The sequence below is a fragment of the Malania oleifera genome, chromosome 3 (genome assembly GCF_029873635.1).
Source record: "Malania oleifera isolate guangnan ecotype guangnan chromosome 3, ASM2987363v1, whole genome shotgun sequence".
Lineage (NCBI taxonomy): Eukaryota > Viridiplantae > Streptophyta > Magnoliopsida > Santalales > Ximeniaceae > Malania > Malania oleifera.
Window position 1 is genome coordinate 41758000 of NC_080419.1, and position 144179 is coordinate 41902178.

The following is a 144179-nucleotide window of genomic DNA, read 5'->3' on the forward strand; positions in this document are numbered from 1 at the left end:
CTCCTACTAGGATTTCCTAAAATGTTTGTAATGCTGGGGTGAGACACCTCTCAGTAAGGGAGATAAACTAATATCAGTGTGTGACAACATGAGTATTGTTTGTGATATACATATAAACAGTACATAATTCATTTCTGGTATAAACAGTTGTACCATATCTAAATAAAGCATGATTTATCATAAAATAGCTTAACATACTAAATCTCTATACTTGGAAAATCATCTTATATAACTATATCATACTTGAATTATTACCTAGGATAGATAGTTAGTTAGCTATTGTCATGTCTTACCCCCCACATGACAAGGTTGTGCGGTCCGAAGGCAGGACCTAGCAATGGCTAGCCAACCATGCTAAGTCAAATATAGGTATGTAAGTATGATGGGCCTGCTCCACCTGTGCCGGATTACCAAGGGAATTACAACACTCCCATAAAGCCATGTCGACTGCCATCTCCCACACTCTGCATAAGATGTGTGGTAGCACTAACATATTCATAACCGTGAACATATAGCTACAGTACCGTGCTTCATAAAACTAAACAAAGCTATCCGGATTCTGATAACATATAATACATTCCATATTAAAACATAGTTGTATCATATTTCAGAGTAATATATTACATAAATATATTTCATGATTTCTTACATATCATACATAATCACGACGTCAATGTCGGGATAATTCATAACATAAAAATCACAGCATTTTTGCTGGCATAATTCATAACGTAATAGACATAAATTCTTGCACTTTTTATCATAATTTTAAAACCATAGTTCCTGTACTACTTTTAGGGTTTTCCTGAAACTGTCATAACATTCTTATCTTGGAAAAATCATAATATTTCAATATAACAAAATTTTCATGGAAATGTTATACTCATGCCACACAAATGTACATAGCCTTATAAACTCATAATTTACTTTGAAATCATATTTCTATATAAAATGTGTTAAAATAATTTCCTTGTTCAATAGTAGTATTCCAAAACATAATTCTATATCATACATATTTTCCTGAAAATAAATGCTAAATAATAATAAATAATTTCATGAAAAAGGTTGACTTAATTTATCCCTTTACTTGACTTATTGAGAAGCTCACAAAAATATTCCAAACCTACACCCGTGTGTTCCCTAACTCAACACCCTGAAATCGCATTTTTTCCCAACAAAACTTTAGTATTATTCTATCTAAAGCATTTTTCTTCGTCCAGAAACACCAAATACCTTATAAAACTTAAACTAACCAACTTACCCAGATTTTGGGATGGTGCCCAAGTAGGCCTAACCAACGAACTACTTGAGTAGACTTGAAGAGAATCTTCCCAAGTGTAGCATGGTGGCTTCCAATCATCGTACCGGTGAAGGACGAAGCCAGAAACTTAGAGAGAAGGAAGGGAAGACGTTTTAGAGAGAGAGAGAGAGAGAGAGAGAGAGAGAGAGAGAGAGAGAGAGAGAGAGAGAGAGAGAGAACCTTGCATGAAATTCCTTCGCTAAAACCCGAGTTTGACATATTGATAAAACACGAATTTGTCGATGAGACACATCACCTCATCGACGAGTCCATGAAGGGAGTTCATCGACGAGCACTTACTCCTCTTCGATGAGTTTTAGGCCCTGAAATCAGCCCTCTCGGTAATGTCTCGTTGATGAGACATGCGTCCATGTCAATGAGCCCAAGAAGCTTGTTCGTCGACGAGCACTCTACACTTGTCGAAGAGAACCTGCTGAGACCCCTTTTTGAAAAAAAATCATTCTCTCCTTTGTTTTATTATTTATTTACTATAATTCTTCGGGTCTCTACAACATGGCACGTGATATCAAATAGTTTGTTTGAACACAAATACAGTCTAACTAGTTCGCATGCATTTTCATATTAAGGTACCGAACTAGTTATGCAATTTAAAAAAAAATATATGTATGTAATAAATATATATCCCCCTTGTGATGTTTGCAAAAAGGTAAAGGGGGTTGCTTGCTGAAAAGAGATCTTTTAAAATAAGGCACAAGCAAGCATCAATGTTCTGGTTTAGCACTTAGGCATAAGTTCATAAGATAAGCAGAATAGGACAACCATATCGATCCTAGAAATATATCAATCACATGCAAGATCATATGGCACAACAAATAAAAGTGGCAAAATAACATATTTCAACTTGAGATTTTCAATGAAGTCAATACATTTTAGCACATGCCACAATGAATTCATTCAAGATCTAAGCTAAACATATTGGAGAACATAACATAATGAGATTTAATTTTGGATGCTCCCCCTATCGATTTGAATTAATGCTTAGATACAATAAGCTGCTTATACTAGATAGAGAATTATTTCATTATGCCTAATAGTATAAGCCATCAATCCAAATCTTTAAAATCAACTATACTGAGTATTTGTCAATTACATTTGTCACTTGATTAGTATAGTTGTCCCTATAGACCATAGATGCATCAGAGAGCATATATTAAGGCATTCTATGTAGTTCATGACCCAAGAACATTCCTTATCAAATCATAGAACTTCAAGTGCAGGATATAATGTTCAAGTATGTCAGAAGAGCCTCAATATTTCATTAGATGAAAGTGATGCATATGGGTCATTTATGCGCTTCCTATAGGGATGGATCCGAGCCTTGCTAAACGTTTGATGATTATGTTAGGATGAAGTTTAATATTATCAGTTTTCACTTATCCTTTCGAAAATATTTTAACATTAATTTTATCATAATCATCTATGTATAGGGTTCTAATTTGGAAAACAATTTCAAAAATTTGGCAACATACCGTCTGTAAAATTGGACATTTTCCCATAAAATATGTACTTGATAGGGTCAATTAAGCAATTTATAATTTAGTTCAAGACACACAGAAACCTATATCCACTAACAGCATGCAATACACATCAACTGCATCCGCCATGTAGGAGGCTTTCAACACAAGCATGCAATTAGGTAGTATAATCAACTCAAGATATTCAATATAACTCAATAGAAGTTTGTGCTAGGAAAAGACATAAACTATCCATCAAATAAATTTTAATCATTTATTGAATCATGGATAGTGCGACAATGATGTACACATATATAGGCATAAGGCATAAACGATATAAGGATATGAGAGCATTTTAATTTATATAGATATGAAGGATAAACGCTCCTCCTGATTTATGCACTCAACTCATTTAATGCCTTTTTTAATACTTCAAATTCGTAGCCAAGGATTCTTAAGATTTTCATTGGTTTAAACTTAGCGATGATTGCATTAGGCTTATCAGACCAAAAAGTAACAATAAATAGTTGTTAAGATGATAAGCCAATGACTGCCTCTTTTCTTATAAATCTCAATGCGTGTGAGGGGAACAAGTTCAAATGTCTTTTTTTTCTTAAGATTCATGCATAGGTTTCTTAGTTATTGCATTTTCATGTATGTTGAAACCTATGGCCATCATATTAGCCATTTAACTTAGTTCACAAAGATGAAACTCTAAATTATTTGATTTAAAGTTTGAGAGCTCATGAAGATGATTTAAATATTCTCAAAAAATAAAATTATTATTTAGTTCAGGAGAGTATTTATTATGAGTGGACATGACTCGGGATATTCGTGTGGAATCAAATATGTCCAACCACTTAGGCAAAGAGCTTTTATGAGTATATGAATTTTCTTTAACAATGCTCTTCGGAGAATAGAAAGTATCCTATATATATGATCATGATTTGTAGCAAGGATGCAAATCGATGGATAGGTCTAATCTTTACCAGATATGATCGTGATTTGATAAAGAGTCCTATGGATGGGATGGTAAATCAAAATAGAGGATTTTCGTATTTTAAATTCAAAGGGAATATTTTGATTTAATCAATAAAACTTGAATCCCTTAGTGGTTTCCTCTAATTTTGATTACAAGGATGTCTTGTGAAAAGCACTTAATATATATTACTCATTTATGATCAATAGTGCTTAAGCCTAGAGTAATGACCAATATTTAATTGAGCTTTCATGTTTAAGGATAGGCTTAGGGTTAGATGGCAAAACAATATATGATGAATTCCCTAAAACCAAACTTGTGCAATGGACAAAGTATGCTTAACTTTAGATGATTATATTTAAGATTAAGCATTTTGAATTATATACCCGCCGCAGGAGCCTTGTCCATTTGGAAGTGAATGTGTATGCAAAACTTCTACATTTTAAACCTAAGCTACTTACAAAGCCTAATGTCATTACTAATCCCTAAATCTAGTCCTATGATCTAAGGAAGAATTGAATAATTTGGTAATATTAATTCACATCCATTTTTCCTTAGGTCCTAAGGAGTTTGCTTTGCTGATTCTGGATGAGCAAGTAAATCGACTGTGCCCTTTTCTTTTATAATGCAAACAAGTTTTGTAAATACATGAAAGATTATGCTTACAACTCTTATGATTACTTGTTGAGGCATGAGAGTGGGAATCATATGATAATCCTAAATCCATTTTGAAAAGGTTTTTCTTGTTAATTTCTAAGGATTTATTATGATTATTCTTTACATTTAAAACTTTGAGTGTAGCTCAAGAATAATCATCAATTTCTTCTTCTAAGCAGATAATTTTTATGATCTTCTTAATCTTTCTCTTTTCTAATGTGGCATGATAATCTTTTAGATTTTCTAATTGTACTGCCAACTTTTCACTTTTGTTTTTCAGAAAGATTTTCTGCTTAGACATCCTAACTATAATCTTATGAGCATTAAGGAATTTCTTTTTCGGATTCTCATAACATGTCATGCTTCCAAAACTCGATGCACATGATTCAACATTATAAGATTAATCACCATAAGTATCACATGAATCATTGCATGCATTCATAGCAACATCATCACAAGAAACATTTGAAGATTCGTCACAAAATATATTGTAGACATCAACAAAATAATCATCGAATGCATCATTAACAGAGATAGAAGATAAATCATATACCTCTTCACCAATTTGCATTATTAATCCATAATTTACCTCTTTTTTATCATTTGAGGTTGGAGCAACCAGAGTAATGGTCTCTTCTTTCTTAGGTGCTCCATATTTCTTTTCCATCTCTTCCCAAATATCCTTAGCACTTGTACATGCCATAAGCTCAAAAAGAATATTAGAATCTATAGAGCAATACAATAATTTCATGGCATATGATTTGCATGCATCAAAGTAATATCATTTTCGTTTACAGGCATACAAATTCCTTTGACAATCACCTGCTAGATCCTCTAACTCATAGATTTTATAAATACACTCATTCTAATTTTTCAGGTGGTGTAATCGATAGCACAAAACAATGGAGGACTAGTAGGTGACCGTCCCTCTCCGAATGGGGATACACCAATAAGAGTCATCTTGATCTTTTAGAAACAACGTTTAAGTCAATGCCACGAGGTTCTGATACCAATTTTTGACTTTGGTGTATTCCCAAGAGGGGGGGGGGGGGGAAGGTGAATTGGAAATTTAAAAATTCTTCCTAGGTTCAACTAATCTGGCAACAGTATATACAAAAACCTAGGGTCTATCTATGCAATTCCAAAAGCGCAGATAAATATAATGTACGGAAATTAAATCATGCGCAACATTCATAATATAACATACACGTGTAGTAAATAAATTGCAGAAATGTAAAGTGCACACATGATATGTTATCAGGGTCGACCAACTGTGCCTACATCCCCGCCTCAACTCGCAAGCCAAAGGATTCCACTAATGCTCACTTAACGGGTGGAGCGGCACCTTTTACAACCAGGTTAATTAATGGGGCTAGCCTCAACCTACAACCGCACCTTACCAGGATGGTGCACCTAGCTTTCCTAACCGAGTCTTAGTCAATCCGAGACTATTCAGCAAGGCTAGTCTCCCTCTTTAGGTCCACGCCTAGAATACAACAGATATAGAAATTTTACGTACAAACAAATGCTTCTTACACAAGCAGATATGTACCACTACGCACAATATAATCAATGCATCTCAAATAGATAGGAACTATAAGCTCTGTGCTATACGTGTGCTAAACACTCAATCTTGTGTCGATATTCAATCAAGCACAATAGTGTATAATCTAAGCAGTCTTTGAAACAAATATTCAATGTAAATCAATCACCCCAAGTTTCAAAGTGTTTGAACAAGATTATTCAAAATATCTCACATATGATTTTCTCACAAATAATAGCTCAAGAGATATTTAAGAATATGTAAGCTTGTGAAAAATATTTTTGCAAATAAAAAATGCACAAGCTTGATGAGTCTTGTAATGATGATGCAAAGACTCACTAGCTATGAATATTTTTCCCACACAAAGATTTATTAAATAAAACTGGGGGGAAAATCTTTGCTTAACCCTCAAAAGAAAATCATATGCACAAAAGCAAGTGAGGATTTCTAGCAATATAGAACAATTAACAAACACTCAGAAGGCTTTGATTTCTCAAGAGAATGGAAGTATTAGAGTGTATGAGGTTTGTATAAGAAAATAGGGCTTAGGATTTTTTAGAGAATTTTGGTAATCTATTTTGCTAATCCTTGCAAATGAGCCCCTATATATAGAAGAGGGCTAAATTATGATCATTGAGGACATAGCGGTCATTATTTAATTTGTTTTAAAATTGTTTAGTAAAATTAACCCCTCTTAACTGCGATGAAAAATAAAATAACTCGAGAGTTTCGGGTGCTCGACCTAAGGTTTGGTCGCCCAAATAGACATATGAGAAAAAGTACGTTTTTGAAGTTCAGGCGCCTGTGAAAGAGGATGGTTTGTTGAGCCTAGGCGATTTTCCAAAAACCCGCAGTTCGGTTGCCTGATCTAAAGTTCGGTATGCCAAACTTGAACTCTTGGTCACCAGAGGCATATTTGAACATGGGAGTTCGGGCTGCCGAGTCGTGGGGAAAAGCCAGAATTGTGGTTTGGTTGCTCGGGGATGCTACGATCGTTTAGGTTCGATCGCCCGAAGCCAAGTCAGCATTCTGATTGGTCAAGGGTTCGGTCGCCCAAAGTGTTTTGAACACAATGGTTCGGTCGCCCGAAACCTCATTCATTTAGCCCTTTACGTCCTATTTCAATTCAATTTCTTCCCCTGATGGTATATGTGATATTGGGGACTATCTTAAGTGCAAGTGCTGGGACCTAGGGTCTTTCTAAGGTCGTTTTGCTTGTCGAAAAAATCCGGCGTTGGTCGACCGATCTTTAAGGTCTTTCTAAGGTCTTGAGCTTATAGTCTTATATGCATGATATCTAGATTATTATAGACCTTGGATGATTATTGTTACAAACCCGATAGAATGAAATATAGATTACAAAAATTAAAAAAAGTATTCGGAGTCTTCATTTTCCTTCAGGTCTTCGAGTGCCATCATATGATATTGTCAAGATAAATTTGCATCAACTTGGCAGACATTAAATACCTGAGTATTTGTCATAATCAAAACAGGGTATGACCCATAGGGTCAACAATATATATAGACGCACGCGCGCGCGCGTTTGTGTGTGTGTGTATGTATGTTTATATTCGATAAGTGGAGTGAAACTAAAAAAAAAAGGGAGAATAGAAAAGAGAGTAGGTAGTGGGTGGGTTCTATCACTGTACTCATCCTCAAATTGAGCCCCATCCCATAGGTGGGTTTTTTTTTTCCCAAAAAGAATCCCTTATTTCTTCTGTTTCTCTTTTCTCCTTCTCTATCCGTCTCTCATTTTCTCTATCATGCCGCGGCTTTCTACAATCTCCTGGCCTTTTATTTATTTTTATTTTTTTACATTCCTAAATATTTTGAATGATCTAACTTCAATTATATTATTAAAATTTTATACTTTGGCTACAAACTACAAGTTTTGGAAAGTAGAGATCAAACCGGGTATATATTCGATAAAATGAATGTGTTTTTATTTTATAAAACTCATTTTTATTTTCCGTTTCCTTCTCTAATAGTCTAATATAATGAAATAAAATAAAAAGAAGAATTTATTTGATTATTGATTAGTAAAAATCATGTAATGGGATTGTTCTTATGAGATTTATCATTTTAATGTCCTTCAAAAAATTAAAATACTAGACTTAATTTAAATAAAATAATTAATAAATTTTAATGATAAAATAAGAGATTTTACTGCACAAATAATAATAGGAAAATACTTTCTCAACATTGAGATATTTTTGTATGTTAATAATATAATGATATTTTTTTATCTAATATAAAAGTATTATATTTTAAACTTTATACATACTAAGGGGATCCTTATTTTATTTCAAATTGTAAAGTAAAAAAAATTAATTTTTTATAGTTTAAGCCTACGTAGAACAAGATAAAAAATTATGTTTTAGTATTAATGATGTTAAAAAATATTTTTGAATAACTAAATAATAATGATAATGCTAATAACAACAATGAGTGAAAACATCTATTCATAGTTTGTATACATTATCCAACTTGTCCTCACATGCACTTTTTGTTATCAACTATTAGGCGTAAATAGTTTTCCAATTCGTGATCCTAGGACAAGCGATACCTCACAATTACAATCTTGTATTTCTTCATGAGAGTTGATGATAGAGTTATTTTTATTGCTAAAAGAAAAAGTTGGATGACCTTTGAGATGCTTTCTTATCACGATCACCTGAAAAAGAAGGAAAATATGAACGACTTGAAGGACTCGAGATGTACTCCAGGGGACCACTCTGATTCCTAAGTAAGGGATTTGTGTGAGAATTTTTATGCAATAGTAGAATAGGTTAGAATGAGATGATTTACCTCTGCATGGCACCCCCTTTCATATTGGCGAGGTTTGACCCTAGGTGATATGTCATTTATGAGCATGTTTATGGTGCTTGGCGTGAATCACTCTAGCCAACTCTTTTACTTGGATGGTAAGTGCCCTTATCAATGCAGTGATTTAGTCTCCTCTTGATTTATGGTAGGTAGGTTTTCTGGCGATGTAATTGGAGGTATATCAGTTTCCCCCCCTTTAGGTTTTGAATTTTTGAAGCTTATTTCCAAAGTTTGAATGTTGTCCTTTTTTTTTTTTTTTTTTTTCTTTTTTTTTTCTTGGTGTCGTCTTCTTATACATGGCTTGCCAATCCGAAGTCGCTACATGACTGCCTCATCCGATCCGATGTCGCTGCGTGTGTGGCTTGCCGAGCCAATGTCTCATTGAGCCACTTATACAACTTACCGAGTCGAATTCATTGCATGGTTGCCTCATTTGAGCCGATGTTTCCATATGCGCAGCTTGCCGAGCCAATGTCTTACCAAGCTACTTATACGACTTACCGAGTCGAATTTGATGTGTTATTGGCTCATTTGAGCTGATGTCGTCGTGTGCGCGTCTTGCCGAGCCCATGTTTGTCTGAGCCACTTATATGACACTCAGAGCTGGATTCGTATGGCTTTAACTCACTCAAGCCAATGCTTGACAAGTCGATGTTTGCTCCAAGCCGATGTTTCGAGCATTCCTTGACCAAACAGCTTTTCGTGGTAATACTCTTGCTGACAAGCTTTGTTGTGACTAGCTCTTTGAGGGACTTTTCATGCCGACCAACATTGTCACGACCAGTTCTTTAGGTGGATTTGTGCCGACCAACTCCTTGAGTGGCCGTTCATGCCGACCAGCTCTTTGAGAGGTCTTTCGTGCTGACTCGCTCTTCGAGTGGCATTTCATGTCGACCAGCTCTTCGAGTGGCATTTTGTGCTGACCAGCTCTTCAAGTGGCATTTCATGTCAACCAGCTCTTTGAGCGGTCTTTCATGCCGCCAGTTCTTTGAGCGGTCTTTCATGCCGACTAGCTCTTTGAGCGTCCTTTCGTGCCGTCCAGCTCTTTGAGATGCATTTTTTGCTAACTAGCTCTTTATGTGACCTTTGTGCCGAGCAGCTCTTTGAGTGGCCTTTGTGCTGAGCAGCTTTTTGAGTGGCCTATGTGCTGAGCAACTCTTTGAGTGGCCTTTGTGCTAAGTAGCTCTTTGAGTGACTTGTGTGTAGAGCAGCTTTTTGAGTGGCCTTTGTACCGAGCGGCTTTTTGTGTGACATTTCGTGCCATTTTTCCCTTCTATTCATGAGGTATGCTCATCATTTGGGCCATCTTGAAGCCTCATGAAATTTTCTCATTAGTTGGTCCGATTTTATTTTGCCTCATAAGCTGTGCTTATCATTTGGGCTGTCTATACTCATCAGTTGTGTCGATTTTCTTTCAACTCATGAGTCGGGCTCTTCATTTGGGTTGTCTTTAGGACTCATGAGCTTTGCTCCTCAGTTGGGCCAGTTTTCTTTCGCCTCATCAACCTTGCTCATCATTTGGGCTATTTGTAGGCCTCATGAGCTTTGCTCATCATTTGGGCCATCTTTAGGCCTTATGAGCTTTGCTCATTAGTTGGGTTAGTTTCTTTTGCCTCATGAGCTATGCTCATCAGTTGGGCTATCTTTCTCGGCCTTGTAAGCTTTGCTCATCATTTGGGCTATACTTACAGGATTCCAAGATTTTTCTCGAGCTCGTGGTCACATTTATTTGGGTTCATGTATCTATTTGAGATGCGTGCTAATTCAAGATACGTACCTTTCTTGGGATAGGTAACTACTCAATATCCATGTCAATATGCATTTGTTTGATATCTGTACTTTACCAGATATGCATCTTCTTTGGATTGCGTGCTTGTACGGGTCCTTTATATTTTTCTTTGAGATCCAAGCCTCCTAGTGATTCCCACCTTCTCGTGATGTGTGCTTTTTTGGATATTCGAGCCAGCTTTGCTCTATAAAAAGGTGCTCACTTGCTCGCTTTTTCCTTGTCTCCACCGAAAGCTTGTAGTTGTTTCTACTAGGTACGCACTTCCATCCTCCTCTCTTTTGTTTGCTTTCATTGTTTTTGTTTGTTTTTTCCTTGGCATTTTGTGGCATTGTGTTGGCCTTATTCTTCATATGTTCTTCATTTTTATCATATGTTCTTCGAATGTTCCTTATGTGTTCTTGAATGTTCTTCAAGTTTTCTTGGAATGTTCTTAGTAGACTGTTGAAAGTGAGCCTTGTTGATTCAATCTTTTGAAAAGCACCAGTTGTTTTTATTCTTTCTTTTTTAAAGCCTAACTCCCCATGAGGTCTTCTGAGGCTTCGTCTGCGCCTCCAATTAGCATAAAAAATGCTAGGTCATACCTTTCCAATGCAGATTTACATGACCTGGGTCGCTTATTTGCCATTCCGGATAGTATTCAACTTAGACTGCCCACCAGCTTTGAGTCTGCCTAGGAGCCAGGCCTCAATGAAATTTGCCTATATACATATTATCTTGACTTTGGTCTTAGGCGACCCTTTTTCCCTTTCTTTTTGGATATATTCTAATTTTATAACATAGCTCCTTCCTAGTTGGCCCCCAACTCGTATTTAACCTTAGTATGCTTTGTCGTGCTCCTTATTCAAAGAGGTCACCAACCCATGGTAACTTTATTTCAGAGCTACTTTGAAATGAGAAGGCACACCATAGAAAAAGTGGTCTACTACTTCAATTGCCTCTTTGATTTCAAGCTTTTTACCCTAGGCAACTCGTCTATTCATGATTGGAAATTTTGGTTCTTTTTTGCATCTGGGAATCTTAATTATCATGGGCCCCACGTCTAGTCAACCTCTCTTGATGGTGATATTCTTCACCCTATCCTTCCCTTTTTGCATATACACATAGGCATTTTTTAAATCTAACTCCACCTTCCATTTCAGCCTGGTAGCGCCACTTGGCCCTTTCTCTTTCCTCCTTAGAGCAAGCCATCCTTCGAGAGCTCCAAACTAGAGCCCGACAGGGGATTGTTCCCCATAGCAAGATACTCAAGGAGCGAGTCCTTGTGCAGTGTCGACTCAACCCTGTCTCACTCAATCTTTACTTCTCATGAGCTTTATGGTTTATATATGTGCACCTGCTTTATCTGGTCTTTACCCCCTCTTTTTTTTAGGTATGGACTTCAACTGTTACGAGACCATGCTTGCTCAAAAGAAAAGACAAAGGGCAAGTAAGAAGAAGAAGAAAAGCTTACAAGGTGAGTCTTTTTAGGTGGAAGATGTTCCTACGACAGATGACGAGCTGCTTCCCACCCAAGTGCTACCACTTGTTGCTACTGCCTTCGGTGGACCTGCCTTGCATGACCCTATACTTTATGGTCCTGCCCTCTAACGTGTGGTACATTATGATGATGCCCTTGAGCTGAAGATGACTTTTTTGAAAAACCTGGTAAGTAGTATTCGACATACTACTTATCAAGTTGCCTTCTTGATTTTTCTTTTACTTTTTTTGTTCATTGCTATATGCTTACATTGATATTATTCTCAGCTGGTAGCTATGGCTCTGACCATGGAGGATAAAGTGGCTAAGATGTAAATGAGCAATACATTGCTGCCTAGAATGAGCTATATGAAGCTCGGGCCGAAGATGCTATTCGGGAGAGGGCTCTTCAAGAGGAAATCGCTAGGATCCAGAATGAAGAGGTCCCTATTGCCGTGAGTACAACGATATCAGACTACCGCAACTCCGACTAGTTTATCTTCGATACCTCTTAATCATACTAAGAAGGCTTTCGAAAGTGTCGAGAGCAAGTCAGGACACTACATCCTAATCTTCCCTTGCTTGACATCTGCTCATTAGGTTATGGTAATGGGAGTCCACAAATGTGGGAAGAAATTGACGAGGAGGGTGGAGAAGGTAGCGAAGTTGGTGACTAGAGAATTCAGTCTAAAGTTTCATTACTTTCTAACTTTTTGTAACTTTGCTTTTTAAAGCTTTTTTAATTTGCTTTTAAAGCATACAATTTATGTGTAGTACTTCTTTAACATTTCTGAGTTCCATGTGTTTTTTATCTCCTTCCCTTCTAAGTCTTTCAATGTGTATGTTCCTAGCTTGATTTATGATGCTATCTGGTATGGTCCTTCCCAATTGGGCTTCAACTTGCTTGGCTTGAGTTCCGCAGGGTTGTTTCGAACTTTTCTTAGGACTAAATATCCTAAGTTGAGCCTTCATGCCTTTACTCGAGCTTTATAATACCTAGCCACCTTCTGTTGGTATGCTACGATTTTGATTTGTGCTTGATCTTGTCTTTCCTCTTAAAGATCTAACTCTGCTCTTAACTCTTCGTTGTTGATCTCTTTGTTAAAATGTTGCCTTCGCCAAGAAGAGATTCCTATTTCTATGGGGATGACTGCTTCTGCTCCAAAGGTGAGCATAAAAGGGGTTTCCTTCGTAGTTGTTCGCCAAGTTGTATGGTAGGCCCATATAATTGATGAGAGCTCTTCTACCCATTTGCCATGTGAAGACTCCAGGTGCATTATTAGGCTTTGCAAGATTGTTCTATCTCATATTTTCTACTTGTCCGTTAATTTGCGGGTGTGCAACAGATGCAAATAGCAGCTTTATACCCAGGTCAGCGTAAAATGTGTTGAAGCGGTCGTTGTCAAATTACTTCCCATGATCTATCACTATGGCCCAAGGTATGACGAACCTGCAGACCACCGAAGTCCATACAAACTTGATGATGTTGCGCTCTGTTATATGGGACAGAGCTTCCATTTCTATCCATTTGGTGAAGTAATCAGTGGCTACTAGTAGGAACTTCCATTGTCCAGCTGCTTGAGGCAATGGTCCTAGAATGTCAAGTCCCCATTAGGCGAAGGCACAAGGACTCGTTAGGAAAGATAGCATATTGGCTGGCAGGTGTGGTTTAGTAACCTGGATAATTATGGGAATTAAATAATAAATAAATGAGAAGAAAAGGAAACTTTTAAAGGGGACGCAGTAGGGCCTCGTCGACGAACAGTCTTCTTGGGCTCGTCAACGTGGACGCGTGTCTCGTCGACGAGAGTTTACCGAGGGGCTATTTTCGGGGCCTGAAACTCATTGATGAGTGTTAGTTGTTCATCGACGAACTCCCTTCTTGGACTCATCGACGAGGTGTCATGGCTTGTTGATGAGGCCACGTGGACAACACTCTATATATAGCCCCAAAAGCAATTTTCAGCCGAAAAATTCATTTTAATCAATTTTCTCTCTCTTTAACTCATTTTCTCTCAATTCTCTTTAAAAATCCGACTTCGTCTCTCCCTAGTTTGATGATCAGAAGCCACCACGATGATTCTGGGGAGATTCTCTACAACCTAACTAGAGCAAAAATTCGATTTGGGATGTTTGGGAACCATCCCAAAAATTAGGGTAAGTGGATTTTTAGGAATTTTAAGTATTACTAGTTTTATCTGAGCTCGGATTTTATGTTGTGTGGAATAAAATTAGGGTACTACATTTTTAGGGTTAGGGTATTTTTGGGATCCTGCAGACATGTGTTGAGGACCCTTGCAGATATTTTTTCAGGAGCCAGGTGTATTAAAGTTTAAGAAATTGTGAATAGGCAGGTTCGAGAAATATGAGTGAGATGATTTACTGGGGAATTCAATGATTTATTGAGGAATTTGATAAATGTGTTATTTCAGGATTTTGAGGATAGTGCGCCGTAAGCGTGAAAATAAAGTTGGAGGTGAGCCTCTCATCCAATTAGGTAAGGGAAATATGCTATGCTACGAATTTTAGTATGGCTGTCAATAAATTATATGTTTTATCATATTATTATTCAATACACAAATTATTAGTATATCAGAAAATACAAATTTTATAGCATGGGAATATATTTAATTTGTAGTGTGGCATGGGCTCGTAACGGATCAGTACAGAATTTATACAACATTTAGATATCATGTTTTATAGTATATTAGCAGAAAATATCATTATACAGTTTTCAGACAATCATGATTTACAGTATTCACAGATTACCATGATTTCTAGAACTTTAAAGTCATAACACTAAGATATTATAATTTATACAGTTTAGATATTACAAGCCAATTATTATAAATATTTCAGTTCAGTTATTAGATTATTTTCAGATTAGTTTATGGTGTTATAGTTATTTTGAAATCATGATGAAACAACAAGGTAATACATATAGTATATACAGTATTAGACCCTGATGAATTAGATCAATTATCAACAGAGCACGGTACAGTTGCTATTTCAGATCAGTTTGCCAGCTACCGTGCCATGGAGTTTGTGTCAGGGCCGAGCTAAGGATTGGTGGAGTGCAGTTTACCAGCTACCGTGCCACGGAGTTTGTGTCAAGGCCGAGTTGAGGAGTGGTAAAGGTTAAATCAGGATGTACAGTTTTCCAGGGTATTATCATAGTTACCTTTATGTATATAGATTTACAAAAAAAATAGCAGATATTCTATAGTACTAGAATTATGAATAAATAGTGCTCAGAGATGTCAATTGTATTTTAAACTATATGAGTGTACGATGTATTATTGTATGTTTTGCCAGCTAGATTTAGTTTCAGTTATCTGTTAGTATAATATGTTTGTAAGCTCAGTTGCCACACACTAGTAATAGCATATTTCCTATTACTGAGCGTTGTCTCATCCCAATGATTTAATATTTTTTAGGTAATCTGGTTACGCGAGCGGACCAGGCTCGTAGATAGAGAGGGCAAGTACACTACCCTATGTGTAGGGTAAGTTTTAATAAGAGGTTGTATTTTTGAGTAGTAAGCAGGAGTTTTGGGTATATGATATTGGGATGCCGTGTATTTATGTAATTATGTGTTGAGGAAAACTGGATTTTGGTATTGTAAATATGGATATATGTTTTTATGTTTTCCACTGTTTAGGTATGTAATATGAGCAGGTTTTCCTTAGTGCTCACTTCGAGCCTGGGAGGTTATAGCAGATAATTCAGGGGTATCAGAGTAAATAGGTAAGAAGAAAAAAATGGTATAATTTTTGGGCTGTCACAATTTGGTATCAAAGCCTAGATTGCTAGGTTTTGTAGACTCTAGAGTGTAGTGGAAACAATACCAAAATATAGGAAAAAGATTTGAGGTTTTGTTCTGTGGTCTGGGTACAGGATTTCCGTGGTAGTTTTTATGTCTTTCCTAGGGTGACGATTTCAAGAAAGCCATAGTAAACTATTGTCAAGTCGTGTGTCTAGGTTGCCGGATTGAATTTTGAATTAAGATTAGGGAGGATAGTTAATTGTGAAGATGATATTTCAGTTAGATAAATTAAATTAGATATGTATGGGAGATAGGGTCCTTAAATTATGTTCGTTGTCTTTTCAAGATGGACCTAGGGAGTAGTGGTACGAATGCTGGGGGTGATGGAGCAGGACCTTCCAGTATGGGGGGTAAAGATTTTGATGCGGTATTGCGCAACGTCACCCAATAGGTGATGGCTGAGATGGCCAGAAGCTCGGGCTAGCATAGCTGCGTGATCGAGAAGTTTATACGGATGAGACCTCCATCATTTTCTGGAGGAGCAGACCCTATTGCGGCTGAGAACTGGATTCAAGATATTGAGGATATGATGATGGTCCTCTCGTATACTGACGAGAAAAATGTATTGTTTGTGACATTTAAGCTGACTGGGGAGGCAAAATGCTGCTAGAGATCAACGAGATTGATTGAGGAACATAGGTATGATCCGGTAGCAGTGACGTGGAACCATTTTCGGGAGTTATTTTTCGACCGATACTTCCCCGCCACTATTAGGAGGGCAAAGGCAGCAGAATTTCTACACCTGACTCAGGAACAATTGACAATGTAGTAATATGCAGCCCGTTTCATAGAGTTGTCTCGGTTTGCCTCACATTTGGCACCGGACGAGGAGAAGAAGGCAAGGAAGTTTGAGGAAGGCCTGAGGTAGAATTTGTTTGAGCAGGTTATCAGTTTTTGGGCTTAGACATTCGCAGAGGTTGTGGATAGAGCAACAGTAATCGAGAGTGGCATGCAGAGAGGCATTGCATCTTAAAGTCAAAGGAAGAGGCCAACGCCTCAAGGTTTCCAAACAAGTTCTAGCCGAGGCCCATGGAGAGGAGACTGGTATGAAGGAGGTCAGGGAAAAATGATGAGGCATGGCGGTTTTTAGAGTCGGCAAAATTTTACTACCTGCCCTGAATGTGGCCAGAGGCATCCATGTGAATGTAAAGGGGAGAAAATGTTTGCTATCGTTGTGGGAAACCTGGTTATATGGCATGAGCATGTTGGAGACCGCTAATCCGATACGCCAGCTCATAGACCACTTCAGGGTGGTTATCAGGCACCCCGTGGAGACCAGTAGAGGAATACAACACCGGTGAGGGTGTATGCTTTGACACTAGGAGACACTGAGGCTGCTGGAGACGTTGTTACAGGTGTCTTTATTGCTTTTTCATATAAACTAGTTGTTTTGTTTGACACAGGTGCCACCCATTCTTTTGTATCATCGGGTTATACTAAATTATATGGGATTGAGGCACAACAGTTAGATGTAGAGTTGTTTGTTGCCACGCCGACTGGCTCTACAATGAGGTGTAGAAAAGTACTTAAAGAATTTTCCAATGGCCATTTAGGGGAAAGTATTACCAGCTGATCTCGTGGTACTAGACCTATAGGGGTTTGGTGTGATATTGCGTATGGACTGGTTGGTAGCTAATCATGCTAGCACTGACTGTCATTAGAAAGAAGTGATCTTCAGACCCCTGGGTGAGCATGAATTCAGATTCATGGGATCGTGTGTGCGCACCCCACCACAGTTAGTGTCGGCTTTACAGGTGAGGAGGTTAGTTGAGGGCGGTTGTCAGGGATTCGTAGCTTATGTAAAGGAGAGGCCAGAGGGAGAATTAAAACTTACTGATATTTTAGTGGTTAAAGAGTTTCCAGAATTTTTCCAGAGGAGTTACCTGGCTTATCACCTGATCGAGAGACAGAATTTACGATTGATTTTCTTCCTGGGACAACACCAATATCTAAAGCGTCATGCAGAATGGCTCCAGTAGAATCAAAAGAGTTAAAAGACTAGTTGCAGGAGGTATTAGAAAAAGGTTTTATTAGGCCTAGTGTGTCGCCTTGGGGGGCACCGATTTTATTTGTGAAGAATAAAATGGGACCATGAGGATGTGCATTGATTACAGAGAAATAAAAAAAGTGGGGATAAAGAATAAATATCCTCTTCCCATAATTGATGATATATTTCATCAGCTCTAGGGGACTCTAGTCTACTCCAAGATTGATCTCTGGTTAGGTTATCACCAGGTGAGGGTTAAAGCGGAAGACATTCTGAAGACAACTTTTAGGACCCGTTATGGGCATTACGAGTTTCTTGTTATGCCGTTTTGTCTGACAAATGCACCGACAACATTTATGGACCTGATGAATCGAGTGTTCCATCAATATCTAGACCAGTTCGTTGTGGTTTTTATAGATGATATATTGGGCTATTCGAAGAGTTCGAGGAGCATGAACATCATTTGAGACTGGTGTTGCAGGCATTGAGGGAAAGAAAGTTGTACGCAAAATTCAAGAAATGTGAATTCTGGTTGAGGCAGGTTACTTTCCTTGGGCATGTGATTTCTAGGGACGGCATATCAATTGACTTGAGTAAGATAGAGGCAGTGGTGAATTGGGTGAGGCCAGGAAATGTCTAGGAGGTCAGGAGTTTTCTAGGTTTGGTAGGCTACTACCGACGCTTTGTAGATGGTTTTTTCAGAGTGTTGGGTCCGTTAACATGACTTACGAGGAAAAATGTGAGGTTTGATTAGACCGATGATTGCAAGCAGAGCTTTTAGGAGTTAAAGCAGCGGTTGTTCACCGCCCCGATATTAGCTATTCCATCAGGAGAGGATGAATTTGTTATGTATAGTGATGCATCCCAGAAGGTACTTGGGTGCGTGTTGATGCAACACGGTAGAGTTATTGCATACGCTTCAAGGAAGCTTAAAGAGTATGAAAAGAATTACCCTATGCACAACCTAGAGTTAGCAGTAGTGGTGTATGTTCTGAAGATCTGGAGGCACTATCTTTATGGTGGGAAATGCGAGATTTTCACTAATTATAAAAGCTTAAAGTATTTCTTCATCCATAAAGATTTGAATATGCGGCAGAGAAGATGGTTGAAGTTGATCAAGGATTATGATCGTACTATCAGCTACCACCCAGGGAAAACAAATGTGGTGATTGATGCACTAAGCAGGAAAACAGCAGGAGCAGCGGTGTTAGTAGTTGAGATTCAGCGCCCTATCCAGATGGATTTCAAGAGACTTGGAGTAGAGATAGTAGAGGGTGATCACCAGGCATTCATTGACAACCTGGTGGTATAGCCTACATTACAAGAAAGGCTTAAAGCTACCTAGAGAACTGATCCAAAACTAGTAGAATTGATAAAGAAAGTGCACGACGGGCAGGAAGAAGAGTTCAACATATCAGATGATGGAGCCTTGTGATTTCGTACCAGATTATGCGTTCCTATAGATGCTCAGATTAGGAGAGTTATCTTAGAGGAGGCTCACAGACCCCTATACACCGTGCATCTAGGTAGTACTAAAATGTATTGGGATCTATGGGAATCCTTCTGGTGGAGCGGCATGAAGAAGGAGATTGCTGAATTTGTAAAGCAGTGCTTGATGTTCCAGAAAATAAAGGCTGAGTACCAGAGACCCGCGGGGCAGTTGCAGCCACTCTACATCCTTGAGTGGAAATGGGATCACATATCTATGGATTTTGTAACAGGGCTATCGCCAGCGCAATAAGGACAAAATGCTATTTGGGTGGTCGTAAATCGATTGACAAAGACCGCTCACTTCATCCCCATCAAAATCAACTATTCTATGGGCAGACTAGTAGAGTTGTATATTTAGGAGATAGTTCGCTCCCATGGTGTATCGGTATCTATAATCTCAGACTGAGACCCTCGATTTACTTCACGATTTTGGAGGAGCTTTTAGGAGGCTATGAGGTCATAGTTAGCATTCAACACCACTTTTCATCCTCAGATAGATGGGCATACAGAGAGGACAATAAAAATACTTGAGGATATGCTACATGAATGTGTGCTGGATTTCGGGGGTAGTTGGACCCAATATTTGCTGCTAGTCGACTTTGCGTACAATAATAGCTATCAGACCATCATTAGGATGACATTGTATGAGGATTTATATGGTAGGAGGTACCGTTATCCATTTTAATGGGATGAAGTGGGAGAAAGGCGAGTATTGGGACCAGAGTTGGTGCAGCAGGCATACGATAAAGTCCGGTTTAGGGTGCAGCAGGCATACGATAAAGTCCGGTTTAGTAAAGATAGAATTAGTGCAGCTCAGAGTCGGTAGAAAAGCTACGTAGATACTCGCCGCCAGGAGTTAGAGTTTGACGTGGGAGATAAGGTATTTTTGAAGGTAGCCCCACTGAGAGGAGTTATGAGATTTGGGAAGAAGGGCAAGCTGCGCCCTAGGTACATTGGCCCATTCGAGATACTTCAGAGAGTGGGGTTAGTTGCCTACAGGCTAACTTTACCACTAGCTCTAACCAGAATACACAATGTATTTCATGTTTTCATGCTAAGGAAATACATCCCTGACCCATCCTACGTGATTAGTTATGTAGAGATAGAACTTGGAGATTCACTAGCTTATGAGGAAGCACCAGTGTAGATCTTAGATAGGAAGGAACAGGAATTGCGCACCAAGAAAATTCAGCTAGTAAAAGTCCTATGGAGGAATCATGCCATAGAGAAAGCTTCATGGGAGCTTAAGGAGGAAATTAGATAGAAATACCCACACCTATTTAGTGGGGTACAGTAAGAATCAGTATTGTTTAGATAACAATAGTTTTATTTTATTTAGTACAGAGTGATGAATGTATAGTTGTATTTTAGGTTATAGGGTAGTTAGTGTTTTGTTTTTGGGATTTTTTATTTTATTTTATGGGTATAATTGTAATCTCCTAGAACAACTTATGTAACCACGGTATTCCTTCGCCATAAGTGAGGGTAATTAATAAAATAAGTAGCCTATTTCTCTCAATGGATGGCGTTCAATATAGATAGCGAATTTCAAGGAAGAAATTTTATAATCAGGCGAGAATGTAGTAACTTGGATAATTATGGGAATTAAATAATAAAGAAATGAGAGGAAAATGAAAATTTTAAAGGGGACACAGTAGGGCCTCGTCGACGAACGCAAAGTGTACTTCGATGAACAATCTTCTTGGGCTTGTCAACATGGACCTATGTCTCATCAATAAGAGTTTATCGAGGGGCTGTTTTCAGGGCCCGAAACTCATCGACGAGGGTTAGGTGTTCGTTGAAGAACTCCGTGCTTGGACTCATCGACAAGGTGTCGTGGCTTGTCGACGAGGCCACATGGACAACACTCTATGTATAGCACCAAAATCGATTTTCAGCAGAAAATTTTCATTTTAATCAATTTTCTCTCTTTAACATGTTTTCTCTCACTTCTCTCTACAAATCCGGCTTTGTCTCTCCCCGATTCGATGATCAGAAGCCACCACGGTGATCTTGGGGAGATTCTCTACAACCTAGCTGGGGCAGAAATTCGATTTGGGAAGTTTGGGAACCATTCCAAAAATCAGGGTAAGTGGATTTTTAGGTATTTCTAGTATTACCGGTTTTATTTGAGCTCGGATTTTGTGTTGTGAGGGTATATACTGGTGTTTTGTGGAATAAAATTAGGATGTTATATTTTTCGGGTTAGGATATTTTTGGGACCCTACAGACATGGGTTGAGGACCCCAACAGATATTTTTCTAGGAGTCAGGTATATTAAAGTTTAAGAAATTGTGAATAGGCAAGTTCAGGGAATATGAGTGAGATGATTTACTGGGGAATTCAGTGATTTATTGAGGAATTTGTATAAATGTGTTATTTCAGGATTTTGAGGATAGTGCGTCGTAAGCGTGAAAATAGAGTTGGAGGCGAGCCTCCCAGCAAGTTAGGTAAGGGAAATATGCTATGCTAGGAATTTTAGTATGGTTTTCAATAAATTATATGTTTTATTGGATTATTATTCAACACACAAATTATTAGTATATCTGAAAATACAGATTTTATAGCATGGGAATATATTTAATTAGTTGTGTGGCATGAGCTCGTAACAGATCAATACAAAATTTATACAACATTCAGATAACATGTTTTACAGTATATTAGTAGAAAATATCATTATACAGTTTTCAGACTATCATGATTTACAGTATTCACAGATTACCATGATTTCCAGAACTTTAAAGCCATAACACTATGATATTACAGTTTATACAGTTTAGATATCACAGGCCAATTATTATAAATATTTCAGTTTAGTTATTACATTATTTTCATATCAGTTTATGGTGTTATGGTTATTTGAAATCATGATGAAACGACAAGATAATACATATAGTATATACAATATTAGACCTTAATGAATTAGATCAATTATCAATAGAGCACCCTACCGTTGCTATTTTAGATCAGTTTTCTAGCTACTGTGCCATGGAGTTTGTGTCAAGGTCGAGCTGAGGATTGGTGGAGTGCAGTTTACTAGCTACCGTGCCACGGATTTTGTGTTAGGGCCGGGTTGAGGAGTGGTAGAGGTTATATCAGGACGTACAATTTTCTAGGGTATTATCACAGTTACCTTTATGTATATAGATTTACAAAAAAACAGCAAATATTCTATAGTACTAGAATTTTGAATAGTAGTACTCAGAGATGTCAATTGTATTTTAAACTATATGAGTGTACGATGTATTATGATATGTTTTGCCAATTAGATTTAGTTTCAGTTATCTGTCAGTATAATGTGTTTGTAAGCTCAGTTGCCACACACTAGTAATAACATATTTCCTATTACTGAGTGTTGTCTCATCCTAGTGATTTAATATTTTTCAAGTGATCCAGTTATGCGAGTGGATTAGGCTAGCAGATAGAGAGGGCAAGTACACTACCCTATCTATAGGGCAAGTTTTAATAGGAGGTTGTATTTTTTAGTAGTAACCAGGAGTTTTGGGTATATGATACTAGGATGATGTGTATTTATGTAATTATGTATTGAGAAAAATTGGATTCTAGTATTGTAAAGATGGATGTATGTTTTTATGTTTTCCACTACTTAGGTATGTAATATGAGCAAGGTTTCCTTAGTGTTCATTTGGAGCGTGGGAGGTTATAACAGATAATTCAGGGGTATTAGAGTAAATAGGTAAGAAGAAAAAAAAATGGTATAATTTTTGGGTTGTTACATGGGGTATACTAGCGCACCTTTGGTGTAACGACACCAAAAATAATGTGAGTAAGTGTGATCCTAAAAAAAATTTAAAACTAAAAATTAAAGTTAAATAAAATAAAATCAAATAATTAAAATATTCATAATTATTAATTTAGTAATATAATAAAATTTATTAATATATATTAATATAATATAATATAATATAATAATATCATATTATATATATATATATATATATATAATATAATATAACCTGAAGGAATTTGATTCCTTTAGGATTAAGAAATCTAGAGAATAGAACCTCCCCCCCCCCCCCATTTCACGCTCTCTCTCTTTCCTCAACCACTTTCTCTCTCCTTAATTTTTTCGGCTAATCGTGTGGCAATTGAAGAACGGAAAATACCCTTGGGTTCCAAATTCGACCACCAACATTTTAACCGGAGTGAATTCATCATTTGGGCATCATAGGCACCACTCCTAGGTTAAGGTAAAAGGAATAAATTATGTTAGTAATTTTTATAAATTAACCGATTAAATTTTATATGTGATTGTAGAAATTGATATATATGTTTTCTGGGTATTCAGATATATGGAAATTGGATTTTGGATTATTATTATTATTATTATTATTATTATTATTATTATTATTATTATTATTATTATTATTATTATTATGAGTTGATTAAACTGACGTTTATGAGGCTAGGGATTTTATAATAATTGTTATTTCAAAATTAACCGATTAAATTGAGACTTTGGATACCGAAATACTATATATAATTTTCTGAATTATTTAGGCATATGAAAACGATGATTTTTGGTTATTATATTATGGTTTAATGCTTAAATCGTGTGGCATGAGATTAATATTTTTTTTTAAAATAAACTAGTTGTGATTGCTATGATGCATTTACTGATATGTTATGGTATTGTGTTGTTATTCATGTAAATTACAATATAACGTTGGCAGGAGTGAGGAGTTCATTATATTGTACCTGTTATAGATCGCAATATAACATTGGCAGGATTTGAGGAGGTCGTTATATTGTCATTTATATAGATGGGGTAAGGCGTTGGTAGACATGAGGAGGTCGTCTTACTGTTTTACTATGAATAGGGTTGTGTGTGTTGTGACTATAGAAGTGTGTCAGTAAGAATGTGGGGGGAACGATGGGAATGGATGCCCTGAGAACCACGAGTTGTGAAGTAAATGAGCATTTTCAATTATGGGTGTGAGTGCATGAATGTGGATTGAATGTATGGTAAATGTGGATGTGCTATGGTGTATGTGTATGCAGATTATGTGGTATGATTGATATTGAATGTGCATGAGTAGAGTTACAAGTGTCCTTACTGTTGCTGTTAATTAATAAACGAGTATATTTTGTATACACTAAAACTCATGTTACCACACACTGATAATAATTTATTCCATCCTTATTGATAAATGTCTCACCTCAATATACAACTAATTTTTTAGGGCCTTCTCGTGATCGAGCTTAGTGAGCTCCAGGGCAGGGTTGGTTAGCTTAATATAGTGTGAGTGTTTGTAAGAACTTTGAAGTATTTAAATTTATGTTTTAAATTTCTAGTTGTGTAATATAGTTGAATGGATACACCTTTTTGGATGCATAGTATAATACTTTGGTATTTTATTTGAGGATGTTTAATTATTTTCCACTACTTGGATGATATTTATGGTATCAGAGATCTGTGAATGGAACATATAACACCTCGAGCCCCACTCTTGGGTTCGGGGTGTTACAAGTGGTATAGGAGCTTTAGGTTTTTAGGTTCTGCAAACTTTAGGGATGATTAATACTAAAGTATAGGAATGAATGATGATGTGGGTAGGAAATGGGTAGGCTAGGTGTTGAAAGGTCTTGTATTTTGTCTCGTAGCCTGGAAGTGGAAGTACATCGATGACTTTTTATGATTTTTCTAAAGCAGTCAACGATTTTAGAAAAGCCACGACAAACCATTGATGATTTCATTTATAATGTTGGACATACATTGGTCTTTAGTTTAATGTTGCATCGATTAGATTACGATATTGGAATTCTAAATTCATTTCCCTCCTATCTTTAGGATGGATCCCAAAGGTAAGGACGTGAACGTTGGTGGGGATAATGATTTAGAGGCTTCCAGCGGGGATGAGATTGATATCTCCGTATTGATGCAAGGTTTAGCCCGAAAAATTAGGGCAGTGATTAGGCGAGACTCTGGGGTACAAAACTGCCCACTTGTGAACCATGGCTGCTCTATCAAGCAATTTACTCGCCTGAAATCCTCTACTTTTGTGGGTGGCGCTGACCCAATCATGGCTAAGAGTTGGGTACAGGAGATGGAGAAGATACTGAAAATGCTATGTTGCACTGAGGAGCATAAGGTTCTCTTTGCCACCTTTAAGCTAACAAGAGAGGCCGAGCGGTGGTGGCTAGCAGTGAAGCTACTGGAGGACCAGTGGGCAGTACCCGCAGTTATGACCTGGAGTCGTTTCAAGGAGGTCTTCTACGACCGGTACTTCCCTGTCACCATCAAGGATGCAGAGGCGGAGGAATTTCTTAACCTGATTTAGGGGCACCTCACCCATTCAACAATACACTGCGAAGGTTTGAGAGGAGCTTGAAATAGAGGATCCATGAGCAGGTGACAATCTTGCAACTAACATAATTTCTCAGAGTTGGTGGATAAAGCCAGCGTAGCAAAGATAAGCCTACAGAGAGGTGCAGAGACGTCAGATCAGAGGAAAAGACCCATGCCTCCCAACTTCCATGTGGATGTCAGATAGGGTTCATGGAGGGGAGACAATGATACTATGGGCCAGAGGCCAGATAGGGATGATTGAGGCTACCGAGGTAATTCATCATGCCCTTAATGTACTAGATGTAATCAAAGGCATTGGGGAGAATATCGGGGTAGGGGTACTATGTGCTATCGGTGCGGCAAGTACGACCATATAGCCCGAGATTGTCGTGAACCGTTGAATAACGCACCCACTCCTGATTAGAACTAGGGGAATAATTAAGCATCTTGCAGCGGCCAGGCGCGTGTTTATACACGTACCCCAACTGAAGCCGATATTACTAGTGGTGCGAGAGCATGTAACGTGTTTTTGTTTTGAGGCAAGCAATAATTTTATTTGATTATGGGGTAACGTAGTTATTCATATCTATGGAGTATATTGAAAATTGTGGTATGAGGATAGTTATGTAATACTAGAGTTATGTAAAATGATCGGTTAATAGATTTTGAGGATGAAATTTCTATAAGGAGGGGAGAATGTAACGACCCCAAAAATAATATGTGAGTAAGTGTGATCCTAAAAAAAATTAAAATTAAAAAATTAAATTAAATTAAATTATATTAAATTAATAAATAATTAAATACTCATAATTATTAATATAATAATATAATAAAATATTAATATAATATAATATAATAATATATAATATAATATAATATAATATAACCTGAAGGAATTTGATTCCTTCAGGATTAAGAAATCTAGAGAACAGAACCCCCCTCATTTCATGCTCTCTCTCTCTCTCTCTCCTCAACCACTTTCTCTCTCAATTTCTTTGGCAAATTGTGCGTCGATTAAAGAACGAAAAATATCCTTGGGTTCCAAATTCGACCACCAACATTTTAACCGAAGTGGATTCATCATTTGGGCATCATAGACACCACTCCTAAGTTAAGGTAAGGGGAATAAATTATGTTAGAAATTTTTATAAATTAACCAATTAAATTTTAATATGTGATTACAGAAATTGATATATATGTTTTCTGGGTATTCAGATATATGGAAATTGGATTATTATTATTATTATTATTATTATTATTATTATTATTATTATTATTATTATTATTATTATTATTATGAGTTGATTAAACTGGCGTTTTTGAGCCTAGGGATTTTATAATAATTGTTATTTCAAAAATTAACCGATTAAATTGAGAATTTGGATAACGAAATACTATATATGATTTTTTTGAATTATTTAAGCATATGAAAATGATGATTTTTGGTTATTATATTATGGTTTAATGCTTAAATCGTGTGGCGTGAGATTAATATTTTTTTTAAAAAATAAGCTGGTTGTTATTGCTATGATGCATTTAACTGTCATGTTATGGTGTTGTGTTGTTATTCATGTAAATTGTAATATAACGTTGGCAGGAGTGAGGAGTTCGTTATATTGTACCTGTTGTAAATCGCAATATAACTTTAACAGGATTTGAGGAGATCGTTATATTGTCATTTATATAGATGGGGTAAGACGTTGGCTAGCATGAGGAGGTCGTATTACTGTTTTACTATGAATAGGGTTGTGTGTGTTGTGACTGTCGAAGTGTGTGAAGTAAGAACATGGGGGGAATGATGGGGATGGATGCCATGAGAACCACGGGCTGTGAAGTAAATGTGCATTTTCAATTATGGGTGTGAGTGCATGAATGTGGATTGAATGTATGGTAAATGTGAATGTGCTGTGGTGTATGTGTATGCAGATTATGTGGTATGATTGATGTTGAATGTGTGTGAGTATAGTTACAAGTGTCCTTATTGTTGCCATTACTTAATAAACGAGTATATTTTGTATACACTAAACTCACATTGCCACACACTGATAATAATTTATTCCATCGTTACTGAGAAGTGTCTCTCCCCAATATACAACTAATTTTTCAGGACCTTCTCATGATCGAACTTAGCGAGCTCCAAGGCAAGGTTGGTTAGCTTAGTATAGTGTGAGTGTTTGTAAAAACTTTGAAGTATTTAAATTTATCTTTTAAATTCCTAGTTGTGTAATATAGTTGAATGGATACACCTTTTGGATGCATAGTATAGTACTCTGGTATTTTATTTAAGGATGTTTAATTATTTTTCGCTACTTGGATGATACTTATGGTATCGGAGATTTGTGAATGGAAGACATAACATCCAGAGCCCCACTCTCGGGTTTGGGGCATTACATTTGGCATCTGTCGCACCGCTTTACTAGTTTGATTGCGTCCTTCCTAATAGTGGGCCAATAAAACCCTTGCCACAGAGCCTTGTGAGCCAAGGCTCTACCGGCCAAATGGTTCCTGCATACCCCTTCGTGAATCTCTCTCAGCACATATTCTCATTCCTTGGTTTCTAGGCATCGCAAGTAGGGTAGCATCAAGGATTGCTTGTATAGCTCTTGGTTTATGAGCGTATACCTAGCTACCTTTCTTCTTACCCTTAGAGATTGGTTTTTGCTATTTGGTAGGGACCCGCCTCGAAGATACTGTATCAAGACGGTCCTCCAATATTCTTCATTTTATCCTACCACCGCCACCTTGATGTTGACCTCCTCGTAAGATAACATCCCAATTCTTTGCAAGTAAATAGCGTTCTCCCAATCTGGTTTGAAGATGAGGCCGATCTTGCTAGTGCATCAACCTTGGTTTTTTTTGCTCGTGGTATGTGTTCAATGTCGAACTGGAGGAATGTTCGAATATATTACCGCACCCTCGCCAGATACTTTTTCATCTTCTGGTCCCTAGCTTCAAAATTTCCTTTACCTACTTAACCACAAGTTGAGAATCGCTCGAGACTCGAAGTCGGGTCACCCCGAGCGATTCTGATAAGCACAGCCCTACCAGCAAGGCTTCATACCTAGCATTGTTGTTCGTCATCGCGAACTCCAACTGTAGTATATACAAGATTTTTGAGCCGTTCGGCGTCGTAAGAATTAATCCTACTCCTACTCCAGCACCGATGGATGACCTATCCATATGCAACATCCGAACATCTAGCCCCTATGACTTTTTACAAGACTGTGTTCTACCATGAAATCAGTAAACACCTGAGCTTTGATTGCAGGTCTTAGCTTGAAATGGATGTCAAATTCCCCAAATTCAACCAACCACCTCACCATTCTCTCAGAAGTCTCCGATCGTTGAAGGATTTGTCTTTAAGGCAAGTTGGTCAGCAAAATTACCTTGTCCTCCTGAAAGTAAGGTCTTATCTTTCGGGCAGCACAGATGATGGCAAAGGCTGCCTTCTCCATTGTTGTATAGTTGACCTCTGCTCCACTTAGCACTTTACTTGTGTAATAGATAGACTTGTGTTGCCTGTCTTCTTCTCTGACCAGGGCTACACTGACTGTGTGCAAAGTAGAGGCCAGGTACAAGTAAAGGTCCTCTCTGATTTTTGCTTTTGTCAACAGGGGTGGGGAACCAAGGTACTGCTTAAATTGTTCAAAAGCTTGACCTTGTTGCTCTCCCCATTCAAATCCTCTCATCTTCTGCAATGCTTTAAAGAATGGCAGGATTTTATCTTACGAACAAGAGATGAACCTACTGAACAAAGCAATCCTCCTGGCCAAGACCTGAATCTCCTTTTTCATTCGAGGAGTTTTCATTTCCATCAATGCTTGTATTTTGTCAAGGTTGGCCTCTACTCCCCTATGAGTCACCATGAACCCTAGAAACTTTCTTGCAGAGACACCAAATACACATTTTGTAGGATTTAACCTCATTTTGTACTTGCGCAGCAGCTCGAATGCTCCTTTCAAATTCCTGCAGTGCTCCTCCACCTTTAAGCTTTTTACTAGCATATCATCAACATATGCCTCCATGGTTTTCCACAACAAATCTTTAAATATTCTGTTCACCAGCCTCTGGTATGTTGCTCTTGTATTCTTTAATCCAAAGGGCATCACCTTGTAGCAGTAGAGCTCCTTTTCGGTGATGAACAAAGCCTTCTCCTCGTCTCCAGGGTGCATACAGATTTGGTTGTACCCTAAGTATGCATCCATGAAACTTAGGAGCTCATGTCCAGACGTGGAGTCCACCAGTTAGTTGATCCATGGAAGGGGGAAACTATCCTTGGGGCATGCTTTGTTCAAGTTTGTGAAATCGATGCAGGTTCGCCATTTTTCGTTTGACTTTTTCACCAAAACAACGTTGCTGAGCCACTCTAGATAATTGACTTTCTTGACAAAGTTAGCTTTCAAAAGTTTTGTTAGCTCTTCATCGATTACCTTGACCCGCTCTAAAGCGAAGCTCCTCTTTTTCTATTTTAAGGGCCAATGGTTCGGGTCCACTTGTAATCTATGCTCAATGATCGTGGGGTCGATCCCTGATATATCATCAGTTGACCAAGCAAAGATGTCTGCATACTCACTTAATAGTCGGCTCAACTCTTCTTTTAAGAACCCTAGTAAACGACTTCCAATCTGGACACACTTCTCCTATTCGCCCTTTATTGGGATGCTCATGAGATCTTCATCTAGCATGCTGATCTGCGGGTATTCTCACCTACAAATCCTCAATGGCTAGGGTCTCTCGTTTCTCCATTTTACCTTGTAGCATCATTACGTAGCAGTTGCGAGCCGTCGTCTGATCCCCTTTGACTACTTTCGACTCCATGTGGGGTAGGGGAATTTCACCTTCAAGTGGTAGGTGGAAGTTACGGCTTGGGCCACATTGAGCATTGGGCGCCCAATATGATGTTGCAAACCAAGGGGCGATCGATCACCAGGAAGTCTGTCATCAAGGTGATCTACTATGAAGATACCCCAATTTCCAAAGGGAGCGTTATTGTGCCCATTGGATGGACTACATCTCCTCCGAACCCAACCAGGGGCGTAGAGATTGGTTTTAGCCATTCTCTCCCAATCTTCATCTTTTGTAGCATCAAACAGAAGATTATATTGGCCGAACTCCCATTGTCTATCAACACCCTCCTTATTCTGTAATTGGCCACCAGTAGCAACACCACCAAGGCATCATCATAAGGCTGCTGCACACCTTCTTCGTCTTCTCTAGTGAAGGTGATAGCATTCTTTTGCCTTTGTTTTTTGTAATTTGGCTCCTTTTCTTCCATCAAGAGCATTTGTTTTGTGTACCTTTTTTGAGCACCTCCATTGGCTGGTCCGCCAAAGATCATAACAATCTCCCCAACAATATGTTCTCCCTTTTGTTCTACTTCAAGTTTTTTATGCTCGCAAGTTTCCATTCGACAGTCTCCTCCTTTTACAAACCTTGATAGATACCCCCTCTTTATCAGTGCCTAAATTTCGTTCTTGAGGTGGATTCACTCTTTTGTGTCATGCCTATGGTCTCTGTGGAACTAAAAGAATTTTTTCATGTTCCGCTTACGCGATGGTGCATGCATGCGCTCAAGCTATACACTCTTTCTTTGATTGCATTAAGACATTGGTTCACGAGACATTTAGGGGAGTGTATGATTGGAATTTAGTTATATGTCCTAACCCCCTAGAGCTGCTCTGCAGCTTGCTACTCTCGTGCCTTTTTCCTGTTTTGGAGGTTTCCCCCATATCCCTCGAGCTCTTTCTCTTCAAATCAACTCGATCCCTCCTTGTGTCCATCACCTCCTCTAGGTTGATATATTTTTGTGCCTGTACCATTAGTTCTCCCATATCGGCTGGGGGCTTCTTTCCCAGCAAGTACAGGAAGTCTCTAAGCTGGAGAGCCATTGTTAGAGCCGCCAGCACCACCCCATGATCTAAGTTGCGAATCTCCAGGGTTGTAGAGACGAAATGGTGTATGAACTTTTTCAATGTCTCCTTTTCTCCTTGGACCAGGCTCATGAGATGAGCTGAGGTCTTAGCTATCTTACAACTAATGATGAGGTGCTCGGTAAATTTTTGCTCCATTTTGGAAAAAAGATCTAATGGATCTAAGCTTTAGGGTCCGATACCACGCCTTGGCATTCTCTTTAAGAGTGGCGGCAAATGCACGACATATGATAACATCTGGTGCACATTGCAATTGCATTAGTACCGTAAAGGTATCCAGGTGGTCAACTGGATTGGACTAGCTTTCATACCTTTTAAAGGTAGGCATTTTGAACTTACTAGGTAATGGGACATCTATCACTTCCCTAGTGAATGGTGAATTTGAAGACTTCAGCGAGGTCTCCCCGTAGGAGAGGTTGGTGTGAGCTTCCTTCATCATCTTTTCTATTTGATAAATCTTCTTGATCCTCTCCTTCAGTTATGTTGATCATTGTTCATTGATCCCCACACTATTTTTGTTTTCCACCTTCTTTGTAGGGTTGATTTTTTCATCGCTCTCTTTCGAGTTTGCAACTTTCTTGTGTGATTCTGGATCTACTTGATGGTGGTGAGGAACAAGTTCTCTATGACCCTTTTGCTGCAAGATCATATTAAACATGTCTTCCATCTTCTTCTGGGAAGCCGCCATGTCTTCCATTCTCCTCTGGAAGGCAAGGAATTCTCCCCTCATTACACTAGAATGGTCACTAGGTGCGGAGTGAATGGACTGGGGTGATTGATCACCCATAGCAAGCTCCGACTTTGAATTGTTGGACGTGGTCATGATTCAAAGATTGAAGATCGAAAAAAAAGAAAGAACAAATCTCTTAGAAACATTCTCATAGACAGCGCCAACTGTTGCTGAATGAAAAAGTCGAATGACCTTCGAGACGCTTTCCGATCACGATCGCCTGAAAAAGAAGGAAAATATGAGGGACTTGGAGGACCCGGGGTGCACTCGGGGGGACCACTCCAATGCCTAAGTGAGGGATTTGCTTGAGAGGTTTTATGCAATAGTAGAATAGGTTAGAATGAGATGATTTACCTCTGCATGGCGTCCCCCTTTTATATTGGCGAGGTTTGGCCCTAGGTGATATGCCATTTATGAGCGCGTTTATGGCGCTTGGCGTGAATCACTCCAATCTTTATGGTCATTATAGTGCTGGCATGAATCGCTGTGGCCAGCTCTTTGACTTGGGGGGTAATTGCCCTCATCAATGCAGTGCTTTAGTCTCTTGATTTATGGTAGGTTGGTTTTTTGGTGATATAATAGGGGGTATATCAATTTTATAAAAATATCAATATCAAGAAGTATACAAATTTGTTTACACCAACTTATCAAAAGGTTTACTTTTGAATATTGTATATGATATTGATTATCTATTTGTAATTAAATGTTAATTTGAAAAATTGGCAAGAGTTGTTATATTCAAAAAATTGTCATTTTATAATTATATTATGTTTTGAGAATAGACTTGATTTTCTAACTTGCTACTAAGATCCTAGAGTGTTAGGCCCTTTGTCCCCCTCACTTATTCTGATATTATGATTATGAGCCTTGTCTACGTGTGTATAACTTTTATTCTTTATGTTCATTTCTATTTCTTTTCATCTAGCATACTTGGGTATCCAGCAGGCTCTATATCAAATTATTATTATATATACTAATATGAACATACTAATATGAACATATTGCGATATATGCTTATTTGTGTTCTGATGTTGATGGCGAGAACAAATTTGTTTTCTAGAATAACAACAAAGTTCTCTAAAATTATATTTATATGCATATTGTAGCTCTTGTTATCTCTTCATTGAGTATCGTCTCATTCTAATCATTTACATTTTGTAGAGTAGGTTGTTTCTAGTCCCCTTCCACCCTTGGCACTAGTAGACGGATCGAGCTATACTATTTTTCAGTTTATTATAATTTTTTACAAGTAGTCATTGTTCTTTTAAATACTCTGACTTTTTGAGACTCCTTGATTAGATTAGGTTAGACTATTATTGATTTTGGGACTATGTTACAAAATAGTAATGAACTGAATTTTTTTCTCTCGTTATTAGTACCTTGTTACATATTTTTTAGGAGAATGTCTTCTGATTATCAATATTCACTTTATGCTTGGAAGTTGGCTTTTCTTTATAATCCATCCTAACTTAGTTAAGTGGGGCCTATTTGGTCGAGGTGTGAGATCTTTTTGTAAAGCAAAATCGTGAGAAATGATTATGAAGAAACAGTATCTCATATGAGTTTAGGCAAGATTGTGTTACAATATGCTTTGTTGATTTTTGCTAAACACAATTATTATATGTTTAATTCAGCCTCCTATCATGGTCAGTGTTAGCGCAAAGCATTGTAAACTAATAAAACTAACAATTAGCCTTTAACTGAACTCATCATATAATGTAAGATTGCATTCTACAAAAACTAGTTTGTTTAAAATTGGAAAAAAAAATAGATTTTTGATATTGCGCATAATTTAGAAATAGTTATCTTAAAGTTTTAATTTGTTGAAAAAATAATTATCAATAACTACACACAATTATGAGGTTTAAATTAATAATTTTATATATTTAGTGAGATTTTTTATACCAAGTAAAAGTTCATGGACTGAGTCATACATGTATAAAATTAACTGCTGTTTTCTTTTTAATGTTGAATCAAATTTAGTAGAATGAATTTTTTACGGAAGAAAGCAGATTTTAGATTCCAACCCTCTTTAATATCCTACTAGTGTGGATCATGCAAAAAGCATTTCAAGTTGAATCAATATTGTATTGTTCTTTCAGTAACATCAAACTTTAACCTGAAATATCTATGAAGCTATAGTTGATCAATGAACCTATTAAATAAAGGATCAATATGAAAATTGATCAAGGTCAGTATCCTCAAAAACGAAATATGATTAGATTACAACATTGTGCAGGTTAACTAATTCTTATCTTGATGTCAATAAATTCCTATTTCTCTCTATTCCCCACATTGTATTTGTACATGTTTTACGCTTGACAAATGTTCATTTCTGGTCAAATTGAAATTAAACTTATTTAAAATGCAGTGAGCATAACACTGGGTCCGCAAAATTTAAGCCATACAACCACCTCTTTCAAAGTTTTTCCCTTTTCAAACTTAAACCTTCTACCGTCCCCTACAAAATAAAATACTTCGCTCCTTGTTTGCCCACAGCACGCAATCCTTGCAATTGTCTACTGGTCTTTCACCCCAACACCATAGAGTTTACTCATTAACATGGCTGTAATCGTTCGCTCCATGTGTTCTCCACTTGCAAGAAAGAGCTTAATTGTGACCAGAGTTCTTTAACTAAATAACTAAAAGCATTGTCTTGATTTTAAGCACATCTGAGATTGCTTACAGAATGAAGCTTGGTGTTAGGGGATGACAATGTAATGGGAATTTGAAGGAAAAGAGAGATGGGTTTACATGTAATCTCTAGAGATTTGTAAATGAATATCAAATTACTTGTGTCATGACTATAGTGTTCTCTCATTTGAATAAAATAAGTAACCTCTATTTCATCATTGAGCATGAAAGTCTCTTGCCTTCCTGATCCATTGGTGTCTATATTAATATTTCATCATTATGAGTAGATGCTGAGACTTGTGTCATGCTCACGTTTGCAGGTTTGAACAGGTGATTATTGGCCAACTCTATTGGGGAGAGCATCGACGAGTGTCACGCGAACCCTTAGTTGAGTCTAATCTGGGGGTTCGTGACACTTGGCCTTGTTTTCTAGTCATTTATTCTTTATAACAGTCCATTGGGGCTCTAATCAGAAGAAATTATTGGCCCTTCACAGATTTTACAACTTAAACGGGAAAGTAGGATAAAATAAAAGTACGAAGTGCATCCTCATGCATGACAGTGAAATTAGACCGTCCAGCATTTTGGTTTAACAATCTCGGATAAAATGCATAAAATACAAGGATACCACATTTTTTGTTCACGCGAGATGACAGATTAACAGTGCACAATGTGGCTACTAACGGGTAACTTTACACATCATTTGAGTTAAATGACAACCAGAAATATTCTGTGTTCATCGATTCAAATTCTGTCATCGTCTTCCTGCACAAGCAGTAGAACTATAGAAATGCCAAAATCATTTTCTCTCATCTCAGGCTAAAGCCTTGAAGTTTTCGTTACAAATACATTACAAGCCGGAAAGAGGGCAACAGAACATGCTAACACACCAGTGTCTGGATTGTTCACAACAATGCTTCTCTCACTCAACCAATACATGTCTTAAAATTTGAGATGGACCCACGTGCCCCTATTACGGTGATATGCCCTTTTTTATTGCAACATCTCAAAGAAATGAAATTGCATATTCCAATCTATGTGAAGGCCTCCTAAAACAAGCTCATTTTTCTTTGTATTCAGAAAAAAGAATTGACTGGTATAATTGACATGCAATGTACAAACTGCAACCTGAATTGTGCCACAAATAAGAGATTTCCCTTCCTTTGCTTCCCCTTCCTCTTTGCTTGGGTGGGGGAGCTCCTCATTCATCAGATGGCTTGACACAGACATTAGATAAGCTTGCTAGTTCGCCGCTTTGATGGCCCTCCTGGAAAAAGCTTCATTATCCAGCCCAAGACCCTTTCTACCACCTAGATGGATATATTAAAAGAAAAATTATGTTCATAGCAACCAAACCACGTGATCCCTACCATAAAAAAGCTTTACACCTCCCAATGGATCTAAAGAGTTAAAAAATGCTTAGCTTCTAGCACAGATGATAAAAACATACTGTGATTTTTGGATAGGCAACTGAAAATTTTTAGTTGATTTTTTTTCCCCCGCGCGGGGGGGGGGGGGGGGGGGGGGGGGGGGGGGGTGGGGGGTGTGTGGAGAGGGGTAAATGGATTCTGAGGCCCAATTCTAACTGTCCAAACCCCCAGGCCTTGAAGACCAAGGAAAGTGCCACTGCACTTGCAGAGCCTTTCGCCCAAATTAAAAAATTGTGGAAGAAGTGAAATTTTGAAGAAAATTGAGTAATTTGCTTAGATGGTGGCCTGTGACCATTAGTGGAGATCAACCTCTTGGATTATGTGAGCAAAATATTCCTGTAAAAATGTGGTAAATACTTTACAACAATGATAAGATTGACTCTGCTTTAAGGAATGGAATTCCAGCAGAAAGAACAGGCATATGTTGGATAAAGAGAAAGTTATAATAAAAAGAACTTTAAATTAGTGTATGCTATGTTCATGCACATTCCAGAGAGAGAGAGAGAGAGACTACTATGTGTGTTTGTGTCTCCCTATCATCTCCAAAGATAACTCCTTTCAGAAGTTCTGTGATTTACTGGTGTTGCATCTAACCCAATAACTTCCCTTCATAAAAGAAAAAAACAAAGAAAAATTGCCCCCTGGAAAATTATTCGCAATGTCCAAGCAAGACAATGAACTGCATACTTGCCCTCCTCTACCCATACATTATGCATCAAAATATTAAATCCAGCTGGGATCAGTATCCATTAGATATCATACCTCATCACCTTCATCTACATATGCAGCATTCTCATACATTGTGCGAGAATCTGGTTGTCTTACTGGGATATTCTCATTGGCCATACTTCGAGAAGTCAAAAGCTCTAGCCTTTGAGTTTGAGCTTCAAGCTTTCTAGACAACTCCTTGTTCAATTCCTTCATTCATAAAGTATAACATAAGAAGAATGCAAAAGAAAATATGGGTAGCAAACCAACCCATATTTATACTAAGAAACATTAAAACAATTCTGATGAAGATTGAGCAAATGACCAGAAACTAAATTTTCCACTAGGTGGAAATTAAGGCCATTTTAATGGTTTGATACTGCAATATTGAAATCACATGCAACGACTACACAGAATGTCAGAAGCACATTTAATAAAGAACAGCCGATATCCAAGCCAACAACAACAGTCATGAAAATATAATTGTTTATCTGAATATTAAGTGTCTTGTGACCAGGATAAACAGAAACACCCTCTGACATACAAAGATGTTCTCTCCAATGCAAATAAAAATCTTCCAACCATAAAAACAAGAGACAGTGTCTACCTATTGTTAGTCATCGTCTTCTTCCAACAGAAATCAAGTTTTTAGTTTTCTATAAACACATCACACACCCTGAAACATTAAAGCCTTCACAAACCCTGAGACTATGCCTCCAAACTCCTCCAAACTACAAAAGCACTCTCATGACCATCTAAGACAGTAGATTGCATAAAAGTACAACCTAGAGGCTCCATTATAAACAGACACCCCTCCCCCCAACCACCACCAACAAACAGGAAAGCCTTCACAAACGCTGAAACTAACCCTCCAAACTCCAAAGCCTCTCTCATGATCTTGTAAGAATCATGGAAGTACTAACTAGAGCTTCCACTATCCTCTCATAAGTACCATCTCTCTCCCTCATTGTCTATTCTATTTATGCCTGTTATTCTTGAAAGCACACAATTGTATCGGATCTTCCATAGTCACCATTTATTTTTGACTTCTTTTGTGTATGACAAAAGTTATTCTGGCATAGGCATAAGCCACAGCCTACATGCACTGCTTCAGAGAGTGTTATTTATAAATAATACATCTATTTACTATTACATGCGACATAGCCATGTCTTGTCTTTCAAAGTTGGTCAAATTGGCGCATCCAGCTGTTGGATCCATGCCTAAAATTTGTGTCCATAAAACAGTCAGATTCTCTACCATGGAGAGTTTAAAATATGCCATTGCAATTGGAAGTCTATATGCTGTCCTGTCTCTTTTGCTTTATAGTTTTTTTAGACAGAAAGAATTACATTGAAAGAGGAAGAAAAGTGTACAAGCTAGGTAAGCATAATAACTCTAGAAAGGGTGGGGGTGAGTACTTATTTAATAATTATTATTATTTTTTAAAGAAATCTCCTCAAAGATTCTCTGCCATTATTTATTGAGTTCTTCAAATTATCTAATTTCCTCTAGCAATACCATTTAGTAGGGGTGTGTGCAATCATGGTTTTAAATTTCCACGAAATTGTTGAAATTTCCGGCTTCTGTCACCCTCGAAATCGAAATGGAAGTCGATTTCCTTCTTGCATAATTTCCATCAAAATCATCGAATCATCCCGAAATTTATCAAAATCTCGAAATTTCAGCGAAACTTGTTGAAATGCTAACTATACAATGAAATTTCCTTAGAATTCAAATAAGAGATTTAAGAGTGAAGTGAAATTTCTCTCTTAATTTATTTTATTTATTTTTATCGAAACAAAATATTATTACAAATGCTTTTGAAATTATATGAAAAAATAAACTTACAACAGCATTTTATTTAACCATTTATGTCTAAATTACATTATTTGTGTAATAAATAATATTTAAATGATTTATGAATTTCATTTGTATTAGCTGAATATGTTTGTTGTACATTATCTTACAAATATGTTTGATACGCACACTATGTTACAACTTTTCCACCTCATACACAACATAAATGTATTTAACTTGTAATATATTAGTCCTAAAACTTACATTATTATATTTGTTAACTATTTCTAAAGTTTCACAAAGAATTCAATGTTTTACTACTGATTTCCATTAATTTTTCAAATTGAAATCGAAATTGACATCAAAATCGAAATTTTCATTGAAATTTCCATACTTCTGGAGCTTCAAAATTTGAGTCGAAATCGAAATTTAAGACCTTGTGTGCAATTAGGCCCAAACTGAATCCACCAAACTAACACTTATCAATTAAATTACTTCAGTTAATTTAACAATACAATTTGGTTCTTTTTTTTTCTTTTTTCTTTTTTTTCAATTTTGGGTTTTGGCACAGTTTTCACATTTTTTCTCCAAACAGAATTATATTTTTTAAAAAATTTATACAAACACATACATATGTATGTATGCCCACACAAACATGCGTCCACACAGACACACACATCTATACTATATACAAGTACAAATGGTGTAAACCATTCCACAGACAAAAATATCCAGATCATTTAAAAAACAAAACTCTCCTAAAAAGAACTAAATTCAACTATAATTAGATAGAGTTGTATTAAGATTGGAAGTTTCTTTTAGATACATTAAGATATGAATCTGAAAGGGTAAAGTTCATTTGATCAAAAGATGAAAGTAATAATATCATAAATGATTAATGCAAAAGATTTATTTATTTAAAATAAAATAGGTAAACCCTTTTCACATTTATTTAAAATAAAATTGGTTTCATGAGTTGTAGGGACTGAAATCTGGGCCTTCCCATTCTTGAGATCAGACAAGGAATTACCTGGGTCCCCATTTCCCCAGCCAACATCTAGACTCTTGCCATTATCCTTCAGTATGGAACCCAAAGAATGAGATCCTCCCTTATAATCCTCATAAGAGCCCAACAGTGACTACCCTAAACATTGAGCCTATTCAAATAAATGGCCCAATTTAAATAAAAAAGAGGCACCTTCTTTTCCAATTTTTTGGGACAGGTATGAGGATTCCTCCAGGACCACTCCTCTTAGCAACCTCCCCCTAAACGCAACCTAGTTGCCTCTGAGAGAAGCACATCCCCTGCTGGAACCCTAGCTTCCTTTTAATAGATCCCGATTGGTCTGCAATGATTTCCATCTTCCAAAGCCCAAGTACCTTCATTTGAATCGCAACACCAAACCTACAACGCCTCTCTTCTCTTCTAACCAACATACGTTGATTTTTAGTAGGACCTTGGCAGCCACGACCCTCACCTTCACCTTTATTGCCTTCCAACACCACTTGACTCCATGATCTGATGTGCAAAGGGCCATCTGTAACTACACCTCAAAAATCCTTCCAAAACTCCTTAGCTAGCTCGCAAAAATCACTCACGAAGCTTCGTCATCTATCACCCTTTGTGCTGCTAAGAATGAATACAAAATATCTCTTACCTTTCCATCCCAACCCAAACTCCAAGAACTTTTCCCACCTTTATTTGCCTAATTGAAAACCAGTATTGTGTGATACCCTTACAAATACTCTAAAAGCCCCTTTCAGTCCAACCAAAGACCAACAACCCATCAGTAAACCATGATGCATTCTATTCTGAAAACCTTAACCACCTGTTGCAAACACCATTGTTCTTGACTATGAGAAAATATGAGATCCCCTCGACCTTGTCCAAATGCAAAACAAAAGCTTTTCCTTCCATCTACATCACTCAATTTAGCATAGCCTACACCAAAAGGCTTCATGGCATCATATGCACGAGGGAAGGAGAGGTTTGTTTCCGCAAAAGGGAACTAGAGATAGAGAGAGAGAGCGAGCGAAAGAGAGGGCGACATCTTCAAGCCCTTAACCCTTGTCCCTCTAGAAGACAGCTACCAATTTTCAATTATTATGCTTACCACTATACAAAGTTTTCTAAGGATGATTCATCTATGCTTATTAGATTTTTTCTTTTGGTATCACATAAGATAATTTAATATTTATCATCTAAAATGCATTCCAGAATAATATTATACAATTTTTTTTTGGTAAGCCCTCGTTGTGTCCTTTCCTGCATATTGAGGTTCATTGTATTCTCGACCAGTATTCTAAAAGCATAGATGTGTAATGTTTGTGCTTTTTATAGTCGTACATACAACTATAGGTGGAGCCGATTATATGAATCCTTTTTTGCCAATTCACACGATCAAGGACATTTTCCTTGCCTAGCTTAAGAGCTATTAGATCCTTCCTCACTACCTCATTCTCAGTTATTTTAGGTCAACTTGCACCCCTTCTACTATCATTAACAATAACTAAATCAATTCTCCTCACTAGAGCACTATTTGGTGTACATTTCAAATGCCCAAACCATCTAAGTCGCCCCTCTCTTATCTTTTACTAGTACTATGCCTACATTATTGCGAATATGTTTGTTTCTTAATTTATTCTTTAAAGTTATATACCATTCATCCTCCTTAACATTCAAATTTATGCAAAATTTTACTTTTTTGGGCATGTTGTTTCTTAATTTCCCATCGTTCTAATCCATATAGAACGATTGGTCTCATAGTCGTCGTAAAAAACTTTCTTTTTAATTTTAGAGATATTCTACGATTGCACAACACGCATGAAGCACTCATCCATTTTACCCAACCTACTTTAACTCTATGTATTACATCCTCTTCGATCTCTCCCTCTACTTGTATGATAGACCCATGGTATTGAAATCTATTAAAGCTATTAGTTTTTTGATTATCAATTTTAATCTTATCTCCAATATTCCCCTTTATGTGGCTGAAGTTACATTTCATATATTTTGTCTTATTTCTAGACTCTGAATTTTTTTTTCCCCCATAGTTCTAACTTATTTTCAACTCCACTCCTACTTTCATCAATTAGAACAATAATCATCTGCAAACAACATACACCATGGGATCTCATTTTGGATATTCCTAATGAGTTCATTGATCACTAAAGCAAAGGGCACGAACTCAATGTAGAACCTTGATGTACCCTTATTGTAATTGGAAATTTTTTACTCTCTCCTCCTTTAGTCCTAACATTGGTTGTAGCTCTATCATACATATCCTTAATAACATCAATATATCTACTGCACATTCTTACTTTAATATAGTCGTAAATTAATTCTTATAAATAACTTGAATATTCTTACTTTAATTTATAAACGTAATTATGATAATATAATACCAATAAATATAAACTACATTTTTAATTTAGATATAATTCAAGATTACCCACTTGCAATCACATGCAATGCATTATGCATACATACATACGTGTATGTATGTATATATGTACTTATGCACGCATGCATGCATGCATGTATGGATTTGTGTGCGTGGTTGTGTATGTGCGTATATATGAATGTCTTTGATTGATAAGATATGAAATTTGTATCCCCCCCACCTGACGCAGCTCTTCATCATTTGGGTTGTGTAATTGTGTATGTATGTATATATGTATGTGTTTGATTGATAAGATTTGTAAGTTGAATCTCTCACACCCCACCTCAACCCTTCGTCATTTGAGTCAAACCTCAGGAGCTAAAGTACATCTAATTTTTTTAAAGACAAAATATGAAAATTTAATATTTAAGGATAATTTTTTTATTAACCAAATTATTTAACCAGAAAACTAAACATACAAATCCTAGCTTCTGTTATTTCAGTTTTACAAATATTTCAGTTCCATTATTTAAAAAAAAAAATTAAATTAATTCATGTCAAAATCCTAACCAAATTCACCAAACTAGAAATGCATTTTGCATCCAGATCATATCCTAGAATGGAATGGGCATTTCCCTTCACAATGATCATTCCACCATTTGGATGGATAGAAAATGATTGGATGGACACTCTTTTCAAATGTCTGTTCCATTGACCAGAGGAATAAGCATTTCTATCCAAAGAACCACAATGCAATTTCCATTTCCATATAGCATTAATATAAAGTTCAATAACCCAAAATAACACTCAGTGAGTAATCTACAATCAATCAAACCCAATCACAGTTCCATGCTTCTCCATCAGTCTTACATATCTCTGTACTTCCTTGAGTGGCTGAAGCTACAAATTTGATGGAGGGAGCAGGAGAGGCTGTTGGGGAGTAGGGTCCAATCCAGAGGCCATATTTGTCACTCAATATTGATATATTTTATTTAGTTATTTATTTTCAGAAAGTATATTTCTTTTCATTTTGAAAGGTAGATCATAGGACTATAAATATACGGGTGTAATCACACTGAAGTTGATTTTAAGGACTCAGAATATTCGAATATTTAAAATTTTGCTTTTAACCCATTATGTGTGTCTGCACCAGTCTTCATTTTGGAAAGTAGATCGTAGAACTATAAATACATGGGTATAATCACACTAAAGTTGGTTTTTGGGGATTCTGAAGATTCGAGTATTTAAATTTTCTTGCCTTTTTACCCATTATGTGCATCTGCACCAGTTGGTATTAGAAAAGTTTAGCGTGTCATCGATATTGAAAAAAATCCAGCCTTTCTCTCCCATGTGTTCAAGCCATAGTTTTTAAAACTAATAGAACAGTGTGAATTGGATGTGCCCAAATTCACATCCATATTGTGCACTACAGTCTGCTATGTTACTGTCATAGTCGTTACACTCCAGTACAGACTATTATGGCACCAAACTGGCTGTGAATTGCTAAAAACAACTGCACTTATTTTGCATTTGGAAAAAAAATAATAATAAAGAAGCTTTTAAAACTTGAAAATAAATATTTATAAACTATATCCGTTAAAGCTATCCAATAGTCGAGAATGAAACTCAAAATTAAGATTAAATAAACTGTATATTACATGGAAGAGTGAAAATTATATTTTGAAAGCTCTCTCTCCTATTAGTGACAATTATGCTTATGACATATATCTACACCCATGCATTGCTTGTTAGAAAGTTAAATTTTTTGAGGGAGGATGTCTCTGCATTTATGCGATTGTGCTATGACTCATTAAATATAAATTTTTTTTATCTTTCATTATTTTTATGATTTATTAGGTTAGATCACACACAGTAAATGATGAATACTACAAAAACAAGTTTTTCGGGGCGAAAAAACCAATACAACCTTTAACTTCTTTGGTATGTCTTGTGTGCAAATTGATTTGAAATTTTTTGAGTTCTTAACAAGTTTGCTAATGTGATAAACTACTTCACAGAGTATCAGTTACGGATAACATAGCATTCAAGGTGATAGCAACCATTTCAATTATGTGGACAGCCCCTATTTTCTGAAACCATGGTTCAAGCCCATGTCTCTCCTTACCTGAACTCTTCTTCTAATCTCAAAACATTTCTTTAAAATTTTCCTATGTAAAAGCGGCACATTTTCTTTATAAGCCATCATGTGGTCTAAACATTGAGGGGTATTGACAGAGGCAACATGCAGGAATTGGAAGGATTGAAGGAAGTCTTGTTAACAGCTGAAACGAGTATAAACTGAGAAAATGATTGTAGAATTACTAGCGTCTTCCCTTTCTACAGTATAGGAATAGTTTGAGCTTCTAAATGTGACACTTTAATTTTAATATTTAATAATCATTCTTATAATAACACTATTATTTATTATTTTGCCTTTTATTAGATATTTTTGATTATTATTCAATTATTATTTAACAAAAAAACCAATACTGTAAAAAAAAAAAAAAAGGTATTGGCAATTTCATATTCATTTTGTAATCTTGTTTTATTCCACTTAGACAGGGAATACAACATCAGAACATTACAATCTGATTCGTATTTCAATTCAAGTTTAAGAATTGGATTCCATGTTCTAACCAAACAATGGAATTGGACTCCAGCCTATCTTCCATTCCAACATCCATTTCATTTGATAAACCAAATATAGCGTAGATTCCTAGAAATGGGAATATAGATGGTAAAGGAACAAGGATCCAGAATTTGGGGAAATGGGAATGGGAATCAATTTTTACAAGGCCTGACATTTTTCAGAGAACTAACAATGCAAATGGGGATTTAGGAAACTTTGCATAGGTGTGCAATGGCAAACTGAGAGGAGTAATTTTCCAGATTGGGACCAATATCAGAACCCAACATGATTGTATATGTCTCAATTACCATGTGCTGCTTTTAATCTTGATATATTGATGTGTTGCATGGTTCCAACATTCCTTACCAAGTTGACAATATGATTATGCAACATTTTGGAGATCTAGGTTTCCAACATTTTTCTATATCTGAAGGGCATCAAATAACGAATCAATGCTAACTTATAGAACCTCGACTACATGCACAGTTGCATCATAGAAGAATGAGAGGACTAAAAACAAGCAGATATCACCATACAATAGAAAAAATTCTGTTAGCACAAAATTACCTTGAGTTTGGAATTATGAGAAGATTTTGCGGCCAAAGCTTGCATTATCTCTTCTTTCTCTAATGCCAACTACAACCATAAATACGTCCATTATTTAGTTATCTTGTCTAGTTCATCATATAAATGAAAATAGTGGGTAATCCAATGAAAGCACTGGATCTTATGAACCCGAAACTAATACAAACTGGAATTTGCATAAATGACAAATAGGATATACCTCAGAAATTAATGCATTAATGTTTTGAATCACTTTCATCTGATCAGAAGGTATATTCACAGATGAAGTGTCAAAATTTAAAAACTCATTTTCAGGCAGCAAATTGCAGAAATTGCTCGTGCTAAATGACTCAGAATTATGCAGTTCCAAGTTGGAGTTCTCCACCGTACAATCTGTATTATTCCCATGATTGACAAAATCAACCACAGAACAGAAAAAAATTATATAAAAAATATTAAATTAACTATGACAGTGCAGACCATAAGAAAAGCAAGTTAAAACTAGTATGCAAACATCGAAATAAAAACTCCTAGTTTCAAAATAAAAAAATTATTTATATAAAAGAGTACTATTTGTTTTTTTGAAACTTCTATGCTAACTTTAGCAGTATGCATCTCCTTATTATTCTATAAAATAATTCAGGTTTCTTGATAAATAAAACTAGTGAAGGATAATCAGACTGTCAGCATAGAGGAGAAATTTTATTACAGCAGTCACGCATCTTAAAGGTCTGAAGGAGCAACCTTTGTTTGAGAGAGAGAGAGAGAGAGACTGTGTGTGTGTTATGCATTACCTAATATACCAAATGACTCTTCAATTTTAGAAATTTTACCAAAGAAATCAATTATAAATGAAGCTTCAAATTCACTCGCAAGAATTTAGTCTCATAGTATAACCGTCACCCTAGGTGCAAGCTGGTTCAGTAAAACCAGGAATCAAAATCATATCTGCACTGATTCAAACATTTATTTTGATTCTTTTAGGTATTTTTCTTAGTCCTAGGCTAAGTTCGCGTTCAGCAGCTCCTCACTGTTTGACTTCCAGATTATTATAGTTTATACATGATACTGGCTCGTTATCTAGGTTTCTCCTACCACAAAAGGAAATCAAGTATTCAATTACACAGTAATCAGTTCAGAGATTGCAGAATTGTGTTCATTATTGTATCAACTATAAACTGGACATAAACTGGAGTTTGCTCCCTCCGTAAAGAATATTCTCTTCAGAAATTCATGGCCAGCCAAATAGCATCATATACGCATCCCAAGTTCCAAACAATTCATAATGCAATCATTGAGGGAAGGATTCCAAATCTGCATAAATTAAAATATTAAATCAACAAATGCACATAGATTGCACTTCTGATATTTTAAAATGTGTATAACTATATATCATGCTCTGTGCTTACTTGATAGGACAATATATGAGTCTCAAGGTCAGATTTCCAGCCATACATGCCACAAAATATCCATGCATGAATTTTTACAGACATATGCAGTCAATGGAATGTATTCTCCATGGAGGAACTAATTAGTCTGGCAAATACAGAATACTGGCAGCATAATACAAAACAAAGTTTCATTCAAGATCTATTTATTAGCCAGTTTGCTATTAATAAAGATAAATAGGATATCTGTAAAAGCTACAATAGCAAAAGAAAGAGAAAATTAATCGACATACCTAGATCCTCTGTAGAAGTTGACATATCTTTCTTATTACTAGGAATCCTGCTAATATCAACAGACTTTCCACTCCCACTAGATTTCCTTAGCTTAGACTGCAACAATTTTTTCTCTGTTTAAGAAAAAAGAGGCAAAACAGGCTGCTCATATGGAACATCCGTGGAGAACTGTCACAAATACTCTGCTTGTAAACAAAATACGTAAAAACTGCATGAAATCCTAGAAAAGATTGGTATGATAATACAACAAATATCTACCATGCAATGAACAATATTGAATCCAGAAAAATGCTTAGCAGTCATACAGATCACACATGGCACAAAAATTAATGTTACTTTGATGAAAGATTAGTTTCTGAAAATAGCATGGTTCAAGATAAAACAGAATGATGAGAAACAAAATGTGCAGCCCAACCATGTGAACAAAAATAAACTTCAGCGAAGATTGTTCATAATGGTTTATTGATTCTATTTCAAATTTCTGGAAACACAGGTTTTTTAGTAAGTGAAGATTCCTTTTATTGCACACATCCCTGAAGAGTAGCACTGTAGTCTCGATAAAATATCAGTCTCATAAGCTAATTTTACAGTTCTGTGGTAACACAGCTAAGATCCCATTTTTTCCATCATCTTCCTCTCAAAATCTTTGTCAATAGGTCAAAAAACAAAAAGGTAGTCTGTCTATTTGCTTCTTGGGAAGCTAGTCTCTCCTCCAAGATCCTTCATTTAGGAGTCATTGAGAATGCATGGATGATGATGAAGTTGATATTACAACATGGTAGCCACAATCTAACGGTTATATCTTAGACAATTCACTGTTCAAAGTTCTGGATGGATGCTGGATGGTTCTATTTTTAGAAGGGTAAGAGATAAACCTCAGGATTTGTTACACAGTGAGCAAAGTGTTGTTTAATAGAATTTTTAAAGATGATCAATTAAAAATTCATATGAATGGTTTGGTTGACAGATGTTTCACCCCTTAAGGGCTCTTTGATATACCAATCAACAAAGTTTAGGTCCATTTGCTTATTTTTGGACCAAGTGTCTGAGAAATAGTAGGCTCGAATAATGGGGAGAGGCATTCATCACATTAGGCAGTCAAATTACCTTCATTCAGGTATGCGTCTGTTCCATCCTGCTGTATTATTTGTCTTTGTTTAGGGTTCTCATGAGCATGGATTGTAAGCCTGAAAGTTAATGAGGAACTTCCTATGGTCAAGGATGGGACATGGGAGTATTCCTGAGTTGGGCCAGAGAGGGAAGTATGGGTCTAGTTAATTTATTTTCTAAGAATATTTCCCCAGTGTATCTATTTAATTAGTTTTCGGAAGGAAACACCACCCACCAAGGCAATGTTTTTAAACACCAAATAATCAACACGCAGTGCGACTCTCCCACTACCCTTCAATCCTTAGACCTATCAATAATCTCCCAACTCACAAGATGATCCTCATCCATACTTGATGCAAAAAAATATCTCATAAGCCTCTCCAACTTAACTCCTCTCCAACTTAACTGCAAGCCCCACCAAAACCTTAAGGGTGAAAATAAGGGAGAATCATAGGAAAAGCTTAGACAGCACACACATGCACTGTAATTTAAAATAAAATAAAATAAAAATAAAAAAGAAAGAAAGAAAGAAAGAAAAGAACATTCTTCCAACCATAAACTATTTGGAATCCCTTGCAACCACCAGAGCCCAAAACTTTATTCAGCACGGTTACCACCTAAAGAAATTCCTAGATAAGTTAAGAGGCTACAGTAATATCCTGCAACCAACAAAAGTAGCAAAGCTAGAAGTCACCTTTTGACTCAAATTAATAGCAGATAAATCATGCATAACTAAATTTAACTTACACCCCAGAACTAACTCAAAGACTCATAAAAATGGTATCATCAGCAAACTGCACATGCAAAACAACCACAGCATCCCCTGCTGCAATATCCTAAACGAAACCCCCATCAACAGCATTCAAAATATCTGCAACTAGAAAAAGAGATAACGGTTCCCCTTGTTTCACTCCCCTAGAAGTCAAAAACCAAGCCTTAGGTTCTCCTAACATTTTCAACCAGCCTCAGTAGTCACAACAACAGCTTCCAAATTAAACATTCTACCAAAAAACGCAATCAGAGCTAGAAACAGCACCACCTAACTCCTGCATAAGCCTATCTGCAAGTCCATAGCAGTAATCTTATAAACACTCATGATCGAACTAATTAGCCAAAAATCATAAATACTAAAAGAGCAATCATTCTTAGGAGCTACGTTTGTTCTTCTGGGGATCACTATGATAGCACAGAACTGAAAATTTTTCATTAAATTGATTTCAACCACATATCACCTTCTTAGCCACATCCTCCAAGGCCTCTCCAGCCAAATAAAGTTATCGCCTAACTTAGACACCAATCCAACCCCTCAATAATAGGCTGCCACATATCTACCTCCATATAGTTATTCCTATAGAAACCTGTAAACTTCCCAACAAGAGCAACTGAATTCGTAGCAGCATCATCTCCACTGGTTATCAATTCTTTAATCACTTTCTTCCTTCAGCCAACATTAGCCAACTTTTGAGGAAAAAGTTGTATTTGGGATCCCCCACCATAGCCTATTTAAATATAAACTACATCTCTAACTCATGTCTCCTTTGACAAAAAATCCCCCAAATCATTCTTAAGAGCCACTCTCATACAGGCAAAATCCTCCAAAAGATAAACCAATACCTCCAAGAATCAATAGCCTCTTATCTAATTTAAATAGTAGACTTCCTTATCCTCACATCACCAAAAACCTGTATGGTCTAACCCTTCAAGGCAAATCATCCACTGTCTTTGGAAAAACCTAACACTCCCCAAAAAAACCAAATAACCTATTCTACACCTTCCAGGAAAAATCACATTGCCAAAAAAGATGTAATGCAGATTCTGAACAGTTAAAGCAAAGCACACAAATGTCTGGAGAAAAAGCCTTCATCAGTCTCCTAATCTGCACCAAGGGATTGGTATTGATCCTGTTATGTATTAAGCCAACCAACCAGATAAAAGCCTCGATTCTGGGGGGAATTTGGCCTTTTGATGTAGGACAAGAAGCAAGACCTAGGGAAGATCCTTGTTGGAGAATAATTACGACGAATTGGGTCAAGGGATTGTTGGGTTTAGTTAGTAGTTAATTGTGTGCTTACTTTAATTAGTATAGGATTATGTGTATTTGAGATCTTGTTTGTAATATTTGTGTATTTTAGGGGTATATGCTTAATTTAATGTAGTTATAGAGGTATATGTGTAATTTTGTGTGTTAGAGAGCAATCCCCTCCCCTTTATATATCTTCTCTCCTTTATGCTCTCTTTCTTCTTCTTACGTTCTCCTCTCCTACATTCTCTCATGATTGCAGATCCTTGATGCTGCCCCAGCATCATTTGGTAACAAAATCTCAATTTGATCTCCACTCTTCCATTTCAATCCACTCATTTTACCCTCTCTTCTTCTTCATCCTCCTCTCTTCTTCTTTCTTCTCCTCCTCTTCTTATCTGGTCTACCAACAATTGTCTGTCTCTCTCTGTTCTTATTCCCTTATTGTTCTGTTCTCCAATTACTGTCTTTTCTACTTGCAGCAGTTCCCTCCCTTCTTAATTCTTCTTCTTCTCTCCCTTCTCAGTTTCTCTCTCAATTCTTTCTCTGATTTCTGATTTCCTTCTCTGCAGGTCTCTTCCCTTCTCCTTTATTCTTCCTTCTTCTTGCCTTCTTCTCTCTCTGTTTCTCTACCTTCATTCTCCCTCTGATTCTGATTTCTTATTCCCTGACTTGAAATTTGAGTATATAAGTATTATAAAAAAAAAAAAAAAAAGACAAAAAGTAGTTCTGAACATTTTCAAAAATTCCAGCCATTACCCCATTTTCCAAACACATCTTTCCCAGAAGATTTTTAAGACACCTCACCACCATAAAAAACAGAACCCCCCGAAACCCTTCCCTTTAAAATTTCATCACCTTCCAGCCACCGGTGAAGTCCCATGCGCCACCTGAAATTTTCCAGTCACCAACCTCTTCAAATCCACCCCTGCCAGAGTCTTTTGAAGCACCACCCTACCATTTGACTCACCACCCTTGATCTATCACCTAGAAAATCATCACTGGAGGACTCTCCCTGCCAGCACATGCACCCCACGTGCCAGCGATCTGCAAGAGAGAAAATTCCAGTGTTCTCCTGCTTCTAGCATTGTGAGAAATTGCCCCAGGTACAATCACCATCTTTAATGCATTTAAACTTAGTTTTCTGCCTCCAACTTCTTATTTCCTTTAAATAATTTCTTCCCATTCATTTTTCAATGACACCCTTTCCACTTCCTCGCCCTCCGAGAGATTAACAACTTCTTCCTGACATATCCAACTCTTTAAGATACTAGCCTTTCTAAACTTTGTCTCCGAACACATCCCTATTCCATCCCCTCAACTTCTCTTTTAGCCTCTTCAACTTCCTCATAAACCTAAAACCTTCCCAACCACTCCACTTCCTCATAAACCTAAAACCTTCCCAACCACTCCACTTCCTCATTCCGAGAAAATTCCTAACCAAAGGTTGAAAGGAATCATGATCCAGCCACATATTTCCAAACCTGAATGGAGTAGGACCCCAAGGAACGTTAGTTGATTCCAACAAGATAGGTAAGTGATTTGGTATGGCCGTGTGAGTCCAGGTAAAACAATTTGGGAGAGGTTAGGAAACTCATCCTCCCACTCATTACAAAACAAGAACCTATCAAGCCTGCTGGCCACCACCCTAGCTACACCAACAGACCAAGAAAAATTAGCATTCCTCAAAGGAAGATCTCTCAAACCACACTCCCTAATAAGCATATTGAAGTTATGCATAGTAGCAGTGATCCCACCTCCCCACTTCTTCTCCTGCGGAAACCTCCCACCATTCCATCTAGGCTAGCAAAAACCAAAACCAAAATAAACTTATCACAAAAAGATCTCCAAAGAGTTGGTCAAGAAGGCCCATACACCAAAGAAACCCACCACTGACCCTGATCTTTCACCACTAACAAAATAGAGAGGGAGAAAAAAGCCTGCGATACTATCCACTCTAGAAATAGAGCGAGGCTTCCACAACACAAGGATGCCACCCACCGTAATTCAGGAAATCAGCCACTGCCTCTTCCCTTGAAAAGCCAACAAATTAGAGAGTTAAAGAATATTAGCACCCTAAAGGCACTCCTAGTATCCCACAGCACAATCTAACCCCTAAAGACCCCAGAAGAAGGAAGACACTCCCAACCCTCAAAATGCATTTCACAAACCCTCCTAATCAGGCATATACAAATATTTTCTTCTTGAAGCAAAACAACTTTAGTAGAAACTCTAAATAAAATTTTATTCAATTTCCAAAACAATTGTTGACAACCCAACCCACTCCAAAAATCTTCCTCACATGATCATCCTTGAGGGAAAACCTAGCCGCAATTTTGAATGTCATATCTTTAGATGGTATGGACACTTACAACGTAGGCGACATAGTGCACCAGTGAGGAAGAGTGAGTTAGTTACTGTGGGGCGGTAGAAGGGATAGGGGTAGACCTAAAATAACTTGAAAGGAGCTAGTGCGTAAGAATTTAATATCTCTCAATCTGTCAAAAGAAATGGTGCATTATCGCATAAATTGGCGGAAAAGGATTCATATAGCCAACTCCACCTAGTGGGACTTAAGGCTTGGTTTTGTTGTTGTTGTATTTCTTCCATATGCAGGTGTTTGATCACCAAAAGAAACATGAGCAAGCTGGTTGACCTTGCATCACACCCCAACAACATGCACAATGATAACAGAACTTGTTTCTTGTCCCACATCAGCACCTGGCTCTATGATTAATCATTAGACTAAAACCCCTTGTGTCTAACACCTCCACCAGGAAGAAAACCGCTCACCAACTCACGGAATTCCTGTATAAAACCTTGTCTTCCATCCCACTTGGATCCAACAAGTACATAAACTCAGAATTACTTCCTTCTTATCGGATATCACTTATCATTTTTATGTTTTGAAGTGTTACCAGTTAGAACACAAGAACTTTAAGAAAAGAATTTCCAGAATTCTCGTTAGTTTCAGTTATCAGGAGTTCTTGTTTAGTTTTTTAGTGGGGACACCAGATTTTCTCCCTCCTTTTCCCCTTTTTGATACTAAAATACCACAGAAAACAAACACTCCCTGCATGCAAGAAAGAAGTAGGAAGCTGACCTTCCTGAAGTGCATCAATAGTTAACTGCAAATCCTGACGCTCTCTCTCAAGGCTTGATGTTTTCTTTCTGCACAATTCATCAGGAAAGGATTATTGTCAAAAGTACATGAAAACAGAGAGTATTTACAGAGATCATCACAGTTACAACTTCTTCACTGCATTGTAATGCACTATAGGTTACAATGAAAATAATTTGCAATACCTATATAAGTACAAAATATATAAGCAACGATGTAAAAGTGTTAGGTTTTCGTTTTAGAATATTACGGATTCATGCAAGTACCATAATGTTCAAACGTAATTTCTGAGTCAATTGCATTTTGCCGAGACTAAAGCACATTATAACAAAATGACCACATAGTCCTTCATATTTACCTTTCAATAACATAATGCCCGCACAAGAAGAAGTTTATTTTAGTAAAACCATTTATAAAAACAAAAAAAATTTTACTAAGAATTTATATTAACCTTAAAAAAAAGATAGGACTGATTTAAAATAATAATAATAATAAAACACACACACACACACACAAGTTTTTTCTGCACGATCCAAAAAACATGTAAAACCTACTTGTACGATGTAATTTCAGCATGTGAGTTCTCCAATTGCTTCTCCAACTTTAGCTCACTGGAACGCAGTTTGAGTGCCTACATAAATTCATTTCATAATTAGGGGTATGAGGAACCCAAAGAAATAAGCACTGCCGAGTATGATCCAGCTACATTATTTTTTAAGAAAGTTCAGAATAAGAGATTAAATAAACAAATACTTATATAGCCCATCAGTAAACATTATTAAATTAAAAAGGCATTACTGTGTAAATTTTTAGGAAAACATTTTGAACTTCTAGACAACCAGCAATACAAGTATAAATTGGTTTATGCACGGAAAATAAAGAAATCATTTGCACTTTCTATAACTACTTTATGTTTCAAACAAGAGAAGTAGAATTCTTCACTCTGCAGTTTAGAACGCATTTAAGTGAAAATTCAATTGCTGACACTGCTAAATTTTAGTATGAACGAATTAAGTCAAAACAATACAAGACCAGCTTTCTTACAATAGAATAATCTTCTTTAATTGCACAATCCTCATCTGCCACCTTCTCTAAGCATCTGTGATTGCCGATTTATGTTGCACTTCACTGCAACTGTTAAGAAGCAGAGGTTCTTCAAGCTTAACAATCACCAAACCTTAAGCTCCACTTGGTGGGTCTCTCCTTGCAGGAATTTTAGGATGCAAACTGGGGGCGTTTCCTATTGCCTACCTAGGTTTCCCTCTTGCATTTCCTATTGCACTTTTTGACAAGAAAGAGGTGCCTCTTGACAAAAAGTGCTAGTTGTGATTGAATAATGCTGAATCAGTCCAGCACATCCTCTAGCACTGCTCCAGGACCAGACACTTACGGAACCTGGCCACTTCTCTAATCCAGCAGCAGTGGGTTACTGCCGGAAGAGTGGTAGGTGATTTATAAGCTTGGAAAGTAATCCAATCAAGCAAGGAAAGGAGTAAAGCTTTGTCCCTCATTGCCCTTGGCATCTTTTGATCTCTGTTGAGGGAAAGGAATGGGAGAGCTTTTGAAGGAATGGTTACCCTCACCAGCTGTTAAACCACCGCGGGATTACTGTTAGTTGGCATAGTGGTTGGTTTTGAGTGACACTATGTAAAGATTGACTTTTTTGACAACCTGCAGTGTGGATGATTTTCATTCATTTGCTTGCACTAGTGTAGCATCCCTCTTTCTGCCATTCCGCATTACCTAGGGAAAATATCTCTAGAGAGTAGGAGTGCTATCAAATCCTTAGTATCTTGATCCAAGTAATTCTACATCTGCCCACCTCTCCCTTCGTTCTCTCCCTACTGAATTACCTCACCTCACAAGAGCACTATTTGGTACACACCAAGTGGACTAGCTGAGCATTATAACAATATCTTATTTCTAGTCATTCTTTTTCTTTTCTCAAGTAAATGAACTTGGAGTATTAATCAATTCTTGCTCAATCGAAGCTTCCCCTTCCACCTTGTGAAGCTTTCCCATGTGGATAATAGTACTTGTCCTATTTGCCTTCTCAAGTCCCCATTTCTTGTTCATTTTCCCTTCTATCATTTCATTTATTCAACATAAAAACCAAAAGACGAGAAGGATATAACCAACACTAAAAATTTTATATAAAACATTTGGCAAAAAAAATTTCAGCAGTGTTAGTTTAAAGAGAGTTTCATCCTTCCTCGAGTGACAAAGTATATTTCCCAAGTTGTTAAAAGGTGGCTAAAATTTTCAGCACAGGCTACCTAACCAACACCCTCATTCCCTTTCCCTAGAATGCAAGGTGATGTTGCAAGATACTGGTTCAGCAATGCGACTCAAGGGCCAACCTCTACAACTCATTTAGCATCATGATAATTCATTCTCTTAGAACTAAAGCCTCCTGCACCCTCAGCACCGTCTGCAACCTACTCAGAAACTCTCCAACCTTCTATACCATGTAAAAAATGTCCAAAACCTGAAAAATGTGCCTTTTTCTCTTTTGTAGGCTTTCTGGCTTTGTCAAACCTCACTGTCCTGGTCTAATCAGAAAACCCATGTTTGCATCTAGCACCAAATATGGGATGGCAATGTAATATCAACACAATTGTGACAACATGCAGATTAGGATGTGGGATTTGGAACAAATCAGGAGCCCTTAACAGAATAAAAGAGAACAAAAAAAGAAGCAAGTAATCACAAACATAGTTGTTACCACTTACCAGCCCACTTGGGCAAAAGGCCCTGTCTAGGCCCAGGTGAGGCCTTTCAATCAGGCGCATGCCTATGCCCAAGGCACAAAGCCCCTATAAGATGTGCTTTTTATTTTTAATTGTTGGCTACTATGGGCTTTTTTCCCTACTACTGCATGCTTTATTGTTGTTACACTTTATGTTTTTAACGTTTGGGCCAGCTTGTTCCTGTAAACCCCTGAACCCAAAGAAAAAACTGTGAATGATAAAAAGAAAAAAATTGTGGAGCTTCTATACTCAGCGAGGAACAGGGTTGGCAGCCATAACTCACAATGCTTTCTCACTTATCCATGAACAGAACCTTTTGATGTCACCAAGGGGGGGGGATGGTGGGCGTTTGGTATGCAGCATCTTTCAGCATTCCTAGGAATGTAATGCTCATATTACCATGTTTGTTTTGGGGCTGTAATCTGATGTGGAAATAATCTCACATTACCTGGGCCCGGGAACAATTGATTCCCACAAAATATTGGGACCCCAATTGCATCCTGATGGAGAACCACCAATGGAGAACTTTAGATGTTCATATTGTAGTTAGGTTTCATATTTTAGTTTGAGAAAATACTTGTTATTTCAGAAGTCTAGCTAATTTAGGTTTATTTTGTGCATTTAAGTACTTTGGGGTTATTTTGTTCCTTTTTGTTGGGTTTTTATGTAAATATGTGTTAGTATAGTAGGTATAAGTGCTGGACACGCAAGTTATTGTACAGTAAATGTTTGAATCAGGTTGCAACAGAAGTCTCCCTCTCTCTCTCTCTTCTGCAGGTTCCTACTGTTCCTCTTCCTCTTCTTCTTCCTCCCATCTCTGTTCTGTTCTTTTCTGTTTCTTCACCTGTTCTGTTTCTAATCCGTAAATTCAGTCTCTGAACTACTGCTCCATCCTGCTGCTTCCTCTCCTCCTTCGTCATCGTCTCTCTCGCTCTCTCTCTCTCTCTCTGTCTCTTATTGTCCAACAGCAAATTGGTACCAGAGCAAACAACTATCACCATGCAGTCATTCAAAGTTCAGAAATTGCAGGAAAAGCCCCAGGAACTGAAGCACTGTTCATCCTCAACTTTTCTGAAAATTACAGTTGTTCCACTGACCATTGGTTTAGAACTAGCAATTACCTTACAACACCTCCCTCACTATCAGTAACAGAACCCTCTGAAAGGTCTCCCCTTTCTAATTTCTCCTTCACCCGACAAGGGATGAAGCCCCGCACGCCATCACAAGGTTAACCAACCAACTACTCCTCAGAATCACCAACTTCCTGAAGTTTTCTTCACACACAACCACCATCACTGAAACCACCACCCTCAGTCTGCCACACCACTTGGAGAACCATACACCTCTCCAGCAGAGCACCCGACTCATGCGCAGACAACTTGCAAGTGGGAAACCTCCAGAGTGTTCTCCTGCTTCCAGAATTGCAAGAAATTGACTCCACTCACGGTGTTTTGGATTTTCTCCTGAAATTTTGAGGCTGTTTGATTGAAAGTTGATTGATCAAGTCTGGTTCACTATTCTAATGATAAATTCAGCCAAATCTTGGACTGCCAATGCAAATTTCTCAGTTTTGAAGCCCTGCCAGCATTCAGATTGAGGCCCAGCTGCTATATTTTAAGATTTACAACGATGAATTAGTTTTCCACAAAATTTTGAAGTTGGTTTGAGGAAATGCGGCTTTGATTGTTTGATACATGCTTCTGGAAGGGCCAATTCAGTGTGCCAGCACCATTCTTCAAGTTTGAGCATCTGAGGGCCTTTGGTAAGGTTACATAGACTTACACTATTTGGACTCCACATAAATTGACTTAATATCACTTACCTGATTGGTACTTGTTTGAATTTGCATCGGTGCATATTTGCTCTTTGGTTTAAAGAGAGAAAATGACTGAGTTGATTCCATATAACTAGTTCCCAACCAGTTAGCAATCCTCAATAATTCATGAAACCTAGATGTGTTTCTTGTTTAGATGGTCGTCAAGGCTCTCAAGTTTTCTTAGATTGGTTGGATGACAAGGAGAATTATTTTATTTGGTATGGACTGTCTGATCACAAGTGTCTACTTAGCTAAATCAAACTTCTTCATTTAGTGAAGCAATATAGGGGGGCCGCCCGGGGCGGGGGGGGGGGGGGGGTGGTGTGGGCTTGGGGTTGGGAGTTAAAAGGGACAGATACTATCGTGGAGAACCTCCTGTTACCACATGGTCTGAAATGAGATATAGTTTAAGAGAAAAGTATGCGCCACATTCTTATAGGGAGCAATTAGTGGATCAACTATGTAGTCTATGGGAACTTTCTTCTAACATCACTGATTATTAACGTAAATTAAGAGGCCTCATTTACTGGTGTGCTTTTAGTAAGGAACCTAGTATGGTAATTTTGTTCAAGAGAGGGATGAGGGATGAAATCAGAAGGTATACGATTTTACAAATTTGAAAACATCTCCCTACTCTAAGATGTAACATGTGGCTTTGGAAGCTACGAGATTTCTCCAGCTACCAACCACCCATAACACCAATTCCTATTTTAAAGAATTACATTAGACTAGATCAATTTCTCCATGATCATGATGTAATCCTAGATCCACCCATGATGTTCAAGAGAAAAATCAAATTGTTGAGGATAAACAATCAAATATCAGAAATGCCCATGCAAATTGCTGCGTAATCGAATATCATGGCTACATAAATGATTTGCATATTACTAGTGCACAGTTATTTTTATTCTTCTGTGGACATGAGTCATTAAACTTCACAGAATGAGGTTGTAGACTTGTCTTAGTGGCCTTATACACTGTTGGAGCCTCTAGGCAAGATATAGACCTTGACTTGTCAACAAAAATGGTTGTTGAGACTTGCAATGAACATCAAGATGAGTTGCCAATTGCTAGGACAGATATGTTTGTCAAGGACCTTGATCTTTAACCTCAACTTTCCATTCTTACCCCAAGAGTAAGGACCAATTGGTTGCTCCAGAGTCTGTTGAGAATTCTTTAATCATGGAACTTATTGTTGAAAATTACCTTTAGATTAGTTCTCCTCAATCTAGTAAACTAGTGCATCCATCCCTTGCACCTTCTCCGCCTACATTTTCCTTAAACCAAATGAAATGAAATGTTGTCCATCATCCCAGAACATGGACCAAATGAATATTTTATTGAGCTGCCAATATATTTTGATATTCAATCGACTTCTTGTTTGGAAGACTTGTCTTATCAGAGAACATTGCAGCCTTCTATGCTACTAGCAATTGGAGGATCATCTAGATATTCTCCAATTGTGATTGACAATGCAGTGCAGATCATGCCTCCCCTTGATTTGCCTACAAGTTCAACTTTGTTCCCATTGATGGTGCTAAAGCTGCTATGCCATTTCAAAACATGGTGTCAACTTCCCTAGCAAGGGGAGTTTGATGGACAACCAGCAATGGAGAATTTTAGATGTTTATACTGTAGCTAGGTATATATATTTTAGTTTGGGAAAAACTTTTGTTATTTTAGAAGTTTAGTTAATTTAGGTTTATTCTGTGTACTCGAGTAGTTTGGGGTTATTTTGTAATTCCTTGTTTTGTTGGGGTTTATGTAAATATGTGTTAGTAGTAGCAAGTATAAGTGCAGGACATGAAAATTATTTTACATTTAATGTTTGAATCAGATTGCAACTGCAGTCCCTCTCTCTCTCTCTCTCTCTTCCCTGCAGGTTCCTGCTGCTCTTCTTCTTCCTACTCCCACCTCTCTTCTGCTCTTTTTTCTTTCTGTTTCTTCCCATCTACTTCTATTCTCTCTCTCTTCCCCCTTGCAGGTTCCTGCTGCTCTTCTTCTTCCTACTCACACCTCTATTCTGCTCTCTCTCTCTCTGTTTCTTCCCGTCTGCTTCCATTCTCCCCCCCCCCCCCCTGCAGGTTCCTGCTGCTCTTCTTCTTCCTCATCCCACCTCTATTCCGCTCTTCCTCTTTCTGTTTCTTCCCCTGGTCTGTTTTCATTCTGTAACTTAGTGCGTGTAAGTGCTGGACATGTAAGTTGTTGTGCAATTAAAGTTTTTGATAGCAAAAGAAATTCATTAATAGGAAGAGAATTTACAAGTGGGAGAAAAGGCATCTCCCAAAAAATCTGGAACAAACCAGAGAGAAACTAAAACATCAAAAACAAAAATCAAACCAACCAATTCCTCCAATCCCTATTTAAATCCTGAAAACTAGCTTCCCTTAAAATTCCAAACCGAATACACCATAATGAAGTCAATAACTGAATCTTTTCCCACACCAAATATGAATTCAACTTCTTCGCATAAAAAATCCACACATTACGTTCCAACCAAAGACCCCATATATATATAAAACGCATCCTTAATACACTTCAGGAGAGCGAGAGCTGACGTTTCCTTTCCTTATTTCAAACCCGCAAAAAAAGAAAGTAGGTAAATTAAAAAGAAGGTGTAGTAATGAGGTAATTAACACAATCTTACACTCAATAAAGGGCAGACCCAACTCTCTCCATAATACAGAAAACAATTATTCCAAATCTTCATGCCAAAATCACAATGCAAAAAAAACAAAGAGGGGTGGGGGGTTGTGGGTGGGGTGGGTTTGAAGGGTGGGGGGGTGCGTGGGGAGAGGCGGTGTTGTTTTGGGGAGTGGGATTCCTATAACAGAGAATACAAACATATGAGAGAGGAGAGAGCCCTCAAAGGTCTTATTAATCTTGCACAAATGATTGGCATAAGTAATTTTTGTTAACCAACAACCAAGTAAACAATTTTAATTTTTAGGGGAACTTTAAACCTTCCAAATAATGAAAATAAAGAAGAAAGGGAGAATAAGAAAATGGAGGGAAGGAGAAAGGGAGAAAGAAAGGATAAAGAAGAAGAAAGGGATAGAAAGGGATCATTTGAATAGGCCACAAAAATTCAAAGAATGATTTACAAGAGGGCGAACACCCTCTGATGACCCAGGACACCAAAGACGGTGATGGAAAATCCCTACCCCAGGACCAATTTGCCAATGTTCAATACGGCCAAAACAAAGAAGGACAGACAGCTCCACCATTCTTCCTTATGTTCAGAGATCTTCTGGAAAAAGAAGATTCAAGAGACGGGAAGGAAAGCCCCTCCATTATTCAACCAAAGAAAGAAAAACATAGTATGATCAATTAGAACACAATATAAAAAGATGGGGAAAAGAATTGGAAAAAGAATCTTTCCCGAGCCATGGGTCTTTCCAAAAACGAGTCCAGAATCACCTCCCCACTACAACTTTAGTGTGAGGGGTAAAAATAGATAAATCTAGGAAATAGACCTCCATGAACTCCATAAAGAACATCCCAAGCAAGCATTGGTATCCCACCCATTCTCATCCAACCCAAACTTACTATGAATAACTCTATGCCATAGGGGATTATCTTCTAAGGGGAAGCACAACAACCATTCCCTCCTTTTTACCTCCATCCAATTTACCAAATGGTCCCTACGACCCCCCAAACCAAGCCACAAAAAATCCCTTAGAATTCTCTTAAGCTTGCTCGTGACTCCCATTGGTTGCTCGTGACAAAAAATCCCCCCAACGTAGGCCTTATAGTGCACCTATGAGGAAGAGTGACTTAGTTACTGTGGGGGGCAGTAGAGTGGGGGGGGGCGTACACGGGGTGGTAGGGGTAAGATCCAAAAAATAACTTGGGAGGAGATGTGGCGTAAGGATTTAATATCTTTGAAACTACAAAAGAAATGGTCCATGATCGCATAAATTGGCGGAAAAGGATTCATATAGCCGACCCCACTTAGTGGGACTAAGGTTTGGTTTTGTTGTTGTTGTTGTTTGCTCGTGACACCCATTGGAATTCTAAAAAAAAATAAAAAGTACAAAGTGATACTAGAGAGACACACCTGGATAAGCGTAATGCTACCGCCAAAAGAGAAAAGGGCACCCTTCCAACCATCTAATCTCTTTGTAATCCTCTCCACTACTAGATTCCCAAAAATCTGCCCCTCTACAATTCCCACCCAGTGGAAAATCCCGAAAGACGTTAGGGGCCATTCCAATAAACCAAACCCAGCATCAGCTGCCCGAACTCTAATCCTCTCATCGAGAACATTTAGGGCCGCTAAACTCTTACACCCAGAAACTCTCTCAAAAAAATTAATAATACCTTCTTCTAAACGGAAGTTATGGTTGTCAAGAAAGAAAATGGTGTCATCGGCAAACCACACAATAGATTGGCAGCACCCAATCCACATGCGCCATCACTCCCCAAAACCCTTCCTCACGAATACCTTATCCAAGAAACTCCCACTAACTCTGTCATAAACTTTCTTGAAATCTAATTCAAAAACAAACCCGCTCTTCTCATTCCTACCAACGTCCACCACCTCATTAGCCACAAGGATAGCATCCACTATTTGTCTACTCCCCATAAAAGCACTCTAGGCTCTAGAAATAGAATCATTAAGCACCACACTCAATCTACTAGCTAAGACTTTAATGATAATCTTAAGATCTAGCTTTCTTAGGCATTAAATCTATAAATTTAGAGTTGATGTTCTTGCTTAAAATCCTATTCCCATAAAACTCATTGAAAACTTTCATCAAATCAGCCTTAACTATCTCCAACAATCTTTTGAAAAAGAATGAAATTTGTAACCACATATCTCTAGCGCGGGGGAGAGATGGAGAGAGGGGAGAGAGAACGAGAGAGGAGGAGAGAGAGTAGAGAGAGAGAGAGAGAGAGAGGAGAGAGAGGACGAGAGAATGAGAGACCGTAGAGAGAGACGAGAGACGCGAGCGAGAGCGCGATGAGAGAGAGAGAGAGAGAGAGATGAGAGGAGAGAGAGAAGGAGAGAGAGAGAGAGAGAGAGAGCGACTAGAGAGAGAGCAGAGAGAGAGAGAGGTAGAAGGTTCCTGGAAGACAGAGAGCGAGAGAGTAGAGAGAGAGAGAGAGAGAGAGAGTACAGAGAGAGAGAGAGAGAGAGAGAGCGAGAGCGAGAGCGCGAGAGAGAGAGAGAGAGCAGAGGAGAGATAGAGATAGAGAGAGAGAGATCATCGCTCTCTCTATCTTTTCTCCTCTTCTCTCTCTCTCTCTCTCTCTCTCTCTCTCTCTCTCTCATGGGTCCCATTTCCCCATGGGAATCCTACTTTATGACTAAATTGCTCTCACTATTTTCACAGTTGGACATCAATGCCCTCATAATATTAATATCACAATACCCTATTATTATTATTTAGAATGTTGCAATAGCAAAAATAGAACTCCACTTGTGATGCACTTAATGTCCTAATTTTTTCACACACAGCCAATCCCAAGCCCAGGTAAAGGAGGAAGGTTGCATTAGGTAGCTGACAGCCAGCGTAAAATTTGTTAGATCATTATGATATGAATTGTTACTGAATATTTGCTGGGGCATCCCCTATGAGCGAGATGGTCTTGCACCCTACCACAGGTTAGGGGTTAAGTGAAAAAAAAAAAGTGGGTGAGGGTGGGATACGTCGTGTCGAGGATGCGACACGTCGTGTTAGGCACCTGGTACGGGGATCTGTAAAAGATGCAAGGGTTCCTGCATCTTGACGTGAGTAGCGAAAGAAAGCTAGTTCAGGAAACTAGGATAGATTAGCAACTTGGAATACAAATTACAGGGAAAAGCAGGGAAAATTGTGGGCCACAAGGATAGAATAAAAATTAATTAATTTGCCTTCACAGAAACTAAGCAAGGGGGTGAGGAAAGCTAAGAGAAATGGTAAATCAAGATTTAAATTTTGGTATACTTAGGTAAAAAAAAAAAAACATAAGAATGGAGCAGGAATTATTGTAGACAAAAAAATTAAAAGATAGCATTGTTTATGTAAATAGAGTACGAGATAGAATAATAAAAATCAGATAGATAGGCCAAGAGATAAATACCTATTTACATTAGTACTTATGCTCCTCAAGTAAGCTTAGAATAAAATCTTAAGAGACAATTTTGGAAAGATATGAATAGTATTATACAAGGGATACCAATGACAGAAAAAATATTCATAAGAGGAGATTTGTATGGACACATTAGAAGGGATATAAAGGTTATGAGAGGATACACGGAGGATATGGATATGGAGACAAAAATGAGTCTGTGGAGATGATCTTAGACTTCTATGTCATATGATTTTATTACAATGAATACTTGCTTTAAGAAGAGAGAAGAACAATTAACAACCTTTAAAAGTGGACAAAATAGAAGTCAAATAAATTTTTTTTTTTTTTTTTTTAACTAGGAGGGTAGATCGTTTATCATGCAAGGTTTGTAAAGTTATTCCAGGTGAAATTCTAACCACACAACATAGTCTTAGTTTTAGATATATATGTATTAAAAATGGAAGAAAAATGCCCAATGTAAGAGAACTAGGTGGTGGAACCTAAAGGGAGAAAATATAAAAAAATTTAAAAATAAAATGATCAAAAGATGGGGATTGGACTATAGAGGATGGGATAGATACAAATACTCTTTGGAGTAGATTAGCTAGCTCTATTAAAAATATAGCAAAATAGATTTTAGGTGAATCAAGGGGAAGATTCTCGAATAGCAAAGAAAGTTGGTGGCGGGATAAAGATGCCCAAAAAGTCGTAAACGACAAAAAGAATTTGGTATAAAATGTGGCAAAAATGTAAAACCATGGATAACTTTGAAAACTATAAAGAGGGCGGGAAAAAGATGTAAAAAGGGCCCGTTAGTAGAAATAAACTTAAGATCATTATAGTTGTATGCTAAGTTTAGGATAAGAAAGAATGGGAAAGAGAGATTTTAAACTTGCTAAAGATAGAGAAAAGGAAGAGTAAGGAATGATATATACACCGCTAAAAGGTTAGAGAAAGGAAAAGAGTAAGGACTTGGGAAATATAAAAGTATAGATAAAGTGAGGATGATATGTCTTGGTTTAGAAGAAGACATAAAAAAATAGATTGCGAAGGGGACTTTAGTAAGTGTTTAATAAAAACCAAAAATGAAGGCGTTAAACTACCAATGAGGGAGGAAGGAGAAAAGACTAAAATATGAGATTTATTCGCCAAAATTAGAGCTTACAAAGTTTTAAACTTGCACTAAAAAAGAGAAAAAAAATTAAAAGAAAAAAGAAACCTAAAGGACTGGATTAAAATCCCAATTGAAAGTTGGGAATGCTGCTTAGGTTGATAATGGCTATTATATGATTAACTAATTTATTTACACAAGTATAAAACTAAGAATTGTAAAATGAATGAGGCAAAGCATTTTAATACTATATACAAAATCACAGGAGGATATTCAAAATTGTAAAACTATCGTAGAATTTAAAGTATGAGCATCGATAAAAGGGAGTTGAAAACAAAGATTAAGGATAGGAAATGAAGGTTGCCAGAAATCAATTTGGTTTAGTTGGAGATCAACCCACAGAACGCATATATCTTTAAGAATATTCACGGCAAGGTAGGGAAAGCATAGGGGCCTTGATGTGGTATTATTGACTCCCGCCAAGCAATGATAGCGTACCTAGGGAAGGCCTCTGGTGGCTTTTAGATATAAACAAAAGGATGGTGGATGAGGTCGGTATGTACTTTCCTTCAGCTATGTACCCTGGGGTGGGGTGGTAACGACTCGTATCCGGATTCTCGCTGGAGACCCTAGAGAAGTTCACTCACCATAAGTGTCACATCCTGGCTCGCTTTGATCTCTTCCCTTTTTTGGCTTTAGTTCATGTAGCCACCTGACTACCGCTTGCATGAGGTTCCTGCTGTATATTGTTTGTTGATGCAACTTGTCGTGAATTGATGCCACTATGGAGAGACACTTTGGCCATTCGAGGCCTGGGATAAGCAGCCAAGAAATAGATCGAGACGCAATGCCCGGTCCTTTCACTAATCGTGCGGACTCTTGGCCCCCCGTTCCCCTTGCTGCTGACTGCGCCTACCGCGCGGGCCCTAGAGCTTTGCTCCCTTGGCTCTTCTTCGCCCGCTCAAACGCAACCATTTAAGCTGATGTAATCCCCGTTAAGCCGGGTGGGGGTTCACATTGAGGCAGTTGTGCAAGTGTGGCTTTAGTTTTGTCGGACGGCTCTACGATCTAATTATGATAAATGGAATTCAGAATGTTGGGGGGTGCCGCAAGACACAGAAGATATAAAGAGCACGATATAAGTTGTCGAGATGAGACTGCTTAGATGGTAGTGGTTATAACACTAAATCAGATAAAACCATAAGTGAATGAACATGCAGTTGTGTGCGATACGTGCTGAGGTTGTACGCCCCTATACTGAATAGTAGATAGGGAGGAGGGACAAAACTCAGATGTTGGGTACTTGCAATGTAGGATCCCATAGGTGTTGCCCGTGTACAGAGAAGAGTGATCACGTTAGTACTCGGGGTAGGGGTGAAGACCTAAAAGAAGTACAATGATGATAGTGAGTCGAGGGAGTTTAATAGTCCCGTAAATTTGTCAAAAGAAAGGGTTCCATAAGATGCATAAAGTTGGCAGAAACGCGAAAACAGAAGGGTCATATAGCCGACCCCACCTACGGGATTTAAGCTGGTTTGTTTGTTTTCTGTGTAATAGCAAAAGTAGAAATCAGAGAAAGAAAGAGGAAAAAAAAAAAAAAAAAAAAAGACAAAAGTTAGAAATCAATTAAAAATGAAAGTAATCGTAATATTCATTATTGTGTTATATTAATATAATTAAGTAAGTAAAATTTGGGACCAGTTGTTGCCCCCCAATTTATTTCTTCAAGAGTGTTTTTAAAAGGCTTAACGCCGGCCCCTTAAGGCGCCTCAAGGCAAGGCATTGCTAATCTATCTTAAAACGCCTTGAGGCTCAACCATAAAATACCAAATTAAAAAAAAGGGCTTAGCGAATATTACATGCTGAGATTACACATTTTACCAAAAGGCACACCTTTTGCCCCCTTCTTCTTAGTTTGAAGATTAAGCATTTTGGGTGTGATCCTCAAGTTAGAATTGGTCAGAAAAATTAACAGTTTGTATAAAAGAATGTCATACTATGAGATTATTTCTAAAACTCTGGTGGGTCGGTGGAACCGTCAAAGTTTCCGAAACAACTAAGAGTTGTATCTATATGTCATTTGAAAATAGTTTGAACTTTGTTTGTTTGAACTTGTGTAAATGGTATGGCTATCACTTGTTATGATTTTTCGTCATGCATGCAAGTTAACAAATTTTTGAATTCTAACAATATTTTGCATAATACCATATAGTTTGTCTTTTTCAGCATTGTTACATTTATTTGAAATTGTCTTAATTTTTACTTTATATTGTACATAATTAGATTAAGGTTTAATTTGTAACATATTTTTTATCTTAAAAAGAAGATTACTGCAAAGGCCCTCTATGGCAGCTCACCTCTTGGGGTTAACTTTTTTTAAAACGCCTCACCTTACACCTTCACCTTCTAAAACGTTGATTCCAATTCATTAGCTATTAAGTATTTAATTTTAAAATGATGGATGAAAATTTTAAGACATGGATTGATTTTAGGTACAAATTCATAGTAGGTTTGGCACTCAACATAAGATTATTCATATATTGTCAGGGGTAAAATGATCATCTTATTGATTCCAGTGTCGAACCAAAAATACTGACATGGACATCATGGGCATATGCTTGAGAATTTTACAATTCAAATCAAACAAAAATATCATAAGGAAGGCAACCCATTCCCTAGAATGAAATTCCTCAAACTGTCGTTCCATGGGAATGTTTTTTATTCCACAAATCAAATGCCCCCCAAGAACTATGTCTGTCTTCTTCTCAACCTCCAGATCAGTCCTATCTCTTCTTGTTGTTGTTCTTCTCCTGTCACTACTCTGTCTAGTTTTTCTTCTCCTTAGGTCATCATTCAATCTTTTGTTCCATTCAAACCAGCTTTGTCCTTCTCCCTTCTTTTTTATTTTCACAGTACTCTAATGTGATATATTTTAATTTATACTCATCTATGTTTTCTTCCTTTTTTTCTGGAATTCTTCTTTTCAACTTCCCATGAATGTAAGGGATTCAGGTGGGTGGGTAGTTAGAGAGTGGCTGTTTGTCATCTTCGAGTTTTCTCTTAGATGATCATAGATGGTTTTTTTTTTCCTCATGTTCTCACAATTCTCAAACTTCTTGAAGCCTCACATTTCTAAATAAACTTGAGTAAGATTGGATTGCTACTACCAATATTAGTAATGCTTGATCTTTGGAATTGGCCTCCTTAGCTGTCTATGGTATCCTAGAGTGAACCTCAACTTATTAAGGAGTTCCTCCAGGAGGTAATCCAGGCCTATTGAAGTTGGGATCCAGTGATAGACAGGGTTTCTAAGTTTGGATGGTTGGACGGGGTTTGTTTTCTAGGGGTGGTCAATAGTACCACTTCTCTCAAGTTTGTCTTTCTAGGATCCCTCTTTAACGCTTGTCATTTTGAATGGTAGCTGGTTGTAAGCCCTATGAGACGCGATTGATAAAACAATTCTGATCTCGGGGTTGTGATGACGAAGATCTTACCGCGTATGGGATATTAGTTAGTCTGGAGACTCTGTCTACATCCAAAATGTGCTGCAATGGAAGATTTCAGTCTTGGAAAATTGGTGTCTAAAAACATTGCCTTATTGTGAACATTCATTTTTTTTCATGCTTCTCGTAGTTGTAGGAGATTCTATTTGAGTCGCGCATAGGTTTAATGTTAATTTTCAAGGGGCTAGTGCTTCTCAGATTTATTCAGCAGGATTGGATTCATCTCAGATGGACTTCTAAGGATGGTGGCGCATCTTGGGCTGTTTTTTTATATGTCACTGCGGTTTTTTCTTATTTTTTTTTTTTCCCCTGGGGTTTCCCAGACTCTGTTAAGGAGATGTCCCTTCTCCAGATTGTACTTCTTATTCTATCTAATGAATTTCTTTTGCTATCAAAAAAGATTGTGACAACAACTCTGGCATTTTCCCTTCAAGAACTACCACTGGTATAAAGTTTCGAAAATAAAATTTTCTTTTCCTCATTTATATCACCTCTTCTTAGTGCATAATAAGGTCACTGCTTCCTTTCTTCAAATAGATGGGATTTTCACTTTTGTACGCCACTAAATGATAGGGAGGTGAAGGAACTCTATTTTTTGTCAGTACAGTTAGACAGTTGTCAACTCTCAAGTGCGAGAGACAGCCAGGTTTGGGATTTAGATTCTTCAAGAATCTATTCTTATAAATTTTTCTTTGGGCATTTGCTCAAAGCCTTTAAATCTTTCCCTCTCCAATCATTTTGTTTGGAAAGCCAAGGTCCCCCTTTAAGATCAAGACTTTTATTTGGTTGGTTGTTCATAATAAATTCCAGCAATCAGCATAGAAAAATGCATATTATGGACTTCCTCCTACTGTATGACCACAATCGCCCACTAAAGAGGATTTATTACACCAAAATAGTAAATTCATTGTAAAGAACAACAGCTTCATAATATAGCAATGAATATGCTAGCAAAAGTGATAAATCACAAAAAAAAATAAAAATAAAAATAAAAATACTTAAAATGAACAACAGCACATTCAACTAAATTGAGCAACATTGTGCACCAAATTTTGTTTACATGATCTCATACAATATCAAAAGAGACAAGCAACCAATCAATAAAAATATTAGAATAATTACCTTCTCTTCTAACCCAATAACTTCAGAAGCCAATAGCTTGCCACGCTCATCAGCTGCATTACATTCTAGTTGTGCATTTGCATATTCAATTTTGATAGTCTCAAGTTCCACCTGACAAAAATGGAAGAATAAATTGATACCAATAATATTGTTTTTCTTTTGTTTTTTATAGGAGAGTAAGGAAATTTCTTAGATGATAAAAATGTCCAAGCAGATTAGAAGAGACATCTTCCTTTAACAAAGCGGGGAAACGCGGGGAAAAAAAACAATGAAAAACCAGAAAAAGTGAAAAAAGCCAGGCAGCGCCGAGGAGGGAAATCAGCACAAGAATAGTGATATGTCAATGTAGAGAATGCCAATCCCGCTTGAGAATCTCTATCCACTGAATTACCATGATAGGGCATTACCCACGACCCAGAGAATCCAGAAAAGAATCTTCGTCAAACACAAAATAAAAGTGTAATTTCTCTCTGAAGAAATACGACATTAGTTTCGAATCCTTCCACAAAATCAAAAAATACTACAAATAAAAGCAGATAATTCACATGTTAGCGCTTTTCCTGCCTTCTTCTAGCAAATCCAACAAAAAATATTGCCAAAAAAATGAGCTCTCATTTAATGTCCCTAGACCAAAACCCAATTTTCTTCCAACTAACTGAAAAATTGTGTTGAACCCTTCCATGCAAAATGACAATGCAAGAGGAAGAGAAGAAGAGGATTTGGAGCAGATTCTGGGCAGTTAAAAACAAAGAACGCAAATATCTAGAGAGCAAGCCTTTCAATGCCACCTAATATGCTGTAAGTTGCAAGTATTTATCCCATTAAGGACAACCAACCAAATAAAAGCTTTGATTGTAGGGGGAATGCTGTCCTTCCAAATAGTTTTGTAGAGACAGAAGGGAAAGTTGATGCTAACCAAGAACTCACAAAAAAAAGATTTGCCAACGGATAGACCCACCCGAGCGGAACCGAACAGAAAAGATTAGCCATATCAGCTTCCAACCTCCGAAAGTTATTCACTAGGCCAAGGCACCAACACAATAAAGCTGGATAACTCACTTGTTTCTACTGTTCACGGATATCCCCGAATGAAATTTTGTCAAGGACACATAACGACACCTAAGTACTCAACATCAGAGGAAAAAAGAATAATGGAATAGTCGTCCTTGCAGCTGAGCTTCTAGACGGACCTCTGTTGACAAAAATGCTTCGCGATGGCAGTTTAAAAGGTGGGACAAGGCAATATTCCCCAACCAAAGGTCTTTACCAAAAGGAATATTACACCCCTTACCCAACACAAATTTAGTATGGGGAATAAAGAGAGGGTAAATCTAAGAAATAGCTTTCCACAGGCTTTCCAAAAGAACATCTAGAACCCAAATTGGTATCCTACCCATTCTCATCAAGTCCAAACTTGCTCCAAAGAACATCTAGAACCCAAGTTGGTATCCTACCCATTATCATCAAGTCCAAACTTGCTTTTAATAACTTTATGCCACAAAGAAGAATCCTTTAAAGGGAACCACCAAAGCAACTTGGCCAAGAGAGCTGTGTTATAGACACCAAATTTCCAAGGCCCAAACTGCCCTCCTATTTAGACCTACAAACTACCTCCCACCTCACCAAATGATCACTAGAAAACCCCCTACACCTTACCACAGAAAATCTCTCATAATCCTCTCAATATTACTAGCAACACCCACTACAATTTTAAAAATAGAAAGAAAATACAACGGGATAATAGAAAGACAAGCCTGGATTAGAGTATCCTAATTCCAAAGGAAAACAAAAAAACAAAAAAAAGAAGCTCCCTTCCACCCATCTAAACACTTGGACACTCTCTCAACTACCAGGCCCCAAAAGCTATATGACCAAGGATTACCCCCCAAAGGAACCCCTAGATAGGACAACTGCCACTCCAACTCAATGTACATATCTCCAAAGATAATTCTCTAATATGCTCTGAAGGCACATTAATTATCATGATATCACTCTTCCCCATATTAATTTTAAGCTCTGAAGTCCTTTAAAAAATATAGAGAAGCCTCAAAATATTCAAAAAGGAAGGTAAGTGGTTATCCAAGAAAAAGATGGTATTGTCAGCAAACTGAAGGTGTGAAACCATAATCTCCACCCTCCCCACTTCCAAACCTTCCACTAAACCTCCATCCACTACCCTATAAACCGACTCAAGATATACGCCAATAAAACAAACAAAAAACAGGAATATAGGATCCCCTTATCTAATCCCTGTCATGGCCTTAAACCAAGATTTATGTTCGCCATTTACTATCATCGAGTAAAACACGTTAGACATACAGCCTTTCATCCAGCTTCGCCATCTCTCTCCAAACCCCTTCATCATAAAAATCTTATCCAAAACACTCCAAATCATTTGATCATAAGCCTTTTCTAAATTTCGCTTAAAGATGAAGCCCTTCTTCTTCGTCCTCCTAATGTCCTCAACAGCTTCATTCACAACGAAAATGGCATCCACAATCCCCCCTAAAACACTTTGGGCCTTGGAAATAGTCTTATCAAGCACCCCACTCAACCTATTAGCTAGTAGCCTAGTACTTTGGTGATTATATTATAAACACTGGATACTAAACCAATAGGCCTATAATCAGAAATCTTAATTGACCTACTTTTCTTTGGCACCATAGTAATGAAGGTGGAATTAATATTCTTACTTAAAACTCCATTCCTATAAAATTCGTCGAAAACCTTCATCAAGTCATTCTTCACCATCGGCCAACAATCTTTACAAAAAGGGCAACCCGGTGCACAATTTTTATAAAAAGCTAAATTAAAACCATCTGACCCAGGAGCTGCATCCCTCTCCATTCTGGAAACTATAGATCTAACTTGCTCTTCCTCAAAAAGATCTCTCTAACCACACTATCTTGTCAAATCCCACTCCAATCCCTCCACCATCGGTGTACTCTCATCCTCCTCAAAAAAAACAAGTTGTGATATAAATCAATGATCTCGAAGGTCATCCAGGTAGTATTAGAAATAATCACCCCCCTCCCCACAAAGGTTTGCCTCCAACTCCCAAATCAAATTCTTTCTTATTCTTTCACTAGCTATCCTATGAAAATATCTAGAATTATAATCGCCCTCTCTTACCCACTTGAACTTTGTCTTCTGCCCCCAACTTCTTATGTCCTTGAAAATCAGATATTCCAACTCATTCTTCAAAGAAACCCTTCTAGCCTCCTCCCTTGAAAGAGTAATGTTTTCTTCCTTTCTATCTATCTCATCCAATTCACCTAAAATGGTAGTCTTTTCTAATCCTAATATCTCCAAAAACCTCCTTATTCCATTGTTTCAGACTCTTCAACCTCTTCATAAATCTAAACCCCTCCCAATCCTTTTCTACAACCTCAAACCAAGAATTCCCCAAGGCACCTACCTAGATTCCAATAATATGGGAAATGATTGGAGTGGGTCTAGATAGCACAACTTTGGAGATATTAGGGAACACCTCCTCCCACTCTTTTGTACACAAGAACCTGTCAATTCTACTAGCCACCTCCCTAGCTCCCCCCACCAACCACATAAAATTAGCATTGCCCAACAGAAGGTCCCTCAAACCTCACTCGACAATAACCAAATCAAACTTCTGCATAATGTTACTAACCCTTCTGCCTCACTTCTTCTCCTTTGAGATCCTCACTGCATTAAAATTACCACCTACAGTCCACCTAGGCAAACAAAATACGGAGACAAAGTAAAATTCATCCCAAAAAAAATCCCGTAGAGTCGATCTAGAAGGCCATACACAAAGGAAACCCTCCATTGACCCTTGTCTCTAACTTCTAGAAGGACAGAAAAAGGAAAAAATCTCTATCCACTTTGGTAACAAAATGAGTATCACACAACACAAGTATAAATCCCGAACCTCAGGAGGGTACATAAACCCAATCCTTACTACGTCCTTCCAAATCCCTCTAACTACTTCCCTATTAACTAAGTCAAGCTTAGTCTCCTAGATTTACACAATATTGGGAGAATTCCTACGAAAAACCTCCCTAACCAAACTTCTCTTCCTAACAGCCCCTAGGCCCTAAGTTCCAACTTATAATCTTCTAAACTAACATGTTTGCCCCCTTTCCCGGTACCCTTACCGCCCCCATAATTGATGGAAGGAACCAAATTCTCTAATTCTTTTTGCACCACCTTTTTTTCCCCCACTTATATGCTTTAGGACTCATCCCCAACTTGACCTCAGCTCCAGCGAGACTCACTAATTTCAAACCTGCATCATTCAAAAGTTTGTTTGGGTCTTTATAGTCCCTCTCACTATTCCCTAGATCAAAATCAGAGGCACTACCCCCGGCAAATCCCTCTTTATCGCATAAAGCATCAAAAGGAGAAAAGGACTAAGCAATAAGAAGAAGAATACCTTCTCAAGCTTTTGAAGAATTCAGACAATCCGAAGGAATTGCTGTCTCTTCATCATTGCCCTTCCCAATATAGAAAGAATAGCAATAATGTCCACCTTAGTAGGAATAGGGTCAAGAACAAGGGACGAAGACTCCCTTCAAGCAAAGCTATATTTTTATCTGAGTTGTGCTAAGCAGAATCTTCTAACTCTTGCCCAGTGTAGAGGGCATTAGAGAGCTCTCTTCTCCAAAATGTTGATTTCCATGTAAGGGAATCTGACTTCATAGTATTTCTCCCTCCCTTTCATAGAAACAAAAATCTCTTGAAGGTTTTGCCCATTTTTCTTCTTCTTCCATATCTAGCTCACCTCTCAGTTGATCAACTAGAAACCATTGTCTGAGTCACAAAAGCTGCTCAGGTCATCTTCTGAATTTGAGGTCACCTCATCTTCGCTAATCTCTTCGCTCTGAGTCTCTTCCATTTCTATTGAATACTGGGAGCCATTTTTGAATGGGAACAATCATCTTTCTACTGTGTCAATTTTCATTCCTTTTTTCCAATGCTCTTTGAGGCTCTCCCAAACTGGTTGAAGGATTGCACCTATCCATCTTCACTGGATCTTCCTCCCCCTTAGAGAACACTAGAATCTCCACTTCCTTATTCTCCTTAACCAGTACCTTCATCGAGTCAAATCCCCCATTCAGTTCTGAGTGAGTTTGAAATGAACTTCTCCTTTTCTGCCCAGGCTACACTCACTAATCCAGCCCATTTAGAATCTCTTGGGCCTACTGGAAAAACAAGCTTCAAAACAAGGCCTCCGAGTCCAAATCAAGCTACATACAGCTTCTTATCCACTTCCACTATCTTTGGCCCAGGCATCATTCCAGCAATGGTTGTTGGCAAGGCTTTTTTAAAATTTGAATGAGGATTAGCCCTAATTAATGCCCAAAGGTTTCCCTCCCACAACTCTGTTCGCAGTTCCTTTCCTCACCATCTCTGCATAACTAGGCCCACTACGCAGCCCATTATACATAAGATTATTTACTTCTTGCCGCTCTATGTCTACGGAACCACACTCTTGCACGACCAACCCAAAGCTTTCTGATTTCTCTGTTGTCTTTGACCTCCATCCTCTTTCAACGAATTACAAAAGATCCACCAACCTGATGCTTCCTTGTGGAATGCTCAAAGAAAATCTGCAACCCAAAAATAACAATTTCTCAACAACAATCATCCTGCCAAAATGATTTAACACAGATCTCATAAACAACAACCCTCCTGAAAAATTCTTTTTCCTTATCCAAAGAAATTCAGTATTTTGCGACCAAAATTCTGACAATTGTTCCTGAGTCTACTGAATCTCATTATCCAGCAAAACACAATGAGAAAACTTATCCAAGCCTTCACCATAATTCCAAGAGCTCACATTGAAGGGAGCCATTCAAACAAGAACAATTTTCTCTATCTACACTGAAGCGCGCACATGCACACATATGGAGACCTCCAATTCACCCACATATGCCTCTCTTGAGGTTGTCATTCCCTTCATAAATTCAGATCTCTCTGGTAAGGGCACAAACGTTTATAACCCTCTTAAGTGGTAAAATCCATGTCATATAATCAGACATCCTCAATTTTTCAAATAAAAGCTGCCTCATAACGGACCCAACCATAAATTTAAGGCATTTTTTCAATAATAAGCATGCAAGAAGTTTGGTAAACATCAAAAACTACAACAAAAAGGCTTGTCAGAGTTACACCACACTTGCATACATTTCAAACTCATCCCTCCATTATGTGTGTGTGCGTGTGTTCATGTGTGCGTGTAACCATTAGTCAATAACGCCCAGATGATCTGATTACAGTTTCCTGGAACAGAGTACAGCAATTACTACCTGAATTTCATCTCTTTCATTTGTTGGGAAGTCGTCTTCAATGCGACCCCGACAGCATTCCCTGTACTATCTTCAAATTCATGCAGCATTGGCTGTACCGTGTTCCAGTTATAACTAATCAAATCACTTAGCAGCATTGAATAATGGGTAAGAATAAGTAGTTCATTTATTTTCTACATAAGGTGGTGTTTGGTAATTGGGACTCAAATCTAGGAATCGGAATTGGAATGGTTGATTCCCATCCAAATGTTTGTTTTAAAATAATTTTATTCCGATTCCCATTCCATGCAAGAATGGAATTCCCCATTTTACTTACATTTTGATTCCTAATTTTTACTCTATAATCAAATCCTGATTCCTAGAAACACAATATTTATTATAATATGATAATTAATATAATACAATAAAATATATATTACATTAATATAAAAAATAATATTAATATCATGATATCATTATTAATATTTAAAATATTATTATATATTTTAATATAAACATTAAACAATCATTATTAATATTTTTATTATATATAATAACATTATAAACATATAAAAATTAATAGAACAATAATAGACATTAAAATATTACGATATACTTACGATATGATTATTGGTTTCTTATACTATTATTTATAATATTAAAAATAAAATCAAGTGGAATAAAATATTTATTATTATCATCAATTATAAATATATAAAAAAAATTTAATAATGATATAGTATAGAAAAAAATATAATACTATTGTATATTAAATATACAATTGCGCCTGTGTTGCACTTAATGTCCTAATCTTTTCACACATAACCGGTCCCAAGCCCAGTTAAAGGAGGAGGGTTGTGTTAAGTAGCTAGAAGCCAATGTAAAACTCGTCAAATTACTATGATATGAATCATTACCAAATATTCACTAGGGCATCCCCTATGAGCAACGCATTGCACTTATACAACCCAGGTGTAGCAAAAAGTGGGCAAGGGTGGGCTAGGTCGTCGCCCCAAAGCGACATGATGAGTTGGTGCTCGGGTACGTTGTCAAACATGTGAGGGTTCCCATATCATTCTGGACGTGGACGGGTAAAGAATTTAATTCAAGAGACTAGGATTAGATTAGTAACTTCGAATATAGGAACACTTACGGGTAAAAGCATGGAAATTGTGGATATAATGATTAGAAGAAAAATTAATATAATTTGCCTTTAAGAAACTAAAGGGTGGGAGAGAAAGCTAGAGAAATTGATAAATCAAGACTTAAACTTTGGTACGCTAGAAAAGAAAAACATAAGAATTGGGTAGGAATTATTGTAGACAAAAACTTAAAAGATAATGTTATAGATGTAAATAGAGTAGGGGATAGAATTACAAAAATCAAGATGGTCTTCGGCCAAGAGATGATAAATATCATTACCGCTTATGCTCCTCAAGTAAGCTTGTCAGGAAATCTTAAGAGACAATTTTGGGAAGAGATGAATAGTATTATACAAGGCATATTAGGGACTGAAAATATATTTATAGGAGCAGATCTGAATAGATAAATTGGAAGGTATAATAAAGGTTATGAGAGGATAGATGGGGGATATGGATATGGAGACAAAAATGAGTCCGGGGAGATGATCTTAGACTTTGCTATGTCATATGATTTTATTACAATGAATACTTGCTTGAAGAAGAGAGAACACTTAATAACCTTCAAAAGTGGACAAAATAAAAGTCCAACAGATTTTTTCTTAACTAGGCAGGTAGATCGTTTTATCATGTAAGGATTGCAAAGTTATTCTAGGAGAAAGCTTAACCACACAACATAGAGTTTTAGTTTTAGATATATGTGTTAAAAAGTAAAAGAGAAAAGAAAAAATAAATCAATGTAAGAGAACTATATGGTGGAACCTAAAAGGGAGAAAATATAATAAAATTTAAAGATAAAATGATCAAAAATGGTAATTGGACTATAGAGGATGGTGTAGACACAAACACTCTTTGGAGTATGATAGCTAGCTCTATTAAAAAAATAGCAAAAGAGATTTTAGGTGAGTCAAGAGGAAGATTCTCGAATAGCAAAGAATGTTGGTTGTGGGATCAAAATGTTCAAAAAGTCATAAAGACAACAAGAATTTGGTATAAAACATGGCAAAAATGCAGAAACATGGATAACTTTGAAAAGTATAAAGAGGCAAGAAAAGGCGCAAAAAAGGTCATTAGTGATGCTAAACATAGATCATTTAATACTTTGTACGATATATTAGATACAAAAGAAGGGAAAAGAGATATTTTTAAACTTGCTAAAGCTAGAGAAACGAAAAGTAAGGATTTAGGTATTGTAAAATGCATCAAAAGTGAGGATAATATTATCTTGGTTAAAGAATAAAACATTAAAAAAGAAAAAAAGATGTCGAAGTTACTTTAGTAAGCTATTTAATGAAAACCAAATAGAAGGCTCAAACTTAAAATTGACAAATGAGGAAAAGACTAAAAATATGAGATTTATTCACAAGATTAAAATTAACCAAATTAAGTTTGCACTAAAAAAGATGAAAAATGGAAAAATATAGGACCGGATAACATCCCAAATGACGTTTGGAAATGCTTAGGTGATAATGGAATTTGATGATTAATTTATTTATTAAACACAATTATAAAAACTAAGAAAATGACAGATGACTAAAGATAAAGTACTTTAATACCTATATACAAAATAAAGGAGACATTCAAAATTATAATAACTATTGTGGAATTGAACTTATGAGTCATACGATGAAAATGTGGGAAAGGGTATTTGAACAAAGATTAAGGCTAGAAACAAAGGTCTCAAAAAATCAATTCGGCTTTATGCCTAGGAGATCTACTATAGAAGTAATATAAATTTTAATAAAATTAATGAAAAAGTTTAGGAAAAAGAAAAGGGATTTGCATATGGTATTTATTGATTAAGAGAAAGTGTATGATAGGGTACCTAGAGAAGTTTTATGGTGGGTTTTAGAAAGAAAAAGAGTGTATGCAATAGATGTCATTAAGGATATGTATGATGGTGTAATGACTAGAGTAAGGACTATAAGTGGAGAGACAAGAGAATTTCCAATCACAATAGGTGTACATCAAGGATCTACTTTGAGTCCTTATATTTTTGCTTTAGTGATGGATCAACTAATTAAGAGTATCCAAAATGAGGTTCCATGGTGTATGTTGTTTGTAGAAGATATTGTATTAATTGATGAAAGTAGAAGTGGAGTAGAAGCTAAGTTAGGATTATGGAGAGAAGCTTTAGAATCTAGAGACTTTAGGATCAGTAGAAATATGACAAAATATATGAAATGTAATTTCAATAGCAGTAAGAGGAATATTGGAGACAAAGTTAAACTTGATGATATAGAAATAAATAGCACTTATAGATTTCAATACGTTGGATCGATTATGTAAGCTCAAGGATAAATTGAAGAGGATGTAATGCATTGAGTTAAAGCAGGTTGGGTAAAATGGAGAATTGCTTCAAGTGGGCTTTGTTATCATAGAATACCCTTAAAATTAAAAGGAAAGTTTTATAGGACGGCTATAAGATCAACTATGCTATATGGATTAGAATGTTGGGCAACTAAGAAAAACATATCCAAAAAGTGAAAGTTTCCGAGATGAGAATGCTTAGATGGATGAATGGCATGACATTGAAAACTAAATTAAAAAATGAACATATTTGCAATAAGTTGGGTGTAACTCCCGTAGAACATAAGATAAAGGAGTGACAACTCAGATGGTTTGGGCACTTGCAAGTTGCAACATAGACCACATAGCGCGCTAGTAAGGAAGAGTGAGTTAGTTGTTGTAAAGGGTAATAGAAGGGGTAGGAGTAGACCTAAAATAACTTGCAATGAGATAGTAAGGATTTCACAGCCCTGAATTTGTTGAAAGAAATTGTCCATGATTGCATAAATAGGCAGAAAAGGATTCATGTAGCTGACCCCACTTAGTGGGACTTACGGCTTGGTTTTGCTGTTATTGTTGTCTATTAAATATACCCAAACACATAATATATACTATATAAATGTAAAACAATAATTTTAATATAACTCTATAAATAATATAATATAAATATATTTCATAAATCTAAACAATAATATTAATATTATGACATCATTAAATATAAATATATAATAATATATTATATACTATCATAAAAAATATTTTAACCATTATTATTAATGTTTACATGATCACGGTTCAAATCTTGAGGACTACAGTTTTCCATTTGAGATAATACCTTGGTATTTAAGTGGAGAAGGATAGAGAGGTAGGCCCATTATTTTTTGTGGATTAGTCGAGTGTCCAAAGGGCCTCGGACACCATCGTTTCAAAAAAAAAGTATTTACATTATATATAATAATGTAAAAACAAATAAAATAATAATATAGTTAAAATAATAATAATAATAACAATAAATATGATAAAATAAAATACACAAAGTATAATCAAGTACATGATTAATAAAATTATTTTTTTGTAAAAATTATTTATTATATAGATTAGTAAAAAAAATATTATAAAATAATTATATTTATAATATTATTATTTCATATTAAATTAATTGAATAAATTTTTTATACTAACTAGACTCAATTCTAATTCCTATGTCTATATATACCAAACAATATAATACAATTTCGATTCCAATTTTGTGTCGAACGAAACATGAGAGCGAAATCTAGCATTCTGCTTCTGATTCCAATGAATTCCAATTTTGAGAACCAGACGCTACCTAAATAACCATGGCCAAACTTCTTCAATTGGGGATCAATACAGAATCGTAGAAGATGCTTTTCTTTTTTTCTTTTTCTGATAGAAAGAAAAATTCATTAGATAAAGAAAGAATGTACAAACATGAAAAAAGACCTTTTTTTTAACAAAATATGAGAATCCCCGGAAGACAAAACAAAAAAGGGAATTTATGTATGGTTTCTTTAGTTTGTATAGAATTTTCTAGGCTGGCTAAAAACTTGGCTTTCAAGCATGCCCTCAAGGATCAGTCGAAAGATCCCAACAAACCAAAAACAATGTGCATAGTGTCTTAAGTGGTAGCAACACAAGGAGTAAGACAATTCCAAAATAAGAACCAATACAACACAGCTATTGCTGTACTCATTGGAAGTTCAGAAATGATTGATGCTAACCAGTTGGGCCTTGATTTCCTCCTGTAACTTTTCCATGTCAGATCTTAATTGGTTGACAAAGCTTCCCTGGCCCAAAAAAAGAAAATGAAAAATATGAACACAAAATGAAGTGTAGTCAAAGTAAATCAGCAGGCAAAGTGAAAAATTCATAATATGTGCTGTCACGAATTTAAATCTAAATCAGAACCACTCAAAACCAAGTTTGAGACATTAAAAAATTTGGCACCCTAAGATTTAGGTAAGTCCTTAAACCTTGATGCTTCACAGTTACTAAACAATGTCCTACCAACTTCGGCCAGGTTACCCAATTTTTATATTCCCAAACAACCCCCAATATTTTTTGAAATCGAATTGTATAACATGAAAAGCTACTCTAAGCTAGTAAGCTTCATAAGGATGTCCATGACATGACACAAAGAAGCACATCCAAATTACAAATGTTGTTAGCATCACACGCACACATACATAAGTCATGAAAAACTTGTGACTGCTTGAAGTTCAGTAAACAATGGACAGAAAAATGCCTTCGGTTGGTAGCGCAGGATCATCCAGAACCACTTATCAATAAGTGTTAAACTTGAAAAAGTGCTGAATTTGACAAGAGCTGATAATAAGTGCTAATGTAGAAAAGTTCTAGTGGGAATCAAGGCTTGTTGTTGTTGTAGATTACAATTAACTGCAAATTGTTCTAATTTATAAATTCAGTTATAAAAACATGTTATAGTTTGGTTAAAAATATATGAATCCCAAAACACCACATATGTTGGAGCTTTGTGCAAACACATTGATTTTTTATATATTTACAAAATTAATTATATAATAAGTGCTAAAATGGATATGTTCTAGTGGGACTCAAGGCTTCTTCTTCTTCTTCTTCTTGTAGATTATAATTTTCAGCAAATTTTTCTAATTTATAAATTTAGTTATAATAACATGTTATAATTTGATTAAAAGTATATGAATCCCGGTGTCCACATTCATTGGAGCTTTGTGTAAAACATTGCCCTTTTATATATTTACAAAATTAATTATATATTTTATTAAAATATAATTTTTAGTTATGATATTGCATTTAAAGGATTATTAAACTAATTTTAGACATTTAAATTAAAAATATGCAAATTACAAATTTAATTTATTAAATGTATAAACTTACATGTAATTTTATATATTTAATAGATTAAATTTTATAGACAATTATTTAAGTTATTAATATATTTTCAAAATAAATAATTTATAAAATATATATTAATTATATTAAAGTTTACTACTACAATTTATAATTCTTACAATTTAATAAATATATTTAGCTATAAAATTTAATTACATAATTTATTGCAATATAATTGATAAATTATTAAAAAAAATTAAAATAATTACTGAATTGATTTAGCCAAAATTGAACACCATTGTCCGAAATTATGAGTTTGCCAAAATTGAACACTATTGGTCAAGATTACAAGTTTACCACCATGCCAAATAACAGTCGCTATGCACAAACACTTATTTTAAGTGATAAAGTGCTGCCAAAGGGTGGCTGATAGAAGTGGGTTATTCCCATATGATTTGGAGGATGGGCAGTCAAGAATTCAAATCGTGAGGGCAGTCACATGACTGGATCCTAATTCATAACCTTTAATCTTCAGGCCTTTGGCTCCATAATACTTTGCAGTTTTTTCCCTTGGTGTCTTTGGGTCATGCTAAGACTCAACTGCCCTAAGGAAGCGCCTGCATCTCCCAAAGTGAGCCCTTAAAGAAGGGCAGATAGTTAACAGTCCAAATTTAGAGATATTAATTTTCCTTTGCTGCTGGCTGGAAAGAAACATTCAAACCCAACAATGGAGATGGCTCTATACTGTTAAAGGATGAAGAAGAATCTGCAAGCAACCTGTCATCGCTAGAAGATGATAAAGATGTCAGTTACTCTCTACAGTTATTTCGTAAAAGAGCAATGTCCAAGTGGTGGCTGATCAATAGAGAGCTGCAACCATGATTTCCTTGGGAATTGGGACTGTGACTCACCGAAATGCACAGAAGGCGCAGGTAAAACCAGTTGCCAAGAAGATCCAAAAGATGTTGGTCCCAGGTCCACAAGCAATCACTTACATCATGTTTGGTTCACAAAATGGAATGGAATAAAAAAAGTGAATGGTGAACTTGTAGGAAAATTAAAAGAAAATTTTGATACATCCAATTCCATTCCATTCCTATGTTCCAAACACATGGTTAGAGGTAAAGAAGCTGCGGAGAAAAAGCAACCAGGAGCTGGGCTTGGAAGTAGCCATTTTTCATCACATTTGGTTCATAGAATGGTATGGAATAAAAGTGAATGGTGAACATGTAGGAATTAAGTGATAAATTTGATTATGTCCACTTCCATTCCATTCCTATGTACCAAACACGTGGCTAGTGGAAAAGCAAGTTACAGAGAAATAGCTACCAGGAGGTCGGGCTTGGAAGCAGCCATCTTTCATAGGAAGCGTAACAGCTCACCAAAACTAGCTACATGAACCCAAAAATGTATCAAAGACCTCTAAAGCTTCTTTTTCAAGGGTTGTAATCACAGAGCTGCATGCCTCCTGTGAGTTTGTCCCACAGTGCTGAGCCCCATTAAAGTGTAGCAAGAATGTTCCTTCACCTTCCTGAATTTTTATATACAGTGATGGCAACAATCAATGCTTTCAAGGCATGAATGTTAGGCCCCTCCTAACACAGCCCTTCTAGATGCATCTTCTCATTCCCCACTATCTTTGCTTTGCTAGCTTACTTCAAACGCTGTCACGGATTCTGCTTTACCAGGTCGTTGGTACAACTCTTCCTTTCCACTTTGACATCTGCTATGAGACATGCTTGGTGTATGGCATACCACAATCATCACATGTAAGCGAATGCATTCGCCCATTTTCATGCCTAATTAGCAAACTTGATCCCCATCCAACAACTGTAATTTAGTCAATTCAATACTCTACTAAACAAAGGTAAGTGATAACTAATGTCCAAATGCCAATGTCAACACCTAGACTGTGGAACAACTTTTGTATGTTGGGAAAAGAGGAACCAAAAGCAAAATCTAGATTTTTTCCAGCACACTGGCGTCAACCATATAGATACTCAATAGTAGAAACGACAACAGAAGCATTGATAACTAAGGGTGAATGACTGCCTACTTTCTGCATCAGGAGATGGTTACTGTACAGCTGCTTCTGTCAGGGCAAGCAGCCAGTTACTAAGATTCAAGAATGCTATTAAGCATTTTCATTTATGTTTCTTTCTTTCTAACAGATGGAATATAATAACCTGGTTGAATCGCAGCGATCTTACATCTGTAATTCATCATTTAAGAAATTAAGGGTTTGTATGACATAGGAAACTATTTGTTTTTAGTTTTTATCTAAGGGCTAATATGCATCGCTAGCACACAATATAGCAGTTTAAGCCTTTGAGGTTAAGCAGTGATATATGGTATTAGAGCATTGATTGCTGCCTAAGTTAATTGTCAGTCTGTTAAAAATCATCTTATTTCCCATAAAGCTTCTTAATCATAGGTTGCAACAAACCGGTTGCCCAATCCTACACTATTTTAACCAGCCAAATATTTAAGAAGAAAATTTGCAAGTATCAAGAGTCAATAATTAGTGGTGCACATATTTTAGTAGTCAAAAGAATTGATTCAACAAGCAATGCATACTGCAAGCATAAATTCTTGAATTTTAACTAACATGAGTTATCGAAAGATAGATTCTGAGCTACAGAACCAATAATTGGTCAAACTTTCCTTTCTACCTTAAAACAAAATCATATTAGATAAAAAACAGTTGCAATGTGAATTGTGCAAGTTAAAACATGTTAATTGAGCATAGATTTAGACATTAGTGAATGCATTTATGTATCGGACCAATCCATGGCCTTTCCATCACCACAGATTGTTTACATTTTTTTCAGAATAGCTAACAAAAAATTATTTCAAGTTAATAGATTAATTTAAACCATAACCTTATCATATTCCTCATAAGAAAAATGATTATTTTGACTTCCCATTATAGACATGATTCTTGAAAGATCATGCAAAACTGGATTGTAAAGAGTTATGTACCACAATTATGCAGTACATGCTAATAAATCTAGCCCAATCACACTTTCTCACATGTAATAGCTAGGGCAGCAAACGAAGCAAGTCAATCATGAGCAGCTCGGGGTCGTTCAGGCTTGTTCATCATATTATTGAGCGAATGCCCAATTTGAGGTGCATAAACAAATTGAGCCTGAACAAGAACAGGCTCAACTCATTTCAGCTTGTGAGCGGCTCAATTATAGGCTTGGTTGGGCTCATTTACTATGCATGGATTAGGTTCATTTCTGGAGTTGTTTAACAAGGTTGTAGTAGGCTTGATAGACTGTAGTGGGCTTAAAAGTTAAAAGTAGGGGCTGTCTGGGCATGGACTTGTTTACTCAAACCCCATTACCTGTTAGTTATCATGGTTTTAAATTGCATAACACTGTAACATAATGATTTCTTCGGGTTCCTGATACCGTTACACACCACGAAATCAGTGGAAAGAAAAATTACGGCCGTAGCGGCTGTTACAGACTGTGACCATTACGTAAAGGCCGCTACCATTATGTAACCGCTACAGGACTGTTACGCCAAAAAAATTTATTTTATTTTTTACCTTTCCTTCTCACTTTTGTTTTTCCCCCCTCTCGTAAATCATTCTCAACATATTATGTGGCGAGAGTGAGAAAAAATTATAATGATTAATGACGATGATAATGATATAAAAATTACTATTTTTTTAAATACTCACAACAAATGCATTAATTAACAATTTTAAAATACTAATGACGTAGGACAGATGTTAGAATATATATATATATAGAATTGTGAGAATGAGAAGAAGAAGAAGAAGAAGAAGAAGAGAAGCAGCAGCAGGAATACAGAACAGAACAGAAGTTACTGAACAGAACAGGGGTGAGAGACAGAACTAGAAGAGAGAAGGAAGAAGGAGAAGAGAGGAGGAAGACGAATAGCAGAACCTGTGGGAGAGAAAGTGAGAGACAGAGGGAAACTGCAATCTGATTCAAAACAATAACTGTACAAAAACTTGCATGTCCAGCACTTATACAACTAATACATACTTACAAATAGGACCCAGCTAAACACATTACAAATACTAAAATCCCTAAAAATACAAAGAAGTCTTTCCTAAACCTTATACAAAGAAGTCTTTCCTAAGCCTTCCTAAAACTATGCCTAAAATACATGTGCCGAATGGGCGGCCTAGGGTGTACAGGTGGTCCTCCATCATTCTCCCCTGGCTGAAAGAACTCTGCTCTGCAGAGTGGGACTGCAAATATGACTCCAGCAAGTCAGGAGCACTGTCACGAATATCATCCTCGGCAATCCATGTAGCGTCTGACTCGGGCCAACCTCTCCACTGAACCAAGTAGCGATGAAAACCACCAAGAGGAGACGTCACAAATTCATCATCCAAAATAGACTACACTGTTTCCTGTGATCGAGAAATAGAGGGAGGCTGAGGAGCAGCTGAACCAGCATGGGCATCAAATGGCAAACCAGGAGGCTCAAAAGTGCCTCGGTAAGGTGTCAAATCCTCTACATTAAAAACTGGACTAATGGTCATGAGTAGGTAAATCAAGTAAATAAGCATTACGTCCACGTTTCTTAAGGATGAGGAAAGTGCCAATGGCACAAGCATGGAGCTTTTTAAATGAATTTCTAGGGTACCGCTCAGGTTTTATGCAAACCACGACACCATCACTTGCATTAAAGTCTCTAGCTCTACGATCTACATCTGCAGCAAACTTATAATCCATATTACTCATAGCAAGTTTTTTGCCTAACCTCAGCATGCAGCTCATGAATGTGGATGGACAAAAGACTCAGCAGGCTCAGAAATACAGGCATCCAAGGGCAAAGGAACAAGATCAATGGATGCACGGGGTTTGTAACCAAATACACACTCAAAAGGACTCTTACCTGTGGACCTATTTACAGAGTTATTGTAAGCAAACTCAACAGTAGGTAGCACCAAGTTCCAATCGCCCTGTTTTCCACCCACAACACACCTAAGCAGGTCACCAAAACTACAATTCACAACCTCAATCTGCCCATCAGTTTGAGGGTGGCATGCACAAGAAAACAACAAGTGAGTTCCACACATTTTCCAAAGTGTCTTCCAAAAGTAACTGGAGAACTTGATATCCCTATCAGACACTATGGAGGTTGGCAACCCATTAAATTTGACGACCTCTCTAAAGAACAATTTAGCAACATGAGATGCATCAGAAGTCTTATTACATGGAACGAATTTTTATTCCTCTTTCCCATTACTTAGAAAAAGTGAGCCACTGGTTCAAGTACAAAATACTATCATTACCGCCTGGACAATTAGACATCCAACCCGTAATCGCTCTTTCCCATTACTTAGAAAAAGTGAGCCACCTCGGCCATCTCTCCAAATCTCCCTTCAACCCTTTGAGCGAAATGCGGCAAAAGGAGAAGCATTTTTTCTTTCATTTTCATTAGAAATATTAATATATGTGCCATATTGGAAAATCTATCAACAACAACAAATATGGAATCATGTCCCCGGGCTGTTTTGGAAAGTCCAAGAACAAAATTCATAATTATGTCTCTCCAAGGCATGTGTGGAAATGGCATAAGGGTATAAAGGCCAATGTTGTGTTCTCTCAGCTTTGGCTAACTAACATGTGCGGAACTAAGACACTATCCTCACAACATCCCTCTTTAAGGAAGGCCAATAAAACCTATCCTCAACTAAGGCAATGGTTTTATCCCTCCCTAGGTGACCAGCTAACCCCTCGACATGCAATTCCCAAACGAAAAGATCTCTAAAGGAAGTACAAGGAATACATAACCTAGTAACTTTAAATAGGTATCCCTCCCGGATGATGAAATCTACAAAATCCCTACGAGGGCCCTCACTTGCTTCCTGAAAGATAATCCCAAAATCAAGGCAAGTGGAGTACACGTCCTTCAGACGATCAAACCCAATAGCCTTAGTTTTCAAGATATGGAGAATAACTGCTAGCCTACTAAGGCCATTAGCCACTTTATTCTTAACACCAAAATGATGCTTAAGAATAAAAGTGTACACATTAAGGAACTCCACCCAACTAGCATGCTCCACACTCAACTTCTTCTGCAAACTCAAATATCACAAAGCAAGGTGGTCAGAGAAGAGTACAAACTCTTAGGGTAACAAGTAGTATATCCAATGGAGAGATCTCAATACAACATAAAATTCTTTATCATATGGGCCATATCTCAGTTTGGCATCTGAGAGTTTTTCACTCAAAAATGCTATAGGAAGTCCCTCCTGAATCAAGACCCCACCTATACCTATCCTAGAGGCATCACAAGCCACCTCAAAAACTCTACTAAAGTCCGGATGCCTAAGTATAGGTGCTTCAGTAAAAGCTCTAGCAGCTGATAGGGTCCAATGAAACTCTACTTTCTTCAAACACTCAGTGATAGGAGCCATGATGGTGCCAAAATGCTCCATGAATCGCCTAGAGAAAGTAGTGAGGCCATGAAAATTATGAACCTCAATAAAAGTCTGAGGCTCATGCCACTCTCTAATGGCTCTAACCTTTTCTAAATCAGTAGCTATTCCTTGTGCAAAAATCACAAAACCAAGAAATAGCCCACTAGATTGTAGGAAGCTGCACTTCTTGAGGTTAGCAAACAACTTCGCTTCCCTCAAGGTGGCAAAGACCTCATGAAGATGTATCAAATGCTCCTCCTCCCTAGATTTGCTATAGACCAATATATCATCAAAGTAGACCATTAATAACTTTCCTATGAACGGCTATAGAATATGTGTCATAACCCTCATGAAAGTGCTAGGTGCATTAGAAAGTCCAAATGGCATAACCAACCACTCGAATAAACCATCCTGGGACTTAAAGGTCATTTTCCACTCATCTCCTGGTCTAATTCTAATTTGGTGATACCCACTACACAGGTCAATCTTGGAGTACCAACTAGAACCAGCTGGCATGTCAAGCATGTCCTCAAGTCTAGGGATAGGGAACCAATTCTTGATGGTGATTTTGTTGATAGCTCTACTATACACACACATCCTCCAAGATCCATCTTTTTTTGGAGTTAGGAGAGTTGGCACAACACATGTACTAAGGCTCTATCTCACAAACCCTTGTCAAGGAGTTCTCCTACCTGCCTATTCAATTCAATATGCTCTTTAGGGTTCATCCTATAATGTGGCAAGTTAGGTAGCTATGAACTTGGAGTGAGATCTATGGCATGATGAATGTCTCGCTTAGGTGGCAGCTCACTAGGCACAACATCAGGGAACTTAGCTAACAACTCTCCTACCTCATGTGAGCACTCACACAAAGACTTTTGCTCCTCAAAAGGCACCTCTCAAGCGATGACAGCTAAAGTGCACTTGTTTTCTAAGCTCTCTCGCTCAAAAGTCCTACAATCAAGCAAGTGAACATTTCTTTGAACTAGGGCTTGACGGATTATCTTGTTCCTTAACTTGGGATCTTTGGGGGTGGGCTTGGTAGCGATCAAAATGATGTTCTTATCTTTGTGCCTAAACACTAAAGTGTTTTCCCTACCATGATTAGTGACATCATGATCAAATAACCACAGCCACCCTAACAAGACACGGGCCACATCCATCCGGAGTACATCACAATAGACCCTATCCTTATAATCTATCATCTGGATGGAAACAAGACACCTCTCGGTAAAGGGTAGATTTGTCCTATTTACCCAATTCACCTTAAAAGGCTGAGGGTGTGGCTCTCCTTTAAGGTTTAATCTTCCTAGAGCAGCCTTGGAGATCACATTCATGCTACTACCCTTATAAATAACAAGCTTACATGTCCCCTCTCCACAAGGTATGAAAGTGTGAAAAATAGTGGTTCGTTTCCACTTCTCACTATCCATGGTCATGGATAAGACACGCCTAACCACACTAACATGGTGGTCATCCTCCTCAAAATCATCTACAAGCTCCCCCTCATCTCCCGAGTACTCAACAGCATCTACAACCTAATCCTCACAATCAGGCAAATCATCAGTCTCATGCTCTAAAGCTAAAGCTCATTGGGGACAACAAGCAGCCATATGAACTCTAGCATGGCAAAGATGACACTGCACGTATAAGCTACTAGCTTGAGGAATACTGGGTTCACTAGAGCAAACAACATGATGTGACTCTATTTGCTTCATAGAACTATCTCTAGGGATAGATTGAGGGATGGTAGGCCTAGGGTGAGGAAAGGATTTGGACTGACGTGACTCACTCACCTGGGATGAAGACCTACGAGAGCTCTTGAGGTACCTTTCGATGGAAAATGCTTTTTGATTGACTATGTATGGATATGAACAAGGATACAATGATGAATTTGCTAGGGGAATGTACAGAACAAAGGGCAGATTTTTATTTTTTTTTTAAGTAATAAGAAACTTGGAAGTATGCAACTTCGAATTTTCCCTAGTCATACAAACAATAGTCAAGAAAACGAAAGAGTTTGTTCACCCTGCCGTCAAACAGTAGTTGGAACACAATCTGAATGCTGACGACGCTGCAAAAGTCTGAAATTTGCTCAGGCAGCCCAATATTAGGCTGTATGTGATCTTAGGAATGCAAACCAAGCTTGATAACTCAATTTCTCCTCTGACAGCTTCATAATCTTAGGAAACAAGTCAAAGTCTCAAAGCAGGAAGCAGCATCTCGCGAACCTGAGCAAAACAGGGGAACTCCAGCAAATATCCCACCCATGTGGCCGGCTTGTGGAGTGCGTGAGCCACCGGCGAGGGACCTCCAATGATGGGGCTCTGGCAGGGGGTAGATCAGGAGGTAAGAATTCCAATGATGGTCTCTGTGCATAAAAAAAAATGCAGGAAATGGGGGAATTAAAATTTAGAAGGGCTGCCGGCTGGGGAAGTTTTGGCTGGCGCGTGGGGGCCACTCCCTTGTTGGTTGGGGATGAAATTGTAGTGGAAGGGGTTTCGGGGGTGTCTGATTGTGGTGGGAGGAAGGAGAGGAGAGAAGAAGAAGAAGAAGAGCTGTACAATAACTTACATGTCCAGCACTAATACCACTAATACAACTAACACATATTTACAAATAGGACCCAACTAAACACATAATTACAATTACTAAAATCCCTAAAAATACAGAGAAGTCATTCCTAAACCTTAAACAAAGAAGTCATTCCTAAACCTTAAACAAAGAAGTCTTTCCTAAACCTACGCCTAAAATACGTGTGCCTAATGGGCGGCTAGGGGGTACAAGTGGTCCTCCATCAACTAACTTGTTAGAAAAATATTTTATATTTATAAAATTAGCAATTTAATATTTATGTTTTATATTTTTCAACTTCAACCTTCTTTTCTTTTCGAGTTATTGTACATTTGCATTATTTGTATAATCTTATGTCTTATCTATCTAATAGATTAATGGAGTGTATAATTTATTTTGTTTTATTAATTAATTTATCACACATAAGAATATATCATGCATAAGAACAATGAGAAAGTACAAATACACACACAAACAATTTTCCAGTCAATGGTGGTTTAAAACAGATGCAAATTTCTTGCCCTTACCAAACAACTTAGTCAATTGAACTAAAGGATCCAAAATACATTAAAACTCTTTCTAAGAAGGTTTAAAAACTTAAAACATGCAAATACACCAATATGCACAAGATTGTGCGTGCTTGAAAAAAATTCATGGTCCTTACACCCACTTCCGTTATGTTACGCTATCTGCTACCGCGATTTAAAACCATGTTAGTTATAGGGCCTGTGCCCAAGGCTAGTATGCTAGCTTTGCGGGGACGAGAAAGATCTAAGGTAGTATTTGTAACACCACTTTTCACCTTTTTGCCTAACAAAATCCTAAGAGCCCCTCACCTTTCATAGAAAGAGGTTCCAAAAGAACCAAACCATTTGTGAGCATCTAAGTAGCTCAACTTGGGGCTTTCAAGCTCGTTTATTTGCATAATGAACAAGCTTGAACAAGTATATTTTAATCAGTTTTCCAGCAAATCGAGCACGAGCTCGGGTAAAATTTTAATAAAGTGTAAAACACCAACACTTCAACCAAGAAGACATGTTCGTGTCAGGCATGTGTCAGACACAGCTACACCCCCAACATGCATTGGACACAGGAGAGACATATCTAGTCACTTTTATTTTTTTAAAGAACAGCCAACATGTGTCGGACACGGAAAATAGAAGTGTCTGACACTTTTGGGGACAGCTGTCAGTATTTAGATAATAAGATCTCATAATAGAAAGGAAAGGAACACGTTAAAATAATATCAAATATAAGATTCAAAATTTAAGAAAGATATTTTTAAAATAGTATACTTCCTTATCAAGCAATATTCTGATCAATTTATCAAAAATAATAAATTTAAATTTTGAAATTATGATCAAAATAAAGGAAACATAAAACATTTGTCAATTTATTGTCTTTCAAGTTCAAAATTCAAACTTTTTCTATAATTAGCTTAATATTTGAATGTGTTTTTTTCCTAAATGGGTCATAATTGGATAAAACAATTTATATTTAAAATTATAAAATAAATCAAGTGTCCTTGCCATGTCGTGTCCTATTTTTTTAAAAATTTCGTATGTCGACGTGTCAAGCACGTATTGTGTCGGACACCCATGTCAGTGTTTGTGCTTCATACTAAACAAGCTTGAGCATGGCAAAGCTCAGCTTGACTTGGCTTGTTTGCAGAGCTAGCATAGCTGCATACTTTATACATCCATTTCATGTGATGCTAGCATTCATGTTTGGACTAAAAACATCTGGAGAGAGTGAGGACATGGCGCATAAGTAGACCCTGTCCACTCTTTTGCTCTCGTAATGCTATGGCTGTTCTTCTAACACCATAATAAAGCACCCATCCTGCTCATCCTCATCATGTTTCTCAGTTGAATTTCACTGGTACTGCCTTATGGAATCCAGCCAACTGACTGCATGCAGCATGTTTCACTCTAAGCCAAGTCACTAGCAGCCAACTGGAGGGGATAGCAAGCAGAAGGCATATATTGTGCAAGTTTAGACACAATTTCAGACTCTGCTGGAACCAAGGATCCCGATATCGCATGCATCAAGCCGGACAGATTTGTTTGTTGTCTACTGGCCTCTAAGAAACAGAAACTAACAAGATTGCAAGTGAGGCAAATCAAGATGCAGACATCCTAGGAAAGATTGAGGAAACAACAATTAAGATCTGCCTCAAAAAAATGCAGTATGTGGACTTTAGTTGGTTAGTGTTGGAATCGATCCAAAATAACAAGTGCCTCTCTCATGAAACTACTTCATCCTTGTGTAATCTGTCAAATGACAAATCATAGATCGGCTCATGGTAGGTTACATAAAAAATGCAGTCCAGCATTTTGTAAGTCTTCTTAAGGCTTTGATGACCTGCCAAAGCTTCCAAATATCAAAAGCTTTAACATCTATACATCACTTAATGTGGAGAGCACACACTCTTCTTTTAATTATATAGCATAAATAGCAATACCCATGACACTCTCACTTTAAAAATACATAAATAAATAATCAATAGTTCTTTAGAAGTTAGAACCCAAGGCTTTCATATATTTTTTACCTGAAAGTTTTACTTTGTCACATTGAAAAAATTCACAGAAGCGTCTCTTAAAATCATTCATGAAAATTGATAATTCACAAGGTCCACATGCAGTCATGTGCTGTACATAACAGTACAATATTTATGTGGACTCTCTATGCATATTCTCACTGTTTTGATACAATTCATTACTTGTGCAGAAGGAGAAGCATAAACAGGATAATTTTCAACCAGACTTTTAATGCAATCAACATCTAGATCAAATCCTCAAGAACATATACTCAATGAAGGAATCACTCTTTATAAACATTATCGCAAAATACTAAAAAGGGAGAAAAATAGCAAAAGATGGATCAATGAAGAAAGATTTTTAAAGATGTATGCATAAAGAATGTTTAAGAAGGAAGGATCCATGAATATCAATCCACAAAATGCTACAAACAGGAACAGATGCAAACACAAAGACAAACATACAAAGGAATTATCTACAAAGAAAAAATCACAAACAATAATGAAAAAGATAAGCATTTCATTTTACATCAATGAGTGTATTAACCAATTTAAATAAGATAATTACCTTCATGCAGTATGAATAGGAAACCTTTAGATAATCTAAATAAGATAATTGTCAGTGCATTATTCTATGCAAACAGAAAGCGCATAGTCAAGATTCATATTAAAACGCAACCTTAAAAATATCACCAAACTGTTAAAAGCTATAAAATTTTAGTTCTGCAAGTAGCACAATTTATCTACCAACCTGTTGGTTAAAACTATCTGTTAAAGTTGAATTCTCAGCAGCTAATGACTCTGCTAAAGCTCGTGAAGCCTCAAGGGCTCGTTGCAATGAGAATTTTTCTTGCGTCAAATCTTCAATGTGCTGTAAAAAGAATGTAAAAATTCATAATTTGATAAAAATAATTCCACGGAACAAACTTGAGAAAGTTTGCCTACAGCAATTTAGTTAAGCATAAGGTTATATAATTATAGTTAGTAGTTACCAACAGATGTAAAATCAGAAAAGAAAAAGGATCATTTTTTGCAAACCACACAAAATTCGCACAATGACAAGGCATTTGTAAGAATTTTACTTAGGCTTAAAGCAGATACATGAAGAGTCTTAAGTATGCATCAACCCACAAAATGCATATCAATTAAAAAATATGCTACTGCTCCCTTTTTGTAAGCCTTTTCCAGTTGCTGCTGTTATTACAGTCGGAGGTTATGGTTGAAAAAAGCTAAGACTAAGAGCTTTTGCTATCAGCTGGTTTCTAGGATTTTATCAGCTTTTGTAACCACCAATCCCAAAGGTTAGACCATTACCAAAAACATTTTGTTTTTTTTTTTATAACAAAAGAAATTCATTGATAGAATAGGAATGTACAAATGGGAGAACAAGACTCCTCCTTTCAAAACTCTGGGTTACCCCAGAAGAAGTAAAAAGGGAAAACCAAAAAAAAAAACACAAGAAACAACTCAAAATAATCAGCATGCCCTATCAAATTAACAAGCCAGTCACGCTGAATATCTGAAAAGCACATCCCCCTGAAGTTCCCATTACCCACACACCAAAGAGAAGCCAAATAGTTAATCTTCTCCCAAACCAACAAAAATGACAACTTCTTCCCTGAAAAAATACGCACATTTTGTTCCATACACAAACCCAAAAATACAGCAAATAGGACACAACTCCATAACTCTTAACCTTCCTTTTTCCTGCCAAAACCAACAAAATGAAGTGCTAAAACTTCCACCAGTGTCTTTGGAAAAACCCAATATTCCTCAAAATAAGTAAATAGCTTGTTCCAAATCCTCCAGGCGAAGTCACAAAATGTAAGAAAAGATGCGGACCAGTTTCAGAGCAATTAAAACAAAGCACTCATACATCTGGGGAGATAACCCTTAAACAGTCTTCGAATCTGTAACAAGCTATTGGTATTGATCCTATTACGCATAACCAGCCAGAGAAAAGCTTCAATTTTTAGAGGGGGCCTTTGGCCTTCCAAATAGTTTTATAGAGAGCAAAAGAAAAAGCAGAGCTAGTCAAGAACTTAAACAGTACAATATAGCATTTGCAAATATCTAACAATTACCAAACACTTAACCTACTAAATATCAAGTAAAAGCTAGTCAAGAACTTAAACAGTACAATACAGCATTTGCAAATATCTAACAATTACCAAACACTTAACCTACCAAATATCAAGTAAAACCTCCAAAAGCATTTCACAATGCTAAACAAAACACACTTAGGAACTATAACCAGCCAGATATTAGGATAGTTTTACAAAATCTTTGACGATAAGCAACAGTGCTCTTCTAATCTGTAACAAGCTATGGGTATTGATCCTATTAAGCACAACCAGCCAGAGAAAAGCTTCAATATTTAGAGAGGGACTTTGGCCTTCCAAATAGTTTTATAGAGAGGAAAAGAAAAAGCAAAGCTAATCAAGAACTTAAACAACACAATATAGCGTTTGCAAATATCTAACAATTACCAAACACTTAACCTACTAAATATCAAGCACAACCTCAAAAGAATTTCACAATGCTAAACCAAACACACTTAGGAATTATAACAAGCCAGATATTAGAATAGTTTTACAAAATCTTTGACGATAAGCAACAATGCTCATCCCTTGTTATGACAACAACAACAACAACATTATTTTCCTAGGATATTTAAGTAAATTTGGCAGTCTTTGCTTTTATTTATTTATTTATTTATTATTATTATAGAAGAAAAAAATTCATTAATGTCTAGAAAAGATAATACAAGAAAGGAGAATATGAAATCTTCCCAAGGCAAAAACAACATTCTGTGGAAGAACCCCAAAGAATGTGCCCAGAAAGAAGCCCTGAAGTAACTATCTCAAAAAATGCACAGAATTTATTTTTTCGTTGAAAATCCTTGCATTCCTTTTGATCCACAAAGTCCAAAAAATGCCAAAAACTACACATCTCCGTGACAGCTTTTCATCTCTTACTCCTCCCAAAACCTTTATACCATGCCATTAGGAAATTATCAACAGTCTTGGGAGCTGTGGGGCACAAACATAGTGTGTGCCCACTGCGTGTGTGTATGAATTATCATTCAAAAATTTTTATATAATATATATAAATGACGCATTCACTTGAGATAGTAACTTGCAATAAAAATATTGATTAAAGCACAAGAAACTTTTAACTTAATCTTCATAAGAAGTAATAAAATTTTTTATTTCACAAAAGGCAAACTACACCTCAAGTCCCCAAAGTTTTATTGAATTGCAGTTCACTGATTGAAGTTTTAGCTGTGACAACTTGATCCTTACTCACAACTTTTGTGGGATAGAGCAACTTTCCTAGCCTCCTTGTGGGTGCACTCCTTGGGTTACTTTAGGGGTTTTCCACTTTCTAACCTTGCGAGAGATTGAAAGGCACTAAGGCAGCACTCTTTTAAAGGATTTTTGTATCGAATCTTATTTTGTCCTATTTTGGTATTTTTATCGCTGTTCACAGTTTTTCTTCAGTTTTTCTGGCTGGTTAGAGAGGACTCCTTGTCCTCCAAATTATGTACACAGTTTTTCAGTTTAAATAAAATTGCTTTCTCCTTTTATTATATATACATTTAAAAAAAACAAAACATGACCCTGTTCAAGGATCTTATCAAAGCTGAGATTAAAATTTCAAGTATCAAAATGTTACGATTAAAACATTAGGGAGTGAAATGCAATTAAGTAAAACTTCTGGGAATAGTAATACAATTTACTTGCACAAATACAAACTCGCTTGGAGTTTCTATTACAGTATTATTTTTCTCTCTTTCTTAATAAATTTGTTGTCAAATGAATATAGAACAGTATTCTCAATATGTCATCGTTTTTATAAATTATATATAATATATAGAAATGATATCATGAAATAAGAAACTCCTACTTAAATTTTTGAGGCTATAAATAATTTTTTTTTCTCTGAGAAATGCATAAAATATATAATTATATTTACAATATAGAAAAAACATTTAAATTATATATATATGCCAATAACATTAGTCCACTAATCCAGTCAATGAGTGACAGAGTCTTCAAAACATTGAGGTAAACCATGCCGAGTATATATCTAACACAGAACTGTGATAAAATGACTCTTTCAATAAAGCAATACCAAAGTATATAAACAAACACACAAACAAAGAGAGAGCAGCAACAGAGAAAAAAATCAAAAAATACAGAAAAATAAGAACCTGTTCCAGAGCAGCAAAATCTTCGTCCTGTTTTTTTGATGAATGAAACTCGTTCTTCCTCTCCATGCCATATTCATTAAGACGCTGCCCCGGTTGGTCAATTCCGTTATGAGAAGAAACTGATGAATTTATGGAATTCTCAAGTGCACTAGGCAGATTTGGAGTTCTCAGAGCTGAGAAAGGTTCCAGAGTCTCTGGAAATGGCTTCTGAGAAGCAGATGAAGATAGAACATCCATGCTGTGGATTTTGGAATTATTGGACAAAAATGACACAGGCTTTTCTGACTCAGTAACTGAAAATGGAGAAGCTGAAGAAGGTCTGGACATGTTAAGAGAATCAAGAAAAGAAGGACGCGATCTCCTAATATTACTTTCAGCTGGGGTTGAGTATAAGGGTACATAATTAGATGAAATCCTAAAATCTGAATTGACATTGTGCACAGTAGAAAAATTACCAACATAGCTATTTGGGTTTCTTTCCCATGTATCAGAAATCATAGGACCATTAGACTCCACATTACCATGCATGTGTTGCCCAACTTCACGTGCAGAATCTGTCAACTTATTTTGAGGTAAGATACTGCCATATTTCTCAGAAGACACATTTGCAAGAGGAACCTTAGATGTGTTGGAATATGGAACAGAAAAATCTTCTAAAGAACCATAATTTTCCTTTGGCTGGAATTCCTCTGCCCCATAATAACTAGATTGACTAGAATTGCTATCAATATCTTGAATTGTTCGTGGGCGAAGAGCAATAGACAAGTCAGCTGTAATCCCATGAGCTGGTCCTTGGGATCCAGTATAAATGCCAAAATCATCATTTTTCTCTTTTCTGTGTTCACCATAATTAAGATTTACAGGTCCAGGAAACCCAGAACCAGAAGTATCAAACTGCGTAAATTCTTGTTCCCTTGCATGTGTCTGCAGTGCATCTGGAGATGATCCATTATAATCACTTGCTGAAAAAATAGGTTTGGCATGAGCATTCTTTAAAAAACCTGCATCACTGATCTGGGCAAACTCAGTTGCCATCTTGTCATCATTAATAACTACACTAGATGGTTCAATTACAGCTCCGCCAATTCCATCAGATGTACCAACTCCATCTGAATCTGTAATCCGTACACGATCAATATCTAATGGCCGCTTTTCATTTAGGCTAATGTCAACAGCATGAAGCTGACTGGTGGATGAGGTCTTTTTGGCTCGGTCTGCTGCTTTTTTCTTGCGGAACTCCTCCAGCTGCAAGAGAGGGGGGAAAAACAACTGAGCACGTTAAAATTCAACAAATGATATTACTTCTATGTGTAAAAAAAATTCAGCCGCAAAGCTAAAAGAAACAACAATAACAACAACAGCTAAAAGTCTCAAGTCCAGTAAGCAGGATTGCCAATACAAGTCCTGGTCCATCGTTTCGCACAATCTAGGAGAGTATCTTCAGAAAGTTGGGATCGTGTCATATCTGTACTCACCATATTGCTCCAAGTCCTCCCCCCCCCCCCCCCCGGGCCCTCCACCAGCGGCTCCTACCACCTGTCCATGCTATTCACTGGAGTGTTTGTCTATATTGCAAGCGCCCAGACCATCTTAGCCATCCTACTCTAATTATTTATAAATGCTATTCAGAGCTTAGCACAAATGTGGACAATCCTCAATTTATCTTTTACAATTCATCTTTTTTAGAGTTATTGTACTCATTCATCTTACCATTTCCTTTCGAATACCTCTACCTTTCAGATAAGTTTTTTAAGTCACCCAATACATGATTCATAAAGTATGGCTAGTCATATAGCCATCAAGGTATTCTAATGATCACATAATGGTGACAACAGCCCTAGCACTGATCCAGTTTACAACACATTTTCTTTAGTTTCTTCTTCAACTTGCATGATGGATCTAAGATACCAAATTTACTTGCACTAGAAATTTCTTGACTATCAAGTTCAATAGTTTCTCCACTAGTCTTCCTATGATGATTAAAATTTCATTTCATCCATTCTATCTTCATTCTACATATCTTGAATACTCTAGATTATAAAGCTTCTCACTAGAATTTTTCAACTTAGATTCTACTCTACCTTAAGTTTCATCAATCAAGATAAGATCATGCGCAAAAAACATACACCAAAAAATCAAAATGGCTAGTAAGTTCATCCATAAAGCAATAAATAGATAATAAATAAAGATTTGAAGCAGACTCACACCGTACACTTATCATGCTTGAAAAATCCCTGGATTCTCCCCTAAAGTCATAATACTAGTCATTAGCACAGCTTGCATATCCCTAGTGACATTTTATATACCTACTACCTACTCCCTTACTTTCTAGAACTTCTAGGACTTCTCTACCTAATCCTAGAAACAAGATGGAATACAATGAGAATGAAATGAAAATTGTATAATTTAGAAAGAAATCAATCGTGCTAAAACATATGTTATTCTATCCAACATCGTTAGGAAAGGAATAGACATTCCCATAGTGAAATTTGGGAATAGTCATTCCATACCTATTCCTTGTTATGGATTCATAAAAAATTTTGCATTGTTGTTGATTTATAGTAATAACACAATGTTTTTTGTGAACGATTGAATACTTCTATTATAACCACTCTAAATATATATATATATATATATATTTTGCTAATTAAATAAGGTATATTAGATTGAGAAAGAGAAGTTACAATCTCAGGGGACAAGATGTTTACCCGGAAAATAAAAACAAAAACAAATAAAACAATTAACCAAGAAACCAACTTTTCAATCCCTTTCTGTTGTAGTTCACCAAGCAATTTAAATTTGCTAGTTCCCTCTGACCCTTCTTTGCTTTGAACTTACCCCCATGGCCCCATCAAAGTGCACTTCAATTCCGCTAGCATCACACATTAATCCAGTTTATCCATTATATCTACGGCTTCTAAATCCTACCTAGAAATCACCTCCACTGGTGCAGGTAAAATTCCATCCTTGCACTGCATTTTATCCAACCCACCCCCATCAATCCTTCCAACAGGGTAATATATCCATATGTTAGGTCCCCAAGAACATCACAGGAACCAGAAACATATCCATGTTGTTTCCAAATCTCATCCAACAGCAAACCTCCATCACAGTCAAACTCACTGATGTCATCGCTATCATTACCTGAAAAATCTCCCTTCATCTTACGTACATCTTCCAATTCTCCTTCGGAATCTCTCCTTATAACCTTTCGCCTTATCTCACCAGAATGCTCTCTCTTTGCTTCATATAGTTTTTCCTCATTTCGGCACCCATTAGAGCAGCCTTCCCACAAGCATACACCTTATGATCCTTAGATTTTTCATAGTTGAAACCTGAAACGTCATGCTTCCTACCCAAACCAGCCTTTTTTTTATTAATCCTGGAGACATAATCCTCTAATCCTTCTGCAAAACCAGAATCAACAGCCAATCTGACACTTCTATTATTATCATCAAACCAAACTAAACTCATCCCGATTACACTCTGAATGTTGATCCATTCTAAAATAACCACTCTATTACTAGGAATAGAGATTCCACCTAATCTAACATAACCCAAGTACCTTGTCACAAGCTTTTTTTAGGTTAATGAAAGCATGTGCAAGTCCCTCTTTTTTCACTAAATTATTTCATTAATATTCTTAATAGATAAATAGTATACAACATGATCACTCAGGCATAAAACCAAACTCATTTTCCAAAAACCTTGTTCTAACCTAAGTCCTGTTCAATTATCCTTCTCAAAAGTTTCTTTATATGACTCATTTAATTCCATGACAATAATTACATTTTCAACATCCCCTTCATTTTCGTATATAGGTACTAAATTTGTTCTCCTCAAAGCATTTTCTTAGTCCTTACACTAAATAGCCAACCATATCACTACATTATCTCCTGCACAATTCCAACTTCAATAGGGATGTATTATCCGGTCCAGCAGCTTTTCCATTTTTTATCTTCTTCAATGCATACACAGCTTGACCAACTCCAATTTTGCATATATAACCCAAAATTTTACGTTTTTGCTCATTTATCAATTCTAAGTTTAGGCCTTTTACTAGATTTTCAATAAAATAAGTCCATCTCTCTTATATGCATTCTTCATTAACTAAAACATTATCATCCTTTTTTCTTCATACAGTTGATAATATGTAGATATCCACTCTTCAAGCCCTAGCAAGTTTGATTGTGTCTTCTTCCACATTTTAGTACCTAATCTAATGTACAAATTATAATATGCTATTAATTTGCCTTCATTAATCATTTTTTCTCTTTTTTTGCATTTTTCTCAATTTTTTTTCATACTTTTACACTGTGGCAATGTCAAAATGATGTTCCTTTTTTTTCTAATTTCTTTTTGGATGTCCTCATCCCACCACCAATTCTATTTACTAGCCATGCATCTTTCTCTAGATTCACCTCATAGCTCTTTTGCTATTTGAGTCTACGTAATCTTTTATCATTAATCCACCTTCCTTTACCATTTTATCTTAAAACTTTATTATATTCTCGCTTGTTAGGCTCCATTCTCTTACATGGATCAATATTACCCTTTTTCTTCCATTCTCTAATGCATATATCTAACACTAACACTCTATGTTGCATGGTTAAAATTTTGTTTAGAATAACTTCATAATCCTTGCACGATAAACAATCTACACTCCTAATTAACGAAGATATATATTTGGCTTGGATTTTGTCCTATTCCACTCTCAAAGGTTATTAAGTGTTCTCTCTAGTAAAGCACGTATTCATTATTATAAGACCAAACAGTAGCAAAATCATATTGCTAGAATCATTTTTTGTCTCCACATCCATGTCCTACATCCTTTCATAACCTCATAGTATTTTCCCTATGACCATTTGAATCTGCTTCCTATAAAATTTTTCTCATCCCCCAATTTCCTCTAATAATATTGTCCTTATTTTTACAAAATTTACTTTACAATTTTACCAAGCCTACTAGAAAAAAAGCATTATCAACTATTATCTATTGTATTAAGACCATCTTAATTTCATTGTTCTATACATATTTTTTCAAATACTAATTTTAGCTCACTGACTACAATAATGTCTACCCCATTCTTACATTTTCTTTTTAAATCCTAGCTTTTCAATTTCATTAGATTTTTTCCTAACCCACTTACATTCTTTAAGGAAAATTTGGGCGACTTTAGGCGTGGAAAATATTCTGTTTTCCATTTTTTAGTATTCCAAAGATTTATAAAAATTTTAACTTATTTTTCAGTTTTTCAAGATTCATATTGAAAAGGTAGAAAGCAAAAATTTTGTTGAACTGTGCAAAATAATTTTTTTATTTTATTTCTAGATTTACAAATAATTACAAAAAAAGAAACTTGTTTTTCTATTTTCCAAAAGCTAAATAAGATAACATTTGGATCATGGACTTCGGGACTTGAATTTGGATTTTTGTGGATTTAGAAGAAACTCTCTTACATAATCCACACAAGTTGAAGTCCAAGATCCAAATTTCATGCTCTCATACACAAAATAAGAGTTAAAAATCTAGAAAAGAATAAAAAAGATGTTTTCCAACTTTTCTATGTAAATTTGAAAAATTGGAAAACAAAGTAGCATTTTGTAATTATTTGAAAAATTAGAAATGGAAAATCGAACTATTTCCACAAGCAAATAGAGTCAAAATTGTTTATTGTTGTTCACTTTTTCATACCAATATTGTAAAAATGAAAAATAGCTAATTTTTTAGTAATTTTTTTGAAAACTAAAATGGAAAACAAAAACTGTTTTCCCCCACTAAACAGGCCCTTATGTTTCCTTCTACTCATTATGCCATCCATCTCAATGCTTTTACATAAGGTTCCTCTGCTCTAAGTTGCTAACGAACGCTAATCTCCTATACTAGCTTTTTTACCCACTAATGTCAAGTGTGGTGTAAGAACCTTTGCACCACATAGTGTGTCAGTACAAGGCCTTTTTTACCCACTAATGTCAAGAGAGGTGTATGAACCTTTGCATGACATCATGCAAACACACAGTGCCTCAATTCAAGGCATCAACCTAGCCCACCCTTGCCTATTAGACGCTATGTCCAAGTAGAGAAAGCACAATAAGTCACTTGTAGTGGAGGCCCCAAAAAATACTTGTAACAATCCATATCATAGAAATCTAACAAGTTTTTGACAATCAGTTGTCAGCTACGAAATTATAATGCTTGTCCTTAGTTGTGTGTGGAGAGAATTAAGTCACACAATGTGACACAGGAGGAGTTGTAAAGCTAAGAGAAGCAATTGACCAAGTTGTTAAAGAAGCAACTAACCAAAATTACTAAAAGAAGCAATTGACTAAAATTTTTGAATCTATGGAACAAAAAAAGGAAAAATAGTTTTTTATAGAAAAAGAATATAAACAGAAAAACAAAAGCAATAAACAAAGTGAAATTTTAAAAAAGAAAAGAGAAAAAAACAAATAAATAACGAAATTTAACCAAGAAAACCCCTCTTTAATCCCTTCCCCATCATAATACCAAACATTTCAAATTAATTCCCTTTGAACCTTCTTCGCCTTAGATTTATCACCATCAAACCAAACTTCATTTCCTCCACAATCAAAAAAATTAAGGCCTAAATTATCTAATAAAAAATTCGAGCTTGAAGGTCCTTCCAGAAATCTCTTGACTTGGGTGGGGCAATATCCCATCACTAACCTTTTTCTCTTTAACCAAAATATCATCCTCAAAAATACTCATTCCATCCAAACCTTCGGGTGAAGAAGAGTTAGAAGAATAAACTTGCTAATCCCAAATTTCATCCAAAAGTAAACCTTTTTCACATTCAAAAATATTTTTGCCTGCACTATCATCCTCCTAGACATCCCCCCACCTCTTTTTATCCTTGCAAGTGTTAGCCCTCAACCAATTGACTCCTCAACTATACTTAAAACACCTTCTAAATCTCCCTTAAGATTTTTATTTTTTATTTTTCTCATCAAATGAGTCTCGATTCTCTTCAAATTTGTTTCCTAACTTCAAAACCCACTTGCACTTCCTAAGAGTGAGCACAAACCTCAATTTTTTAGAATTTACTCCCTTTTCAGCTTTATTTCCCTCCAAGCCAGCAATAAAACCCTCAATTTCATCGTCACAAGAATTGGATTTTTACAGGAGACTCCCCCTATTTCATCCCCGAGAATCCACCCAGTAAAATCCACTCACTGCAAAAGAGAAAATCTCCCTCTAAAATACTAGTTGAACTTTTACAACCAAGCCTTTCTAATTCAATCTCTCTCTCTTCTGTTTACGGAGCAACTACTTCTCTCCTCTTGGCCACCATGGATTTGGTGTGCAGGCGAGTGCAGAACTATGACGATAGAATCTTAATTTTCCTCCGATAGTTGATGGAGTCTTGCAACCTCACAAGATTTTAGAGAATGACTCTGGGCTTCATTCAAATTGAGAACCTATCACTCAATTGAGATATTTAGGCCAAAAGGATAGACTTTTGGGCTTAACTTATTGGTCCACTTAATAATTTAAAAAAGCCTCCATGGCTCTCTAAATCACAAGCCAAGTCTACAATAATCATCAAAGACCGCACTCAACCCACCCAACCTCCATCATTCCTTCTTCCAAAAAGGAAGCCCTCGCTGCCTCTAGAACAATACCTCAACTGGAATCCTTGCCCTTAGCAACTTTGATTGATCATGAATCACTTCATGTAAAGAGGGTGACGGAATTCCCCTTGCATCTTCCTCCAATAGCGGCCACAAACTTGCTTAGAACTTGCTAAAAATCCAGTCTCCCAACACACCCTCACACTCATCAACAACATCAATTCTTCCTGAAATCACCAAACTCCAAGAGCGATCATCACTAATATTTTTGCTACCTTCAACTGAATGCCAAGAAGAGAAGATCTCACCATAGCACTAAATTTTCCCCCAAATCGAAGCACCCATCACCTTTGGGTCCTTAAGGGATAGAGGTTACCTCTTACCTGTCCTTCTATGCCCTAATTCCAAAAACTTTCTTGCTCTCCTCGCATAATCGCCATCCAAGAGTTTACATAACCCACCCGAAAGCTTCAACAATCCTTACCCAACCTTCCAATAGCTAATGAAAAGCCATGCAAAAACAGGTTGCAACAAATGATGAAAGTCTTGCAAACTGACTTTGTTGTCAATTTTATCAAAGAAAAAACAAAGCTATAACCTTCCCCACTTTATCCAATTTCAAAACGAACCCCTACCATCAAGAACTAATGGCGCCATAGTGAATGGGGAAAAGTAAAGAAAGCTTGGCGAGAGAGAGAAAGAGAAACTCATTGTGAGAGTTGTCTTCATTTTTCAAAAAAAAAAAAAAACAAAAGAAGAAGAAGAAGAGAAAAAACTGTTTAAAAGAACCACTTAGAAAAAAATTCTACACAATGCAGTTGATTAAAAATTCTAAATCCATGAAAAAAGAGAAATAGCTAACTACAAATAAATCTATAAATCTAAATCATCTGTTAAAATCACCTCAAATAACATGCAAACACGGTTTCATCAGCCCAACAAGCAAGTACTATTTTAGTTCCAAAGGAAAATTGAATTAAAGCAAACAAGTATTGGTTCAATCTCAAAGGAAAACATAGTTTTAGTTAAGCAGTCATAAATCAAGAGGAAAATTGAGAAACATTCCTATGGCACCCAAAATGATGAACACATGATGAAAAAGGAAGGTATAACTCAATTCGTAGCCATGTTTTCAATGAGATGTTTCAATGGAATGATTAGGAGGACTTCCAAGGATGCGAGGAAAGCTTTAAAGTATCACATTGTCATCATCTTGGCATCGCCTAAGTGAAACAAGCCCAAGAAAAGGCAGTTACAATATCTTACAACTGCTAATAACATTATCATCAAATGAAATCAATGGCACCTCTGTTTCTCGTCGTTTATGGGGGCAACACTCAGGTACTGAAAGAGCTTTCTCCTCTTCTTCTGTCTCAATATTCCTGCAACAATACCATGCACTGACAGCCACACCCCAACAAAAACTATCCCCCAACAAGTGGAATCGGGCTAGCTTTTTATCTCTCTTTTCTGAGAGGGGGGAGAAGCAAGGGAGGGAACATGTTGCAGGCAACAGACACAAGGCCACTGGAAAATGCAACATCATATCAAACCATCAGCGCATCAGCCCTTACATATTCACTAAGAATCTAGCAACCTCCACAACCACCTCAACTGTTATCATCCCCACTAGGCTTGCCGATGACCGCCTGGACCAGCTTTTCTCATGACCTGGTAACACCGACCCTGCTCATTATCACCCTCACCCATGAACCTTCAACCCACTGTCCGATTCCAACAACGTAAAGAGCCAAAACAAACCATTCGCATATCATTTGTTAAATCACAAATTTTTTTACAAATCAAGTTAAAGAAATGAAAATTCAGCAGATAGATCAAAAAATACTGATCAAGGACCCAATATTTTGCCTGCTCGTTTCAGCATACACAGATTAATTCAAAATTGAACGTATCATAATTCAAATTTGAACATAAAACATACCCGGCGCTTCCCAGCTTCCAGATGTTCCTGTTTCCGCGATGAGTTTGGCAACACCTGAGCCGACGCCATAAAAATTCACAATGGAAGTCTCAAACTTCCTCAAATTCAAGCACAATTCTCCTCCTCGTAATAAATTCCCCCCAAAAAATGTACCAAATAAGCGCGAATAAACCAGCAACACCCCCACAATCCTATCAAATAATCACAAAAGCCATAAAATGAAAATAAAAAAGTAAAAACTTATTGGATCAATAAATTTAAAGAGTAGGAATTTGAAATATGAATTTCTGGGCGGAGAATGATCAGCAGTCGTGCGTAACGGCTAGAACCTTCAAAATTTTGAAAAGGCGTGAACGCAACGGAGAAACCCTAATTTGGAGACAAGAGCGCCCGATCTAATCGGAGTGAAAGGGGAGCTGGTGAGGTTTTGTTCCAACAGATCTCCGACCCTCTCCCCTCTCCCCCCCCTCTCTCGCTCTCTCTCCTTCTCTCCATTCTGGCGTTACGCAATTTTAGGAAAAATATACAGTGAAACCCTTGAATGTACCATAATTATAAATGTGCCTCTAAACTTTCAAATATAGAACTTTAAACCCTGACCCAGCGGCACCGGCCACCGCATAAAGAGAAAGAACAAAAAACTATCACTCTCAAAAATCAAAGATTAAAAAGTTGATAATAATGGTGTATTTCCAATAGGGTGAATTAAAAATTTAAATTTTTTAAATTAAATCAGATAAAATTCATATTCACTATTACACAAATTCCCACAAGTAAACAAGTATGCAAATATTTAAAACATATATAGCATTCACAACAAATTAAATATAAATATACAAGTATGGAAAGTACATAGCATAGGGAAAGAGAGTGACACGAATATTTGTTATCGCGGTTTGGTCAATCCTACCTACGTCCTCGCCTCAAACTAACAAGTAAGAGGATAAGAGGATTTCACTAAGTGCTCACTTAACGGGTGGAGCGTCACTAATTACAACCCCTCCTTCACGAGACAAGAAATACCCTTTACTCAAATTACAGGGTTGAGTCCAACCAATAAACCCTCTCCTTAGGAGGTGAGGAATACCCTAACTACACTTACCGAATCGAGCCAAAACCCAGTCACACTTTACGGGTAATGCCAAGACTCAATCACACATTACAAGTGGTACCAAAACCCAGCCACACTTTACGGGTGGTGCCAAAACTCACACTTTACAGGATGGTGCCTCCTCTTCTGACAATCACACGCCAGGAATACAACAATAATAAAAGATTTTTATACAAAAAAATTGCTTCTCACAATAAGTAGAGATGTACAAGTTAAAGCTCAAAATGCACTCTAATATGATATGAAATATAGCTTAGTAGAGTCTGGGTTTTTTCTCAAAATAAATTTTACAATCTTTAAGTAAGATATATATGATGCACACTTCAAAGATTCAACCCTAACGAAACTTTCTCCAAAAATATTTTTCAAGTAAAGTATAGGAGAACATGGAGTTTGCTCTCAAATGATTTTGCCCAAATAAATATATATGATCTTTGATAAAGGATGTAGTATGGAAATATTAAAGAAATATTATACCCTTTCTATATAAAAAAATGTTAAGTTTGGAGGAGAAAATAAAAAATCTTTATTGATGCACACCTATTACAAGGGATACAAGGGTATATAAATATATATACATGAGATAGTTGAAAAATGGAAACTATATATTTTTCTATATGGAATGGGTATATTTCTCTAATACTCCCTCTCAAGTTGGAGCATGGAGATCCGTAATGCCCAACTTGCATGATAAATCTTGAAAATATTCACGACCCAAAGCTTTGGTGAAGATATCGGCAAGCTAACTATGGGTAAGAATATGCTTAGTGAAAAAAGGTCAGCCCGTAACTTTTCACAAACAATGTGACAATCGATTTCTATATGTTTTGTACGTTCGTGGAAAACTGGATTCTGGGCAATGTGACGAGCCGCTTGATTGTCACAATATAAGTGCATAGGTTAGGAATGTGGTACTCCAAGATCATGTTAAAGAGTTTTGAGTCATGTAAGTTCACATAGTGGAAGCAAGTGCATGATACTCAACTTCAGCGGAGGAGCGAGACACAATAGTTTGTTTCTTAGTGTGCCAAGAAATTGGACTAGTACCCAACTGAATGAAAAACCCAGCGGTGGAGTGGCGAGTGAGTAGACAACTAGCCCAATCCAAATCAGAATAAGCTGAGACTTGAAGAGTGTTGGTAGTAGGAAAAAATAAGCCTTGTCCTGGAGAAGCCTTAATGTATTGATGAACACGTACAGCAGCATCATAATGCGGCTGTCTGGGCTAGTTCATAAATTGATTGAGAATATTGACTGGGAAGACAATGTCGAGACGAGTGATGATGAGATATATCAGACGTCCAACAAGGTGCCGAAACGAGCTTGGATCGGAGAGAACATCACCATCAGTATTATTGAGCTTCAGATTTTGTTCCATGGGAAAGTGAGCAGGACGAGCACCCCGATGACCGCTATCAGTGAGGATGTCAAAAGCATATTTGCGTTGGTTAAGAAAGATGTCAGTGGGAGAGTGAGCTACTTCGAGGCCAAGAAAATATTTCAATTTTCCAAGATCCTTGAGTTTAAATTTTTGAGTGAGCATGACTTTGAAAGTGCTAATATCGGAGAGATCATTGCCTGCAATGAGAATGTCATCAACATAAACAAGTATAAGAGTAAAAGACTGACTCGAGAGTGGGTGAAAAGAGAATGGTCAGCCTGAGATTGGGAGAAACCTGCAGCAAGTAAAATAAAAGATAACTTAGAGAACCAATTGCGAGAGGCTTGCTTAAGACCATAAAGGGATTTTTGAAGACGACAAACATGATTCTCCCCTTGTTTGCAATAACCCGTTGGAGGGAGCATATAAACCTCCTCATCGAGGTCACCATGGAGAAAAGCGTTATTGACATCCAATTGAAGGAGATGCCAATTCCGAGTTGTAGCCACTGCAATAACACACCTAACAGTAACGAGTTTAGCAATAGGAGCAAAAGTGTCATGATAATCCAAACCTTCTACTTGAGTGTAGCCTTTGGCCACCAAGTGAGCTTTGTGTCGCTCTATGGATCCATCAGCCCAAAGTTTTGTTTTGAACACCCATTTACAGCCAATTGGATTTTTTCCAAGTGGAAGTGTTGAAGAACCCATGTATTATTGGTTTCTAAGGTTTGGATTTCAGAAGCCATGGCATCACGCCAATGTGGGTGCAGTATAGCTTGAGAATATGAGGTGGGTTCGGGATGTTGGGATATGACAGAAAGAAAAGCCAAATCTTGATTAGAAAAACGATTATAAGATAAAAAAGAGGAGAGACAATGAACCGTACCTAATGAACATCTTGAAACTGTGAAGTCGTGGAGGACTTTAGTAAAGTAGGGGAGATATAATCAGCCAAGTAACAGGGATGTGTGACAGCTCGTTTGGGCCGTGAAGAGGTGGGTGGAGGGGGTGGTGAAGGAGGCGAGGGTAAGGGTGTCGGGGAGGATACCAAGGGAGAAAGAGAGAGAGAGGTAAAGGCTAGAAGTAGGTGTGTAGGAAGGGTGGATATCAGGAATAGGAAGGGGGAGGACGGGAGAAGATGGAGGAATTGGAGGTATAAGATGATAAGGAAAGATATGTTCCTGAAAAGTGACATCACGAGAGATAAGAATTTTTTTGTTTTCAAGATCGTATACACGATAAGCCTTATGATGAGCAGGATAACCCAAGAAAACACATCAAAGAGCATGAGGAGAGAATTTATTGTGATGTTGGCGAGTGGTTTGGGCATAGCACAACCAAACACTTGCAAGTGTGTATACAATGGTGGTTTATGAGAAAGAAGTTCATAAGGGGACTTATGATGGAGGCTGGGTGAAGGAGTGTGATTAATTAAATAGGTGGCTGTTAGAATACATTCGCCCCAAAAATAGATGGGAAGATTGGCTTCAAAACATAAACACCGAGCCACATTAAGAAGATGGCGATGTTTATGCTTGGCAACACCATTTTGCTGAGGTATCTCCACATATGTGCGCTCGTGAAAAATGTCTTGATAATGGAAAAAGGTTTGAAGCGGGGTGGATAGAAATTCGCGACCATTATCAGTGCATACATGCTTAACAATGCAATTGAAATTATTTTTGACCATGGCGCAAAAATTTTTAAGGCAAGTGAAAGTATCAGATTTCATGCGCATAAGTTAGACCCATGTAGCACTTGAGTAATCATCCATGATTGTTAAAAAATAATGTGCATCAGAGAGTGAAGCTGTAGGATAACCACCCCATATATCACAATAAATCTGATTAAAACAAAATGTGCTCTTATGTGTATTCAAAGAAAAAGGTAAATGAGTGTACTTTGCTCTAGCACAAACATGACAAGGCAAATGAGAAGAAGAAATATATAAGGTTTTTGGAATACATGAAATGGACGAGTGACCAAGACGTTGATTCCAAAGAGTAGTGTCAGAAACACATTGAGAGTGGAAAACTGAGGCGGGGGGAGGTTTAAAGTGGTAAAGCCCATCTCGTACTTCACACGTTCCAATCAGCTCCCTCGTTGATAGGTCTTGAAAGACACAAAAGGTAGAAAAAAATATAGCAACACAATTGAGATCAGTGGTAAGTTTGCTAATGGACAATAAATTAAATTTAAATGAAAGCACATAAAGAACATTAGAAAGAAAGAAATTAGAAGAAAATCGCATAGTGCCGATATGAGTTACGGGAACAATGTCACCATTGGGAAGTTTAATGGGGCAAAGCGGATTGAGGAGTTGAATATTATCAAAAGAAGACAAATTGGAAACCATATGATCGGAGGCACCTGAATCAACAATCCATTCAGTATTAGAAAGAGAAGCAGAATGGCAAGAGGCAAGGTTACTAGCAAAATTAGTTGAATTGATGTTCAAGGACGATAAAAGATCCAAGAGTTGATGGTAATGTTCGCTGGTGAGACCAAGGATAACAATCTCAGAAGAGGTTGAAGAACCTATGACAATATTTATCGCCGTTGAAAAACTAGATGCTTTTATAATGTAAGATCAGTTCGAAGGAATCAAACCACTGAATTTGGTCAAATCTGATCTTCGCAACAACCAAAAATTATAAACCTTCGATTTGATAATCTTCGAGTTTAATCAGAGAAGTCAAAGGTGCCATCGAAGTGTTGAGACCACTAAAGTGACCTGAAGCTGAAGATGATCAACTGAAAAACTGAGAGGGATGATGTCGGAGATGGGAAAGAACCACTGGATAACTGAGGAATGATGAAGACAAGACTTCATCAGACTGAGATAAGGCCAAAGATGATGACTCTAGAGAATGAATGGTGCACTGAGATGAGGCTGAAGAAGGCAGGTCTGGCCAGAGACTACCCAGAAGTCATTGGAGAGACGGACAGCACGCCGGAGAGGATAATAGAGCTTTGGAGAAACTACTGTGAGCACCAGCGATACTGGAGAAAAATAGCCAGGGAAAAACTAAGAACCAGATGAGCAACAATGCCAGAAAGGAGAGAGACCACGAGAGATATCCAGAGACGAATTGCAAAGAAGCAATATTCATAGAAGCACAATGACGAATCAGTGCAGGGAGAAACGACCACAACGACGGCTTCAGTGCAGAAAGTAGAAGTTTTGACCAAACAACGGTGATGAGGTTTGAATGCTGAACGATGTCTGCAGGGAACGACAACGTCTATAGAGGAGGAAGAATGCCAAACGAAGACTGAATGCTGAACTGAGAAGAGATTGTCAGAGCAGACAACCAGAACTAAGAACAGATGAGACAGAGATAACCAAAAAAACAGAGAGCTGCGAGATGAACTGAGAGATCTACGAGGGACTTAAGATAAGCCAGAGAAGACTACTATTGAAAAACACAGAAAGACGAGAGATCTGCAACGCCAAAAACAACAATACTGCTGTTAGAGAAGACAGAAGAACTGAGAGAGAGACGACGACAGCGAACGCAGACGATGGCTGCTGATGCTAAATGATGAATGACTGAGATGATGCTGGAATTGCTGCAAAAGACATATCAGTCAAGAAAAGGAGGCCAGAGAGGGTGACGGCAAGAGAGACCCGCAACAATGGGGCGGCGCAACAAGAAGGAAGGAAAAGAAAGAAAAGAGAAAAAAAAACTAGGTATGCTCTGATACCATGTTAGAGAACTCATCCTGAAACGAAATATATCTTTCTCAAAGATATTAAATCCCAAAGAATATCTCCAAAAATATATTTTAAAAACAAGGTGCAGGAAGTCTAGGGTTTTGCTTAAAAATAATTTTTGCAATAAAGCACAAGATAATCTTTTGAATCTTGCAGTAGATGTGCAAAGATTCACAAGTTATTTACGGTTTCTCTAAAAAAATATTTATCAAAGAAAATACGTGGAGAACACTAAGCTTACTCTCAAAAAATGATTTTCAAAAATAAATGCTTAAGTGAGAGCATATGCTTTCAATTTATGTAATGAATTCCCAAATAAAACCTTTTTTCTACAATACCTTAAAAACAATGGATTTGCAAGTAAGGGATTGAAAGAGAAATTAAAAGCACCTTTAAAACATTTTCAATGGAAAGAGTATAAGAGAATATGAAATTTAAAGCAAAAAAATATTTGGGAGAATTATAATGTAAGCATTAATTAAAAATAAGGTTATGAGGGGCTATTTATAGAGTTCTAAAAAAAATGACCTTTTAGGGATACGCTCGTTATTTTGAAATTGTTTAATTAGAAAATTAATGACCTTTAGCGCTAGAAATTAAGGTCAACCCAAGAGGTTCGGTCAACTGAGCAAGGCATTAATCGATTGAACAAAGGTGATTTTCAAATCGTTCGTCACTTGGTCAGTTGTCGCTATTGGACGATTGGCTGAGCATCGCTCGTCAATTGAATGTGGGTATTTTGTTCTTGATGGCCAGTCGACTAAGCTATAAAGATATGGCCAAATGAAGAACTTGGGTCTCCTAAGGTCTGTCTATGGTCTTGCTGAGCATACAATCATATCATGCATGAAATGCATTATTACAGACCGAAAACCTAAATGTATAACAAATTAAAATATATGTCTTCTCTTCTTTGCTTTTCACTTCTCCATGGAATATGTCAAATGATATGTTTTTTAAGTTCCCCAAGCTTTCATTTTCCTTTTTCTTATGTGTGATCTAAATTGTAAACTTGTTCAAGCACTGAATACACACATAAGAATCTTGTACTTTGTCAACATCAAAACAAGGATCGATTCAAAAAGCCAACAATCTTTCCTTTTTTGATGATGATAAACACATAAGAGTAAAATGGGTAAGCTTGAAAAGGCTCCCCCTTACAATATGCATAATTGAAAGATAAACATTATAGCTCAAGCATATTCATGAAAGAAGACATTTCAAAATTTATCATGCATTTAGTTTTAGCATTAAGGCATATACACTCATGCATTTTTGCTCAACAAAATTCTCCCCCTTTTGGCATCAGCAAAACAGGCTAAGTTAAGTAAAAAAGTATTTGTCCATTTTAAAAGAAACCTTAGCTTTGAAAAAAAATAACTCTCACCCATTTTGAAATAACATTTAATTTGCTTAGAAAAACTTTCCCCCTTTTGGAATAAGATTTAGGCATAAAAAATTTAAAAAACTTTTTAAAAATATTTTGCAATTTGGCACACAAAATAATTTAACTGGTCATTTAAGATAAAAATGGCATGATGAGCATGGCCAGACCAGAAATATCATCAAACCATTGCAATTTAAACATTACATAAGACCTGTAAAAGATTGGAATTTAAAGAAAGTGGCATATGAAAAAAGTAGGTTTGAGCATAACAATGGGCTAACTAGTTAGCATGCATTTCATATATAATCAATGAACCAGTTATGCAAAGTCTTTTCAAAAATAAAGTAAAAAATTATTGAATTTCATGACGATAATATGAATATTAAAAGATAGCACATGTCATGAAGCTTGTTAAGCACACTAGCAAGAGATAAAATATGTCTCATTTTAAAACCATTTCTTGTCATAGATATATATATAGACACACACACACACACACACACACACACAAGTAAATAAATATATACATTCCCTTATGATTATCAATAAATATTGGGGATGATGCTTGTTGAAAAAGAAACTTTAAAGATCATAAAAATCATGCAAGCATAACTTTTCTGGTGGTCATTTAAGCATAGAACAAAATATGACCAGAAAAATACAACCATATGGATTCTAAGGATATGACAAATTTAAATCAAGATCATATGGTTATACAAATGATTGTGGCTAATCAACATATTATGATTTGCAATGAAAACATCACATTTAAGCATAGACCACAATGAATTCAATGCACATCTAAGCCTAAGAATGGGTGAGCGCAACATGATAGAATTGTAAGTTCAAGAACTCCCCCTATGAATTTGAATATGAGCTTAGAAGCAATGAACTGCTTATACTAATCTAAGATTGTTTCACTAAGTATGCTAAGAGTATAAGCAATCATTTTAAATCTTTTAGCATAACTATATTGGATATTGATTAATTCATTTCAAACATTGCAACCAATATATCTCCCTATGGAACACAAATGCATTAGAGAGTATACATTAAGACATGAAATAGTTCTCATAACCGAGAACAATCCATATCTATTCATAAAGTTTTAAGAGCTAGATATGATGTTCAGGGTTTTCCAGAAGAGCCTCAATATATAAAAAGCGTAACATGATGCATATGGGTCCTTTGTGTTCTTTCTCCAGGGATGGAGTTTAGCTCCCCTATATATTTTCTCATTCATGCACTTTCAAATTAAGGATGAAATTCAGTTATCTATTCTTTTGATTTACTCATTCTTTCAAAGACATTTTCGCATGCATCAAATCATAGTTGTTTTGGCACATAGTTTTGTTATGGGAAAGTTTTAACGAAATTTCGGTAGCATTCCATATGTAAATAGAGTATTTTCCCATAAAATTATGCACCAAAAACTTGATATATTCAAGCAAGCAATTTATAATAATTCGTATCATGTAGATGTCATTTAGTTCTAGCATGCAAGAACCTATATCCACCACCAGCATGCAATATGCAGTTAACATTCAACACACATGCATTTCAGTAGTTCAGATATATACTATCCAATAAAGGATACAAACATTAAGCAAAAATGGATAGTAGGTTGCACTGATATTTCCATTAAGGCATATAAGCAAAAAAATAATATAAGAGCATTAAATTTATATAGACGTGAAAGAGAGATGCTCCCCCTGAGTTATGCGCTTAACTCAATACCAGCTTATGCCTTTTTCAATTCTTCAAATTTTTAGCCAAGTATTCTAGATTTTCATTAATTTAAACTTGACTTTGACTGCCTAGGCTTATTGGACCAAAAAGTCACAATGAATATTTCTTTAAGTGTACTAAGCCTATTTTGCCTCTTATCTTATGGATCTCAACCCTTGAGAGACATCAGTTCGAATGGCTTTAAATTTTAAAACCTCGTGCAAAGGTTTCCTTGAAATTTTTTTTCCTTTTTCTAGATTAAAGCCTATTGCAATCACCTCAGCCATTTAACTTGTTCTAAGGATATGAAGCTCTAAATGATTTATCTTACAGTTGAGAGCTTATGAACTGAATTTGGATAAATACTCTTGAAAATTAAATCATTAATAAGTTCAGAAGAGTATTTAGGAGAAGCAGGAAATTATTTAAAAATGTTTTCGTGCTAGCGAATATGTCCTAACTGTTAGACAAAGAGCTATTAGGAATATATGAATTTTTGAACATGGCTCTTTGGTGATTTCTAATTTTTGGCAATTGGAGAGTATCCTTTAGATGTGATCACAATGTAAAGCAATGATACAAACCAATGAATAGGTAAAATCTTTACCAAATGTGATCGTGGATTGGTAAAGATTTCTTATGGAGGAGAAGGTGAACCAAACGTAGAGGATTTTTACAAATTAAGTACAGAGGGATTATTTTATTATGACTTAGTGAAAAGCTTAAATCCCTTAATGGATGCCCCTAGTTTGATTGTGAGAAAGGATGTCTTTTAATAAGCACTAATAGAATAGGAATTTATAATTATTAGTGCTTAAGCCTAGAGTGATGACTAAAATCTTGATCAAGGCTTTTATGTTAAAAAAAATGAGTTTAGGGATAAATGATATATGATAGGATGGATTCCTTAAAGCTCAATTCTGTGCAACGGACAAGAGCATGCTTAACTTAAGATTTTCATATTAGCATAGGTTAAGCATTAAGAATTATTTACCAAGCAAGGATGCCTTCATCTATTTTGAAGTGAGTTTTACTCAAGCATGCCTCTGAGGTATTATTATTTATGTTGCCATCTCATAAATATAAGGTTCTAGAAATTTTAGCTAGATATGCTTTCAACCTTTACTTTGAACGAGGAATGATATGAATAATCGCGACACGCATGTCCGATTCAAGCAAAGACTATCTCAATTCTTTTCGGTTCAAAGTTTGCATGTGAGTGCCAATAATTTTATATTTTAACCAATCATTATGATATACATGCATTTAGTTTAGATTGGATATCTTACGTTTGATTTTCTAAGGTTCTTAGTATGACAAGAGTGTAATGAGTGCATATACTAAGATTTTACATTTCAGGTACACACCACTTCTCAGGCCATTTAGTCATCACTATTCCTTTCCTGAGAACTAAGGAAGGATTAAGCATTTATGTAATTCCAATTAGAATCCTTTCTTCCTTAGGTCCTACGGGGTTTGCCTTCATGATTACCCACATCATTTCCTTATCCATGCCTTTGACACCTTTAAATGGGCATGTGAATCGAAGGTGCCTTTTTCCTTCATCAAATAAGCATGTTTTGTATATATGTGAATTATTATACTTATTCACCCTATTTTTACTAGATAAGGCATGGAGATTGCTATGGGATTTATCACATGTTTTTGAACCCTTTTTGAAAGAAATATTTCTTTTTACCCCTAAGGGTTTAATATGATTATTCTTTTCATTTTTAGCCTTCACTCCAGAGTGTTCCTCCAAGCAGATAATTTTCAATATTTTTTCAATCTTTCTCTTTTCAAGGATGACATGATAATCTTTTAATTTTTCTAATTGCTTTGCCATCCTTTTGTTTTCATTTTTCAAAAATATTTTCTTCTTGGACATCCTAACTAAAAACTTATAAGCATTAATAAATTTCTTTTGTGGCTTCTCATAAGTTATCATGCTTCCAATATTAGATGCACATGATTCAATACAAGATTTAACACAAAGATTATCATAAGAATCAGCGCATGTATCATCAACATAATTATCCACAGAAAAAATAAATGATCCATCATATAATATGTCACAGGATACGGCACAAGAATCATCATAATAAACATCATATGAATTATTCAATAAAGGAGATTGAGATACGTATACCTCCTCCTCGATTAAAGCACTTAGCCCATGATTCACCATTTCCAGATCATTTGAGCATGATTCTTCAGGAGTGGTGGTTTCTTTTTCCTTAGGCACTCCATACCTCTTTTCTAACTCCTCCCATATATCTCTCGCGCATTTACATGCCACAATTTCATATAAAATATTAGAATTTAAAGCACAGTATAATAAGTCCATGGCATGTGAATTCACACGCATTAAATTAATATCATTTTCATTTACAGGCATACAAATTCCCTTAACAATCATCTGTCAGGCCATCTAATTCATAGATTTTATAAATACTCTCATTCGTTGTTTCCAAGAGGTGTAATCAACACCAAAAAATAGTGGAGGCCTAGTAATTGACTATCCCTCACTGAATGGGGAAACACTAATAAGAGTCATTGCGATCTTTAGAGAAAACGGTTAAACTTAATGCAATCAGACTCTAATACCAATTGATAATAATGGTGTATTCCCAATAGGGGTGAATTGAAAATTTAAAACTTCCTAGGTCATATAAAGATCATATTCAGTATTTCGCAACCTAGGGTCTTTCTAAACAGATTCCAATTCCCACAAATAAAAAAGTATGCAAATATTTAAAACGGATATACCATTCACATACAAGAGTAGAAAGTAAAAAGCGTAGGGAAAGAGAGTGACACAGATATTTGTTATCGGGGTTCGACAAATCCTGTCTACGTCTCCGCCTCAAACTAATAAGTAAGAGGATTCCACTAAATACTTACTTAACGGGTGGAGCGTCACTAATTACAACCTCTCTTTCACGGGGCAAGGAATACCCCTGGCTCAAATTACAGGGCTAAGCCCAACCAATACACCCTCTCCTTAGGGGGCAAGGAATACCCTAACTACACTTACCAGGTTGAGCCAAAACCCAGTCACACTTTACGGGTGGTGCCAAGACCCAGCAACACTTTACGGGCGGTGCCAAAACCTAGCCACACTTTACTGGTGGTGCCAAAACCCACACCTTACAAGATGGTGCCCCCTTTTCCGACGATCACATGCCGAGAATACAACAATAATAAAAGATTTTGTACAAATAAATTACTTCTCAAAATAAGCAGAGATATACAAGTTGAAGCTCAAAATGCACTCTAGTATGATATGAAATATAGCTTAGTAGAGTCTGGGTATTTTTCTCAAAATAAATTTTGCAATATTTGAGTAAGATATATATGACACACACTTCAAAGATTCTACCCTAATGAAACTTTCTCGAAAAATATTTTTCAAGTATAGGAGAACCTGGGGTTTGCTCTCAAATGATATTTCCCAAATAAATGTATATGATCTTTGATAAAGGATGTATGGAAATATATGTTTCTCAAAGATCTTAAATCCCAAAGAATATCTCCAAAAATATATTTTAAAAATAAGGTGCAGAAGATCTAGGGTTTTGCTTAGAAATAATTTTTTCAATAAAGTACAAGATAAGCTTTGGAATCTTGCAATAGATGTGCAAAGATTCACAAACAATATACGGTTTCTCTAAAAAAATATTTATCAAAGAAAATATGTGGAGAAACACTAAGCTTACTTTCAAAAAATGGTTTTCAAAAATAAATGTTTAAGTGAGAGTATATGCTTTCAATTTATGTAATGAATGCCCAAATAAAACCTTCTTTCAACAATCCCTTAAAAACAATGGATTTGCAAGTAAGAGAGTGAAAGAGAAATCAAAAACTCTCTTAAAACATTTTCAATGGAAAGAGTATAAAAGAGTATGAAATTTAAAGCACAAAAATATTTAGGAGAATTATAATCTAAGCATTAATTAAAAATAAGGTTATGAGGGGCTATTTATAGAGTTCTCTAAAATATGACTGTTTGGGGACACACTCGTTATTTTGAAATTGTTTAATTAGAAAATTAATGATGTTTAGTGCTAGAAATTAAGGTCAACCCAAGAGGTTCGGTCAACTGAGCAAGGCGTCAGTCGACTAAACAAAAGCGATTTTCAAATCGTTCGACACTCGGTATGTTGTCGCTATTGGAAGGTTGACTGAGCATCGCTTGTTGGTTGATTGAGGGTATTTTGTTCTTGATGGCCGGTTAACTAAGCTATAAAGATATGACCATATGAAGAACTTGGGTCTCTTAAGGTCTATCTATGGTCGTGCTAAGCATACAATCATATCATGCATGAAATGCATTATTAAAAACCAAAAATTAAAATACATGTCTTCTCTTCTTCGCTCTTCACTTCTTCATGAATACGCCAAATGATGTGTTCTTTAAGTTTTTTAGGCTTTCATTTCCCTTTTTCTTATATGTGATTTGAATTATAAACTTGTTCAAGCACTGAATACACACATAAGAATCTTGTACTTTGTCAATATCAAAATAGGGATCAGATTCAAAAAGTCAACAAAAGTAAAAACTAAAAATTAGAAATCAATAACCTCTTTTTGTTAATAATTATAAAATTAATATAAATTTAAAAATTAATTAAAAAATACTAATTTTATCATTAAATCAAAATATTATTAAAATAATAAAATTAGAAATGATATTACATTAAAAAATTACTATAATAAAAATAAAATTTATCATAATTATTTTTCTTAATTGTTCTACTTTCAAAATTTACTTTACAATTTAAATTTTATTGGACATAACAATTGAAAAATTGTAAAAGTATTTTGTAATTGGTTCTACTATTATTTTTGAAATTTGTTTATATTTTTAAATTATATTTAAATCCATATAATCATTTAATTTTAATTAAATTTCGAAGTGCATAAAATGATTTTTGGATATTAACATTTATGACAATATGTTGTCAAAATAACTAAAAATCATAAAATTTGATCTTCAATTTTTTGACAAATAGCTGAATATCGACAACAGAAATGAAAAAATAACAACAGAAACAAACATGTTTTTATAATTTGTTTTTTCACTGTGGAGAAACAAAAACAAAAAATACAAAACAATAATGATACCAAATAGACCCTAATTTTTCATTTTTTGGAAGATATATAGTCACACCTCAAATGTTGCCTAATCATAAATGTCCCTCCAAACTTTTAAATACAGATCTTCAACCCTCTCTCCAAAAAAACTAATCTATAGTATAATATTTTTTGTTAATAGGAAGTTTAATTTCCTACTTAGTATGTGACTAAATTTTTCCGTACCTCCCCCAAGAATTTAATTAGATACCTTCCATTGGAGCGCGGTAGTGTATTGATAATTTCTTTGCCTTTGGGTAGGGATTTTTTTTTTAATGATATTTTATTTTTCCAAAAAGAAGGAGATTTCTTCTTTCTTAGTTTGAACGTTAAGATTCTCAAAATACTCCTATTACTACCCATAAATATTCCAAAAAACTAATAATCACTTATAAACACCCTAAAATAATTATTTTCTTTAAATTAATAATCTTATATTAATTTTAAATATTAATATATATCATTTTAAAAAGATTATTTATTTGTTAATTTCTTGTTACAATATATTTATAGAATATGTTAATTTAGGTGTAATCCCAAAAGGGAGGGTGAATTGGATATTTTCAAAAACCTTTACTATTATTTAACACTTAATCCTTATTTCTATATTTAGCAAATTAATTGTGGGGGTTTGAAACTGATTCAAATGATTATCTCAATGAATCCTATTTTACCCAATTAATTATCAAGTGCGTGTGGGGTTATTCAATATGCACACATGTAAGATAGACAATGAAATGAGTTGCGGAAAATAAAAGGAGTAAAGGAAAAGAGAAGGACAACATAGTTTTTACAAAGTTCAGCCAACTCAACTTATGTCCTCGCCTTGAGCAACCTACTCAAGAATTCCACTAAATCTCTACTCCTTTGACCGGGACGAAACTTCCCTTACATCTGCTGTTTACAAAAGGTACAACTTCCTCCTCACCCGGTTCATAACCCGAACCGTGATTACAATATAGAATTTCAAATCTACAAAACAACTCAATATTGCTTTTAACAAAACTAGTGAGTACAATTAAAATCCTAACACATATCCATATGATGAAACTTGAAGCTCAGTATGTATAAAACGATATAATCGTTATATGAATGATTTGCATCATACAATTTCCCTTTTATCAAATCTCCCAAAATAATGGTATAAGTAAAAACTTTGGAGAAATTAGGATTCTAGTTCAACTTATTAGATGCACGAATACCAAGCGTGATCTTATTAAAAAATTTGTCTTGAATATAGTAAAGATCTAAATCAATAAGTTTTCTTCCAAGTATCCAATTACAATATGATCTTTGTAATATGCAAATATATGTATATATATATGATATGAGTTCTAAAGATCAACAAACCTTATATAATATTTTTTAGAAAATATCCCTCAATAATATATATAGTTATTTAATCAAGTGGTTTTGTAATATAAAAAATATCGAGTTTTTAACTGAATATACACTTGAATCAAAACTGTTTAACCAATGGCGAAAACTTTTATCAAATAGTGATCTTGTCAAAACAATTTAATATAAGCAAACTCAAGATCAATCTCTTAACTGATATTCAATAATGGATTTTGAGATAAAAAACTCTTTGAGGATAAATATTAACAAGCAAATCGATTTAGATGAAAAGCTTTATGAGAATAAATATCAACAAACAAATCGATTTACTAAACCTCAATACCAAAATGAAAGCACAACAATTGCTAGATTGCCTTTTGAAGATCAAGATAGCGTTAGCTTAGATTTGACGTATAAGCTTTAAAATCCCAAGCAAAAACTTTAGCAGTGTGTTCCAAATTCTCGCAAGTTATGCTAAATGTACAATATGCTCAATCGTATGCCAAAGGTTGTTTCTCTTGGGGCACTAGGGTTTAGATGTTGATTATATAGGTAACCTTTCCCTTAGGATGATTTCTAACCATTGAATCAACTTGATTGAGGAAATAACTCGCATGTTCTCTCATTAAAAATCAAAATTTTAATCTTCCCGTAAGTTCGGACGACTGAGGATTAAAGCTCAGACGACTGAAGTTCCTTAGAGTTTTGAAAAATTAAACCTGGACATAGGGTCAGACGTCTGAAGTTTGGGTTCAGACTTCTGAAGTTGCGGGTTCAGACGACTGAAGTCAGGGCTCAGTCTTTTGGTGTGCTTCTGCCTGTTTCTATGTTTCTCCAATAATTCTTCAGACGACTGAACTTAATCATCGGTCTTCTGAAGAAATTCTTCAGACGACTGAGCTTAAATTTCGGTCTTCTGAAGTTGAATCTTTAGACAATTTAACAGGGAGTTCGGTCTTCTGAATAGTGCATTTTCTGGATTTTTCTTTTTAGTTTCAAAAATCTGTTTTGCTCTCTTTCTTTGCCTTTTATAGAATATTTTTCGGGGTTTCAAAAACAATCTCTAAGTCCATAAATATCCCCTAAAGATGTTCATGAAATGCATGAGTCCTAAGGTTAGTCTAGAGTATGTTTTGAATTTTGAATTAAATCATATGAAATATATAAATACATTCAGTTCTAAATACTAATTCCCATTACGGTCTTGAACTTGCCACTTGCATCTTCATTCTTCAACTCTTTTAGTTCCATGGATTTGTGCCAAGATGTATATTATTTAATCTTCATGGTTTCCATGACTTGCTAGCCTTCCGTGCATGCTAAATATTGTTCCTGTTCACAATCTCAATGCACAGATCAAATGTCAAGTGATTTGTCATTATTAAAACAGGATTGGACTCGTAGAGTCAACAGAATAAACAAGTATCATTCAACATAAAATTTTGTCAATTTTTGATCTTTTTAAGTACACAATTAATTTTTGATTAGTTAAAATTGTGTGCCCTTAAACATAATTGGTTGCTTTCTATTTAAATTTATTTGTAAGAAATAATAAATTAACAACTATGTACCACTAAATCTCACCATGATTCTAGGCATCCAAAAGCAATGGTGGGATTTCTAAACCACCGTTCTCCTTTCTCATTCACTCTCTTTTTCTCTCTGTATATATGTGTGTGAAACTAGGATGTGACCTTCAATTTCTACCCAAACTTTAAAGGCTCATTTAGTTGTGAAAAATAGTTTTTATTTTCCATTTTAGTTTTCAGAAAAAATTACAAAAGAGTAGCTATTTTTTTTTTATTTTACAATATTTATATGAAATAAATGAATATTAAACAACTTTGTCACTATTTACTTTAAAAGTAGCTTTATTTTTCATTTCTCATTGAAAGTCAAGGTGTTATCCCAAGAGATGGGGTGAATTGGGTTTATAAAAATTCTTTTAAGTGTTATTACAAATTTTTAGCTTTTTGTATATTTAAGCAAACACACAAGAATTATTTAATTTTAAATCAACCACAATCCAAACATAAACCAAATACCAATCACAAACACAAATAGTAACTAATCAATCAACCACAATACTTAACCAAAATTTGAGAAAGCTTTGCAGCACTTTCTTTATTTTCAGCGTTTAGCTTATAGCCCTGTATGTATGATTTTTAAGCACTTCTTTTAATCAACATTTCCGCAAGCAGTTAATCAACGTACTCCCTTAAAGGTTTCCGCAAAATATTAACCAATGAACTTTCTTAGATTAAAAAGTCTTCTCAATCTCAATTTTCAGCAACCTTGCACTTTGAAACACAATTTGTATATATGCTGAAATTTAAAGAGAAAAGGATAAAGAGAGTGAGACTGAGATTTTTTATGAGGTTTGGCTTATCCCTAGCCTATGTCCTCGCCTTAGGAAAGACCACCTAAAGATTCTACTAACTCGTTCATTTATGGGCGAAACAAACCGATTACAATCTCTCCTTTAATTAGGGTAGAGCCCCCTCTCCAAGCGATACCCCACACTTAGTTACAACGATCCAATAGCCCTAAACCGTTAAGAAAACAAACCACAAAAAAGAATTCTTGTGTACAAGAAGCACTCTTTGAAAAAGTAAGTTAGTACAAGTTTAAGCACAAAGTATACTTCAAAGTAAATATCAATATGCAATGAAATTGAAACTTAAAGTAAACTTATCACCTGTATGATCTTTCTATAATTGAAAGATTCAAAATTTATGCTTAATTTCAGTGTGAGAATTTCAGCAAAAACTCAGTAGAGAATATTAGCAAGATGTGAGCAAGATAGCCTTTGAGAATTGAGTGCACTTGAGAATATTTAATTGCTAAATAATCTCTTGGTATATTACAATCTTTGCCTTGGGGGTTATATATAAAGTTTAAAAAACGTATTTCTTGTTCCCCAAGTTTACTTGGAGTGTTTCCCAAGTTTGCACGGATTTTGAAGCCCAAGAAACCAAATATAGAAACTTTCCAGCACTGAACTTTTAAAAAGTTTCGAATGGCAGTTGCTTGTCTTAAAAGGGTCAGGTGCCTGTCTAGTTCAAATCCAGTTTTATTTAAAAAGTTAGTGTACAATCAGTCGCCTAGAAAAACAAGGTCAGTCACCTTAGTTGTCAAGGTCAGGCGCTTGCCAGGATAAGTTGAGGCGTCTAGTACCCTTTTGTCTGCCAATCTTAAAAAACATAAAAAGGTCAATCACCTGTCTATTTTAGGTCAGACACCTGAGCATTTAAAAAACTTGTTTTTTCAAGACTTTATTTCAAACACTCTTTTTGTTCTTTGGGCCTTTTAATTTATAACTTTGAAAAACATTTTTCAAGGTCTTAAAAATAGGTCTCTAGGTTTTTATTATTCTTAAAGAGCTTCAATGCATTCATATTGAACTTTAAATTGAAGTATTTACATCAGACTTCCTTAAGACTCTAAAACTTTCAATTCTTGAAGTCTTCATGTATGTCCTTGCTTTGAGTTCATCTTGTCTTGAGCTTCAACATTCTTTGAGCTTTCATAATATTTGTCAAACTTTGATCTGAGCTTTCTCGAACTTTGATATGAGCTTTCTTTGAATCACTTGTTTGTAGGTGTACAATGTACTCTTGTGATTACTTGATCTTGAACTTTCTAATACTTGATTCCTGAAATATCACCACTTTAAAAACATATTAAATTTCCTTGATTTGTTATCATCAAAATAAGAGTCGTAAGCCTTGTTAGGCCAACACTCATTTTTCAAATAATTTCAAAAATGTCATCTTGCTTTCCAATTTTCCAAATTTATATATAAAAAGTTGGCAAATATCTTTTCATTATTTTTTTAGTTTCTAACTCTTACTTTATATTTGGGAGCTTGGAATTCAAATTTTGGACTTTAATTTTTGTGAATTATGTGTAAAGTTTCTTGTATATCCACATAAATCTAAATTCAAGTCCTAAAATCCATGATTCTAGACATTACCTTATATAAATTTTGAAAAATTGAAAAAACAATTTGTCTTTTGTGATTATCTTGAGATCTAAAAATGAAAAATGAAAAAAATATTTTACACATTTAAGCAAGCTCTTCATTTTCTACCTTTTAAATGCAAATCTTGAAAAATTAAAAATAAGCTAAAATTATTATAATTATTTAGGAAAAATTGGAAAATGGAAAATATTTTCCAAAACTAAACTAGCCCTAAGCCTCTCCAACATCTACCATGATAAGGGCTTGATCTTGATGAGCTAGGCAACTGATTGCATATATGTCTGTGATTCGAACCAACTTTGTTAGATATTTCTATTCCAAGAACAAGTCCATTATGAGCTTTAATTCATATCTCAATCAATGAATGTTGTTCACCCTATGGGTCATATCCTGTTTTGATTATGACAAATACTCAAGTATTTAATGTCTGTCGAGTTGATGTACATGTTTATTTTGGCAACATCAATATGATGACACTCAGAAACCTGGAGGAAAATGAAGACCCTGAAGATCATTTATGTTGTAATTCGTTATTATTTATTCGAGTCTGTAATAGTAACATAGGAAATGTTTGTAATATTTAATGCATATCATGCATGTAGGAACTACAAAGCTCAAAGACCTTAGAACGACTCTAGGTCCCTACACAAAATCATGACAATAGATGGACCTTGGGGAACACCCATCATCAGATTTTTTCGGTGTCTTAAAAAAGGGCTAAAAATGACCCTAGGACACTCACTCATGCATACACATGTTTGGTCATTTGATTAGGGTGATTGGTTGGCTTAAATAGGACCAAAATGCACTAAATGTGCACACTCGGTCAACCAAACTTCCCTATACAAAAATGCCCAGTCGACCGAACTCTTACAGTTCATTTGACCCCAGTCGATCGAACTCCCCAGGAGTCAACTTTATTGACCACCTGGTCGACCGTGCCCATATTACATTGCAACACCCTGGTCGACCGAGTTCCTACGTGCGGGAACTCAACAGTCTAGTCGATCGACCGAGTCAGCTCAAAATCTTCCCAGTCAATCGAACCTTGAAAAAAGGGAAAATCGCCTTCGGACTTACAAGTCCGGTTGATCAAACTCACAAGTCATTTAATGCCCGATTGATTGAACTTTAAGCACTTCGGTCAATCGAACTCATTTCGGTCGACCGGTGCTCTCGGGTTGCCCTATATTTTTTACCGTGGTTAATATTTTTAAACGAGGTTAATTTAATTAAATAATATTAAAACTTTTATAATAATTCCATATGGGTCCTAAACGGCTATAATTCCACCTTAGTCTATAAATATGAGTTCATTTGTGTGGATTAAGTAGAGATTAAGAAAAATCATTAGTCAAAATTCTCTCAAACCCAAGATCCCATTTTGCCTATAATACTTCCAAACACTCTCATATGTTTATTCCATTGATTAATCTTAGTTTTGTGAGAGTTCTTGCTTAGGTTTCTGCTTAGTATTACTGCTTATACTTCCATTACTTTGCGTGGTTGATTGGTATTGATTTTGGGAAGTTTAGTTAGGTTTATCCCACATATCTGAACATCATAAATTTTGTGTTGGGATAAACTAACAAGCTTAAGGATCTTTTCATTTTCGTTGCAAGATTGATATAGCTTTACTTTTGTTGTGCAAAATATTTTTTTACAAGCCAAAATATTTTCAAACAACTCTTGTGCTTGATACAATTTGAGAAAATATTTTTGAATCCATTTGATATTGCTAGCATCTTTGAAACACCAATTTGAGATTGAAATTTCATATACTTTGTTTTCAAATATTAGCTTGCTTGAACACTCTTGTGCTTGATTAGGTATAATCATTATATTGAGTGTAGATTGCATATATACACCACTGAGCTTACAGTTCCTACATGTTTGGTGTGGATTGATTATCTTTTGCGCATATTGTAGTACATATCTGCTTAGTGTGAGAAGCATATTTTCGTGTATGCAAAAATTGTATTACACATTTGTTGTAATCCAGGCAAGGGCCTAAAGAAGGAGACTAGCCCTGTTGAATAGTTCTGGATTGGCTTAGACCCAGTTAGGAAAGTTAGGTGCGTCATCCTGTTAAGGCGTGTTGGTTGAGGTCAGCCCCTTGAATTGACCTAGTTGTAATCGGTGTTATTCCACCAGGTAAGTAAGCTATTAGTAGAATCCTCGAGCTTGCGAGCTAGAGGCGGAGACATAGGCGCAGTTGACCAAACCCCGATAACATATCATGTGTTTGTTTATATTTTCACACTTTATATTTACCGCACGTGTATGTTATCGTGTGAATGATGCGCATGATTTAAATTCCGCATATTATACTTATCTGCGCATTTGGGTAGATAGACCTAAGTTGTGAATATACTGTTGCTAAACTAGTTGAGCCTAGGGGAGAACTTTTTAAATACCCAATTCACCTCTCTTTTGGGATCATGGTAAAGCCAAAAGATGCATTTATATTCTTCAATTCTTCATTGATTTATTTGATATGTGGGTTTTTTTTTTTATCTACAATATTCATCTCTCTCTCTCTCTCTCTCTCTCTCTCTCTCTCTCTCTCTCTCTCTCTCTCTCTCTCTCTCTCTCTCTCTCTCTCTCTCCCTCTCTCTCTCTCTCTCTCCCCTAAAAAAGCAGGATGCAATCTCGCTAACCTCCACCATCGATAACATCATTCTACTATAATTCTTTTTTTGTAGATCCCTAGCATTAACATCACATTATTCTAGCATTACTCCTTGCATAAGGTCAAGGATATTATTATGGTGGCCTTCACTAGTAACTACAATAGCCAATAGAGTCTTATCCAAGAAGATCACTACAAATTGAGGATGTTGTTGATGTTTTTCCCAAAAAAAATTATAAATGATGGATTTGTGGGTTGGAGATACACCTAGGCTTAGAGATTTATGTATATGCTATTTTAAATATTAAAAAGATTGTGAGTGAATAATTTGTGGGTTTTGGTCATATGATTTTTGAATAGGTTACATTTCTCATAAAGTGTTTTAGTTGCTATTAGTTTATGTGGATTTTGACATTCAATTTTTTCAATGATGTGTGTTCACTAATCCTTATTCCTTTTATCATCCTGCAAGATGGGGCTACATGTGAATCAATATGATCTATTGTAGCTAATCTTCTCTAAAAGACGATTTACTTGAAGGAACTTCACAACGGGTAGCCTTAAAAATTCATAAAGCTCTTTAGGCGCAATAGGGACTAAGAAAAATTGTTCAAAATGATTGTAGTTTGATTTAATGAAGCTAAACTCGCTAACTAAAGTTCGCAAAATTTCATTTAGGTTCTCAAGTTGCTTTTTGAACTATGACTATGTGGTGGGGGTGAGGGCTCCTATAATTGCAAAGAATCTTTGAGACCTAATTGTCCAACTTCATAAAACTTATAAGTAGTTTTTGAAGTGTAAAGACTTGAAGAATTATAGTATTTAAATAATAAATGAGGGAGAAAAAGAAATTCAAAAGGAGAAATTATAGGGCTCGTTGACGAACCCTTCGGTTTCACCGACGAACTCACTACTAGATTCGTCGCACGCCACGTATCTCGTCAATGAGAAATTACCAAGAGGGTTGTTGTAGGGCTTGAAATTCGTCGATGATAAGTGAATGTATTCGTCGACGATAAGTAAATGTTCGTCGATGAACTCTCTCCTGGACCTCGTCAACGAAGTGACTTGTCTTGTTGATGAAGGCTGGTGTATAAATAGGCTCAAATCTGATTTTCTACGAGGAAAATTTAGCCAAACCCTTTTCTCTCTCTCCCATTTCGGCTCCATCACCTTCTCTCTTCAATTATGGCCTCGTTCTTTGCCCGTTCGATGATCAGAAGCCGCCATGTCACTCCTGGGAAGATTCGCTACACATCTATTGGAGTGATTTGTAGGTCAAGCCAACTTGGGAACCATCCTAAAATTTAGGTAAGTTGGTTAATTTCAGTTTTATCAGATTCTTGGTATTTCTGGACTGAGAAGTATATGTGAGGAAAGATAATACTGAAGTTTGTTGGCAAAATATCAATTTCAGGATGTTGAGTTAGGAACCCCATGGGTGTAATCTTGGAGTAATATGTAGGCTTTTCCATAAGTCAGGTAAGGGAATAAACTAAGTTAGTTTCTTATGGAAATATATTTATTATTTTACAGAATTTAATTTCAAGTAAACATGTATATTGTAGAATTATGTTGGAAATAATGCCGTTGATTAGTAATATGGTTCTTATGTACAATATAAGAAATATGATTTTAGAATCGATTTTATATTTTGAATAATACCCCTTTTGTGTGGTATGAGTAACATTACTATGGAAATTATGATGATGAAATATTATGTTTTCCCATAATATTCATGTATTACCAGTTTTCAGGAAAAACTCTATAATAGTACAAGAACTATGTTTTAGATATTATGTTAAAACAGTACAGAGATTTCATGCTTCAGTATGCTATGATATGTCGGCATAAGGGCCGAGGTTTTATATGATATACTGGCTTAAGGACTGAGGGTTTTTATATGATATGCTATGCTGGCATAAGGGTCGTGATTTATAAGATACAAAATGCCGACGTAAGGGCCATGAATTTTATATGATATGTTATGTAAGGTTTTATGAAAATATTAACATGATAGATATTATTATGAAATAGCCATGTATCATTATTTAGAAATATACTATATGTTATCAGAACCCGAATGACTTGGTTTAGGCTTTCACAAAGCACAGTACCGTAGCTATATAATCACAATCATGTATATGTTAGTGCTACCACTTGTAGTAAAGGGCAATGGGAGATCAGCAGTTGATGTGATTTTATGGTAGTGTAGGCGTTCCTTTGGTGTCCGGACCAGGAGGGGCAGACCCATCATACTTAGAAACTTATATTGATCTAGCGTGGTCGGCTAGCCATTACTAGGTCCCGCCTTCGGGTCGCATAACCTAGTCATGTGGGGGTAAGACGTGACACAAGCCAACCATCCATCTAGGGTATTATTTCTTGTACAATATAAAAGATGATTTTTATATATAGAAACTCAGTATGATATACATTGTTATGCGAAATTATGTTTTTCCTAGGTATGATACAGACAACTTTATCAAATATAATTTATGTACTGTTATATGTATAACACAAAAATACTCATGTTGTCACAAACTAATATTAGTTTATTTTCTTTGTTGAGAGGTGTCTCACCCTACCTATATAAACATTTCAGGAACCCTAAATAGAAGAGCAAATAAAGCTCTGCAGCGTTAAAGTTCGACTGTTCTACCCTGTCCGAAAGGTAAGTCATTTTCCTAGGGTCTGACAGATTTTTGGGTGGAGACCCTAGGGCACATTTTGAATATTTTGGGATGTGTGTATGTATATGACAGCTGTAGTAAAACTTTGGTATTGTGTTGGTTGGATGATTTAATATGTATATGATTTTACGTTTCCCGTTGCTTAAGTATCAGTGTTGTATTTCAGGTATATCCCTGATACCCATGAGTCCAGGTTGATTATGTTTATCAGGATTATTATATTAAAAAAAAATATGTATGGTAAAATAGGTAGGTCGTTACAGTTTGGTATCAGAGCCTAGGTTGCTAGGTTCTGTAGACTTTAGAATGCAACGAAAACGATACCAGAGTTGGGGAAAGGATTTGAGGTTTTGTTTTGCAGTTTAGAGGTAGGACTTCCGTGGTGGTTTCTGTGTCTTTTCTGGGGTGACGATTTCAGGAAAGCCATACTTAACTATGACCGAGTTGTGTTTCCAAAGTGTAGGACTGGATCTTGAAATAAAATAAGAATGTCAAGATAAGAAATTTTGGTTAGATGCATAAGTTATAAGGATAGGATCCCTAAGTCATGTTTATTATCTTTACAGGATGGACCCTAGAGGAGGAGGTAGTGGCCATGTGAGCGATAGTGATGGTGCAAGGCCTTCGAGTGCAAGCGGGACTGATTCTGATGCAGTATTATGCAGTGTGGCTCAGCAAGTTATGGCTAAGATTGTAAGGAGCTCTAGAGAGCAGGGAGGCACTTCTGCAGGCCACGGGTACACGATAGAGAAATTTGTCAAGATGAATCCTCCGACATTTTCAGGAGGAGTTGGTCCTGTAGCTGCCGAGAATTGGATGCAGGAGATCGAGAAGGTTTTGGCTGTATTACAACGCACAGAGGAGCAAAGGGTCCTCTTCGCCACCTATAAATTGAGAGGGGAGACTGAGAGGTGGTGGATTGCTGTGAAGCTTCTAGAGCAGCAGAGGACGACACCGACAGTTATGATATGAGACCGATTTAAAGAATTATTCTTTGACAGATTGTTGACTTTTTGAGTCCGATCCCTATTTTGATGTTGACAAAGCATATGTTTCTTATGTGTGTATTTAGCATGTAAACAGGTCCATTTATTTAACACACACATAAGGAAACGACGATGGAAGCTTACAGAACTTAAGAACTATACAATCAAGCACATTCCATGAAGTTAGAAGAGCAAAAGACGAAGACATCAATTTTAATTTGTATATGCATTTAATTTAATATCTCTGGTCTGTAATAATGCATGCATCTGCATGATGTGTTTGAATGCTCAAAACAACTGTAGATAGACCCTAGGAACCAGCATATCTCACCAAAAACCTTTTTCTAAAAAGATTAAAATCATACAAAGTTTTTGGAATAGCTTTAGGGCCAAAATTGAGGCTAAAACAAAGTTTACGAACGGTTGACCGACACCGAATTTTTTTGGTGTCTTCAAAAAAGGACCTGAAAATTACTCTAGGACTCTCACTCATGCATACCCATACTTGGTCATTTGAAATGGGGTGATTGTTGGCTGAAATAGGACCAAAATGCACAAAATGTGCACATTCGGTCGACCGAACTACCATGTACAAAATGCCCCATTCGACCAAACCTGGACCAGGTCAACTAGTTGACCACAACCCGGTCAATCGAACTATTTAGTTCATTTTGCCTCGATCGACCGAACCTTCTAAGAAGTTAACATTTTGACCTCCTGGTCGACCGAGAAAAAATTGTATACCAATGCCCTAGTCAATCAAGTTCCCACATGCTGGAACCCAATGGTTTGGTCGACCGACCACTTAGTTCATTTTCACCTTGGTCGACCGAACCACGCTATTTTGAAAAATCGCCCTTTTCTGGTCAACCGACCCTGAAGTTCAAAATTGGCCCGGTCGACCGAATCATATGAACTTTGGTCAACCAAAAGTCTTCTAGTCGAGCGGTGCTCTCGAGTTGGAATATTTTTAAGTGTTTAAAACGTCATTAAAACTTAACTAAGCTTTTCTAAAATACCGAGCATGTCCCCAATGTTCATATTTCTCATAAACTCTATAAATACCCCCTCATTACTCCAAATTAGCAACTTTGATTAACTCTAAATTTCCCTCAAATCCTTGGTTAATCAAAGTTCCCCCAAATCATTTTTTTTGCAAAAATTTCTTCTTTTAGGGCCAAAATTTTTATACAAAACTCTCTAACTCTCTTCCACTCTTTCATTTCAAAATTACTCTTGAAGAAAGCATATTTTTATTTGGGTATTCACTTGCTTACTCTCACTTATTCTTTATTCTTTGAAAATCGTTTTGAGAGTATAACTTTGATTTTCTCCCGGATTATTTCCTTGATAAATATATTTTGGGAGAAGTTATTTATTGCACAAATATTTTATTGAGCTTAACTCCTAGATTTTTCAAGTATTTCTAACTTGCATAAATCTTTGATTGGAGGACATAATACACAAATTTCTTACATATTATATTTGTGCAAAAATCATTGAAAGAGAAAAACCATCGGTTTTCCCATATTATTATTGAAGTATATTTTTGGAGAAAACTTTTTATTAGGATTTAAATGTAGTTAAGCACCCTTACTCCCCTGAGTATTATTTGACATCTTTGGAGTGTGTATTTATATGAGCTTAGTGTGTACATCTCTACTTGTATTTCAGAAGCATTTTCATGTACAAAAATGGTTTTATTGTAACGGTTCGGTTCAGACCGTTAATTGAACTAGGGAGTCTCAGCCTCGTAAGTGAGACCAGTTTGGTTCAGCCTGTAATTGAATTGGGGAGTTTAAGTCCTGTAAGTGAGACTAATTTGGCTCAGTCTAGTAATTGAGTTAGGGTTTTCCTCGCCCCATAAAGAGAGGATGTAAAAGGCTTTTGCTCCACCCGGTTAAGTGAGCAGGTATAGTGGAATCCTTGGGGGTATGCCCAAGGCGAGGATGTAGGCAGTATTGGCCGAACCTCGTTAACAAATATGTGTGTTATTCTCCCTCTGTCTTATTTAAATTCTTGCACTTGAATTTGAGCATGTGTATGAATGTTTATTTAATGTCTTAATTATTTACATACACACATTTGATTTAAATAAGATATACTGCACACACGTATGTGTGCTTTTAGCGTTAAAAACATTTTACATACACGTGTATATGTTGAATGGGATATGAAACGTGGTGAATCGGTGAAATGTTTTAAATTAACCAAAAAGTCTTGAAACGCAATTCACCCCCCCTCTTAGGATCATACTAATTCCAATACAGATATTTTCCAGCCATTGTTAGGGAAGCAAAAGTGGAAGAGTTCCTGAATCTGAGGCAGGGACAGCAATTGGTCCAGTAGTATGCGACGAGGTTTATAGAGCTTTCTCGTTTCGCTCTGTATATTGTTCCTGATGAAGTAAAGAAGGCGAGGAATTTTTAGGGCATTGATAGCTAGGTATGCCTCTTCATTTCCTTGTCTACCTATTAAATGAATATTACTAAGTAAGTTTGATGCGCTCATTGTGTTGAATATATTGAAAGCAATCTTGTTGGGTTTGTATGCATTTTAATGCTTGGTTTCTCATAATGCATTTTCAATTGTTAGTACTATATTGGACTTATCATAGGTTATTTCATAACTTAGGAGAGAGAGAGAGAGAGAGAGAGAGAGAGAGAGAGAGAGAGAGAGAGAGAGAGAGAGAGAGACATATCGGTACTGCTCCTATTATAGCTGCTAATCCTAGCCACGACTATAGTAGCATTATAAAGAAAAAAAAAAAAAGAGCAAGAGAGTGAGAAAGAAATATGGAGAGAGAAGAATTAGAGAGAGAAACTTAGATGAGTTAGTTTAGAAAAGAGAGTGCACATATGTTTCTATGAATTTTTCCAGTAGCTTATGGTTGCTTGCGAAAGAACACAAAATGTGGAGATAGAGCTAGGCTAAAGAAGACACTGAAAAGAGAGAGAAAGAGAGAGAAGGAAAGGGAAAGGGAGAGAGAGGACCAACAAGGACAAATAGGAAAAATAATAGGGGGGAGGAGAACAGATACAAGATTCTCTTTTCTTGACAATGGCACTGATGGTAAGGTCATTGGTAGCTCTATAAGGAGAAGGTGGCCGCTGGAGGTTGCTTTGCTACATTATTAAGCGATAAATAGTGAGGAGGAGATGAGAGTCAGAGGATGAGAAAAAGAGGGCATGTTGAAATCTAAAAGGGTTGTTAATGAGTGTTTGGTGTCGAAGACAATGGCTAAACAACGTCAACTAGAGCTAGGAAAGTAGCAAAGGGCTCGGCGATAGGGGGGTAGGCCATATAGGGGTCGTGGTCGTTGATGCAACCCCTTTACAAAAAAAAATCGTGATGGGATATTGCGAGGAGGAAGAGGGGGGTTGCATATGGTCCCCACGTGCAATTTCTTTATAATGTTTTGGGTTGGACCAGTCTAGTTTAGTAGACCAACCAACTTTTATTTTCTTCTAATTTTTTAATTTTTCTAAACTAAGAGAAACACAGAAAGAACAAAAAAAAAAAAGGAAAAAATATATTTTCATTTAGGATATTTATTTAATTAATTTTATTTTTTTCTTGTTTTATTATTTACTTACACATCATTATTATCGCTATCTCTATTACTATTTTTTTATATCATTGTCATCATCATCATAGAATTTCTCTCTCCTTTATTTTGTTTACTTTATCTTATTTTGTAGAAAATTGCCAAAACTCTCAAAAAAAAATTTCACATATATGTATAAAAAGTCTCAAAATAAGAAAAATAGATAAATTTTTCAAAAAAATGAGAGAAACCTTATAAAATGGAGAAATTTCAAAATTGACATTGAATTGAGAGGAAAATTCCACAAAAACCTTGTTTGATCTTGTTTGCTTGCATGATTAGTTTCATTTGTTGAATTATATTTTCTTTTTAGTCACTTTGCCTTTGTTTTGTTATATAAGATAATTAGATGTCCTTTATTTGGTTATCTTAGGATCTCTTTGGTATCGTTGTTGTTTTTTATTTTTTATTTTCTATTTCTATACTATGAAGAAACAAATCATAAAAATGCATATTATCAATCTTCAATTTCCATTATTGATTTTTTATTTGATTGTGAAAAAACTAAAAACCAGATTTAATGATTTTCAAATGTTTTGACCACCTAATATTATAGAATTTAGTATCATGAAATAGTTTTTTTAGATTAAATCATTCATTTTGTACACTTTTAAAATAAAACAAAAATAAAATGATCATATGAATTTAAGTATAATTAAAATAAAAACATATATAAATTTTAAAAAATAATAATAAAGCTAATTATAAAATATTTTTACTATTTTTTAATTGTCGTGTCCAATAAAATTTTTATTAAAAAGTAAAAATGTAAGCTTTGGTGCAATCCCAAGAGGGGGGTAAATTGGATATTTAAAAATTCTTTCCTAGGTCAACTAATCTAAGAACAGTATTATGTAACCTAAGGTCTGTCTATACAATTATAAATCCAATCATTCACAATAAAACATACGCATGTGGTAAATAAATTTCGAAAATGTAAATTGCACACACGATATGTTATCAAGGTTCGGCCAAAGTGCCTACATCCCCGCCTTGGCTCACCAGCACAAGGATTCCATTATAAGCTCACTTCACGAGTAGAGTGACACCTAATACAGCAGGGTTAGTTAACGAGGTTGACCTCAACCTACAACTGCACCTTACCAGGATGGTGCATCTAACTTTCCTAACCAAGTTTAAGCCAATCTGGGACTATTCAATAGGGTTAGTCTCCTTCTTCAGACCCATGCTTGGAATACAACAAATATTCAATATAAATTTTGCATACACGAAAATATGCTTCTCAATAAGCAAAAATATACCACAATACAATCAAGATAATAATGCAAGCACAAATGATAGTAGATATGCTCAGTGCTTAATAATGTGTGCTAAACACTCAATCTAATGTAAATATAAAGTCAAGATCTAGAGTGTATTTGCAAGCAAACTATGAAACAAATAATCAATGGAAATCAATCTTCACAACTTTCAAAGTGTGTAAATTCCAAAATATCTCAAACAAAATTTTTCACAAAATAATAGCTCAAGAGATATTTGAAAGGTGTAAGCTTGTGAAAAAGTATTTTGCAAATCAAAACACACAAGCTTGATGAGTCTTGTAGCCAAAATGCAAAGACTCACTAGCTATAAGGGTTTTCCCACGTAAAGATTTATTGATTAAATTAGGAGAAGAATCCAAGCTAAAAACTCTCAATAAAAACAAATAATCAATATATAACCAGGAGAGTTTTAGCAACTAGAAACACTCAATAACACTCTTAGGAAGTTGGATTTCTCAAAGGAATAGCAAAGAGTGAGTGTATGGGCTTACTATGTGAAAGATATGATCTTTGAAAAATAGAAGATTTTTGACTAATCAAGTATGCTAATCTCTTTTTATTTTTGCAAATGAACTCATATATATAAAGAGGGTCAAAATTATGACCGTTGGGGAGTATATAGTCTAGAGGGGGGGGGGGTGAATGGACTCTTTTTCGGAATTACAAACTTTCTCTACAAAATAAAACACTTGGCAAGATGCAAGCAATTATATCTTAATAAATGAAATTTAAATCATACACAAGACAAATAATAAAGAGTATAGGGAGAGAAAATCAACATCGGTATTTTACGTGATTTGACACCAAGCCTACATCTGCGCCTTGAGACCAACTCAAGGATTCCACTATACGATCTCCTTCACTGGCGAAGAAGCCTTACAACTCAGGAACAAATCCCTACCTGCTCACCAAGAGCCTCTTTGGTTCACAAAGAACCTTCACTAAATGGTTCATAAAGAACTTTACAAGAAGATGATGGAAATATAATATGATGCTCCTCAAATGAGCAAATATTAAATACAAAGCAAACCTCACACTATCTCTCATTTAATGAATCAAATACAATTAAAGAGTAAGAGAGAATGAACACTTGTGAATGAAGAATAGCAATGCAAAGTGTTAGGTGCTTAAGTTTTGGTGTAAAAAGATATTTTTCACTAAAAATGATCAAAAGCCTTCAAAACCATGTTAATACAAGTCTAATAGCTTGTATTTATAGCCCAAGAGCCTTAGGAGCCGTTAACTAGTCATTAAGGGAAATAAAAGATATTTTATTTGGTAAACTAACCGCTTTCCACCCATTAGCGTCATTCTATCCGTTGGACTTGTCGACTAGGCCACTGCACTAGTTGACTAATTATATATTGCAACTCATCGACGAATCCCCTGTGTTCGTCAATGCGGTCCTTGAATTAGAAAAAGTCATCAACATGAAAGTTGTGGAATTCTTGCTTAGCTTTCTAGAGACACCAAGATCGTCCCATTTGGACTTTTCGAGCAAACGTTATGCTCAAAATACCAAAAGGTGTGCAAGACTCAATGCTACACTACGGTAGTGACAATTGTTTTGTTTTTCCTTATCAAAAAGCATTTTAATGAGTCAAAACATTCTTGGACAAAAGTATATGAAATATATTAAGTCTAATGAAGATTAAAACTTGTCCAAATGAGTTTCCTTTTGAATATAAGATCTTAATTAAAAAAACACGTTTGAAAACCCATTTTGATATCTTATATGCTTAGTATGTCCTTTTATAAATATACTTGACTTTCTTTGAACCTTTAGAACATAAAACTTGTTTTAACACAATTGGGACTAAGTATAAAAATGTTTTTAAAATTAGGATATTAAAAACTTGTCCCTTTGAAAACATATTTGAGTTTTAGGATTCATTTGACAAACTCTTATTTCAACTTAGAAAACTATGAATTGTGAATTTGTTACTTTTGTGCAGATCCTATATGCTCATGTGTCCTAGTATGCTTATGCAATGGCTTAACTCTTACTTAGAAATCATGCAAGACACACACCACAAGAGTTACAATATGCACTCACTCACACAACCCTTATTACAATTTATTTATACACAATAAAAACTTTAGGATGTGCTTTTTTGTTTCCGAGTCAGCGTCCTCCGATCTTTCCTATTTGATGTCTACTCAGTCTGATCTTTGTTTCTGATTTGGTATCTCTGTGTATCCGAAACTTTGTACCTGTACTAGATAAGATCTGCAAGGATGGAAAATACTAGAAACAACAAATAGGTTAATATCATCAAAACATATAAACTAAGATTATGTAGCTGTTAGGGCTAACATTCTCCCCCTTTTTGATAATGTCTAACCTATTAAGTTTATACTTAATCTTTGCATTTGTGTTTGTTCTTTATAGGGCTTATTGTGCAAATATAAGCTTACTTGGAACCATTAATGGGTTGTTATGATCAAAACAAGACAATTAAACTTACGTAGCCTCTAAGAATAACATTCTCCCCCTTTTGGTATTTTGGGCATAACATTTGTTAGAAAAGTCTTAATGGGATGATCTTGGTGTCCCTAGAAAGCTAAGACAAAATTTCACAACTTTCATATTGATGACTTTTTTTAATTCAGGGACCTTGTTGATGAACACAAGGAATTCGTCGACGAGTTGCAGTATATGATTAGTCAACGAGTGCAGGTGCCTAGTCGACGAGTCTAACGGACAGAATGACGCTAACGGGCGGAAAACGGCTAATTTACCAAATAAAATGTCTTTTATTTCCCCTAACGGCTAGTTAACGGCTCCTAAGGCTCTTGGACTATAAATACAAGCTATTAGGCTTGTATTAACATGGTTTTGAAGGCTTTTGATCATTCTTAGTGAAAAATATCTTTTTACACCAAAACCTAAGCACCTAACACTTTGCATTGTTATTCTTCATTCACAAGTGTTCATTCTCTCATACTCTTTAATTGTGTCTGATTCATTACTTGAGAGATAGTGTAAGGTTTTGTTTGTATTTAATATTTGCTCATTGGTGTTCTCTTATTGGGTATATTTTAAAGTTCCCCCTTAATGTATGCATATTCTTAGATAAGACTAACATTTGCTCTCCCTTTCTATATGCATATAAGGTAAAAATGTTTAATTATATTTTTCATATCTATTAGAGCTTTAAACATGCATACCATAAAATAGTTCATTTAAGATAAAGCTATAAGCAAAATGAACTTATCATATCACCATATGCATTTTACCCTCGCATGCATTTCACTTCACCCCCACACATAACATCAAACATCTTATTCCTAACATATAGGATACCAAAAATCTTCTCCTCCTTTGACCATCATCAAAAAGAGAGATGTAATTCATTTTAGCTAAAAATGATTTCTCCCCCTTAATACAAGATTCCATGGTGGTGAGGTGAGTGTGTGCTAAACACATAAGCCAATTGTTGGTGCTAAATTATAACATGTGAAATGTCTAGATTGACTTCCTTACTTACTCATGAATGATTATTTCTAAGGTTTATTTCCACTTGATGTTGATTCAATCATTCAAAAATGGACATTTTCAAAATAAGCTCAAAATATTTATGCTTGTAATTTAAGCATGGTAAATATGTCCTAACAACTTGGCAAATAGCATGTAGATGTAAACTTGGCTTTATTTGACAATGCTCTTTAGAAAATAGGAGACATGTTCTCCTAATTTGTCACTAATGGGAAAGTATTCTTCAAAGATAAGATATTACAAATAAATGCTTCATTTTATAGTACGACTTGTTGTTATGATTATTTTTACTAAAATTCAATTTTTAAGAATGTTATGTTTTAGATAACCAAACTAAAGCATATATCATCAAAACAATTCACATGAGAAAAACAAGATTTTTCCATTTATCACCCATAAAATTTATTTCTAACTAACAAGCTTGGCATGCTATTTCATCCCATAAATAATAGCCAATAAAAGGAAATAAACCAATTTTCAAGATGAATAAAATTCAAGAAATCATATTGGTTTTAGTATTTTCATTCATCAACATTGGCTTGATCATCAAGAATTCCCAATAAAGTAATTTAACAATTTCGAATGCATAAATTGGGATTTTATCCTTTAAACACATCTTAGTCATCATATTCTTTTTACGTAGGTAAAGTAAAGTCTACCTAAAACTAATTCCTAATCTTAGGTTATTAGAAAACAAGAATTCAAAGATCACGTGTTTCCTTTGGGTACCCATTCTTCCTTGGGTGCCAATGGATTTTTCTTCACTACCCATTCTAACTTCTTTTGGTTGCCTCTATTTCCTCTATAAGGGCAAAAATATCTTATGTGACATTTTATTTCACAATATAAACAAATTTTATTTTCATGTGAGGGTATTGACTTATTTGTATTATTTTTGCTTGTTGAGGCATGACCATATGGTTTAAAATTATTTTTGCAAAAATTATTTTTCTTAACTCCCAAAAATGCTTTGGAGTTTTCTTTTCCTTTAATGGTTTTGCTATGATCTTCCTTTTTCTTTTTCAAGAGAGTCTTTTCTTTCATAATATTTCCAATTTGATTTTTCAAATTTTTAACTTGCTCTTGAAAAATTTTATGGTCTTTTTGAGCTTTTTCATTAAGCTCCTCATTTTCTTTTCTAAGGGAAGCATTTTCATCTTTCAAGGAGGAACAAAAACAAGGTTATTTTCCTTTGTATTTTGACAATTTTTCCTCCAAGTTTTCTATCTTTACTTGCTCCTTTTGAGAATTTAAAACAAGCTCCTCATTCTTCTTTTTAAAAGAATTATTTTCATCTATCAATGAGGATTCCCTATGCTTTGACAAAGCAAGTTCTTTCTCCATATTTTTGTTCATTCTTTTTACTAAAACTAATTCATCATATAATTTAGTACAATTTTCTTTTACTTCATCATAAGAAGGTGCATAATCCTCCTCATCCGAACTTACTTCATCTTCTTGTTCGTTAGCCATTAAGCATGGATGTGCTTTTGCTCATTTTTTCTTATTTCTTCTTTCCTAAAGTGTTGTTTTTCTTCAAGGAATTTTCTAAAGTCTTTTATGAGTGATTCCATATCGTCCGTACTATCCTAATCATTTCCTAGCATTTCTTTGAATTTTGGACTAGATGATTTAAGAGCAACACATTTATCCTTCCTAGGCTTTTGAGGATCCAAAGTCGTATTTTTCTTAAGTTCATAAGTCATAAGTGATCCAACAAGCTCATCAAAGGTGACTTTGGTTAAATCCTTTGTCTCTTCAATGGCGGTAGATTTAGCATGCCATGACTTAGGTAAAGATCATAAAACTTTTTGAACATTATCCTCTATAGTATAAGTTCTACCGAGTGCTTTTAATTCATTTGTGATGTGTGTGAACCGAGTGAACATGGACGTGATGGATTCTCCCTCATCCATTTTAAACATTAATTCATTGACTAACATATAAATTTTGGACTTCTTAACTTGTGAAGTACCTTCATATGTGACTTCAAGTTTTTCCCATATTTCTTTACCGGTATCACAACCACAAACACGATTGTATTCATTATCACTTAGAGTACAATAAAGAAAATTTTTGGTTTGAAAGTTAAGCTCAACTAACCTTATTTCGGTGTCCAACATTTC

General features: G+C 36.1%; 1 protein-coding gene across 2 annotated transcripts; it reads right to left on the reverse strand.

Annotated features, from left to right (window-relative positions):
* Positions 1-35723: 35723 nt before the first annotated feature.
* On the reverse strand, positions 35724-108071 carry LOC131151642 (protein BLISTER). Of its 2 annotated transcripts, XM_058102923.1 has the most exons (13): positions 107897-108071; positions 107568-107758; positions 98034-99278; positions 94569-94688; positions 81176-81241; positions 69740-69850; positions 53932-54008; positions 53360-53427; positions 47126-47239; positions 45665-45837; positions 45448-45516; positions 37125-37280; positions 35724-36242 (listed from the first exon to the last, which is right to left on the reverse strand). In XM_058102923.1, the coding sequence occupies exons 2-13, from the start codon at positions 107634-107636 to the stop codon at positions 36162-36164; spliced, it is 2349 nt and encodes a 782-aa protein (XP_057958906.1). In that variant the 5' UTR covers positions 107637-107758; positions 107897-108071; the 3' UTR covers positions 35724-36161. The 2 variants fall into 2 exon arrangements, with proteins under 2 accessions (XP_057958906.1, XP_057958904.1); XM_058102921.1 differs by having other exon boundaries at positions 107568-108071.
* Between the last annotated feature and the right edge of the window lie 36108 nt (positions 108072-144179).

Excerpts from the sequence above, each read along its gene's own strand:
- LOC131151642 (XM_058102923.1), bottom strand. The coding sequence starts at position 107,636 with ATGGCGTCGGCTCAGGTGTTGCCAAACTCATCGCGGAAACAGGAACAT. Across the intron at positions 94,689-98,033 it reads ATTTTGCTGCTCTGGAACAG|CACATTGAAGATTTGACGCA; the intron begins GTTCTTATTTTT and ends TTCTTTTTACAG. Across the intron at positions 54,009-69,739 it reads TTATTGGGTTAGAAGAGAAG|GCACTCAAACTGCGTTCCAG; the intron begins GTAATTATTCTA and ends GAATTTATGTAG.